General features: G+C 50.1%; 2 protein-coding genes and 1 long non-coding RNA gene across 13 annotated transcripts; 1 reads left to right on the forward strand and 2 right to left on the reverse strand.

The window, feature by feature from the left end:
- Positions 1-12,595: 12,595 nt before the first annotated feature.
- On the reverse strand, positions 12,596-79,598 carry GNAS (GNAS complex locus). Of its 11 annotated transcripts, none has more exons than XM_061210127.1 (13): positions 79,515-79,598; positions 27,156-27,228; positions 24,164-24,208; positions 19,864-19,921; positions 19,658-19,777; positions 17,829-17,926; positions 14,620-14,674; positions 14,409-14,482; positions 14,217-14,275; positions 13,988-14,108; positions 13,690-13,820; positions 13,405-13,472; positions 12,596-13,123 (listed from the first exon to the last, which is right to left on the reverse strand). In XM_061210127.1, the coding sequence occupies exons 1-13, from the start codon at positions 79,555-79,557 to the stop codon at positions 12,977-12,979; spliced, it is 1,092 nt and encodes a 363-aa protein (XP_061066110.1). In that variant the 5' UTR covers positions 79,558-79,598; the 3' UTR covers positions 12,596-12,976. The 11 variants fall into 11 exon arrangements, with proteins under 11 accessions (XP_061066110.1, XP_061066103.1, XP_061066102.1 ...); XM_061210120.1 differs by lacking the exon at positions 79,515-79,598 and adding an exon at positions 65,385-67,311 and having other exon boundaries at positions 19,864-19,918; XM_061210119.1 differs by lacking the exon at positions 79,515-79,598 and adding an exon at positions 65,385-67,311.
- Positions 69,617-79,543, forward strand: LOC133104398 (uncharacterized). The gene is made up of 4 exons (XR_009703558.1): positions 69,617-70,010; positions 71,544-71,709; positions 78,116-78,252; positions 78,533-79,543. It is a non-coding gene; the product is annotated as an uncharacterized LOC133104398 (long non-coding RNA).
- On the reverse strand, positions 79,557-80,718 carry LOC133104397 (neuroendocrine secretory protein 55-like). Its single transcript, XM_061210130.1, has one exon. The coding sequence runs from the start codon at positions 80,289-80,291 to the stop codon at positions 79,557-79,559; it is 735 nt and encodes a 244-aa protein (XP_061066113.1). The 5' UTR covers positions 80,292-80,718.
- Between the last annotated feature and the right edge of the window lie 61,200 nt (positions 80,719-141,918).

A 141,918-nucleotide genomic window follows, 5' to 3' on the forward strand; every position in this document is an offset into this window, starting at 1 on the left:
GATTTATGCAGAGAAACTACCAGAACACCATGGCGATAAAAAACGAACCCAGAAATTTATATTAACAATCCCCCTGCCCTGGTCCCATTGAGCCCCATGTCAACGAAATCCCCATTTTGGAAATGCGCTTTGCCTCTCGGTAGAGAAGTACTCCATGGGAACAGGGGCCAAGCTGCCTGGTCGCCATCAGCAGGTCCAGCACTGGTCTACTGGAAGCTTTGGGTGAATCAGTGATGGGGAAAGGGTTTCCTAGATGGCGGATTGGCTATCATTCAGCAACATCACTGAGTTTATTTCCAATCCAACAATTTTGGGTGTGTTTTTGAATCAAGAGTCTTGGGTCAGAGTTTAAAATCGCAGGCTCTAGAGTCCCATTATCTGGATTTGAATCCCAGCTCTGCCACTTATGGCTGTGTGATCATAGACCAAGGAAGTTGTTCAGCTTTCTACTCCTTGAGTTCCTGTAAAGCACAGATAATAGTAGCCCGTCGAGTTATTCCTTGTAAAGCACTAAACCGGGTCAAGCAGGTAGTAGGCACTCAACATTGTAGCTCTTCCTTTTGTCATTAATTTACTTTGGCATGTCTCTCGTGGACCACTGATGTGATTACATCTAATTCTTTTTTTTTTAAAAAATTATTTATTTATATATTTGGCTGTATCGGGTTTTAGTTGTGGCATACGATCTTTCATTGTGGTGTGGGCTTAGTTGTCCCACGGGCGTGTGGGATCTTAGTTCCCGGACCAGGGATTGAACCTGCATCCCCTTCATTGGAAGGCAGATCCTTAACCACTGGACCACCAGGAAAGTCCCTACATGTAATTCTTATTCATCATTATTTGCAATGGCCACTCATAACGCTAGAAGTTTTTAAAAATTTAATCTTGAGATTTAGGATTTTTTTTTCCTTGTTTTAACATTTTTATTACAAAATTAGCATATTCAAAATTAGATGGGTGTCATGTACAGCATGGTGACTATAGTTAATAAGATAGTATTGTCTATTTGAAAGTTGCTAAGAGAGCAGATCTTAAAAGTTCTCATCGCAAGAAAAAAAAATTTTGTAACTGTGTGGCAATGGATGTTAACTTACTGTGGTAATCATTTGGTAATATATACATGAATCAAATCATTATGTTGTACACCTAAAGCGAATACAATGTTATATGTCAATTACATCTTAATTTAAAAAATTAGGATAGTATAATGAACCCTCATGGACTCATCCTCCAGGTTCAACCAGTATCAACTCACAGCCAATCTTGTTTCGCCTCTGCCCCCTATCAATGATGTCCTGGATCTGGCTTGCTGTGCCTGCCAAGACCTGATTTTCTTCCCAATTCCATGTTCAGTGACACACTGCTGGGAGTTTGCAACCAACTGTGATGGGAGTATTTACATCATGGAAATTGGCAAATACTACAAATCAAGCCCTCCTTCTCTCTCCCACCTCCGGGCTGGAGAGCCTGTTGTTAAGGAATTACCAGACTACCCACTGCTCCCACTCCCACCCCGCTGGATTCTTTTGGAACATCATATTATTTTGTTTCAGTGGGTACACCTAAAATATTAGAATTCCTTAAGAATTATCACTGTAATTTCCCTGTCACATACTAAAAAATTAACACCAATTTTTAAAATATTTTCAAATACCCATTTATTGTTCAGATTTTCCTGATAATTTCATTTTTTCATTTTTTATTTTTTTCATAATTTTAAAAAGTAGTTGGTTTGTTCAAATAAGAATTCCAAATAGGTCTATACTATGGGATGCAATCAGCAAAATCTAAACTATGGAAAACTGTAGAGGACGATAACCCTTTTCCTTCAACAACTAAGTTGTAATGTCTTGTAAAAGAAGAAAACATGGAAGAGAGGGAGAAACCTACAAATTAAACAAGATTTAAGAGTCATATAGGGGCTTCCCTGGTGGCGCAGTGGTTAAGAATCCGCCTGCCAATGCAGGGGACACGGGTTCGAGCCCTGGTCCAGGAAGATCCCACATGCCGTGGAGCAACTGGGCCCGTGAGCCACAATTACTGAGCCTGCGCGTCTGGAGCCTGTGCTCCGCAATAAGAGAGGCCGCAACAGTGAGAGGCCCGCGCACCACGATGAAGAGTGGCCCCCGCTCGCCACAACTAGAGAAAGCCCTCGCCCAGAAACGAAGACCCAACACAGCCAAAATAAATAAATAAATAAATAAATAGCGTTCCCTTAAAAAAAAAAAAAAGTCACATCGTGTACATCAGATCCCCAGAACTTATTCATTTGCGTAACTGAAACTTTACCTCCTGAACAATATCCCCGCCCCCTCACCCCCCCCGCCCCCCCCATCACCCCAGCCCCTGGTAACCACCGTCCTAACTCTCTGCTTCTATGAGTTTGACTCTGTTAGATTCCACATATAAGGGACATCACACAATACTTGTCTTTCTGTGTCTGGCTTATTTCGCTTAGCATAATGTCATCCAGGTTCATTCATATTATTGTAAACGACAGGATTTACTTCTTTTTTAAGGCTGAATAATATTCCATTGTATATACAGTATTTTCTTTATGCATCTGTCCGTAGGCAGATTTAGGCAGTTTGCATATCGTGGCAATTGTGACTAATGCTGCAATGAACAGGAGAGGAGGGATACTCGAGATACTGATTGCATTTCCTTTGGCAGATACCCAGAAGTAGGATTGCTGGATCATATGGTATCTCTATATTTAATTTTTTGAAGAACCTCCATACTGTTTTCCACAATGGCTGCACTAACTTACATCCCACCAATAATGTATAAGGGTTCCCTATTCTCCACATCCTCACCAACACTTATATTTTGCCTTTTTGATAATAGCCATTATAACAGGTGTGAGGCAATATCTCATTGTAATTTTGATTTGCATTTCCCTGATGATTAATGATAGAGTGCCTTTTTATATACCTGTTGGCCATTTGTATGTCTTCTTTTGAGAAATATCTATTCATGTCCTTTGCCTATTTTATAATCAGGTTTTTTACATTTTTTGCTCTTGAGTTGTGTGAGTTCCTTACATATTTTGGATATTAACCCCTTATCAGATATATGGTTTGCACATATATTCTCCTATTCCATACATTGCCTTTTCACTCTGTTGATTGTTTCCATTGCTGTGCTGAAGCTTTTTGGTTTAATGCAATCCTACTTGTCTATTTTTACTTTTGTTGCCTGTGCTTTCAGTGTCATATCCAAAAAATCATCACCCAGACCAATGTCAAAAAGCTTTTTTCCTATGTTTTCTTATTTTAGTTTTATGACTTCAGGTCTTTATTTAATCCATTTTGAGTTGATTTTTTTCTTTTTTTTAGCCATTCTTTAAAAATTGAAGTATAGGGGGCTTCCCTGGTGACTCAGTGGTTAAGAATCTGCCTGCCATTGCAGGGGACATGGGTTCAAGCCCTGGTCCGGGAAGATCCCACATGCTGCGGAGCAACTAAGCCCGTGCACCACAACTACTGAGCCTGTGCTCTAGAGCCCACGAGCCACAACTACTGGAGCCTGTGTGCGTAGAGCCGGTGCTCCACAGCAAGAGAAGCCACCACAATGAGAAGCCCACACACCGCAACGAAGAGTAGCCTCCACTCGCCGCAACTAGAGAAAGCCTGTGCACAGCAATGAAGACCCAACGTAGCCAAAAATAAATAAATAAAATAAATTTATTTTTAAAAAATTGAAGTATAGTTAATTTGCAATGTGTTAGTTTCAGGTGTACAGCAAAGTGATTCATTCTTCTGCTTGTGGATATCCAGTTTTCCGTATACCATTTAATCAAGAGACTAGCCTTTCCTCATTGGTAATCTTGTCAAAAGTCAGTTGACCATAGATGTGTGGATTTATCTCTGGACTTTCTATTCTGTTTCGTTTTTCCTTATGTCCATTTTTATGCCAGTACCATACTGTTTTGATTACTGTAGCTTTGTAGTGTATTTTTAAATAAGGAAGTGTGTTGCCCCCAGCTTTGTTGTTCTTGTTCAAGATTGTTTCGGCTATTTGGGATCTTTTGTTGTTCCATGCTAATTTTAGGATTTTTTTTCTATTTCTGTAAACAGTGCCTTTGGGATTTTGATAGAGATTGCATGGAATCTATCGATCATTTTGGGTAGAATAGACATTTTAACAATATTCTTCCAATCCATGAACATAGGATGTCTTTCCGTTCACCTATGTTTTCTTTAATTTCCTTCATCAGTGTTTTATCATTTTTAGTGCACCAGTCTTTCACCTCTTTGGTTAAGTTTATTTCTAAGTATTTTATTCTTTTTCTTGCTTTTGTGATGGAACTGTTTTCTCAACTTCCTTTTAGGGTAATTTGTTTTTTGTATAGAATTGTGACTCATTTTTATATGTTGATTTTTTTAATCCTGCAACTTTACTGAATTCATTTACTAGTTCTAACAGTTTTTTTGGTTGTTGTTGAGTCTTGAGAGTTTTCTACATATATGATCATGTCGTCTGCAAAGAGAGCTAATTTTACTTCTTCCTTTCCAATTTAGATGCCTTTTATTTCTTTTTCTTGTCTAATTGCTCTAGCTACAACTTCTAGTACTATGCTGAACAAAACAGATGAGAGTGGGCATGTTTGCTTTGTACTGAATCTTAGAGGAAAAGCTTTCAGTTTTTCCCCATTGATTATTGTGTTAGAAGTAGGCTTTTCATATGTGGCCTTATTGTGTTAAGTTTCTTCTACACTGATTTTGTTGAGAGTTTTTATCATGAATGGATGTTAAACTTTTGTCAAATGTTTTTCTTCACTGATTGAGATGATCATGTGGTTTTAACCCTTCATTCTGTTAATATGGTGTATCACACTGATTGATTTGCACATGTAGAACTATCTTTGCATCCCAGGGATAAATCCCACTGGTTCATGGTATATGAACTTTTTAATGTGTTATTAAATTTAGTTTGTTAGTATTTTATTGAGGATTTTTGCATCTATGTTCATCAGGGATATCGGCCTGTAGCTTTCTTTTCTTCTCTTTGTCTGGCTTTGGTATTAGGGTGATGCCTACCTCATAAAATGAGTTTGGAAGCGCTCCCTCTTCTATTATTTTGGAAGAGTTTAAGAAGAATTGGTATAAATTCTTCTATGAATGTTTGGTAGAATTCACCCAAGAAGCCATCTGGTCCTGGGCTTTTCTTTGTTGGGAAGGATTTGCTTACTAATTCAATCTCCTTATTTGTTATTAGTCTGTTCAGGATTTCTGTTTCTTCTTAAGTTTTGGCAGGTTGTATGTTTCTAGGAATTTATCTATTTTATCTAGGTTATCCAGTTTGTTGGCATATAATTGTTCATAATAATCCCTTATGATCTTTTTTATTTCTGAGGCATCTGTCATAATGGCTCCTCTTTCGTTTCTGATTTGTAAAATTTGAGTCTTCTCTCTTTTTTTCTGCCAGTCTAGCTAAGGGTTTGTTGGTTTTGTTTATATTTTCATAAAACCAACTCCTGGTTTTTTTCCTATTGTTTTTCTATTCTCTATTTGATTTACTTCTGCTCTAATCTTTATTATCTCCTTCCTTTCACTAGCTTTCGGCTTTGTTCTTCTTTTTCTAGTTTTTTGAGATGTAAAGTTATGTTGTTTATTTGAGGTCTTCCTCTTTTTTAATGTAGGAGTTTATCACTGTAAACATCCCTCTTAGTGCTGCTTTTGCTGCATCCCATAAGTTTTGGCATGTTATAGTTTCAATTTTGTTTATCTCAAAATACTTTTTTAAAATAAATTTATTTATTTATTTATTTATGTTTGGCTGAGTTGGGTCTTTGTTGCTGCGTGCGGGCTTTCTCTGGTTTCAGCAAGTGGGGGCTACTCTTCGTTGTGGTGTGCGGGTTTCTCATTGCAGTGGCTTCTCTTGTTGCGGAGCATGGACTCTAGGTGTGCGGGCTTCAGTAGTTGTGGCTCGTGGGCTCTAGAGCGCAGGCTCAGCAGCTGTGGCGCACAGGCTTAGTTGCTCTGCAGCATGTGGGATCTTCCTGGACCAGGGCTCGAACCCGTGTCCCCTGCATTGGCAGGTGGATTCTTAACCACTGTGCCACCAGGGAAGCCCTCAAAATAGTTTTACAATTTCCTTTTTAAAAAATTTCCTCTTTGACCTAATAATCATTCAAGAATGTGTTATTTACTTTCCACGTTTGTGAATTTTCTCATTTTCTTAGTGTTTTGATTTCTAGTTTCATTCCATGTTAGATGGGAAAGATACTTGGAATGATTTTGATCTTCTTAAATTTGTCAAGATTTGTTTTGTGACCTAATACATGATTTATCCTAGAGAATATTTCATGTGCATTTGAGAATAAGGTTTATTCAGTAGTATATATCTGTTAGGGCTTTGTGTCTATGTGGTCTATTGTGTTGTTCAAGTCAGCTGTTGGATAGAACATCCAGAAAGAAAATCAGTTATTAAAAGGCTATGGATTTTTGTATGTTGATCTTATAAACCTATTCCTTACTAAATTCTCATTTTTTAGTAATTGTTTTTCTGTGAATTTTTTTTGGGGGGGACTTATGGTATTTAATTATATCATTTGCAATAAAGAATAGTTTTACTTCTTTCTTTCCAACTCTCAGACCTCTGATTGCTTTCTTTTGTCTAATTGAATTGGCTTATATTTTCGATAAAATGATAAATATAGTATGGCAATGTGAGGCATCCTTTTCTTTTTTGATTCTTGTTCCTGACATTGGTGGAAAAGCTTTTAGATATTCCTCATTAAGTAAAATGTTGTGTTTTGTAGAAAAATATATTTTATATATGTATCATACATATATAATTTATATATATATAACATTTATATAATATATGCTACATAGACTCATATTAAGGGAGCATCCATTAATCACTATTTTATTGGATTTTAAAAAATATAAATGGGTGTTAAAATTTGGCAAATATTACTATTTTGCCAATATTGAACCAGGCTTGAATTCATAGAATAACTCTTACCTAGGCATGATGTTTTATTTTTTTAAACTAATATTGGATTCTGCTTGCTTATATTTTAAGATTTTATGATTGATATTCATAAATGAGATTGGTTTGTAATTTTATTTTTGGATGCAATGTTTGGCATGTTTCAGAGTCAGTGTTATACTTCATAAAAATACTTTTGAAAGTTTCCTTTCATTATATGCTGGAATAATTTTAAGTAGTATTGGAATTATTTGACCTTTAAAGGTTTAGTAGAATTCCCCTATAGAATTACCTGGGTCTGGTGCCTTTTTCCTTTTCCTCATTATAAAAAAAAAAAATTTTCCTTCCTCCCCTCCATCCTAAAATTTTTTTTCAGTATATATACTGAAAAAAAATATCAAATCATAGGTGTACAGTTCAGCGAATTTTCTCAAATAGAGTATATTTGTTTAATCAGCATTTAGATCAAGAAGCAGACCCTGGTGCCCCATAAGCCTCCTTCATGTTTCCTTCCACTCACTAGCTTCCCACAACAAGAGCCTGAAGCCCTTTTGTCATGGTGCTCTCTAGGCTCTGTATTTTTTTTTCCCTCCTATGTTAAGCGGTCTGCTTAGATTTTTTTGTCTCCAGTCAGTTTTGATAAACAGTATTTTTCTGGACAATTATCTATTTCATCCAGGCTTTCAAACTGATTTATATATAATTATGCAAATTAGTCCTTTATGATTTGAATGTTTTTACCTGTTATATTTCCTAATCCTTAAAAACTACAGGTTCTGGGTGTATCTTTCTAAAGTTCCATCATGGTCCATGCGACAAAAAATTATCAATCTCTGTGAATGTGTGTGTGTGTGTGTAATAGTGTTATTGAATGCATACTTTTCTGTCTTATCTAGCTAGCTAGCTATTTATCTCACCATCTAACTATTTATCTTGCTATCCTGGTATCTATGTATATTTCACATGGTAGAGAGAACAAAGGGCATCTACAAAGCATTTGCATTTCTGATGAGAGAATTGATTGGGCTGTCCTTTGCTTCTCCTTTCTGCCTTAGGCTAAGACATGATACCATTTTGCAACCACAAGAGAGAAGCCAAGAGAATTGTGGAGGCATAGGCTCTGCCATTGATGAGCTGCTGAGATAACACCAGGAAACACCTACCTCCAGAATTCTTGGTAAGTAAGAGGTATAAGCCTCTGTGCCGCTCCAAGTCAGGGTTCCTCATTTGCAGCTGAATACATTCCTAACTGATATAGAAAGTAAGATAGGCGAAACCAGACAGTTTTTAGGTGAAACCAGACAGTTTTAGTTGTTCATAGTATGTAAATGTTTATATACAGAAAAATTATTGTAGAGACACCAAATTCCCCAACTCTAAGTTAGGAATGTGAGTAGCAATTACACAAATTAAGTGCATATTGCATGGCCTTTTTAGTGTAACCATTGTTAAAAGCATAATTTGCATAAATTATTCACAGTGTTTTAGATGTATTTTACCTTTTTCATTTTTGTACAATGGGATACAGATTGGTTACATCTTGTACAGATGATAGGGTATATCCTCCTAGGGTTTCAAAATGATTAAATGAGATAATCCATATAAAGGGCCTAGGACAGTGTCTGGCACATGGTAAAGTGCTCCATAAATGTTAATTATAATGTTTTAATAAGTAATATTGATTAAAGAATAGTGATGTTTGCTACTCATACTTAGATGACTAGCTCCTTGTCATCCTTTGCATTCCCATAAGAAAAGTCACCTCCTCCGAGAGGCCCTCCCTGGCTATTCTATCTCAAGTGGAATCCCTCCCCAAATAGCTCCCATTCCCCATCACCCCCATCCTGTTTATTAGCCCAGAGACCTTGTCATCATTTGTAATTCTTTTAGTTATTTATTTCGTAAATGCATGTCTCCCCTGATAGAACTTACCCATGAGGGCAGAAATCCCAGTGGCTGGCATAGGTTCTGTACTCTCTATATATTTGTTGAGTAAAAAGGTCACCAAAAATGTCCAAGAAACCATTATCATAAGAGAATACCATTTGACATAGAAAGGCTGTTCTGAGGTGGCCATTTCTTTGGGGATAATTTTGCCTACATTTAAATAAAAGTGAAGGTGGGTAAAATTTCTGCCCAATTCTAGACCCTCCTCAAACTAAACCCTCAGGGGGCTTAGTGGTTTATTATTATTATTTTTTTTAATCTCAAAAAGATCAGAGAATAGTTATTTTTAATATTTGGCCTCTACAGCTTTGTAAAGTGGAGCACAAATTGTTACTTTTAGAAAAATATGTTGTTTTGCATTTGAGTAGGGATGTAAAATTCAGCTAACAATTAAAAAACTAATGGTTTATTGTAATCAAATATTTAGATGAAATTCTTCATGATTTTTTGGAATTCTGAAGATCCTAGAATTTAGATTTTAAAATAGCCCTATAAGAGTTACGTTTGGTACCAAGTCAAAGGGAAAACGAAAATGAAATTGTTTTAGTAGAAGGGATAAATCCCAAGGAGGAGAAGGGACCCTGAAACACATCTGAGTGACTGGAGGTGGCCCCATGGCAAACCTCTGAACTGGGGGTAAGGCAGGAGTGTGTCCAGTGCCATTCTCTGAGGGACGAGGACGTCCCTCTCCCCTCCCCGACCTGCTCACGACCCCTCCCACCCCACCATCACCACCGGATATGGAATCAATGGAGACATGCAGGATTTCCCCTTGGGGTCATGGGTCCTGGGCTCCTGGCAACTGGCATCCAGGAAAGAACAGCAGGAGACCTTCTCTTTTTTTCTGTATCTTTTAGAACTACAGGATACTGTAGTAGCCAAGCAGTGGGCTTTGGCTACCTGAGTTTGAAGCCCATTTTCCCTGCTTAACTCTTGGCGCAAGTTACTTTGGCCTCTCTAGGCCTCGTAAAATGGCAGTAATAGCTGAACCTGTCTCATTGGGCAGTGATTTAATTGGCACATAGTAGGTGGTGGATAACCGTGACTTTTATTACCCTCTTTCTGGACGTCCTCACAAAGTCTCTGCCAGTTTTGACCAGCAACGGCTGGGGATTCTGGGATATCATTTTCTATGTATAAATGTTCTATAGCCTGAGAATTTGTTTCCTAATTGTGATGGCTATGTGGCTAGCGCTATGGCAATCTTATGTGGATTATTCAGAGAAGAAGGCTCTAGAATTTCTGTGTGGGCGGGGCATACAGGCGGCCATCTTGGAAGAGGGGCTTTGGGACTTTATTCTCCACCAGCACTTGACTTGGACGGTTGTTTGTGTGGTGGGCTGGTCCTGTACTTGTTGCCTAGGTTTTAGTTAATTGTGTTTATTTGGAGTACTTTGGACGATTATGGGAATTTGGGGACTGGTCTTCTGGCTATATTTGCATAGCAAGCACTCGTGTAGATTATATGTTAATTTCGGGGGGGTTTGAGGGTCGTTTTGTAACGAAATCTACCTAGTAAGCCAACAATTTTTATGTGGAATGAATGTTACATAGGAAGCTTTGGGAAGGTTTATGGACATGGGGTATTTGCTACTTTTTCTGCCCTCCGTGGGGCATGCTTTGCTCACCTCTGGTATACTCTGCTTGAGGATTAATTGGCTGGGATTAATCTGACCTAGAAAATGGAACAGGAAGTAGGTTTTTGGCCTGAATTACAGAATCAACTTGATTACTGTTCCATTTGGCCAGTTTCAGAGGGTGCAATGATTGATGCTGGGGGCAAACTGGTCTCTCCCTCCCACCCCTCCAGGAAGCCACACCATGGGTGACCGCGAACTTAAGGGATGAGCCTGGGGGGTGAAGGACTAGGGAGCCCAAATGGACCTCAGGTCTAAGCCATTACCCACCAAGGATTCAGAGTTTGATGTGGGGCCCATGAGTGCTGGTGGCCACCCCCTCCCCCAACAGTGGTGGAAGATTGTTTTATTTGTATTTCACTTCATTATGAGTGAGGTTGCATGGTTTCCCCAATGTTAATTAGTTATTTGTACCTTTTTAAAAAAGTAAAATTGCTTGTTCATGTACCCTGCCCATTTTTGCGAGGTGCTTGCTTATTAATTAATTCTTCAGACCTCCTTGCTTATTAGGGAAACTAACCCTTTGTTACAGATTTTTACCTAGTCTCCACCCCCACCCCATTCATAGTTGATGTTAATTTTTGTACAGTCATCCCCCACCCCTCTTTATGTTTTTTTTTAAATCTTAGGTCATGCTTAGAGAGACCTTCCATAGACCAAGATTTTAATTATAAAAATTGCCATTTTTAAGTAACTTTTTGTACTTAAAGATATGTTTGACCCACGTTGAGTTCATTCGTGTATGGAACAAGGTAGGGATAATTAGTTATTTGTACCTTTTTAAAAAGTAAAATTGCTGGTTTATGTACCTTGCCCATTTTTGTGATGGGCTTGCTTATTAATTCTTAAGAGCTCTTTGCTTATTAGGGAAATTAACCCTTTGTTACAGGTTTTTACCCAGCCTCCACTCCCACCCCCATTCATATTTGATTTTAATTTTCATACAGTCCTCCCCCACCCAAGCCCCCTTATGTTTTTTAAATCTTAGGTCATGCTTAGAGAGGCCTTCTATGAACCAAGATTTTCATTGTAAAAATGACCTTTTTTAAAGTAACTTTTTGTATTTAAACATATGTGTTTGACCCACACTAAGTTCATTTGTGTATGGAATGAGGTAGGGATCCAGTTTAATTTTTTCCCCAAATCGCTACACCATTTCTTTCTGATTATTTGATAGCTTTGTACCAGCTTTATTCCTCCTCACCCCCCACCTCCCACCTTTACTGAGATGTAATTGACAAAATTTTAAGATATTTAAAGTGTAAAATGTGATGATTTAATATACATTGTACACCATTTCTTGAATAACTCCACTTTTCCTGATTGTAAACTGCATTCCTAAATTCCTCCCACCCAACTGAGTCCCTGTCTTAATGCAGGACAGACAGCCGAAATTCAAACACCTATTTGGGGAGACTAGGTAAGCAGGCACACTGTGAGACAATATATAAGGGTATAAGTTGGTAGACTCTTTGGATAGGGCAGCAGTGATCAAAGTATAGAACTTTTTTTTTTTTTAAATTAATTAATTAATTAATTTATGGCTGCGTTGGGTCTTTGTTTCTGTGTGAGGGCTTTCTCTAGTTGTGGCAAGCGGGGGCCACTCTTCATCGCGGTGCACGGGCCTCTCGCTATCGCGGCCTCTCTTGTTGCGGAACACAGGCTCCAGACGCGCAGGCTCAGTAGTTGTGGCTCACGGGCCCAGTTGCTCCGCGGCATGTGGGATCTTCCCAGACCAGGGCTCGAACCCGTGTCCCCTGCATTGGCAGGCAGATTCTCAACCATTGCGCCACCAGGGAAGCCCTAGAACTTTTTTGATGGGGCTTAGTGGCTTTCTAGGGGGCATGGGTTTGAGAGGGGGACAGGATGGACATTTTGTATTGTCTGCAAATTGTTTTCAGAAACCCAAGATTAGGTCAACAAAAACATAGAGTGACAATATTTTATACCCACTTATAACCTTGGGGCCTTGTCACCTCAACACGGGGGCCTCCCAACTTTTGATGCAGTCGAAACCCTGAACAATGGGTGTCTGCTTGAAACCACCAATAATTCACGGGAGTCACATCCTTTGCTCACATTTAATTTTTATTTTGATTTTTTTTTAATGCTGCACAACACAATATTTATTTCATTTGTTTCATTTATGTCATTTATTCTTTTATTTCTTTATTTCTGTTTGCTGCTGTTATTTTACTTACTTAAAGAGAGAGGGAACGTTTGTGGCCTTTTTTTCCTTTATCTTTTTCTGTAGGCCGCCTTAAGCTTTCTAAATTTGGAATATTTAAGCAAGCTGAAGGGTAAAGGGGGTTTCGCAAAAATCACTTGAGGGAAAGGAAAGGTTGCTTTGTTAATCATGCCCTATGGTGGGTGATCAACTGCGTGTACAATTACGTTTCACTTTTAATTAATTGTGCTTAAGGCCTTAATTAAATTTGGAAGTTCCCTTCTTAGAGCAGCTCATACTGACGGAGGTGCATGCGCTGGATGATGTCACGGCAGTCGTTGAACACACGGCGAATGTTCTCTGTGTCCACAGCGCAGGTGAAGTGAGGGTAGCAATAGTGGCGCCCGTCTCCACTAGCAGTGCTGATTCTCTGTGGGCACAGAAGGAAACTCGGTCAGTGCCGCCTCTCCAGTAACTCCCCCTGTCAGCAGTGGGGTCATCTACCGAGGACTGCCCACCAGTCATTGATGTTATGTGAAAAGAAACCCAAGTTGAGGGGCACAAAGGCTAAGATTCATACCGGCAATATTGGTGAAATAACACTGAGGAAATGGATGGTTTGATCCCCAAATTTAGAATTAAGGAAACTTACACCCCTAAGAATAAGAGAACAAGCAGAGAGAGGGAACAAAAGACACAGTCTCTACTCACCAGAAATTCATCTCGAATGAAGTACTTGGCCCGGGTCACGCGTGGGTCCTCTCCGGGCTCGGGAGTCGCTGCAAAGAATATAAATATTTTGTTACTTAAGTGATTAAAATAAGGTTCTTTGGCTCCCCCTACAGATCCCTTATAGTGTGGTGGTGGTTGGGGGAGGGGGGGGGTTCCATTCTTAGAGGACGATCAGTTTTAAAATCCAGAACAGAAATTTTTAACATATGCAAGACACCCCATAGGACCAAGGGGCACTAATCAACTGCAGAAGGCCACACATACCATCCTCAGGAGTAGTGTAGCGAGCAAATTCTGGAAAGTAGTCCTCAATCTTCGATTTTCCAGCAAGGACTTTCTCAGCGAGCAGATCTTGCTTGTTGAGGAACAGAATCACAGAGATGGTGCGCAGCCATCTAAGAAAGAGAGACACGGGTTTAATGCCCAGGAAAAGAAAGCATTCTTTCTGCAAGGGGTTTGAGATGCTTGCCCAAGAACTTGCACAGGATTCTTTTCTACTAGCCATGCAAATACAGGGCCTTGAGATCAGTGGGGAGGAGACCAGGGGGGTCACCGCACAAACCTGTTGTTCCAGATGCTCTTGAAGAGGTTCAGGGCCTCCTGCAGGCGGTTGGTCTGGTTGTCCTCACGGATGACCATGTTGTAGCTGCTGCTGGCAACCACGAAGATGATGGCAGTCACATCTTCGGCACAAGAAAGCAAAAGCAGTGCATGTTAGAAGAGAAAATGATCCTTAACGATGAAAAAACCAAAATGTCCTTAAAGAGCAGAGAAGCCCATGGCTCCCGTACCATTGAAGCACTGGATCCATTTGCGGCGTTCATCACGCTGGCCGCCCACGTCAAACATGCTGCAGGAGAGAAATGACACCTGGTCACTCCAAGGGCCAACACTGGTCCACCGTTCTCCCTGCCAGAAGGAACGTCAAGAAATCTCTCTCTCTCTCTCTTTTTTTTTTTTATTAAAGGGAACCATTTACTTACTGGAAGTTGACTTTATCCACCTGGAACTTGGTCTCAAAGATTCCAGAAGTCAGGACGCGGCAGCGCAGCAGGTCCTAAAACAAAATCTTAGGTCAAGGGATCTCACCCAAACCAACCAAAACGTTATTAATAATTGACAATCTGGAGCAAAAGTCTTGACTAGGTTGGAAAGAGGGCTCCACGTCCTCTGCTTGTGAGACCATGTGCATACCTGGTCGCTGGGCACATAGTCAGCCTGCTTGATGACGTCAATCTTGTCCAGGAAGCTGGGAGGAAAAGAAAGATGCACAGGGGTGACCACACACTCATGCCACTTTGCCCACTATTCCTGCCTCTCTGCCAAGTCCGGCTAAATGGAAATGATCACCCCACAGTTACCTGGCATTAAGTCAATGGGGAGTTTGCTTGTGTTCATTATGAGTCCAAGCTTATGCCTTAGAAAAGGTTAGAGCAAACAGAATTTAAGATAAATGTACCTGGCTGACCAGTAGGTCTAGGAACAAGGAACTAGGGGTGGGCTCTCAGGACCCCTGGCCTACAGGTACAGCACAGGCCAGTGCAGAGCTCTGGTCTTGCTTTAATTTTAAAAGGCTGGTTCTGTGCATGTCAATCAGCTGAGGGCCCAAAATCAGGTCTATCTGATTTTGTGCCATTTGATAAAGACTGAGTAAAAAATTCAGATTTTCAAATTGTTTGGCTTTGACTAAAATGGCAAGTAGTTTGAAAATCGTACCCTTCCGTGTCACGCAGTTTTTTTAAAAAAATGAAAAAGATGGCACACTTAAAAGAAACAAGGATTTTTTTTTTTCCCCAAGGGACTAATGAAAATAAGATTGAGTTACTCAGAAAGGGTATCCCTTCCTTCTACTTTTAAGAAGGGGCCCTTTTGGCCCTTACCACAGTGAACAGGAAACAGACACAAAGTTCCCTTCCGTTCTACTTGGTCCATGAAATAGAACAGTCCAGATATTAAACTTTGAGTTTTCAAAAAACCTCAGGGCCATCCAGGTTAGGGGCCCTTATCTGGGCAGGGAGCATGTGCAGTGGAGGGGCGGGGGCGGTCTCAGGGGCCATCATTAGTGATGCGAAAGCTTTAGAGGGAAAAGCAGTGTTTTCTATCTCCCGCTCCACAGCCGTAACTGTTCCCAAAGTAAAAAGTATCTTACTTGTGTTGCCTGACTAGATACACTGTTAGGAAAAATAACTTCTAAAAGACTAGACTAATTTAATTACTGTGGAAAGTTAATATTAAAACCAGCTTTTTTGGGGGCAGGGGTCTGGATTGTTGTAAAGTGGGCTAATCAGAAAAAAATCACAAAGAGAGAAAAGTCCATTTAAAGAAATTCTATAAGGTCCCCCCCCCCCCCTCCCCGCCTTCCTTTTTACCAGTTTAAAGTTAGTCTGGCTTAGAGGATATACCGACTTGCCCAATCAGTCTTACATTACAGCACCGGGCCAGAAATAGCTCCCCAGCCGCCCTGGCCTGCAGCACGTTGCCATGGCAACAGAACCACAGTTCTATAAATAGATCGTCAGCACCAAATCTTGTGAGAGAGACATCTGGAGTAAGGCCAGCCAAACCCCAGCTCAACAAATAAAAATAGGCACCTTAAGGAACGGGCAAGGTACCAGGAGCTCAACTTTAACATAAAGGCCGTTAAACCAGAAACACGTTGGTCACTGCAAAGGCAGGGCTACTTTAATCATCGGGCTGGGGAAGACATTTTATAAGATTCAAGCTATGTTCTCTTTTTCCCGGAGTTCCCTTGAAACTTTCCATAAATTGTGCAAATGTTGCCATTTTCAGATAAAGTTGCAGGAGTAACCGAATTTTGCCTTAAAAAAACAACTTTTAAATGGTGTGAGATTCAAAAAAAAAAAAAAAACTGGCTAAACTGTTCATCAATGAAGTTGTTACACCCTTCCCCCTTCCAGAGCGCTCAAAACTGGGATGGTTAAACCCTCCTAATCTTGTACCTGTACTTCTGACTTGGATCCAAAATACAAAAGGCAAACAATTCCAGGATTTCCATTTGTTTTGCGTTACTATAATTAGCACTTCCAGCTTTAAGCTCAAACTTTTGAGAAAATCAGGGGCTTTGTTGAAGAAGGGGTGGGGGTGGGAGGGTCACAGGGACCGGCCCAGATGGACTGTTTTTCTGCTCCTTGAAAAAATATACAGATTTGCTTGTATATTAAATCACAAAATAGCTACATGTGTGACAACTGAAAATAATCAAATGCATTTCCGATGGGAAAGCAGGGCCAGGGAAAGATAAATTGATAGGTTTCACAGCCCCTAACATCAGCCTGTGTGATGTGTCTATAACAGGATTCTGGGGAGCTTGCTTTGTGTTTGCTGTTTGAGTGCTGTCACCTCTTCCTCCCTCCTGTTTATTCGAGTGGTTTTCACAATAAGTTCCTCCGGCGTGGGGCTCCTACGTAACGCGATTTTAGCTTTTTGTGAGCCAGCCGGGGTACCTTGGTCCTGGTTACTTAATATTTTCAATAGCAAAATTGTTTGTGAGTTTCAGTTACTTACATGAGAGAGGCTAAAACACCACAAATCTCTCTTGCCCTTCCCCCGGTCATAAAAGACAATCCAACTTGAGAAAATGATAACTGAGACCACTTAGTACATTTGTGCAACATCAGCAAACAAACGATATCTTTAAAATATTGTTTATGGCTCCGAACATCACATATTTGCTATATTATGTACAGGATAAGGAAGGTCATAAACTATTTAAAAGGCAACTTTCCAGCTGTGTTATCACATCCACTGGAAGACAGCCCATGAAAGGACAGAGCAAGGACCCCATGGGGGGAGCATCCTTGAATTAAGGCCCAGTGTGAATGAATAAATAAGGATAGGAAATGGAATTCAACACAATACCCGACTCTAGATGAACTAGGAATACTGGACTCTGGCAGCTACTGTAGTCACCTACCTGATAGCAGAAACAGCAAAGCAACTTATCAGTCGCCAAGGAGGAGGAGGCATATTTTTGTCCTCACTGTTCCTCTTTGTCAGGTTTTTACATTACAGCAATAAAATAGAATATTTCTACCTGATCCAAAGTGTGAGAGCTGCCCTATCTCCCTAAATGCTTGGCGGTCAATTCAGTTAATTACTTCAAGCTAGTTAATTATGAATGTCACTTTACTGCAGGTAATTATCATTTTGCTCTAACAGGCATTAATTGTTTGTATAAAAATAATGTCACCGCACTAAAAAGTGCAATTAAGGGCTTTATAAAACAAATGAATCAGACTAGAACTTTCTAACCGCAGGTGGGAATAACTAGCTGGCTCCTATGAAAAGAACTCATTTACAAGTAACTTGAAAAGTGGGAGTCGAGGTTTGTAAGGTTCTCTCCGTGTGCCCGTGTGTGCGGACGTGGAGACGGGGTTACTCACTACTGGGCGCAGTCAATGAGCTGGTACTCGTTGGAGCGCTCGTAGCAGGCACGCACCCCCTCGTCCTCCCACAGAGCCTTGGCGTGCTCGTAGAATTCCTGAAAGTGAACACGAGAGGGAAGGTTTAGACGCGGGAGCTGCTCCAAGTCAATGAGACGGGAGTTCACTCTGCCACCAACCCTGGGTGTGATTATTCCCAATTTCGGGGCAAACTAAGGAATGGGCGTTCATAAAGACCTTCGGCGTGCTAAATGCATTCAAAAATTGAATCCGGCTGTCCTCTGATTGTGAATTTCTGCTCTTGGGTAGTTGTCATCCTATATTTTTGGGAGTGGGGGGAGGGGCCAGAGTAAACTATTGAATAACTTTGTTTCTTCACCCAACGGCTCATCTAGGAGTATAATCTAATTAGGAGGCGCTGCCAATATATGATTCCATGTCGTGGAAACAAGACGTTTTCATTTGTGAAGATGTGGTGGGATCGAAATTTTCCTTCCAGGAAAATTTGAATTTTAGAAAAAAATATTATGGTTGGGAGTCGCTGGCAAATCTGACCTTGTCCGTCAATGCCTGTCAATCAAAAGAGCAAATGACCTCTGCGTGGTTTTAAATTGCAGTAGGTCATGATTCACATTTCATTTGAACAGAAAAACATTTTTAATTGTATCGGGGCAATTCGTCCCTTACAAGGAAAGAGAAGGTTTTTCTGCAATGTGAATGCAGCAAGAAAAGGGTCAAAAGTAGGCAGGAACGTGAAGTTCAGCTAACAGAAGACCCTTAAGAGGTCACCGTCCTGGTGTATTTTTAACGGGCTGCCTTTTTTCTCCTATTAGAAATACAGAATCACGTCTCATGAAAAAGTCTGTGTTTGGCATTATGTGTGCTGTGTTTACTGCTTGACTTTTTTTCCATTTAAAAGAATTTACCTTGCCATACTTACTAATACTGCTTCCTTGCTAGGAGAAGTTTGCAGCCAAACCCATTTAAAATACACAAACACAAATTCCCACGAAAGCCTGACAAAAGGCAACAATAAGTCATTGTTTTTGCTGTAGACAAGTCTTTTCCTTCTGGGCCTTATAAACTTGCCCATCTTTCCATCTTGTTTCCTGTTCCCCTCTTATAAACTATTCTTCCCCCACAAAGGGGTCAAAACATATATGCTTGGGCCACAGGCAATTTTGTGTTCCCTAAAAATAGTTCTTTATGGAGCAGACAAATCTTTGTAAGCAGTGTCCTGCACGCCAGCCAGGGTGCACAGAGGACAGTCCCTGGGTTATGATTTATTTAGGTGAAGGTCTTTTCTTTCTATTTTTTGAATAATAAGAAAAGACTTCATTTGCCCCAAGACAAGGACTGACTTTAGAAAAACCTTAATAAAGGTTAAATGGCAAATTGTTTAAAATGAGAACATCTTCCGTTTATAAAACTCAGAGCTGGCACTTCATTTCTGCATTCCTTGGTATCTTAGGATATTTTCGATTAGCTGGACAATTAGCATTTGTGTGCCATACTTAACAGTTTTGTTTGTCACAAGATGTGTATAAGGGAATAATTAAGGCTGCCACAACTCATGACTTTTTCTCTCATAAAGATTTACAGTCTAATACAGTGAGAACTGTAGTATTGAACTGTGATGTTTACTTGCGGGGACGGGCGAGCCAAGATTGACCAGGGGTGATAGAAATTCGCTCATCCATCTTGACCAAAGCTCTAATGATTATTTTTCCTATCAATATCACAGAAATGGGTTTTGCTGGCAGTATGCCTGTGTGGGGGGCATCCCAGGGGGGGTGTGTGGGGTGGGAAGGGGCGTGGGCGTAGCTTACGGGAGGGAAATCAAAGTCTGGCACGTTCATCACGCTCAGAATGTAGTCCACTCTGAACTGGTTCTCGGGGTTGGCCAGCTCCACGGGGGGCACCAGGTTGCTCATGGCGGCCACGATGGTCTGAAAATGATGGAGCAAAGCGGTCAGGGGGACAGCGCTGTCTGAAAGGGAGGCTAAAAGAATGACAAAAAGGACCAGGCACGTACTTCAATGGCCTCTTTCAGGTTGTTTTTGATGTCCTGCACTTTGGTGGCCTTCTCACTACAGTGGGATTGAAAAGGAAAAAAAAATCATATTGCATCACGCTGACTCACAGTGTCGCTTCAATCACGATTTTCCAACTAAAATAGTATTCTGTTCTTGAAGGAGTGGTGGGTTCAGATCTGTGCAGAGGTTGGAGGTTCCTGAATAAAGGTGGTTTCAAATGATAACCTCCCAGACTGTGTCCCGAGGACACGCCCAATTGGGGCAGATTACCAAATCGGCATCTAGATAAGGATCAAGGCTACTGTACCAGAAGTGGGGGCTGGCTCATCACTATTCAGAGGTGCTTCCATTTTCTTGAGGCCCACACCGCACACCAGCACTTCCGAAAAGGTTCCTACTGGCCCTTGCTAGCATCCCTGCTTTGGGGGTGGGGTTGGGGAGGGGGAAAAATTCAAGGTGTGCCTTGGGGCTTCCTCAGTCACTGGATTAGCACATGGACAACCAGTGGATGAAATGCAGGTGGTAGTGTTAATTACAGATTTGAGGGCTTTGGGGCCCTGCTTATTTTTGTTTATTTCAATAGTCGCTGTGTGTCTGTCACTGCAGCCAGCAGCAGTGGATGACATTTCTAGTTGATGATGTTAATACAGATTGATCCCTCGATGTGAATAAGGTAAAAATAAGATTCTGCCCCCGGAAGGCTTTATGATCTGGGACTTATTGGGGGGAGGGGGAGGGAGGCGGTGTGGCCCATGTCCCTCGGTTAAGTAGAGGTTAGCGTTTGTTGCTTATTGATTTTAACTTGGGCACCTGGGACGGCCTGTGTGTAGATGTGGAACCATCTACATTCAGGGTCCCTGGGACCACAGGTAAAGACCACGCCCTTTGGCTCTGGGGTGCCCTGATGTTGTTTGTCCCCCTGTGTCTTTCATACACTGTCCTTCATCACAGGCACAGCCAGGGAACATTCTCGGGTTTGTGTTCTTAGGGGTTAAGGACCTCTTGCTCGGGGTGTAAATCTTGCCACTCTACTGCCCAGGCGTCACCTCTTGGTTTGGGGGGTGGGATGGGGTATTGAACCCACAGCCATGACACATCTACTGCGTATTAGGCCCTGGGATGTGACAGCACCGTCACGAGGAACTAAGGTGCTGTCCTCACAGAGGAGGGAACTGAGGCTGAGGGAGGGAGGGTCTGAGTGACAGAGGCAGGAGGACAGAGGGGGAGACAGAGCTTACGTTTTTCTTGCCGGGATTTTTAAAGAAATCTCTTTAAAGAGAGTCCCAATTTTTGACGAATTCACGGGGTTAATTGCCCAAGAGTCGTGGGATGGAGGTAGAAATTAAACACGTAGCCCCTCAGGGGCAGAACACGACAGGACATTAATGCAGAGGACACGCGGGGGGGGGGGGGCGGGTAACAGCAAAGTGCAGCCCAGCGGGGAGGTCAGCATGTGACGTGGGGAGGCGGCTCTCGGGTCGGGGGACCACGGCGGCGGGGGATGGGGGGTGTCACGTGCTCGCCTGCAAGAGCCCCGCCCCCTCAAGAACCTGGCCTTTCCTTCCGTTTTATCCTTTCAAAATAAGTCTCTGCATATTCGTTTGAGGGGTGGGCCCTCGTTTTCTGAATGATCTCATCGCATTTCATCCCTACCCCAGGGTCAAACTAGCCTTTGAGACCCCGCCCCTCTCACACCGGAATCCGGAGCTGGTTTAGAGATGCTGTGCTCATCAGGGGCTGAGGGTGTGGGGCGACAGATGGTACCAGGAACCCCCTCATGGTCGGGAGAACTCCAGGCACGGATATGAGAGCTGTGCTGCCAACCAGGAGAGTGGGATCCGTGCCCCAAGCCCCCAGACTCTTAACGCAACGACCCTAGGCTTAAAGGGAGACTGTCCCGACCCCTCTGTGGGACTATTCTGCTTCGTACGTTTCTGAAAATTACTAATCGTGTCCAGACTTGGTGCCACAGTCTGAATCAGGTATTTAAGACGTTGGAGTTTTAAAAGGACACGTGTTTGTCCTTAACGTTCACCCAGGAATTCAAATTCAAAACCCCATAGGACAAATCCATTCCCATTCATTAGAAACAAGCTCCATTTCCATGGTACTGAGAGCCTTTAACCTTTGGTTTTATGGTCCCACCAGAGTTAAAATTAGATATGTCCGGGTATTTAATACCCAAATGAACACAGAGCAAGAGAAAAGTTATTTCCAGAAACCTGATTCTTTCATTCAGTTTGATATTTTGGTCTAAGTAGTAGTATGATAATTGGAAAACTTCCACTCTTAAATACGGATATTTTGAGAACGTGTTCAGTATTCATCCACGTATGTGAATAGGTGTGGGAGTATATCAAGTCTAAAACAGCTAAAATAGAAATCTAAAATCTAATTCGGGCGTGTAATACTAAAACATAAAAATTCCTCCATTGAAGCAGTTACTCTGTAGATGGAGATATGATTCTGGGGGCTGGCAGGTTTATCATAATTTTTACTATCGCTTAATGAACTTAACGTTGATTGTGACATTCGGAGAACATTCCTCAGATGTCTCTAAACTGCTTAACAAAGCCAAATTGTATATCAATTGCTAGAATTCTGATGGACTGAAAAATGGGGGCTGGAAGTTCTTTTAGGATATTATAGCTTCTCCTCCCCCCCGCCTCCACATAGAAAGCAGATCAGGGCTGCTTTCTATGCTAGGTTTGAATTCTAAGAGCTGCCCACCCCGCTCCCCCCTTCAGCTAAGTATTAGGGGAAGGCTATGTCGTACTAAGTTCTATACCTTTTTTATATTTATGCCTTTCTTTTTTTCCTTTGGTGGGAAAAGACAGAAGACAGAAGACAGACGCAAGATACAGGGATTGCTGAGACATGCAGATAATTTTTATTTATCACATACGTTAATACTTATTTCTACTTGTAGAACAGAGTCACAGATAGAAGAGCAGGCTGTTAGTAGGTATTAGAAGGGTTCAGGGGTCTAGCATAGCATCTAGTACACAGTAGGTGGCTCAGTAAGGATGTCATAGCTCTCAAATACCAACTTTTGGTACAGTAAACTGTCAATCACTTTTTATGTAGATGCCTTGGATGGTGGATACACTACATTTTTGTCAATTAGGGATTCCTTTTTTTGTTTTTTTATTTTGGTTTTTTTTGGTGTTTTTTTTTTGTTATCTTTAGAGGTTAGGTGGTAGGGCCCCCTCCCCCCTCCCCAACAGAATAGTATTCTTATTAGAAGTTCCTAAGGCGGGCAATTCCAGCATGCAAAGTGTGATAGGACATAGCCGGGAAGATGAGAAATTGAAGCCATCATCTAGGGGTAATATTGTCTAAAAAAAACAGATGAACAAACATGTGTCAGTTAACTTGGTCCCAACCCCCCAGTATCCTTTGCCCCTCCCCTCCCAGGCCACAGAAGCTATTTCTTTGAGATGCCCTAGGCTAGGTCAGTCGGCTCTGCATGTTCTCAGGAGAAATAGCTGCTCCCCCACTGCAAGCTGAATAAGCAAAGCAGTGCTCAGAGAGGGTTACCTGGCATGCATGTGTGTGCGTGTATGTGGGGGTGTCTGTGCGTGCGCGCGCGCGATGGGCAGTGCGGATGCAGGAAGTGAAGGAAAAAAATAATTTGATAATGAATGGAAAAAGATGGAGGCCATCATTAATTTCCTGTCCACTAGCTAACGTAAAGTGCCTTGGGTTAAAATAAATTTGACAATTTTAAAAAGACCAGAGGCTTTTCGAGATCATTCTCAACAATGACCTCCCCTCCTCAACGTGCCGAGCATTTTTTTCCCCAAAATTAAGGACAGTGCGGCACCACGTATTTTAATAGAGGTAAAAAAAAATTTTTTTTCCCCCAGAGGTCTGAAATTTTAAAATCAGACCAACCACTGGGTAGATGGAATTTAGTAGTTTTAAAAACAAGTAGCCAGTTTTAAAAGCAAGTAGCCAATTCAAATGATGAGCTGAGGGGTTGGAAACCATATGGAAAAACAGCAATTCTCGAGAAACCCTAAACTGATCATCTAAAGCTGAAATCTATAGCCTTCCCCCAGCTGGATCTAATTATACTTTAAGGTTGGCCAAAAGAAAAAAAAAATGGTTTTGCACTTCACTTGCTCTGAAATGTTAAGAAATTGTGCTGTTTGCAGACGTATACCAAGATGGCTGATGGCCCTTAAATGATTTTGGTTTTCTTCCCGGGTCTCTGTGTCCTCAGTTTCCCAGTATGATCTTCGTGTGTGTCAAGTGTGTGTGTTAAAAAGTTTTTCTGTTTTTGAATGTGCCTACCCATCGCTGTTGCTCCTTGCAGCCTGCGGGTCCTCTTCGCCGCCCCTTTTAAAGAGAGATTGAAAGCTCACCTAATCTGCAAGGCACCGCAATTTCACAAAAAACCCCACACAGCCTCTCTACATTCCTAAACAAATGGCCACCATCCTCCCGTTAATTCTTAGGTCGCCTTCCTGGCTAAATTGGAATGTCTACTGAGACTGCAGGCCGTAGAGGGAAGAATTCCACACCTTCGCTGCAGTATTAGCCGAGTCCTCTGGGGACTCCCGTCGGGTACGTAAGAGACGGATAATTATTTTCTTGTGCTTTCACTAAATGCACATGCATCAGGGAGCTAAAGCAGTGATTTATCTCACAATTCTTTGGAGAATACAGCAGCGCATAAGGCCCCTGATTGTCCCAGACCTCAATCTTCACCATGTTGCATCTGAACACAGACATGGGTGCTTTTGGCCCATGATTTCCTGCTGCCAACATTAATTTCCTCCCTTTTTGTAGTCGGGAAACTACCTATGTTTTTATTTCTATATAACTGCTCCCCATAAACTGTCATCAATTAAAAGTGTGCCTGGACCGTAAGGCAACAAAAAATAAAAAGAATAAAACCCACTACCACCAACCCTCCCCACCCCCCAAAACCCAATCTTCATGAATGGTAGGAATTCCTCCTTGAAGGTGGGACAGGCAAGATGGCTTAAGCTGTCTACCTGGGTTTGTACTTGATTAGCTTATTAGCTCAACCAGTGTTAATGGCACTTTTTTTAAAAAAATGTAAGATAGAGAGTTAGCGTTGAGTTAGGAAAATCCGCATTTGACCTCTGTATTTCTGAAGGTCAGATTAATGACATGTTACTCTGCAGATGTACTCGGCACAGCAGTCTGCGGACAGTTAAGGCAAATGTAATAGCTCAGCCCAGCCCTGACAAAGCGCACATTTACGGAGGAAGGAGGGAGAGACCCTGCACCACACAAAACACCCTTTCGTGGACGGATGTCCCCACTTCACAGGGAATTCCTAGTGGAGAAGGAAACCGCTTTTGTTGCAATACCACAGCGAGGAAAAAGAAAAAAGGAGGCTCAGTTGGACGAGATAAAAATAAGGTTTCTAGACTCACATAAAGAATTCCCCTGTATGTCACTTTCATGGGCTAAATTTAACATCCTCGGAGATTACCTATGGCTTCCTCTACAAAGCAGGCAAACTGGGAATGTCGCTTCCTCTTTTGAAAAAATAGAAAAGAGAAGTTCTGGTTTAAATGCCTCGTCTGCATTACAGACGGGCTCACTTAGGGAGGAGAATCCTTTCCCTAAAAATTAAAAAATTTTAGGGCAATCTGCAGAGTAATAAAACTTTTAAGTGAATTATGTCAAGGATGTCCTATCTTCTATTGGACTCGAGCTAAGGTAAACAGTGGCTGCTGCATCCTTTTAAAAAATTCGAGCCATGTCCAGTTTTAATCAAAATATTTATCTAGAGGGTACATGGTCAAATTATTTCTGCTTAACTAGCCTCATGAAGCAGCTCTCCTCAGCAAGTTGCAGGGGGGAAAATTATGCAAGATTTTTCTTTAAATTACAAAATCATAGCAAGAAGCCTATTTCAGGTTTTTTGTTTTAATTGACGGATGGCAACTCTGGTGGCAAGGCTTTAGAAATTAAGAATTGCAGAACTGGTTTGTGACAAGTGAACTGACTTATTTAATTAACAGCATGTATGTGCATATCAGTAACTCATCAGGAGCCATTCATAAAATTAATAGTCCATCCCTCTGAATTTTAAAGCTTAAAAAGCATCCTAAACTAAAATGTCCATTTGTATGGGTGATAGCATCCTTTTCTCCACCCCCCCCCCATTATTTGGTCTAAGAAATTCTAGAATTTTCCATAAAGAGCCTGTTTTCCATAAACTGCCTTCAGCGCAGTTCTTTTACCTCTGAAAGGTGATAAAATTCATCTTTGTCGTGTCCCCCCACCCCCAGTAGGCCACAGTAACTTTTTTTTTAACTGGTTTGTTTGGGGTGCACAACTGAATTAAACCATGCCCCTTTGACTCAATCTTCCCTTTTGAAACCAAGGGGGAATGCAACTTTCAATTGAATCCATGTTTAAGAAAAGGAATAGGATTGCTAACTAGTAACTGCAAACTAGTGCCTTCAGGTGTTTGTAATCTAGTGAGGTTAACTGCTCTCTCCCCCGTGAAAAACAGAGGCTGGGTCTGGGGAGACTTGTGCCCCTTATTTGCATCCTTCCTGGCAAGTAGAAGGCCATTCCCATCTTTTACATCCCTGATATAGGCACTCTCTCGTTTCATCTTTATTCTCACTGCGGTATTGTCACATTGTCCTATAGCAAAATGCCCCGAAGGACTTTTCAAAGGCAAAAGTACCTCTTGGTCTGGCCGGAAGTGCCCAACTCCCAGCCTTTCCATCATTTAAACTTCTCCTTTTTCTTTTCTTTAGGCAAGACCATCGATTTTTAAAAAGGGAAACAATGATTTACCCATGATAATTCCAAAGGGGAGGGGGAATGAGGAATTATGAACAAGGGCTGACTCTTCCAACTTTGTTTTATGTAAGAATATCATTGAAACCATGTTTCTCCTTAGTAGTTTACAACATCCTGCACTGGTGCCTTGCGCTGAAATGTGCTTGGGGGCGGGGGCGTCTCTGCAGTGGTCAGCATCACCAGGCAAAAGGGTGGCCACGGCCAGCGTCAGCTATGTCGGAGACCCACTGCACCAAAATCTGCCACAGACCCGTCACGGGGCCAACACTGGGGCTTTATTATTATTACTGTTTCGTTGCTGCACCAAAGAGTAGAAGGAGGGAGAGGAGAACAACCCCTAAAGAGCTCTTCCCTGGATTTTCTAACATGTAGGCTGAAAAAAAATCAAGCAGACGTTGCCCAGCCCCCAAAAGCTACCTAAACTTCCTAAAGGTTAGTATCCAATGTGCTACTCTGCCTGTGCCCTTGCCACAGATTTGACACTTACTCTCCATTAAACCCATTAACATGCAGGATCCTCATTTGCTTCACGATGGTGCTTTTACCAGATTCTCCAGCACCTAGAAAATGAAAGTAAGTCTCAGGTTAAGAGGGAGGCATTTTACACACTTTGGGCAGGGAGGAGAGAGAGAGGGGACTGCCGTTTTCTCCATAGAAGCAACACACAAAAAACAAACAAGAGACTTGCAATTTTCCTTGACATTTCGACGCGGAGAAAATGAAATCAACATCCAACTTTGTGTGTACCTGCAGTATTTCACCATCAGAACAACAAACAAGAATTAAAGGTTTTGCTTTGTTCAGGTGTTTTGTTTTCCTTTGTTTTTATTTTTCCTTTTGGTTGTTGCCTTAAAATTTGTGGGGTGGGCAAAGGGGCAAAGATAGAATGACGCAATTCTGTCATGGGAGGGGGGGGTCAAGAAAATTGCAGTTAAAGTCATGAAACTGGATGTTTGAACTATGAGCGTTCACGGGTAAAAATGTACACATTAATGTATACGGCCACATAATTCACTGCTTGTCAGATGTTTCATGGTTAAAATACCCCAGTATTCACAAACAATGCCCCGGCCCTGCAGGCACCCCCAGATCACGTACTGACGCAGCAACTGCCTCTTCAACATTTTCTCAAGGCTGCTGCCTTCTCTGCAGGGTTCTCGCCCCCTGGGCTACTTAAAAATCAACCCCTAAGCCCCATAATATTACATTTTATCCACTTCTCCACACCCCTCCCCCTTTCCCTGCTAACTTTATTTTTCTAAAGATAAACTCTCTCTGGATATGACAACCATGGGGGGGGGGACACCATTGATTTGCTGTCACCTTCTCGAAAAACACATTTAAATATTAAATACAAGGCTTGAGAACTACCCTATTAGCATGTTAAAAGGACAGGACTTTAATCAGAAGGGGAAATATTCCTGGGAACCACTGAATTTTCAAAGATTCCAAGCCCTTCCCAACGAACAGAGCTAGAAGGGGCACATGCCCCCATTTTAAATCACCTTTCATTTATAAAAACATATATTTTATGGAAAAAACACAGTTCCACCAAGCTAGAAGGAGGATTGCTAGTTTCTCATTTTCTGTTTTTGCAAATGGATACTCTCTCCAACAACTAACCCTGAGGGGACAATTTTTTGTCCTCCTCAAGCACAAACCTGTTTGGTTTTTTAGTCCTCTTTTTCACTTTTAATTTTATTAATTGTTTTGTTTTACTGCCCAGAGAGCAAAGCATTCCTCCTTCTCTTGCCTTTTCACAAGGCTGTAATCGATATCTGTAAAAAGTTAAAATCAGTTTCCACAGAAACATTGATTTCAAAGCAAACATTCTATCTTAATGAGCCTAACTCTCATAAATTAAAATATTAAAGGTACGATTAAGAGATTCCATGAAGAGAACACACAGTCTTAATCAGAATCTCCAACACTCTCGTGTTAAAATGTGTTGTGTATCACCTCTCTTTACGGGCACAAACAGGTCCGTGCCTCAGTTTCCCCATTTAGGAAATTAGAGAATTGGACTGAAAAATTACTGCAAGATCTTTTGTGGTACTGTAATTCACTCAGATTTCATATCATTAAATTAAAAAAGAGGATTCTGGGCATCACTACTTTTCCTCTTTTGTGGGGGGGCATCATTTGGTGAGAATCACCATTTAAAGATGCAAAATGTGTGGCACTGCCTTGGGCTGCAGACCCCCATATGCCAGAGCCTTCAATAAATTATGGTAATAGGGCTAGGACACCTGGGAAAGGTTAGCCCAGTGATGCCAGGTATGTTCAGAGCAACAGTCTCAAGTGAAGACTTTGTGATCTCCGTGCAAGGGTGTTAGAAATTTAAGGTACCATTAGCATCACACTTATTTTAAATTAGTATTCAGATAGCAGAAGTGTTCCTAGGAAAGATTCTAGACTTTTCTAGGCTTATACTTTGAAATCAAATTACATGCACATTAATATTCACATAGCATAGTTCCACCTTTAAAAGTTTTTGACAACACCTCAACATACGTTATCATTTAATTACTGTAATTGCAAATGCATAAACACACACCAAAGGGACTTATTTTCACTTAATAATTTTCTGCTTTACATAAATCTGGACCCAGGAGAACAAAGACATGACCCATCCAAAAAAAAAGCAAAGCAGACGCCACCACAAAGAAAAAACAGCCCTTTACATTTTATTCTTCATCATCAAGCTGTTCTGTTGATATGTGACCATGAACTAGGTCTTAACCTAGCAAATTCACAAATTAACTCAGATAGCCAAATTACTAAGGAAGTGGAAAACTTCCATACTAATTAATGCTTGTGTAATTCTTCTGGTTATTTCAACAATGTCTTTTATGCTTCTTTTGATTTATTTTTCCAAAGCAGCACCTTTAAGACAAAAGGGGAAAAGGCCATCTCCTTAGAGTTAACACCCCCCCCCCGCGTTTTTTCTTTTTTTTTTTTTGGCCAAAGAGGAAAAACCGCAATCAAAAGAGAAAACCCCAAACCAAACAACCAAATGTCACTTGACAAACAACTAATTAATGTAGTCTCATCTCCTTCCACCTGGAAAAAGTCTTTTCCTTAAAGCGTTCTCAATCCCCCCTCCCACCTTGAAAAGGACAAAAAAACCACGCCATTTCCAGACCAAGAAGCCATTTACAGACAAATGTCATTTTCCAGTTCTGATTTGTGCTTTTTTTTTTTCTTTCCATTTTTTTCACAAAGCACTCTCAATGTGGCCGACTAACAGGAAAATGTGTGTGTGTGTGTTAATGGTTTGGGGGGGGCGGCAGCTGCTACAGTTAATTCTCTTCTTTGCTTTTCAAAGAGCCTGCATATCTGGAAGGGGAAAAAAGGTCATACTGTAAAATGACGTGTCATTTGGCTTCACTGGGCACTTAAGAGTACTAACTCCATTTTTTTTTTTTTCCGGCCTTATTTTATTCGATTCTCCTTCTCTTCCTTCCACGGCCCGGCCCGGCCCGGGACACGTCTGCTCCGCGCACACAGTGTGTCCTGCCCGCAACGCACCAAGTCGCGCCCAGCGGCCGCCGCGCTCCCTCCTCCGCCCGCCCCCCCCTCCGGCGCCACGACTCGCCCGCGCCCCCTCCCCCTCGCTGCACCACCTTTACCACTCCGAGCCCTTCCGAGGGGCTGATGTCACCCGCCCCCCCACGTCTCCTCGGCCACTTCTCCCGCCGAACCTCCCCTCGACGAGGCCCCCTCCGCCACCGCGGCGCCCCCCCCCTCGCGTCACCCCCTTCTCCACCAGCCCCTCTCGCTTTCTCCCCTTCCCTCTCCCAACAAATCACACACCCAACGGAGGCGGGTCCGCCTCCCTCGGCCCGCCACCCCATTTCCTGTCCCCGAAACCCTCTTTTTGTCGCAGTCTCCCGAGCCCTGTGGGACTCCCCCTCCCCCTCCCCAACACGCACCCGAACCCCTGGCGTCGTGTAGGCCTCGCGGAAAAAGAGAGAGAAAAGAGCGAGGGGGAGGGCGAGAGAGAGACAGAGAGCGAGCGGCCAGAGGAGGAGGACCCGCGCCCGCGTCGCCACGGCCCCCCGACCCATTTTGGGCCCCCGCCCGGCCGAATGGCGCCCCGGGGTCCCCCTTCCGGCCTCGCCCCCGGGACACTGAGCCCGCGGACGGGCGGCGGGCTCGGGAGCGCGCGCCCGGGGCGGGGGGCGGGCTCGGCGCGCGCGGCCTGCCGGGCGCCCCGAGGGGCCCCCGGGCCGGGCCGGGCCGGGGCCGGCGCCCCCCGCCCCGCCCTTACCCAGCAGCAGCAGGCGGTGCGTGGCCCGGTAGACCTGCTTGTCCTTCTGCAGCTGCTTCTCGATCTTTTTGTTGGCCTCGCGCTGCGCCTTCTCCTCGTTGCGCTGGTCCTCGGTCTTACTGTTTCCGAGGCAGCCCATGGCGGCGGCGGCGGCGGGGCGCGGGGCGCGGCCGGGCTGCGGCGGCGGCGGCGGCGGCGGGGCCGGGCGCGGGCGGCCTCACGCGGGCGGAGAGGGCCGGGGCAGCGCCGGGCGGGCGGGCCGGGCGCGGGCTCGGCTACTCGGGGAGGAGCGCGCGGGGCGGACTGCGGGCCGCGCGGGGAGGGTGGTGTCGGTCTGACCGAGCCGAGCGCGCGGCTCCCAGCCCCTCGAGCCGAAGCCGAGGGGTCTGATGGCCGCCGCGGACCGAGGCGGACCAGAGCAGGAGCTGCGGGAGCTGCTGCCGCCGCTGCCGCCGCCGCCGCTCTTATTGCCTCGGCCGGGGCCCCGCCGCCGCCCCGACCCAAAGCTCCGCGGCGGGCGGGGGGAGGCGGGGGGAGAAGGAGGCGGCGGCGGCGAGGGGGGTGGAAGGAGGAGGAGGAGGAGGAGGAGGGATGAGGAGCAGCCGCGGCAGCGGCCGCGGCGGCGGGGAGGGCGGGAGCTGGCGGAGGGAGGCGCTCCCCCCCCCGGGTACCCGGGGAGGGGGTCCCTCTGCCCGCGCCCGGCCCGGGACGGGACGGGCCTGGGAGACGCCCCCTCGCCCCCCTGGCTCGGGCCCCAAGCGGGGCCGGCCGCGGGGGGAGAGGGGGCGTCTCCGAGCCGGTGACGACCCCTCGCACGACGCCAACGCTCCACCCCCTGGGCCGCGTCGCCCTGCGGCCCCCGAGGCCGAGCCCCCTCCCCCCTCCCGCGGGCGCCGCCGAGGGGCCGGGGTGGGCGGAAGGGGAGGGAGCGCGAGCCAGAGCCCGGACTTAGGAAATTTTTCGAAAAGAAGAGAGAGACAGAGAGAGCTAGAGAGCAGGGAGCGTGGAAGAAGCGAGGCGAGCACAGAGCAACCGAAAAGGAAAATGTGTCCAAACACACACACACAAATACTCAATAAAACTCCACACTACACAGCGATGGTGGTGTCTGGTGGCGGGGGAGGGGGCGGGGGTCTGACTAGATGAGCCGCTCGTCGCGCCCCTGGCGCTGGGCGCCATGGCCCGAGCCGAAGGCACCCGAGGTCCCGGAGCGCCCACGGCCTCTGCGCTTGGCCCGGCCGCCCACGAAGGAGAAGAAGGCGCAGCCCAGGAACATTCGGAAGCAGCAGGTCGCCCCGAAAAAGAAGCCGCAGCCGCGGCCCTGCTCCGGGCGCTTCTGCAGCAGGAAGTCGAGCACCCACGCGGGGCTGCGCACGGGGAGGACCAGGAAGGTCAGGAGCGGCAGGTGGGCGCTCAGCGCGCTGATCTGCAGCAGCCCGGACCCCCACACGGCGCCCCTGAAGCCTCGCAAGGCGTCGAACAGGTCGTCCTCGTCCTCGTCGCTCGAGTCCGTGTCCCACTCGATCCAGATCCTACTCGTGGCCCCGGCGCCGGCGCCCACGCCGCCCCCGCCGGCGCCCTCCGCGGCGCCCTCGTCTGCGCCGGCGGCGGCGGCAGCGGCGGCGACCTCCGGGCCTCGGGCCGCCTCCTGGGCTTCTGGCACCTTCTTCTTCTTCTTCTTCTTCTTCTTCTCCTTCTTCTTCTTCTGCATCTTCTCCAACTTCTTCCTCCTCTTCTCCTTCTTCTTCTCTTCGTTTCTTCTCTGCTCCAGTAGCTTCTTCTCGATCTTCCGCCGCTCCTTTTCGGTCAGCAACTTCTCGGAGGGCGCCTCTTGCTCCGGCTTCTTGGGGGGCTTCTCGGTGTCCCCTTTCTTCCGCGGCGCGTGCGGCTCGGCCAGCGCTGCAGCCACCGCCGCAGCTTCGGCAGCCACCCCGGCCGCAGCCAGCGCTGTCTTCCTCTCGCTCTCCACCGCCCAAGCTTTGATCTTCATGGCCATCTTCAGCATGGTGGCTCGGCCACCTCGGGGTGCCTGGCTCTCGCCTGGCGCGGGCGCCCTGCTTGCCCCCGGCCTCGGGCTGGCCGGACCCCGTGCGCCCCGTGTCGGGGGAGTCGGCTGCGATCCCCGCTGCGCTGCCCCGGGACCGCGGAGCGCGGCTGCCGGGCTTCGTTCGGGCTGCTGGGCTGGCTGCCTAAGAGTTAGCGCCAAAAAGGGTGAGCAAACGAAAAAGGGGCGAGAACAAACCAAAAAGCACCCAACAACACAATAAATCAAAAAGCAACAAGAAATGTCAAACAACTCAAAAGCGCAGAGGCGCGATGGCACGAGGTTGCTGTTACCCTCAGGCGCTCCTTGGTTAGGCTCTTGGGCACGCCAATGGAGAAGAGAAAAGAGAAGAGAGAGAGAATTGGGGGGTGCCCGGGAGGCGCGGGCAGGGCGGCAGTGCTGGGGCGCCCCTGCCCCGTCCCGGCCCCGGTGGCTATTTCCCCGCGCCGGGCGACTCGCACTTCCGCGGGAGGCCACGGTGCCCCCGGACTTACATGTGAGTGAGGTGCACTCACACGCAAGGCAGTGCCTGCCTGCCTGCCTGCCTGCCGGCCGCCCGCCGCCGCCCCGCGCTGGGACAGGGGTTCGCTCCAGCCGCGGCGCCGCAGCTCGGAGCCAGAGAGCCTGCGAGCCAGCGAGCGAGCCGCGCCGGGCCGGCCACCTGACGCAGCCCGCTCCGCGGTGCCGACGCGACTGAGTGTCCCCGCCGGAGAACAGCGCTCCTAAGCAGCCCGATGACGCCCCAGCCTCTTCAGAGGACGGACCCACCGTGGCGGCCCCTATAAACCGAAGGGGAAGCCGAAAAATCGGCCCGCCGGGGACGCGCCCAAACGGGCCGCCGCGCACCCCGGAGGTGCAGGCCGGTGCGGGGGCCACGCGGGAGTGGGCGCGGGGCGCGGGGGACGCGGCGGCGGGGGCCGAGGGGGCGCCCAAGGCGGTGGGCGCCGGACCCCGCCTCCCAGACCTGCCTCCCAATTTTCGGTGAGTGGTGTAGCCCTGGGCGGCGTGCAAAGTGTGCGACGGCGGCGCTTACCCCTGCTGCGCGCCTCCTTACCTCCAGCTTCCCGGTTAGCGCGCGCGGGGACCGCCACCCACCCCTCCCTCCCGGCGGCGCGTGCCCGGCAGCCGGTCGTCCGATGAGAGGTGTTATGTGAGCGCGAAAAACGAGCATCGCAAGAGCAAGCAGGCGCCGGTGACTCGAGAGCCGAGCGGTGGTGGCCGGGGCCGCGCGGTCTGCGCCCCCGGAGTCCTCCTGGGCGGGACAGGTGGCGGGCCAGGGCGTCCCGGTTATACGAGGCCGAGCCAGGGTGCCGCGGGGGGATGCTCTGGAACAGACGGAAAAGTAGTTTATTGAACACGAATTTGTTTGAGAATTGTTTAAAGACTTTCAAGTGTCCCACCCCAGCCCTGTCCCATATGAGGATGCGGTGAAGAGCAGTGACACCAAGTTCTCAACGACTCGGCCGCGGCTCACTTTTCCTGGGACCTTGGTTGAGCCTCCTGGTTGAGCCCTGCGCGTGTCTGCTTGGGTACAATTCATTCATTCAGTCAATAAAAGTTTGGTCCGTGCGGCCCACCTTGGGCCCAGGTGAGTCAAGAGTAGCCCGGCCGTCAATCTAAGACTTGGCAACTGCCTTTGGTGGGTCACGGCTGCCTGCCGGTCAACCCAAATCCACAAAGTAGTCGTGAACTCTCTCCCGCCTTTAACTTTCTTTCACTTCGAAACAGTAAAACTTTGGATGTTTGGGGGGGTAGAAAGAAAGGAAGAGGCTGCCTACTTGTAAATGGAAACACAGCTAACATACCTAGGGGGTGGGGTGATTGTTCGGTTTGGTCAGAGGCCTTGAGTAAATTGTCCAAATAGTGTTGTTTTCTTTGAAAATAGACACTGTTAACCATTCAACGGGACTGCTGCAATCCCCCGCTTCTCCTCAGTTTGCTCAACCCAAAGAAAAGTTGTGACAGATGAAGATGTCAGCTATTATTGTTCTTGGCCCCATCCAGTACACCTCTACCCCCCTTCTACAAGGCCTCACTTTATGGACCTGAAAGACAGCGGAGGGCAATTCAAAGCCAGCAGAGAACACTTGGAATTAAGAACAGGAAGCGAAATCTTCACGCCAGACCCTCATGATCTACATCTGCTACCTCGCCTGACTGCGGGTCTCAGACTCTCTCGAACTCTGCAGAAAAGTTGCTGTGCTTGCCCCTTCCTCCTCACATCCAAATAAGCCAGGTCTTGATCACACTCTGGATATGGCCTCTCCTTCTTACACAAAAATACACCTTCTTTCGACAAAAACTCAAAGGAACTACCGTTCGTCTAAACAAAAGCCGATAAAAATATTGACCCTATAGACGGGAATGTTCTCCTAAGCAAATTCGACAGTAAGGCTGTTTGAAAAGATCATGACACAATCATTCACCAACTAGATTAGAAACTACCTAAAGACGGGGCCCAAGTTTTATACCTTTATGTATTAAATAAAAACCTGTTGGTTGAATTTGATTAATCAACTGATTGTCATTTTTAAAAATTGGTGAAGACTTACAAGGAGGCGGAATAGCCCAGAAATTTTTGTTATGCTCCATTTGTTGCAAAGCATCTTCCTTCCTGCTTCTAATGTGGCAAAGCGCAAATACATTGTATTTAAGAGGAAGAAGGTAAATAGTAACCAATACAACCTCGATACTTATGCCAGTAGCTACACATTACTACAATGAATATAATGAAGGCTCCTTATTTGGAAATCCCTGAGTTGGGTTACCATCTCCCCCCTTTTAGATAAATATCACACCTGAATTTTGAAAGGAGTGAAGCTGTCCCATGTCATATACTGACATATATTCCAGGCAAGGCACAATCGGGACTATTGTCCTAGAATGTATAAAGCAAGGTCAGGCTTCAGTCATTTCAACTTCTAACCCGGCAGGCCATCCTTGAAAAAAAATTTTTTTAAGTGTAGGTTTCACCTATATTTTATTATGACCAACCACTGATGGACAAATAAAGCATTTACTTTGTAAATAAATGACAGCAGGTGGAATCAAGGGTTTACAGGTAAGCAAAGGCCACTAAGAGCTCTGAAACACAAGCTCGTTTGTGGTCTGTTCAGCTTTCTGTTTTCACCAGACACAAAGTGAAAGATGAGATTTTTACTTAATTGGCGTGGTGAGCTGATACCCGTCTACAGTTCTCAGTCTAGCATTTGACCCACCTGGGCCTTAAACATTTTAATAAAAAAAAAAAAAAAAGGCTTTCAGGTTTGGAGGCCACCATGCATGACCTTTTCATATGAATTAGTAATTTATTTTAATAGGTTGTTACCATTTTAAGTGCCCGGTTTATGCTTTGCGAGTGAGCAACCCATTAGCATAATTCTTGGAACAGTCCAGACTCTAGAGTTTTCCAGTGGAAGGGGCCTCTTTTTTGGCTCAGGGAGAGATGGAAGTTGTGGAAATTTCAAGCTCCAGAGAGGGGCAAAGGGCCAGAATGTCCTGGGTGTAAAATGTCTGGTTCAGGTGACTTGCTTCATGCCAAAGCCAGCAAGTTGGGATAATAACACAAACCGTAACCTAAAGCACTAGGGTCACCTCACGATACAACTTGGTAAGACAGATGGGGGTCCCACCGCTATACACAGGGCCAGCCTAGCAAAAGCTCTTTCCAGCAATGCATATTTTACAACAATGGATGGATTCGCATGTCATGTCGGGGTTTGAATATTGTGGTCCTGTAAGTTTCGTATTTATGGGTGGATGTGTTCCTTGGCCCTTTTGCATCTTCCTGTCTGAGAAAGAATGCCTCGTCTGCTCTTAAAAGAAACAGACTCGCTATAGCTTAGTATCTTGAAAACATTTTTACACTTAATGATGTAATTCAGTTTTTGGACAAGGGTGTTCTTCTTGGCCTTTCATTAGATGGGGTCACTGTAAGATCCCAGAGAAAATAGAATTATAATATTATTTTAATAGCCCAGGAAACAATAAATAGGTTTCCACTGAAACAGAAACCTTAGCTGTAAGGTTTTAATAATAGTGCTTAGCACTTCAATGGTGCTTTCTGTCTTTAAAGCACATTTCGCACTTTATTTAACTAGAATTACTGAAATTGTTGCAAATGAATGTGACTTGAAGCCTGCACCATACCGATGATGAAGCAGGTATTGTAAAAAGCCTTTTCCTAGTCCCAGTTAATCCCCGGTGAGAAGGTTCTATTACTTAGGACCATAAAGTTCTTAAAAATCTAATGTAGTGATTACCTAGGGCATTTTTTTTTCCCTTGTCATATTCACTAGTTAATAATGGCAACCACAACGTAATCCAAAACTGGCATTCAGAACTAAACATGGTGCTCAAGTTAGTGAAACCTCATTTCAAAAGCCCTGACATTAAGGGACTAACTACAGGGCTTCCCTGGTGGCGCAGTGGTTAAGAATCCGCCTGCCAATGCAAGGGACACGGGTTCGAGCCCTGGCCCGGGAAGATCCCACATGCCGCGGAGCAACTAAGCCCGTGCGCCACAACTACTGAGCCCACGTGCCACAACTACTGAGCCCGCGCACCTAGAGCCTGTGCTCCGCAACAAGAGAAGCCACCACAATGAGAAGCCTGCACACCGCAACAAAGAGCCCCCGCTCGCAGCAACCAGAGTAAGCCCACACACAGCAACAAAGACCCAACGCAGCCAAAAATAAAAATAAATAAATTTATTAAAAAAAAAAAAGGGACTAACTACAAGGCCATATGAAATCTCCCTATTTAATTTCTATCAACTAATTTTAAAAATAATTTGTTTTTAATTTAGAACATACTCGAATCCAAACAAAATATAGGGGCACATTGGCCAATGTGTTTGGACCCAATTTCTTGAGCCAGTGGCTTTGAGATTCCAATCAAACATCTACTTAAAACCACAGTTCACAAAATGAGGGCAGTTGGGACTTCTGTGCCTTTATGGATCTTCCTTGACTTTGATGGGTGGACACCATCGAAGAGAGGGACTTCCTGGTCTCAATGGATGCCCAGTTCCCAGGACGATTAGTGCCTTTCTCACAACATCCCCAGGAGCCCCAGAGTAAGTGGGAGTGGACTTTTACCAAAGCCACCATCTATTTTAAAAGGGGGAAACAATAAAGTAGAGACTACATGCATTACAGTGTTCCTTTTAAAAACTTAAACCTAAATAATATGATACATATGGTAGCCTTGAAAAGATTCTAGATGGATAATTTGGATTAGGGGCTTACTGACATCAACCATAGACCAATGGACCCACTTACTGGAGATCTTGGGGGGGCAAAAAGATGTAAATTTGTTACCACTCCATAGCAGGAAAGTTATAATTTTCCTAAACTAAAATATCTTTAGCTTCCCTTGGGGGTGGGATTTCATGAGGACTAAGGTAATGGGAAAGCCTGTTGCTTAGAACTTTTAATTTGGCCTTGAGGATGGAAACTCATCCAGGATGGGGAATAATGCAGGGAGGACTAGTTAAAAACAGGTGCAGGTCAGCTAACTTTTGTTTTTATTTACAAGATGCCTTATTTAAGTGACATTTTGATCCAACATCTTACTTAACAAGTACCAACAGGAAAAAACAAAACAAAAAGCAAGTTGGCGCAAGCAAGAGAGTCTCAAAGTCCTAATAAGATCTCTGTAGATAAAAGAGCTCTGATTTTAAAGATTTTAGTGTTTTTTTTCCTTTTCTTTTCATTGCATTCAATTCTTCAAATTTAGCCCCATATAATTAAGAGTTCAGAGCGTTAAACACTCTGGATGAATCAGGTAATAAATTTCCTTTCATTAAATGCTGCTTTGTGTATACATATATACATAGGAAACAACCGCTAAATACAACTTTTACATCTTGGGGTTTTACTTTATTTACCTACCAACCAAGCATCGGTGACCGTTTTCAAACAGGCTTGCACTTAGTTACTAGCCTCAGTTTGGGACAAGTGAGATTCTGATGGGGCTGTAGGTGTCACCTGCCTTCGTAGCTGAACCCTCCTCTCTAAACCCACTTCCGCCTGCTGTTGGTAAACCCGGAATTAAGCAATTAATGGGACCTAATTAGTCACACGTTTAATTTATCTAAAAATGTAGGTACCTTTTCATCTGCCTGTGTTTGCCCACACACGTTGAAATTGAAAAACGTGTAATTATAGTTTAGCTCCACCTCTTTCCCCGGGTTTTTATTTTGAGGGGGCACAAATGCTTGGCTCCCAGAGGACGAAGGCAGCCTCCTTCCTCCTTTGCACGTGGCTACACATAAGTCCCAGCCAGAGGCTGTGCCCTGCACTCCCTCCCTCCCTCAGCACTTTATGGAGGGCTTGGCAGCCTGCACAGCCCTCTCCCTGACAAGTCAGGAGCCCACTCGACTCGACTCTTCGGAGCCCAGATGGCACTGTGGCTTCCTAAGGTCTTTGCCGACCTCTGGAAGTTAGCAGGAGAAAACTATCCAGCCAAAGCATCAGGCATTTGCAATCAGTCTGGGGATCAGATGAAAAGGAGATGTTGTTATGAGCTACAGACCTCAGCTTTACCCACACCCACGTCCCGGGGTCTCTGCCCGCCGCCCAGAAAGGGGAAAGAGGCCTCTGCCCGCTTTCTCCAACATTCCTGTCTCTCAGTCGCTTAAGTCTCTACTACCTTCTCAGATTACGGCTCCTTTTGTGCTAATTACACTGAAAAAATTGAAAGAATGTCGCTGACTTTACAAAGAACACAAAGCAGGCTTGCTTTAAAAACTAAATATAGCCAATTTCTTTCAGAAGGCAGACAACTCAGCTTTCAAATGATTTGTACTATGTGGATTAACTGCAGATGGACAGTTATGAAGACCCAGGTGACAGAAGGGAGGATACATCTAACATGTGTGTTGCTCTGGGGGGCCATTTACATAAAATCCCAAATCTGGTTAATGATGAACTTTCCCCACCCCACCCTCCAGCACTTAATTGTAAATTAAGACTTGCCACAGGGACTTTCCCTGGTGGACCAGTGGTTAGGGCTCCGCGCTTCCACTGCAGGGGGTGCGGGTTCGATCCCTGGTTGGGGAACTAAGATCCCGCATACCATTCGGTGTGGCCAAAACTTAAAAAAAGACAAAAAAAGACTTGTCAGTGATGGCAGACTAATATAAGCTACCATGAAAAAGGAAAGGGATGGAATGCCAATGTGTAGAAAGCTATGTACTACGCAGGTAAAAATATAAATGAAAGGAAAAGAAAGTCTGACTTCTCACTCTGGGAGGCTGTGGCTGCCAGAGAATGAGAGGATGCTGGTTTTGCAGCTCCTGTTCGCCATTATATAAGAAATGGTCTTTTAAAAGGAGAACTGGGAAGTGTCTGTTACTGGCCAAGAAAACTATGGATGACACCCCCGCCCGCCCTCCATGAAATCCTCTAAGGGTTAATAGGCGAACAGTAGCAGCTTGGAATGATTTATTTTTCTAAGGAACATTAAATACTGAATTGCTCATGCTGAAATAATGCCACAGCTGTGACCCTTAGGGCTGAATTTTGGACACCGGCACAAGTGACAGGTGTGCTCGATGTATGCCCAGCTTGGCTGAAGTGATGCCTAACTCATGTCCCCCCCCCCACCCCCCGATTAATTGGTGGGGACTCTGGAGCCAGCCAGGAAAGGGCCTTTTGCCACGGAAGACCATGTGTGCTCAGCCGTCAACAAAAATGCCAGCCTTTGAGGGGGATGGAGGCCCTGCTCCCTGAATAGAAAACAAGAAAATCAAGACAGACCTCAGAAGACAGGGGAAAGAGGAAGTGGGAGCTGAGAGGTCTGGTCAGGATCAGACCCTTCTAGGTTTTAAAGCAAACAGATCTGTCCTATAATTGGCTCTTGGAGGATTTTAGCAAACGAAGCAAGCCCAGGATTCTAGGAAATGTGTCACCAAAATTGGTATTATTAGAGGAAGTGGCACAAAGCTAGAAATACAGAGTCTAATCTGTAACATACTAATTACACCTATTTTTATCCCAGGGTTGCAGTGACCTAACACCAAGAAATAAAAACTCTAGAAAACTAGCCCTTCACGTATACAAGACATGAACACCTTGAGGGTAGGGGCCACAGGGCAAAGGTTTCACTGAGTCCTTTAATCTGACCTGGGGTTAGAAATCAGCAGTCACGAAGGTAGTCGACTTTCGAGGGAACTTGGCAACAGTGGAGGAGGACCAGTGAGGCTCCAGACCAAACCTTGGGAGCTCTGGTATGAAGTCAGCATGCTGGTAAGAGGGCAACTCTGGAATTTCAAAGTCCGGCCTGAGCAAAATACCTACAGGGTGTCCTGGTCTGCAGAGGGCAGAAAGAAGGCTCTGCTAAGCCAAAAAGGAGCCTAGATGAAAAAGCTTTCCTTGGTCCATCCCACCAGCCACAAAGGCCCTGGGTCCCTATCCTCCCAGCAAGATGATGCCAGATGGCTGACGGACAGAGAACCACCTCCAAAAGTTGACAAATCTCCCACTCTGGGGACTGGTTCCAATAAGGATGCTTCTCACTATAATGGCTGAAGGCATCAACCAGCTTAAAGCAGCATTAGGTTTTTTGCTTCCTTATCCTGAAAAGACAAATCTCTACCTTCTGAGTACCAGGATATTTTCATAATTGTACTCTCTGGGAGCTGCTTCAAAAAGCCTAGCTGTGAAAGAATCTTTCAAAGAAAGTTGATATAAAACTTAGTTGGGACCCAAAGACATCTAATCTGCAAGTTAAATGGATATTCCATGTATTCATTACCATTCAAAGCATCCTAATGTCTAGAAAAACCTTACTGACCCCATCCTATCATGATGTTATTATTAACCCAGGCCTCAGGGGGGCGCCCTAGAGCAGGGGAACTTAAAGTCATTCTCAGCCTTAAAAGTGAATTTCTTAAACGGTTTTCTATTAGTTAAATCAGTAATTAGTCTAAATACATCATTTCAGTAATCTGCCATAAGTTAGTTGAATGCAAAATGGGGGGGAAAACTGTGGGCTAACTAGGGTGATCCCCAAGGACACTTAATGTTTTAATCTTAGATATAAGATAACTTTATATTTCATTTGCCTTGCACATTCTTAAATGTGTTAAATAGATGTGTATTCCTCAACCTGGCATAACCACATATCCTCTAGATTTACTGAGGGTACAGAAGGCAGACAGGGCAACTCTGTAAAAAAAAAAAAAAAAAAAAAGAAGAAGAAAACTAAAGAATAGAACTCTACAACAAAAATTTAGTTTCTAAAATGGATGCCAAAGTAGAAAAGATATTGAGAGAAAAATATATGTGTATTTCAGCAAAACTACAAACACACCAAAAAAGGTACCAGCAGCATGAAAACCCCAGGGGAACAAACAAAAAAATCACTCTAATTTATAGTAATTGAACCCTTGTTTTACCTTCCTCCCAACACCTGATAATTCTGTGAAATCACCCAGCTGTCACTCTTTAAGAAACATGACACTGATTTGTCTTTATCAGAATTCAGAGGTCTGCTTAATGGGACCCCTAATAAATGTAAGTCATCATCACTTCTTGACCTTTTTTCCCCTGAAATTCTCGGTATGTGGTTAAACTGCTGAAAACATATTTTCAAGGTTCTGTGACTGTAACATAAAAATAAAGGATCAAGGCTGGGTGGCTTTGGAGGTCTGAGCACATCTGGGCTCTGCCCTGCCTGCACCCCAGGGGGAAAATAAGGCCGATCGATTAGAAACAGCATCTGGGGGTAATAGCAACGCTCTGCTTTGGGCTGAGCTGCTTGCAAATAGGAATGCTCTGCACAAGACTGAAGTACAGCAGGGGGTGCGCCAAGGAGCCCTTGCCCCTTCCTCTGCCCCTCCTAGCATCCCCTTCCTCCCCCACCTGCCTGGCTATTGAGTGCCTTGAAAGAGCAGGAAAAAAACCTGTAGCCCAGAGAGCCTCAACTGAAAGAAAGAAAAAGATTGATGATGGAGTCCTAGTTACGGTGACTTTGAGATAAAAGGATGGGGGGCGGCTTTTTCAAGAAACTGAATCATGACCCTTTTTTTGGTTTTGTTTTTTCTATAAAAGCAACACTTCTCGTCCTTATTTTTTCACTGGCTGCACTGGGCTGGTGGTACCCTAAAACAAAATGAGGGCAGGTGGCTTCAGCCTTCACCACATCCTAAGATGGCCGCAGGCACCAGACAAATCTTGACCCTGACCGTGATGTTGCCAAGAGCCTAGTCATAGAGATTCCCCTCTGCATGCCTGTCTGTAAAGACCGGTGTCCCCACCTCCCCTCTACCGCAGACTTCAGATGGCCACTGCAGAGAAAGCAAGAGGGTCTAACATCTTATTCGTGTCCTCTCTACTTCCTCATTCCTCAGAGAGCAGAGGAATGGCTTCTAGGTCTGGCTTCTAGGTCTGTTCCCTCCAATTCCTAAAAATAAGTTTCCCTACGGCATTGGGTTGGGGGGATGTCAGGGTAGGTGGTCAGATGAGCTTTTTCTCAAATATTTGACAAACTGGCTGTCTGTGGACAAAACAACCAGATGCTTTTTCGTGATCGAACTTTCGACCAAATTGATTGGATGCTTTGGTGTCAAGAAGACAAAAACTCAAGTCAAAAAGATCACCGGAATAGGAAATTTGTGGGCGACCAAAAAAAAAAAAAAAAAAAAAAAAAACCATACTATAGTAGGAAGCATTACTTTTTCTAGCAACAAAAATCTGAGTTTTCAGGTTGTGCTAAATGACTCAAAATTTGCCAGAGTGAAGAGACGGCAGAGAGAATGGATTTTTTAAAAGGTTATATTGTTCCTATTTATTTGGCTTCGCTGCTGCCAGAAAGTGGCTTGGAGCCCTCTTTTTTAGCACTCTATAAAATGTAAATGGTCTACATTAAGAAGCCATCTAATCTCAACCAATATTAATTCTGACATGAAAAATGAGACCAATTCTTCAAACAGGATTATGATCACCACCACCCGACATTAACCGATCACCTCACCCTGTTTCTCAAAGAACGGGATATTTTCCTTTTCCAAAGTGCCTATTTATTTCTAAGAGCGGACCAAAATCCTCACACACTTTCCTTATTCTGACGTTGAAAAGGTACAGCCTCCTAATGTGGGCTGCTTTGACACGCCCCCACCCCCCAACTCAGCAAGCTTTTGTATCTTGTCTTTTTTTGTTTTTTTCCTCCAAACTAAAATCCCTCTAAAATATCTAAACACCCCAACGGTCGTAAGTTGGGATGCTGCCCTTGCATCTTTCTCCTTGCAGATCGAACTGCCGGCTCCTAATATTGTTTTCCAAGCAGAAAAGGGAAAACTGAGAAAAATAAAGATTTATTTTCCTCGTGTTTTCTCCTCAACCGGTCCATTGAAATCAGCAGGATCACGGTTCCTCCGTCTATGCAGCAGGCAGAATCACCGTGCATCCAGATAAAGAATTTGCCTTTTGGCTGGGCTCAGATGGGGACACTGCAGTTGTTCTAGAAAAAGGAGGCATCTCTGCATCCCTGCAGTACCGCCTCAGCATCCCAAGACCACTACCCCCTCCCATAAGATCTTGCAGATGTTGCATTTGGCTTGTGAATCCTCTTGGTAAGTGCAAGAAATAAAGTGGCTTTACTCGGAAATGTCCATCATTCACCTACCACACAAAGCCCTAAGTCCCTGCTGTTTCATTATCCTCTGCCCGGTAATAATCATCAAAATCAGAAGGGTCTCCAGCAGCATGACGATTCAGTGAGGGGCATAAGGGATCCCGGGAAAATCACGGATTGTTTGGGAGAACTTGCCGCAGAGAGAGAGCCTCCCTGGGGAGAGGGGAATAAGGCCCCTCGGTGTTTATCGCAAGGCTGCGGGGTGCTCTCCGTGGGCGACATCACTTTTAACAGAGACATCGGGTAATTCAGTTACACAAAAGCAGCGGAGATGAGCAGGGTCAGATCATCTCTCCTGTTCTGTGTAGTTCTGTCCTAAAGGCTCTCCAGCAGCCTGCACTTGGTGTTTGCAAGGCATGAAAGGGTCCTAAAACGGAGGAGGGGGCTGAAATAATGCACCTTCTATGCCTTTTTGTTTTTCCCCCTCTGCTCCCTCCATCCCTGGGGACCCGCGGGCAATGTGGATGCATGTGGGTGCTTTCTTCCTCACACTCCCAAGCCCAGGAGCTAAGGCTCTTTTCAGCTGAGAGACACTGCCAGCACGAATCCCAGGGCCACCTTCAGGGGCTGTTAGCAACCCAGTTGGGGGCGGGGGTGGGTGGGAGTTCCTGAGGGCTCAATGTCTAAGGTCAAGGCAGGGTGGGTGGAAGGGGAAATGGGCCCTTTCCCTGATTCTCGCTTGAGCTGAATGAAACTGATTAACATCTGCTTTCCACCTCTTTTCCCATCGCTAAAACGCCGCCTCTGTCCTCAGAACAGCAGCCCCGGGCCTGCAGGGCTCTCTCTGGCCTCCTCTGCAGCTCCAAGGCCCTGGAATGGCCATTTGAACCAAGCACCTGACTTAAAAAAAAAAAACCCCAAAAAAAAACCACCCACCATTTTCAAGAATGAAACATACGGCCACTGAAAACCCCTCGGCTGCTTTCAAAGCCGATGGAGCAGAACACAAGCTAGACCCCCCCCCTCCCCCAAGGCTCGGGGTTAAAGTCACAGCTCACCCCACAGAGGGGAAGGGGGAAGCCGGCACCCGGCAGCTGGCTAAGTTCTGCCCTACCGGCCCTTCCTATGCCCGGCTCACCCCTGGCTGCAAACAGCGGGCCTGATCGGCGCAACGGGGACCGGGACCCAGGACCGTGGCGGGGGGGTGCGCTTCCCTCCCTCCTTCAGTGTATACATCAGCCTGCGGTGACAGCCCGCTTTGCACTCCACTCGCATCTCTTTCAGAGCCCCCTCCCCTTCCCCCCACCACAAGCCTCCTCGGTAAAAAACCAAAAACCATCTTGTTCTTTCATCATAATTAAAGTGCTGTCAGGGAAAATGGCATGGCTGATTTTTGCCGCAGTTGAAATGACCCTCTGCTTTCCTCTCCTCTCATTTGCTAAAGTGGTCCTTTCTCTGCCTGAAATCAGGCCCTTTGGTGATGGAAATTTTAGCAGGAAGCAGCGAGTTCTAAGCAGAACCTAACCTTGGGAGGGTGGGGAGAGAAATCGGTGTTTTTGGAGCTGGCCCCTCTGCGGCAGCAGCCTAGGTGCTGCAGGGCTATCTTCCCTGCTGCCGCATCCCTCTGGCTCCATCCACGCCCGGCTCCCTAATTACCAGACATTGTCAGGGGTCGCAATTTAGCCACATTTGGAGGTCGATTCTCCCCGTTGACTTATCTAAAGGGCAGGAGGAAGCTGCTTGGAAGGAAGTAAACAGGTTCTGGATCTGGGAAGATAAAATCCAAGCGCCTTCCTCGCTCGGAGGGAAAGCGTGACTGCATATTTAATATCCTCGCCAGCCTGCGTGTTTGTGTTTGAAATAAAGCTATAACTTAGACGCATAATGAAATGCCCTCCTCCTCCCCGCCGAGTGCTACCGAGCCCCTGGGTGACACTCCTGTCACAGCCACTGCAGTGCCCAGGGCTCTCTCTGGAAATGGCATCTCATCTCATTTTGTGAAAACGTCACTCTGTCCTGTTAGCTATCAGAGAACTTTCTAAAAAGGACATTTCAGGTGAGCAATGCAGTAATGTTTAAGGGTGAAAAAAAAAGAAAAAAAGATTAAAAAGAAAAGAACGAAAAGGAACCCAGGGCCCTGAGTACTTTTGAGCTGTGCCTTTGGAATCCATGACATATTATTCAAACTCGTATCATGTGAGGAATTCATAATAGTCATCCCAGCCTTCGACTACTTCGATTTTAAGGAAACATTTCAAAATTAGCTTAATTTCCTTTTCCTAAATATCATGCATCTTGGAAAGGCCCCTTCTGAGTTTCACTGGGGAGCTTAACTGGCAGGGTTCCGGGTTTCTAGAAGGGTATGCTAATATCTGGCAAGTCAAAATGGCAATCCGGGCCTCCCTCAATTGAATCATTAGTTGTTAATGCACCTCTGAGTAACTCCAAGCTCAGGTGTGAAACCAACCCAAGTGTCACTAAAGCACCACTTTTTCCTCGGGCTGCAACGCGGGATGGTGGGGCTGTTTATGTAACACGCCAGCAGCAAGCTTGTTTTTGCTGCTTCATTATTTGCCGGCCTGGCCTCCTGCCTCCTTGCTCCTTTCTCCCCTCAACCCCCGACCTTTTTTTTTTTTTTTTTCCCCCCCTCCTTTTTAGAGAAAGCAAAGCAGCTGTATAGTACTCAAATCTTTTATTTCCTGACTATTCTGTGTGTCAGAGCAGTGGACGCTGGAGAAAAACATGGGGCTTGTTATTACCGGCCTGAGCCGGAATGAGTCAGGCACCCGAAGCTTCGATCTGGACCTGACTCTGCCATTCGGATGGGGCCCCCCTCCTACCACCCACTAAGCTGTACCTGGAGAGCTGGGGTGGGGGAGAAAGTCCTGGGGTCACGGGGCAGGGGAGAGGGAGCCAGTTCGCTGAAGTCACTGCATTGGGGGTGCACAGAGCTGGGCTGGGGAGAATGGGGTTCAAGTGTCAACTGCCCTAACGCCCCCTCCCCTGTCTTCCTCCACCGCCTCCTGTTAGAATTCTATTCCACTATTAAAAATGTGACTCTCAGCTTTCTGGCCTCGGAGAGCTCTTTATTAAAAAGCAAACGTCCCTTAAGGGTAGCCCCATAAGCCTCTGCCAGCTAATGGGATTAAGTGAACAGAACACAGCCACCTGCAGGGAGGTAAGGAGGCCTGGGGGCCAACCCCACCTTCTCAAATTTGCCAAAGGCTCATCCCTGAACAGGCAGAAAGCAAAATTCAGCCTTCCCCGTCTCAGATGTCTTTGAAAGGGGACTCTGCAGCCAGGGCCTGAGTCCCAGCAGTGGGATCGTTTGCTCACTGTAATTCTTGGCGCCTTGGTGGCCCCATCTCTTTCCAATCATTTCTCTTAGGATGGACATCGTTTTCAAGGTATCCTAGCAGAGTGGTCCGGATTCAAGAGAGGAGCATCAGGCCAGCAGTGGGGAAGTAATTGCACATAACTAATTCATTTACAGAGGCAGCCACTTGTAATAAAGGACGTTTTCAAAGTGACTTGGCAAACTGATTTTTTCCTGAGCTGGTAAACAAGCTTCGCTTTATGCCCTGAAAATGGGTTTTCACTCACATTGATTTCTTAGTGTGCCTCTCAGGTGAAGAGCATGAAAATGTCACAAACAAGGAGAAGCCCAAACTTCATAATTCTGTAAACCTGAATTTTACTCATGGAATAAAACCAGTCCCTGTCGTCTGGGAGTTCCTTCAGTTCAGTAACCTTCACAGAAGCACTTCCCTCATCGTACAGCTGAAATAAAAATTCTCCATCTACCTATCTACACACACACACACACATTTTATAAAAATCACATACCATGTGCTAAGCATTACAGGAGGCCTTTAGATAAAACGACTCTTCCAAGGCTACTGAAGAGATGACTGCAAAGTTTGTGAAAGAAAAACTGGAAATTAAATTCTGGAATTAAGAGTGCATTTTTCTTTCCACAATGACCGGGAATTAATTATACTATTGAATATCGCGGATCTCTATTTGCATTAGGAGACAGGAAAAAGAGGCCCGGAGCTCAGGATCTAAGATGGAGGACAGAAGCTAAGATGGAGGGCAGGCCAGGACCTAAGATGGAGGACGGAAGCTAAGATGGAGGGCAGGTCAGGATCTAAGATGGAGGACGGAAGCTAAGATGGAGGGCAGGTCAGGATCTAAGATGGAGGACGGAAGCTAAGATGGCGGGCAGCTCAGGATCTAAGATGGAGGACGGAAGCTAAGATGGAGGGCAGGTCAGGATCTAAGATGGAGGGCCCAAGGGAAGGTGAAAACACTCTACGGTACCTCAGGACTTCTGGCTGCACACCAGGAACACTCCCTCACCCCACCCCTCAGAATACAAACCCTAGACACAGAAGATTCTAAGGTTCGGTGGAAGAATTTGGGGCTACCCCAAAGAGAATTCTCAGTCCTTGAAGATACTGGAAGGCATAGGCTCCAGACAGATCAGAAAAGGAAGAGAGATGGGGCTAAGGGCAGTTCTCTCACCACCCCAGGGCCAGGCCTCTGGAGTCCCTCCTGAAAGCAAGCCCACGCCTCAGCTCTCCCAGTGAGCCCCAGGGCAACACCTCCCGGAGAAAGGCATCGTTGAGTAGCATCTCTGAGGCCCACACGGCGCCTGCAGAAGGCCCGTCCCCGCTGTTGGCATATACCTGTTCAGCCCCAGACTGGCATGGAAATCTGAACTGTATGCCTGCCCAATATCTACACACGGGTGTTAGTTTTGACCCAAGCAGATCCTTCGGGGTTTTCTGCAATCTCATTATCAGGGCTCAACAATAATTTCATGTAACCACTGATTTGCTTTGCTCACCTAGGTTGGAGTAGCGTCGGAAGGCCGCTAAAGTCTGTGTTTTGACAACCTTTCCATCTTTTCTTAGCTGCCATGTCTATTCCCTATTTAGTCACCGGGCAGCGACGGTCCACACTTAACTTCCTGGGGCTGTTTTGATTGTGAGGCCCTCAAAGGGAGCAGCAGTGTCTTATACCTTTATCTTCCCCACGGGGAAGGGCACATATTGGTATATTGAGTGAATGAATGAATAAATGAAAATGCCCCAGCGAAGGCCAACTCACCGACCCGGCAAGGATTTCATCCTTCTGGGAGGCTTGGCAGACACATGAGCGGCTACTGCAAGTTAAGAGATGCTACTAGAAAGGCAAAAAGGAAACAGCCATTTCGACATCCCATTTAACCCCCAAATTAGGAAAGAACTTATCGGTGAGGGAAAATGGGAGCATTTGCATCGAGAACTGGGCAGTATTCCATGCTCTTTGCCAAGCTGGACACAGTCTACTTATGAGGTAAACCTCAGATCTGCCAATAGTCAGAAACTTGAAAAATTAATTCGTGACAACTGTCTTCATTTGGAACCATGATTTCCCTCGATTAGGCGTGTCACTTTATGCTAAGTTCCCATTAATCACTTCCCAACAACTTTTTCTTTCTTTTTTCTGAAGAACAGCCATGACCCCCTTTCCCCCAACGATTCCTCAAGGTCACAGAAGGTCCATTTGATAAGCATATTGGCGGCAAATCCCCTTTCCTGGCTATTAGGACAGCAATTGTTTTTCCCCCTACTGGCCCCTAGTCGGCAATTTTGCTGGGTTTCAAAGCAATGCAAATTTAGCGCCAATCAATTAGTAACACATTTCTAACTTTTGGGGACTTGGGAAAAGTGTGAACTTTTCCTGGTGGAGGGAAGTTAAACCTTGAGAACAAACCAAATCCTGGTCAACCTAGCAAACCTCTTCTGCCTCAGTGGGCTGTGCCTTTTTTTTTTTTTTAAGTCCCAAACTTGGGAGAATGGAGCCCTACTACAACAAATTAGGACAAGACTTTGTTTTTTTTTTTTTTTTTTAACTTGAGCTAATGAATAAAGCACAGGACACAGAGGCAGCTGACGGAATATTTTCCCCACTAATGCCAGGAAGCTGAAATCTGCTCTCGTGTTGTACTTTTTTTTTTTTTTATAGCCTGAGAGATTTGCATCTGGGTGTGATGTGCACTTGGGGGCCCCCCAGCACAAAGCAATCAATCTTGTCTCCTGCTGCAGAATCCCCCTCCCCCTTCCTCACTGAATAGAACTGTCTCCCCTCTCTAATGAACATACCCAGGAGAATAAAACTTGTTTTTCAAAAGTGTGGGGAAGGAAGAAAGGAAGGAAGGGAGGAAGGAAGGAAAAAAAAAGCACACAATGCCTATACTGGGTCTGGCCGGAGCCAAGTTCTCGAGGACACTAACCTATAAACTTCCAAGGATTTCCTCAACGTCTGAGATGTATACGTAATATACAGGGTGTTTGCTTTCAGCCTTAAGATTTGCTTTGCTTTGTTTTGAGTAATTATCAAAGAACTCATAAAGATTGGCCTTTTTTTTTTTTTTTTTTTAGGTCAAAAAGGTCCAACGGGTGCCAGATTTCTTAAAATCAAACCACGCAGTGGGGTAAGGCTGGTGAAAACACTCGGAAAGTTAGGTCATGCTAGAAGGGGGCTTATTACTAATTAAAAAAAAAAAAATTGAGCTATCATTTTAGGGTCAGGAGAGGAACATTCGGGAAAGTGAAAAAGGGCCGACTGTGGGAGAGAGGGCAGTGGTCAGAGCTCGGGGACAGTGGGCAAGGGAGGCGGGGGCCTTGGTCCTGGCACTCTCCACCAGCCCTCCGGTCCCTGTGGGCTCAGTGGGCTCCTGGGACCCACATGGGGCCCATGGGGCAGAGGGACGGGGAGGGGGCGATGCACCCCCCGCCAGACTCCTGGGCCTGCCTCCCCAGTCCTCCGGTCAAGGGCAGCCTGGCCCCTCAGCTGTGCAGGCCCTGGCAGCTCTCCATCCTCTGCCTGGGGCAATGTCCATTCCTTGCACCCCACGCCTCCTCCTCCTCCCTTCCAGACTCTAAGTTCCTAGAGGGCAGGGACCACGTCTAGTGTCTAGAGCTAAGTTTAGCAAAGGCACTTTTTCTTTCCTTCTCTTTCTCTCTCTCCCCCTTCTTCCCTCCTCTTTCTCTCCCTTTCAAACTTTGCATTTCATCTCTGTGTTTCTGTAGCTCTTTCCTTCCTTTTGTACCTTCTTTCTCTCTCTTTCAACGATAAAGAACTGGCTTGGGGGGGGTGCTGGTTTTTAACTTTGGAGTAGTTCACAAAAGTTCGGGGGAGGAAACACAAAAAAAGGAATTCAGATTCCTTCCCCCCCTCCCCATCCCACCCCAGGGAAAGCGCTGAGCAAGTAAAAGAACCGTGAAAAGACACAATGGAGAATGTGGGAAAAGCTCTCAGGAAGTCAGTGTGTGTTGGCTGGGGGGTGAGCTAAAGGTGAAGTTGTTTGCACACCACGATTAGTACCCTCTTTAGAAACATCCATACGTCTGGGTAAAGAACAGGAGGAGATAAGGAGATATAAAATCCTGACAGGATAAGGGCGGGACGGGGGGGATTTCCTGTAATATTATAATGTCATTTTAACAATAAGTACGACTTCTGGAAGAAAAAGGGAAAGGGGTCAGGGAAAGTATGGGGTGTGGATTCTCAGTCCTGTGGGCAGCGAAAGTGGGCGGTTTGGCCCCGTGTGGGAGACCCTGAGTTCTAAGAGGGCATGGCCCCCTAGAAGGTAAAGATGTGCGTGCTGTCCTGGGGGGGGGGCGCGGGGCGGGGAGAAACTGGCAAAGAAACCCATCAAATGAACAGACCAAAGCCCCCTGTTCCCCCAAAGAACAGAATGGCAGGATTGGTGTTAAAACTAAACTCCCAGGGACCCAGCACAGGATGAGACCACAACCTGAGATATCCCCTGAAACCTGGGGCTTTTTTCCGTAGGGCTTTCCTACATTTCATCTAGAAAATTCTAACTGATCCCACTTCCTGCGAGCATCCCAGCCATTCTGAGCTCTCTGCTGACCTCTGGTGGGGGAGGAGCTCTACTGGCCCAGAAAAGGTGTTAGAAACTGGGCAGCGCACCTGCCCTGCTTTCCCAGGGACCCCAGCATCCAGAGGAACCCCCTTCCCCGGGGGGGGGGCTTTGTTAACCTGCCTCATCCAAGGTTCAGGGCTATAGGTTGGAAGGTGTGAGGAGGAAAAAGGTCAGAAAAGCTTTAAAGGAGCCCCAGGTGATTAGGAGCTTAAGAGAAGCATGTCGCAATGAAGTTTGTTGACTTAAAGAAGAGGATTTTACTAGCAGGGCGGGGGATGCTTTTGCCCGAAGTTAATATATTTTATTCAGTCCCTTTGATTTTGTTTAACTATAAAAGAGGGAGGGGAGAGAAAGTATCTAAGAACAGTATATGGAGGGTAAGTTTCGTTGGAAAGGAATAAACTCCCATGACGGGACTTGGTAGGTCCTGGCATGGTAAGTTCACGTGGCCCTTCTCAAATAGATGACCTCATGATTCTACAGCTGCTGCAGGGAGGGGAGGGGAGAAGAGGTGGGGGGAAGAAATGGCAAGGATGCCTGTTCTCTTTGGAACCAAAGAACTTGGTCCCAGACACCATCAGATCTCACCTCCCCTCCACTGGAAACTTGGCCTAAACAAGACAGAAGTGACCTTCCCCCAAGTCCAGGCTTGGGCCTGAGATGGAGGGTGCGGGTCCCATCCTTAGATGGAGAACACTCTTCTTAGTAAGAATGCCCCTGAGTGCTCAGCGGGTTTGCAGCCCTGAGAGGTAGAGAAGGGCTGTAAAGGGGAGAAAATTAAAACTAGCTCTGAAATCTCAGAGACCCTCAAAAACCCAATGATGCTCCCATGAATGAAAAAACCATAAGGATTTACTCTCAGCCAGTATCTTCTCTATAAGACAGCACCGAGCATTCACCCCAAAGTCTACTCCCGCATTTCCCTGCATCTTCCCATATTGTCTCAAATGCTAACTCCTCCAGGAAGGCTCCCTGGGTTTCCCTGATGGAAAAAAGGACCTCTACCCACCTCTGAATTTCTTTTCTAGCCCTTGACTGGGGTGAGAAAGAATGTCCCACTCTCCTCTGCATCCTGCAGAGATTCTCCCAGGGATGGGTTCCCAGAAATTATTAATTATGTACCAAAGGGCAAAAGATAGGCCTAAAATTTCCTGTACAAGCTGCCATTTTGAAAAGGATACTTTAAGAAAGAGAGAGAGAGTGTGTGGTGGGGCAGGGGAGTGGTTTGGCATACCAGTTCTACTGAAACTTTTAATAAGAGAATTAAAGAAGTTTTAAAGTGAGAAGGACATCCCTCTCATTTTTCAGATGAGAAAAACTGGGACCCAGAAGATAAAGCAATTTGCCCAAGGTCTCAGAAACTGGTTTCCAGAAGACCCAGGGCACACACACGGCCTAGGAACTTAGAGGTCATTGTGATAGTGTGTGTTCCTGCACTGGCTAGGGTCTAACAGAGCCACTAGTTAAAAGGGACAGGATTGGGACTTCCCTGGTGGCGCAATGGATAAGACTCTGCACTTCCAATGCAGGGGGCCTGGGTTCGATCCTTGGTCAGGGAACTAGATCCCACATGCATGCGGCAACTAAGAGTTCTTGTGCCACAACTAAGGAGCTGGCGAGCCGCAACTAAGGAGCCCACCTGCTGCAACTAAGACCTGGTGCAACCAAATAAAAATAAAAAATAAATAAATAAATAAATAAATAAATAAATATTAAAAAAATAAATAAAAGGGACAGGGTTTGACCTCAGATATCAATTGTTCAACTGGAACACCTTTAAAACTATCCCTGGGCCTTGGGGGCGGGAGCTGTGTCCCTGGGAGAGAGGATTAGGGGAGGGGCCGTGGAATTCTGCCTTAGGCACCAGCACACGGTGAATTTTGAAAAGCCAGGCTCTCAATAGTAAAAGCCGAGCGCCATCTGCCAGCCAGTTCTGAGCAGCCTTGCTTTATTTTATTGTCTCTACTTCTCAGCCCTAAATAGTTGGTGTTCTAGTCTCTTTCCCTTAAAAAAAAAAAAAGGTATTTCTTGCTCAGAAACCCCCTTAAAATAAGAATCTTATTTTTTTAAAAAAATCTCAAAAGAGAGAGAGAGAAAAAAGGGAAAGCAAGGAAAAAATGAGGGAATCTCTTAAGATGCTGATTTCTGCTCCCCCATTTCTGAGCTGTGTGGACCTCTGGGAGAATGGGACAGGGCACCCCGCTTTCTCCATCGAAGGCAGCCCTGGTGGTCTGTCTCCTGACCCTTTCTTCCTGGCAGAATGAAAGATCAGTGCCCAGCTTGGAGCCTGCCTTAATATCGGAAGTCAGACCCTATCTCTGGGGAATCAAGGTTCTAGGGCCAGAAAGAAAGAGAGAGGTGAGGCCTCTGCCGTCTGGCAACTTAAGTCTCAGGATAAGATGTCTGCAAGGGTTTTGGATTTGTCCCTTGGGTCATTACCTCTTTCTACATAAAGGTGAACACAGAGAGATCCCCCCTGGCTTTCTCTTGGACGGCCCACCAAATTTAAGTCCCTATCCTGACCATGGCAGAATCATCACGACATGAAGCCTTGTCGGTACTTTTAAGAGTCAAACTTTGGCCTTTTCTGGATGTCACCTGGCAAATACATGGAATTCTTGAATAGAGCAGTGGAATCAACCAAGGTTCCGGAAATGAGAGCCCGCTAACATTTACCCAGTGTGCTCTTTCCACGATCCTGGGCCCCTCTGCCCGCCCCCTCTACAATCAAGGCAACGTGGGGAGACAGCGAAGGATGATCATCACAAGCTCACCCCATCCCAAACCGCCCAAGGATAAAGATTTCCTGATAGCGCTCCGGAATGACCGGATCCCATCGGGAAAAGGCCCAAAGACTTCCATTTGGAAAGGGGAACCCTCCATCAAGTGTCCATCTTAAAATCAGCCCTGGCCATTTGTTTGCAAAACAAAATGATCTAATACGCTGCCCTTTTAGCAGCTAAAAAGGAAGAAATGAAATCACCTAAGTGTTGAATTATAAATAGCTATTATTTTCTGGCAATCCAACTTTAAAAAATTTTCCCCTAACGTCTGGCATTTGTTTTTGGGTTCTGCCTGGAGCCTTCTAAGCATTTCCTTGGAAAGATGCTGCACTTGGTCCCAGGCAAAAAGTCAAAATCAACATTCAAAAAACATGCCTTGGGTAGTTTCGAGGATTCTGCAATAAGACGATCTTAGTTAGGGGGCACTTCACTTAACTAAACTTGGAACCTAGAAAAAAAATGATATTTTAAATTTAACATGTCCAATATATAATTTATCAAACTACCAATCAGTTTCCACCCTTTACCCTAAAGTAATCTTAACAGTAAAAGCAAAAGTCCAAGTTCATATAGGTGTCTGGAGTGGAGAGTGGGTTTTTTGTTTTCTGTTTTTCCTTCTAGACTTTGCAATTAACTTAGAGGCCACAAATTCCAAATTCTCTAAGGAAAAAGAAAAAAAAAATTAAAAAAAAAGTTAAATCTCTGATGAATCTGTAATAACTGTATTGGAAGATAAGAAGGGGGCAAAAATATAAGTGTTTTAGGCTCAAAATATAATAAAGAAGTGATAAAGTCTCCTTCCATAAGGGATACTTGGAGGAGAGACTCATTAGGTGCAAGCTGGGGGCCTAGACCACTATTTGAAAGTAAAATGATTTATTCAACTATACTTCAGTAAAAAAAAAATTTTGTAAAAAATAAAATTAAAAAATGATTTATTCCTGTTGTGATTATTCCAAGATATTGGTTATAGAATCTGCCCTAGGATGGGGGGGGGGCAGGGTGCATCTACCATCTTATCAAAAACCAAGTGCAACTCTCTTGATCAGGAAATGTCCCTGGGTTCTTATTCCTGTTGGCACAAGTATGTTTTATTCCTAAAAGATCTTATTTTACCTTCCTCAGTACAGTCATTCAGAGGCATTCCTTCCACTGCCCCCTATCCCACCCCTACAGCTTCCTACCTTGAAATATCAGTTGCTAAAGGTTAGGGGGCACCTCCATTCAGTGGGCTGGTTCCCTGTGGTCGTGGGACTCAGGTGACCCAGTTAACAGGGCCCACGCCCATGGCAGGTGTGTACGCACTGCCAATCACAGGCTCCATTTGCGTTTTGTGGGACACATGCGAGGTGGGTCCCCAGCCATCCCAGAGCTGATATATGACCAGCAGCCATCTGAGTACCAGTCCTTATTATCTTGGCCACCCTTCTCCACGATGCACAGTGAATTAATTTACGCACATCAGACGGGGAGAATTCCCTGCCTGCTGCAGACAAAAGCCCCTAAAGAACCCCTAAGTGGTAGATGTAATCATTTAAGGGTTAAAGTCTATGTAAGCCCCGATTTATCCTGGCCCATTGATTAGCTATGGGACTGACTTGGTTAATCAGAGTCTTAGACCGATTCATTATTTCCACCCTTTTCTATTCTATTTAGGGTCAGCTGGTGACTTTTTAGGTCACCTTCTTTTCAGTGATTTTTGGAAATTAGTTCTACCCCGGAATGTAGGATCACCAACACTGGTATAAACATTTCTGACTGGTTATTAGTAACTGAAGTCAACAGCCTTTTCTCTGAAGATAATTTTTTATTTTTAAGGTGTTCAAGTTCTGACCTGTATGATCTCTACCTTCCCCAGGATTTGATGTTGATAATGTTAGGGCAGTGGTTCTCAACTGGGGATGATTTCTGCCCCCCCACCCCCACCCCAGGGGATACTTGGCAATGACTACAGGAAGTTTTGGTTGTCACACTGTGTATATGGTGCTGCTTGGTGGGGTAGGCTGTGTGTGCGTGTCTGTGTGTGCGTGTGTGTGTGTGTGTGTGTTACTGGCGTCTAGTGGGTAGAGGTCAGAGAGGCTGCTACACACCCTACATTGCACAGGATGGTCCCCATGGCAACGGAACACCTATGGAAGACCCCTTTGTTAGACAGAGCCCCCTGAAAATGCCAAAATCCCAGCACAGAGCCAGCAGGGAGAAGTCAGAGCTTAAACATAAAAGGCTAGGTCTGAGTAAAGCTCTGGGGCCTGTTAAATCCAGGTTTTGTCCTGGGGTGGGGTGGGAGGGTGCAGTTGGAGTGGGACCCTCCTCTGCCTCTGCTGGCTCTCTCCTTCCCCTCTCATTTTCACTATAGATGTGACACCTTTCTTCTGCCTGTGCCGTCTCACCATCTAGTGGCCACCTGAAATATCAACTCACCTTCACCATCTCTGCGCCATTCTAGATTCAGTCATTAAAAAAATTCATATTGGGGGGGGGGCAGTGGGTGGAAGGACCCCGAACGACGTATATGATTTTATTAATAAGTTAATTAAGCATCTTGTAGGCCTAACAGACCTATATAGAGAACAGCTATAAGGAATTAAGATGAACACTTTCTATGATTTCAGCAGCCCACAAAGGCCAAAAACCTTAGGAGTTACCTTATATAACCACAGAGAAGCAAGTAGCATCTACTTAAAAGGGGGTGTCCAAGTGGCCCCAGCAATTTAAGTAGCTATATACTTCCTAAGTAACACGGCCTATTCTCCACAGATTGGTTTTTCTTTTTCAAAGGTAACAATCAGCTACTTTTACAGCTAAAGAAACAGGCCGAGGCATGTGGTCCCCAAGGTCAGCAGGGTGTTGGGATGGACACCAGCTGAGGTGTAGGACCTTGTTCCTATTTCCTTGGGCTGAGCCCTGGCAAGCAGCCCTTCTTGGCCCTGGACTCTATCACAATGCCTGATTTTAGTTTGTGTGCCTCATCATACGAATTATTCTTTCTTTGCAAAAATCCCACAGCTGCAAACTTACCTGAATGGAGGTTCCTTATAAAAAAAATCTCCAAGGTCACTTGCAAATTAGCAATCAGTTTGAGGCAAGGCAAAACTGTTCAAATAGGAAAGAGGAGAGAGGTACTCTGGTCTTTGGATTGAGGGGGAGAGTCAAGAGCTGGATAAATCGAGTTCTTTCTCCCTTAGAAGAATCGACGCTCCGTGTTGACACGGAGCTCATGAAAGCTTGACTGTGGCACTCCTTCAGAAGTGGGTACGAGAGATTTTCCTTCCCATTATCAACTCATTAAAGGAAGTTTAAGGTACGTACTCTGTCCCACACACCAAGTATGTGTGACAACTTCAGAAACATTGACTGACTCATAATAAATTGGGGATCCGATAACAATTTCTACCTTTATACCTCTCTCCTCGCCCCAAATTGAATCATTAAGGAACATTTAGTAAGATCTAATGTTCAAGTTCTGTGGGCAGAACTCCAGGAGTCGAAATGCTCGGGAATTCTCCTGAGGTTTAACAAATTACTCTGCAATGCAACGTGGGATTTTCCTTCTAAGTAAGGATGGCAGAGGCGCACGCCCTTGATTTTCGTTGCTCTGTCACAGATCAGTTACCTAACATCCTTCTCTATTACAGCCCCCAGTTGCTGTCTGGGTAAAACTACTCCAGTAATTCTGACTGGAGGGGGCTACACCTCTCAAGTGTTTGCTGTCTGTCAGAGACCAGAGCATCCCATATCTCAACTGAGCGTGTGATGATCAACAATCAGGAAAATTCAAACATGGTTTTTTTTGTGTGTATGTTGTTCCCTACCTCGTTCTTGGAGGTCTCCTCATCTTCCATTCCCAGTGGCTGGCCTTCGTCACCATCTGGCTGTCGGGAAGGAAAACTAGAGACAATCTTTTTTTTTTTTTTTTTTTTGCACGTGTAATAAGCACAGAGCAATCTGTGCTCAGGACCCCGGGCTCAACCATAGTATCCGGTTGGTTTATAGATAGGGGCTAATAAAAAGAGGGGGAGGTGGCAGAGGGGGCTGTGGGCTCCGAGAGGGGGGTAGGCGGCACTTTCTCAGGACAGGTTAAAAATAAGTTCCCGCCTCATCCTGTTGCGCACCTACCAGTGACTCCACACGATCATAAATTTGGCAAAGTGTCGTCAGTCTACGGCTTGGGTTGACCCTTATTTATAAAACGTGTACAAAGAGTGTACTCTGAAACGTCGAGACAGAAAGACAGGATGGGTGCCTGGGACTTTTAGAACTTTAGGTCTCATGGGGAATACAGAAAACAAAAAAACCAACAACCAGGGACTTCCCTGGTGGTCCAGTGGTTAAGACGCCACGCTTCCAATGCAAGGGGCATGGGTTCGATCCCTGGTCGGGGAACTAAGATCCCATATACCACACGGTATGGCCAAGAAAATATTAAAAACAAACAGAAAACACCAAAAAAAAAAAAACCTCACTTGGACCAGGGAGAGAAAAGTCCAGGAAGAAAAGTAAATTTCTAAAAATAATGGCTACCATTTATCAGACACTTACATGTGCCAGGCCCTGGGTTAAAGGCTTCTCTCAATTTCTAGTATCTGGCCCCCATTTTAGAGGAATTAAGGAAAAGGACACATCTTCCTCTGATTCTTCTGCAAACACCCCTCCCCTCCCTTGGCCTACTCCAATGGCCAGTTTGTATCTGGGGCTTCCCACTAGCCTTCCTCAGTTTTATAAAGGCCACTTTGACTTGCTGACTCTTTAGCAGAATCCCAAAGAGAGAGACTCAGGCCCATCTTTCTCTCACTCCCTGAAGAGATGAGGCTCTTATGCCCAGGGTGACCACAGGCCAGAACAGGAATCTGATGGGACAAAGACCCTTTCAGCCTAATTCAATGAAATCTGTTGAGGTTGGTGTTAACAGGGCCAGAGTCTGAGTTCCTCTTACTGGGGGGCCACCAGAGCTGGAGAGGGTTAATTAGACTGACTTGACTAACTGTTTTAACTGCTGGTGGGAACCCTGTCACAGCAACTGGCCCTGCCCTTTCTGTTTTGAAAATTGCTACACTTGCAGAGGAATCCGATTTTGAAATGGACAACTGGCATGGTAATTTCACATTCCATTAGAAACCCCAGGAGGCACAAGGTGGGTTGGGAAGAACCCCGCCTTTGCCACAGGTTAAAGAAACCAAGAAGTGTAGAGACCAGTTTTCATTTGCTATTTACATGCCTCCTAAAAGTCACTTAATGGAGAGGGATTTGGAGGGCCACGGTTTTGCTGGGGGTGAGGGGTATATTTTATTTGGTGGGGAAATTGACTCTAAAAAGAAGACACACGGTTGGGATGGAGAATTTCAAATCTAGTCAATTAGGTTACCTTCTCTAAAAAAGTTTTTTTTTTTGCTTAATACCAACCTTCCCCCATAAAAGTCAAAGGTGATTTCCAAGATTATGTACTGACACTCACTAAGAAGGAATTAGCCCCGACTGAAAGGAAGGAATACTTTTAAAAAATAATCACTATGAAGAATATGGAGCAATAGTTATTTTAATAGGGTCATTAGATCCAGGCCAGGAGATTCTAAACAGTCTATTACACTCAAACACTAATAATGGAGGGGCTATGCATAAAAGCAACTGTATTTTTAAATGATGATGATAATGATTTTTTAGTGGAAACCTGAGTAAAGAAAAAAGCTTTAGACCTTGCTAAAGAACACTTCTGGGGGATTTTAAAAAGACTTTAAAGAAAACCTGCATTTAAAAAAAGAAGTCCAACAAACAAACAAAGACTGCAGTGTTGGCAGATGAATTACAGCAAATGTGGAAACAAAATATCACCACAGCAGTGACAGGTATCCCAGCAATGAGGAGGCTCACATTTCACGTACACTCAATGGACATTTATAACCAAGGATCTGTCTGGTTCTGGCTATAATTCAGGAAGCAGAAGACTGCAGGACACCTGTCATCTGACAAGGGATTTTAAGAGCACGTAGCGCACTTAACAATAATCATGCCTCACACTGAAATGACGCTTTATAGCTTATTACCGCATTTTGGGGGTAAGCACTGAATTAGAAACTTCTGATTCCTTCACTTACTTTGCAGTCTTTGAGTAAAAGTCCCTGACATTTAATCTCTGAGCTTTTGGTTTACTTGCCTATGAAATGGGGTCCCATCACATTTTTACTGCCCAAGGCTGTTGCAAAGGACAAATGTGACTGGATGAAAGGCTTTTAAAACTACAGTAAAAAAAAAAAAAGTGCTATCATTATGTGTAATCATTACTCTTACAGGTTACTAACAATTCTGAAGGCAGTGAGGCTATCCCTCTCAAGCTGGGGGTGGGGAGAGTAAGGGCGTGGGAGGAATGTACAAAAAGGTGACAAACCCCACTTTTTTTGCTTAATACCAGTTTTCCATGATATATGTAACGTAGGCGAATGATAAAAATTAACATAGCTGTATAGAAAGGCATTTTTTTTTTTGAGAAAAATCTATGGAAATTGGATTTTAAAAGGCAAGGAAGAGATTTTTGGCCTGGTAAGCCATGCCCTTCCCACTGCACCAAACAGCTCAGTGGAGGCATTTTGAATACGGAAAAATCTCTGAATTAAAAATAAATAAATAAATAAATAAATAAATAAGCAAAGCAAAGAAAAAGGGCACTCCAGCAGGATGAGATGGATGCCTCACTGTTGCACCTGGTGGCATAAATAAATTATCATACAATTAATTGAGATTCACTGTATAAATAAAGTGTCATGGCAGAATAGCCATTATTATATATAGCATTTGCCTGCACAATTTTAATAAATTCAGCAGCTACTAAGAAATTCTAGTCTAGCAGTCCCTTCAATTCTTAACAAAAACGAGGGAATCACCCAAATTAGGTTTCCAAAACATGTTTAAGCCACCAAAATTATTCAGAAAGGCAACAGAAACATGGAAATAAGTCTATTATTGGCTAGTGTTGAGTAAGAAAAAGGCTTCAATGTTTTAGCTATTCTAGAATTTCAGTCATGTTACTGATTGTCTATCTATTTATCTATTTCTAACTATTTATCTACCTTTTTCCTTTTTAAGATTCCCTATAATGTGGTTAAGCTGTTTGGGCAATAAAAATGGAGAGGGTATATACACAGAAACACACACAGTTTTAAAGCAACAGATGAATCTGTATGTCACCAATTATCAAAGGATGGTCATCTGATCTGCATTTTCAGTGGTCAGCGTATACGGATGTCTTGTTTTATATGTTAGGATTTAAATGTTAGTGAAAAGGCTTGTCTAAATGGAAGTGGGTCTTCATCCTGCCTCCTCTCCCCCTCCGCAATCAGTAATTCAGACCCAGCGGGGTGCCTCTCTTGTCACTTTGGCAAAATGAAACCTTGTCAGATTGCAGCCTGGCTCAACAAGCCGCACTGCCACAGCAGGCAATCTGGCTTTCTGAATTCAGGTTCATGCTAGACAGGGCCCACGTTTCACTGGACTACACTGCATGCGAACGTGCTTGACCTGGGTGCAGGGCCAGGATGATGGCAGGGTGACCCCAGCTAATTTTCTTTACTTAAGGTGAATTTTTCCCCCTGCATATAAAACATGGGTAAGCAAGGGAAACGTCTAATATTCTTAAGGCTCAGCCCCAGACACGGACTGTTTGCTACAGAGTCGATGCGTGCATAATCTATGGTTTAAGGCTCCAGTCCTGGTTTAAGTGTATGGTGCTCCCCACCCCCATCCCAAACCCCCAGAATAGGGGATTCAGGCCCTGGAGCAAAGGAGAATTTAGTGAAGATCTGCTTGAAAGCTTCATTTCACAAATGAGGCAACTGAGGCCCCGGCATATGAGGGGCACTGGCCAATTAGGGGTCAAGTGCGCACCGTCACTTGGCTCTCCTGTCTCCCCTCAATTATGGCCGCCTCCCCCATCACAGGTTTGCTACCCAGAGCTATGCTTGGGATATTTGCTATCCAAGCTATGCTTGGGATATTGGGGCTCTTGTGGCAAAATCAGTTGTCTGCAGGAAAACAGCACGTTGTCGTTTGAGGCACTGTGCCTTCCACGCAGTTGAGGCATCTGAAATGTAAAACTGTCTCCCTCCTGTATGTTTTTGGGGAAATGATGTTGTCCATATTTCCCTGGGTGGGCATAAATAGAATGACCATCACATCTAAAACTGTGATGCGTAAGAGGCACATATCACAACAGCAACCAGTGATGCCCATAAGGTCATTAATAGACACCATCACACATTATAAAATATTTAGCAAACAAACGTAGCACCGCCTGAAAAGTTGTGATCTTGAAATCCCTTGAGAGGTCTTAGAGAATAAATAAAGAAATTAAGATTGTGGAGTTTCACATCTGAAATTTTCACTTAAGCCCCACATTCAGACCTTTGCTAATTGCTGCTTTGATTAGCTGTGGCACAAGAGTCAAGCCCCAGGTTTGAGCTGAGTCTAGGGGAGGGGGAAGAGGGGAGGGGAGAGGGAGGGGGGAATTGGGCGGGGCCAGGGAGGGACTTGGAGATACGGGAGAGGGTCTCGCTGTGCGGGGAGGAGGGAGGTCCTGGAGAGGGGAGAGGACCCTGAAAGCTGGCATAGGTGAAGGGAGGAGGAGGGGGAAGGCCAGGGCCACCAAAGGTACCCTTCCAATGGGATTATTAACATCTTTTTAATGTTTCTGTATCCCAAGCCCATATGCAGAGGATCTTACCTTTGAGCCTCTTTGCCCCCAGCTAAAGCTGCTTGAAAAAATTCACAAGCAAACATTTACATGTCTCACAGTTTTATCACATTTTGTCCACACACTTAAAATACACTGGAAGCATTTTTTTAAAAGTTTTATTTTAATTGCATTTCAAACACAAGATGGGCATTCCACTCCCAACGCATAACCCCTCTCTCTTTAAACCAAGCCCCTCCTACTGTATTCTGTAAAAGGGTAAATGATTGGCTTACCTCAGGCTCTTCCCTAGGAAGAAAAATGATTTCATATTTTTTAAACATGGCCACGCCCCCCTCCCACCCCCCCATCCCCTTCCCCCTCAGAACCAGCCCCGTGTGGTTTGGGATCTGGGACTCGCCTACAGCGGGTTAAGTGGGGGGGTTTTCTCCCCCTCCTCCCTCCATCCCCCGCCAGGTGGGCAGAGTGTGTGCAGAACACCGAATTTCTGCGCGCAGCCCCGGACGCCCCAGATACCTGAGTGTCTGGTTTTTCAACCGTAAAGGCGGGAGGGTTGGGCGAACGAATGAGAAGTGAGGAAACGCTTAGCGCAAAGGGAGAAAAGAGAGAAAGACAGACAGAAAACAGGTTACGGAGGCCGGCCGGAGGCGGCCCCCTCCCCCCGCCCCGCCAGCGGCCCGACATCCTGCCCGGCTTCTCCCGCTACCTTCTCGGGCGTTTTCGCGCCGCCCGCTGCACAGCGCCAGCGCACAGGTTACCACCCGAGTGTGCGAACACGGAAAGTTTTTGCCCGCGCAATGGCGCAAAACACAAGACAGCCCGTTCCCCGGTACAAGTACACAGTCGGCGGGTAATTTGGGGGTGCCAGGGGCGGGAATGGGAGAACGCTTGAGCATATCATGCACAGGCGGACACAATATGGACACCAACACACACCAACAACAAGCCGTCTTAGTCCAAGCAGCCGTGCCAGGCGAGGCGGGGACGCACCTTCCCCAATGACCCCAACCCACCAACGGCCCCAGCCAGCCTAGCCTGAGCGACCCCGGAGCCCTCCCCTGCAGTTCCTGGCTCACCTGAAGCCCCCGCCTTTCTTGCCGTCCCCCACCCCACGACTCGGCGACGTCTTACGGTCGCTGGCGCTGGTTTGTCCAGCTGGAAACGACCCTCAGTGTTGTACGGCACCACTTTTCTCCCTAAAGGGCATACACTTCGCCACCCAAGCCCACCCGAGACCCCTCCCGCTCCCGGGGCCAAGTTAGGGCCCCTAGCTGGAACTTTCTGGCAGGCTCTTTCCGCCTTTGCCCAGACCCCCTCCTCCCGCCGCCGGGCCCCAGGCCCCACCGGGCAGCCCTGCCGCCCGCTCCCGGGGCCCCCGGGCGGCCCTGCTCCCCGCGGGCAGCGTCCGCCGCATTACCTAGCAGCAGCAGGCGGTGCGTACACATGTAGCCCATCTTCTCGTCCTGGAGCTGCCTGTCGATGAGCTTGCCGCGTTTCTTCTCGGCGCGCTTCTGGGCGCGCTTCTCCATGCTTTCCTTGCGGGTCTGTCTGCGCTTCTCCGCCAGGGCAACCTTCTTGACCTTGGGGCTGAGGGAGCCTCTGGCCTGGGGGCTCTCGGATCGGCAGCAGCAGCCTCCGAAGGCCTGAACAAGGAAGTTGCGGAGCAAGTTGCGCCGGCTCTTTCGGCGGCGGCGGTTTCGCCTGGACCGAAACCAGCGGCGCCATCCGAAGGTCCCGTCGTCGGATTCGTCTCCGCTGTCGCTGCTGGCCGACATGTCGTCGTCGTCGTCGCCGCCGCGGTAGCAGCTGCGCTCAGACCTGCCCCGCCAGGCATACGCGCGAGGAGGCTGCGGAGGAGGCGGATCGGCAGCCTGGATCTCGGGGCTGGGGGGTCTGAGGAAACTGATCTTGGGTCGCGCTCCAGAGGCTGGGGTTGCCCAGGCGGCGGGAGCGGCCCGGGCGACAGGGGTGGCGCGGGCGACAGGGGCGGCCCGGGCGACAGGAGCGGCCCGGGCGACAGGAGCTGCCCGGGCGGCAGGAGCATCAGGGGCGGCAGGGGCTGCCCCGGCGGCTGGAGTGTCAGGGGCGGCAGGGGCTGCCCCGGCGGCTGGCGTGTCAGGGGCGGCAGGGGCTGCCCCGGCGGCTGGCGTGTCAGGGGCTGCTCCGGCGTTAGGGGCTCTGTCTCCGGGATCGGGGACTTTGCCTCTCTCCGCGGCAGCGGTGGCTGAGCCTCCTTCCATCTCGGCTGCTTCTCCCTCAACTGGGGGTCTCTCTCCCTCTGCTTGCTCTCTCTTAACTGGGGCTCGGGAGACCTCGATGGGCGGGCCGTCAAGCGCGATTGGGGGGCTGTCCACGTTGACGGGAGCGTCGTCGACCCCAACGGGGGCGCTGCCAATCTCGCGCGGGGGTCCGGAGATCTCCATCGGGGGGCTGTCGCCCGCGAAGTGTGGAGGAGGTCTGACAGCCTCTCGAGATGGGCTGCCGATGATGCCTGGGACCCAGAGGGGGGGCTCGTTCGCGGCGGGAGCGAGGAGGACCGCACTCGGGGCCGCGACTGCCGCGATCTGGTTGCCGCCAAGGCCGTCGATTTGTGGGATAGCTCGGGGGAGCCCAGGGGGTGGGCTGTCGTCCCCAAAGGCTGCTCCATCAAACTCAAATGGCATGTCCTCCTCAGGGGGAGGGCTGCATCCTCCTCTGAAGCCTGCGTTTCCAGGTCTGAGGGCTCGGGGCTCCTCGGGAGGAGCCCTGAAGACCCCCGCACCTGGGCCTCCTGGAGCGAGGTCTGAGACCTGCAAGAGAGGTTGGTTGCAGCCTCCCTGGGCAGGCTGCTCAAACTCAAAGGGCATAGCTTCTTCGGGAGGAGGGCTGTAGCTTCCCAGGCTTGGCCTAGCCTCACCGAAGGCTCCGGGCTCCACGATCGGTGGGCTGAAGGCTTCAAGGCCTGCATGGGCCCCAGTGGTGTCTCCAGGGTGCTCCAGGGTAGGCCAGAAGCCTCCCAAGCTGGACTGCTCGACCTCGAAGGGCATGGCTTCTTCAGGAGGTGGGCTGTAGCCTCCATGGGCTCCGGCTTCCTTGATGGCCTGGCTGAGGCCCTGGAACTTGGGCCTGGAGACTTCTGGGGGTCCACAGGCCTCACCTTCAATCTCGACGGGGATGGGCTCGCTGTGAGGCGGTGGGGTCTCCATCTCTTCGGCTGCGCCAGGCCCAGCACCGGGGGCAGCTGCCCCTGGGGCCTCCAAAGGTGGTTGCTCGGGCTGTTCCCCGAGTTCAAGGGGGCTATTGCATTGTCCTGACATATTATTGCCGTCGAGGCAGTTGCGCACGCCCATAACACGGTGGCGGCTTCTTAAAATAAACTTGGGGCCCCGTAAGACGGAGCACCCGACCGAACTAGGGTGAAAAAAATATTAAAAAAAAAAAAAATCAAAGTACCAGCCGGAAAGTTCTCCAACCTTACTTTCTAACCCTAGTGAGGTCTAGGGGTTCAGGACCTCAAACCCCAGACCATGGCAGAATCAAGTCTATTGTTGCTGGTTGAGTCTTGGCTCCTTTCTGGCCACTTTTTATCCCCTCAGGCTGCCCCTGGCCCCCCCTTTGGCCTGCCTCGTCCCCTCCTCTCTCTTTCTCTCAGCTCCAGGCCAGCCCCGCCTGCTTGGATCAGAGGAGCGCGCCGATTCGGTCCGAAAATCGCTCGTAGTGCTCTTTCTCTGCCACCAGGGGACGCCAGCCCCGGCCGAGGTGGCTCCGGGAGCCGGCTCCGGGAGCCGGGAGCCCCGGACTTTGGGTAAGGGGGCTGATGAGCGCAGGCCACGCAGGGACGTTTTGGCTCCTTCCAGTCCTCTCCCTGACTGATTTGGAGTCTTTCTCCTCTCTTCTCCCCTGGCCAGAGAGCTCTCCTGCGTTGCGGGACACGTGATGCAAGACGTGGGCCCCGGGCTGCTTGAGCGCAGGAGCTGAAACCCTCCCTCCCAGACCCAACAGACTCTCCTCGAGGGGAGGGGGGACTGCAGGAGTGTTTCATAACCCCAAATTACCCCTGAACCCCTGAGCCCCAGCCCCCAGCAGCCTCGGATCCTAAGCTCCGAGTCTGGAGCGCAAGGCTTTGGGCGCGTGGGAAGGGGGTGCAGGCGCGCGCGGGGATGCGACAGGTGGTCGTGAGCCCACCGGCGGAGCAGGCAGGAGGCGAGGGGCAAGGGGTGCCGAGTGTGAGCACGCAATTTGTTTTTAAAATGTGTTGGGATACTTCCCATCGCTTCTGCAGTTTTTGTTTGCCGGTTGCCGAGGCTAGCTCCTATAAAGCACCTCTATGTCCCCCATCCCCACCACACTCTGGGGTCTCAGCAGTGGCCTGCGGTGGCGCAGGCAGGGTTCCTCCCCGTTTATGGGGACTATGATAAATACAGGGGAATACGAGGGTCTCGGGCATCTACCACCGAGACTCTCTAAGCGGTAGCTGCCGCGGCACGGAACGGGGGGGGGGAGCATGGGACGCACACAGGGACCCCACAGACTGTAGGCCCCAGAGTTCCGGGGGTCCTACTGTGCGGGGGGAAGGGCTAAATGGAATTTCAGTTGAAATTTATGGCCGGTTTAGGGTGGTCTCAGAGACTGAAAAACCCCATGCGCACCAAATCCAAAAATACACACCGTGCCGCGCGGGCAGCTGCGGCCGCGGTGCGCTGCTCCCCGCCTCGGGCACCGGCTGCGGGGTTGGTCAGTCTGTTCCTCTAGCCCCTCTTCCAGCCCCCTTCCAGTCCTGCTCTCGCTGTGGGTCTCCCAGAGCAGCTGCTTTACTTTTCCAGTGCTTGAGCCCGCTGAGGAGGCACACAAGTCCGGCCACAAACCCGGCAGTCGCCCGGCTGCATTCCCGTCGCCGTAGCGCGTGGTGGGCTCCGAGCCGGCGGGGATCAATGCCCACACCACCTGGGTGGGCTCGCGCGTGCATGCACACTGATCTGGGTGTGGGGTCGGCGAAATCTGGCTTTAAGCCCCGGGAAAAATTTGCTGTTTGCGGTTCGCGTAAGACCCGGGACTCGGGCATCGTATCTGTCTCACCAGTGGGTGACAGGGACCTGTGAGCCACTTTTCGGTGGAAGGCAGCTGGGCAAGAGTCAGGTGGTCGCCTGGCCTTAAGGCGGGGGGAGGGGCGGCGGGAATGCGGCAAGCGGGGCGCATCGCTGGGATCGCATCGCCTGGATCGCTGTATCTGCCAGCCGCAGTCGAGCGAACCACGTACGCACGCACGCTCCAACCTCGTGAAACCTAACGCAACCCTCTTCAAACGAGGGGGTCACAGCCAGAGCGCCTCACTGCCCCCGCACGCGGCCGCGCTGCGAGGAGGAAAGCTGACCAAGTTGGACCCCGGGTAACATGTGGAGCCTCCCCAAGGGAGTCTCCTCTCAGCTCTTCGGGTCTACACACTTCCAAGTGCCAACACTGAACTTTGGTTCAAACTTTGGACAACTGTCCTCACGCGTAACAGCTCAACCTTTTGGGCATCCACTGAATGGGCCAACTGGGTCGCAACAGTCAACTCGCTCCCCTCCGACCCCAGCGCTGGGTCGACCATTGGGCTGGGGTCACGCCAATCAAGGCTGCCTGGCGAATGAGCGGGGGGCGTCGGACCGGAAACCGGATATGAGTGGGAGGTCCAATAGGGGGCGCCGCGTTGGAACGCCCTAAGAGGTTATGCGGCTGGGGTGGTTAGAAGCGGATTGGTGGGCGGGCGTATGGCGGCCAGGCCTGGACCGCCACGAGGCCGGGTGGCGCCTTGGGGTCGCTCTTCCTGGCGCCCCAAGTCACCAAGGCTGAAAGGGGAGGTGAGGGCTCTCAGGGACCAACCCTTGTTCTCGCTGATGGCGGTGGGCGAGCCCACCTAACAGGGATCCGCCGCCGGGGTGAGGCGAGGAGCAGGGTTTCCAGGGCCTGGAGGTAGAGGGCCCAGACCCTGAGGAGAGGGGCTCACTGCCCCGCTGCAGAGGAGCGGCCCCAGATGGATAAGGAGTTGAGGTCGCGGGGGTGCTGAGCCCTGCCGAAGTGGAAGGTTAGTAGACGTCGCGGTTTGGAGCCTCAGGGAGGCCACGATGGGGGCCCCCAGAGGGACGGTTTGCGCTCGCCAGGCCTCGCGCGCCGCCCACGTCAGCAAGGAATGGGCACAGGGTCTCTGTTCTACATCCTCATGAGCCGGTAGCATCCTGGTTGTTCGCCAGGAGAGCACAGGCATTGGCGGGATACAGACTGGGCAGACAGCGGGCCTCCCTCGCAGAGGCTGAGCAACGTAAAAACGAAAGAAAAGACCTGCAACTGGGGGGACCTTGCTGGGGAAAATGGAGTTTCAGGTGGGCCTCTATGGAGGAATAGATGTCTAGGCTGTGAACAGAAGGGGGGGGATGGGAGACGCTGGCCTACCACGAACAAAGATCCAGTAGTGGGAAACGCGGCACATGGCTGGGTAAAGAGAACAGGCCACCTCGCCGGGTCTGGGAGGAGCAGCGGGAGAGATAGGCAGGAAAAATTGGGTAGGATTTCTCAGGGCAAGCAGTTTTGAGGCTCTTTTGGTAGGAAATGGAAGAGATACTGAATTTTTTTTTTTTTGTCCTGCAAGTGAGGATTTGAGCCTAGTTTTAGGACAGGTTTGAGGCAGTGCGGAGGATGGTCCTGTTGAAGAGAACAAAGGAGGCTGTGTCTGGTCATGACCTTTAAGGGAGAGAGAACCACGCACAGGGAAGGAAGCAGGAGGGCTGGAGGGAGGGACTCAAGAGGGATCCCAGAGGACCCTCTGGCGACTTCTGTGCGACGCACAAAGGGTGGCGGAGTCAAGTCTGGCGCCTGGATGATGGGACACCTGTGGGATCGGGACGTTGTGGAGGATCTGGAGAGAAGCTGGCATGGTGGTGGAGCCAGTCTGGTTTTAGACATGGCAGAGGGGAAGGAAGGATGTACAGTCTGGGTGGAGATTTTCTTCAGCTTATTATTTAGGAGGAGGGGACGGAAGTTTAGAAGGAAGGTAAAGACCCCGAATTCAAAGGGACAGTTATCCTTCTTAGGATATGAAATCACTAGATCAGATAAAACCTTCAAGGGGAGAAATATGTTTGGTGATAGAAGCTCAAACACCTGGAGCACTGGAGAGGGAAAGGGGGGGACATTACAGGAGAGAGCAGTGGGCCTAGGACGGGATGGGTGGGAGTACGCCGGAGGGAAGAGTTTAAGAATTGGTCAACAGATCTCATCTCGATGGTGGTTTCTTAACCTCTGCACTGGTGACATCTGGGGCCAGGTAATTCTTTGCTGTGGTGACTGTCCTGGGCACTGAAGGATGCCTAGCAGCATCCCTAGCCTCTACCCACTAGATGTAGCATCCCCTTAGTTGTAGCAACCAGAAATTCTCTAAATTTTGTCAAACGTCCCCTGAGAGGCAAAATCGCCCCCAGTTGAAACTGCCCCGCTGCTGTGGGCTGAGAAAGGACCCTTAGACTTGAGTAGGAACTTTAACAGTTAAAGTTGGACCAAGGAGAAAAAATGCCAGCATTTAACTCCAGTGTTCCCCTTTTTGTCCACTCTTATTTTTCTCTAGTGACTGGCTACCAGAATCTGAAAACCCCAAATCACTTGGATGAGTGGGGATCAGAGCTGAAACTCCACCACAGATCAGCAGCGGGACCTGAGAGACTGCAGCAACGTGGCCGATGTTTGAAAGGCAGCTGGGTAGCCTGGCCACAGGGACCCAAGGAACGGGTATGGTAAGAGCTGGGGGTGATCAGCTGGTGGGCTGACTGGGGGCCACCCTGATTGGTGGGACTGTCTGGCGAGCCCATTCAGGGCTGGCGATCTTGTTGGCTAAGACAGAAATGTGGCCTTGACCTGGATGGAGATGGCCAGAGGGCACAGTTTTTAGGATCTGCCATTGTAATTTTATAATCGCAAAGTACTTGGGGCATAGATTACCAATTCTGGATGGATTTCTATCGGGGAAGAGGTAAATCTTTTCTAGGAATGAGCAGGAAGGGGGAAGAGAGTTAGTTAATGGGTTCACGCAGCCCAGGAAGAGGAAGGCTCTTTAGGCTAGTCAGGGTGCCTGAAGGAAGGCTGAGCTGGGGTGAAGCTGCGGGCCAGGGTCTGGACCCTACCCGACAGGGAGTGTGCGAGGGGCTGCAGTGAGATGAGGTGCCCGTGAGAGGAGAGGATTGGCTCTCAGTATCCAGGTGAAGGGTTCTTGAAAATTATATATTCTCAGCTACTTGAAAAGGATAGCTTTTCTCCACTTGATGCATTAAGAAAGGATGGGAAAATTACTCATGTTTCAGTTAAATGCTGCACTTCTAAGGAAAGTCAGTCTGTTCAGACCAGACGGCCCAGGAGCCACAGGTAGCCATCGGCTGGCTTTTTGTAAAGAGGTAACCCCAAATGGAAAGACGGTATTTCTTCACTGTTGACTCTGAAAGGCACCAGTGCCACCTGCAGGGATGTGGCCCCCTTCCTTGGTGGCTCCACACGACTCCCTGGGCCTCCCCAACTCCATCTTGCGCTATATCGACGCCTCCATGGCAGCACACGTCATCATCAGTGAACGATCGTCAGTGTACTTGCGTTCGGGGACTCTTACTCATTGCCCAAGGCACAAGGCCCATCCAGATTTTAAGTAGCTGCCTGTCAGCTTTCTTTTTTAGTTCATCCCTGTATTCAAGAAAGAGAAATCAAAGTGGAAGAGGGTCCCTTGAGAGGAAGGCGGGGTAGGCAAGAGAGAAGAGAGCAGAAACCAGGAAAAAATGATCTTTGGCGGTGGCACTTCCTCCTAGCAGGGGGCTGGGTGGGGGGCAGTTTGCAGAAGAGCCTTCTCTGCAGCCCCCTCGAGTCATTAGTTGTCAGTGGGTGACTGTCAAATGAGGAGAAGGAGAATCCCTCCACCAGTTGTGAGGAAAAGGCAAAAGCAGAAAGGGGAGGACAAAGGGAAGCGAATTCAGGCAGCGATTATGTTTCTCAGCCTCCCGGTGACAAATGTTTTCTGAGTGCTGACTGAGTAGCAGTAAGACTTTGAAGCTGTTCAATTAATTACTGTTCAATTAGGACTCGCTGCGCCCATCCTTCTACCTTTCAGCATCTCCTCTGCCAGCCATGGCCGGTGGAGGCGGCAGCAGCCTACTGCTGTCTGCAGAAGGGTCTGCGTGACCGGGCTGTTTCAGGCAAATGCTAAGTGCAAGGAAAATGCCTCAAATGGATGAGGGTTAGGAGCAGATGCAGGGATGATGGTACAAGACAGTGGCAGCCAGATGTATGAGAAGACTTGATCTGCTCAGATTAAAAAGCTCCAGGCTGGAGCCCCAGGGGCCAAGGGTTCCCACTATGAATTCAGACCCCTTAGTTCAGCTCACTAGCTGTACTCAGCAGCCCTCATCTTGGACCGGCCACCCAGGTCTGCAGCCAGACCGGCAGGCATCTGACCCCCTGCACTTGTAGGGTGGGTCCAGACATTCTCCAGTCACCGGGACGAAGCTGTGGATTCCAGGCTGGCTGGTGATGCAGCAGAGAATTTCAGGGGGAGAAGTGGTGGTTCCAGTGCCACCCCGGGAAGGGGACTGAGAGAGAGCGGGCAAAAGTGGGGGACTGGGATGGCGGGAGGGAATCCCGGAAGAGAAATTTGGCTTTAGTGGAAGCTCTGTTTGAAATTTCGGTAATTCATGGTGGAAATTCCAGGCACCCGGGTGATTCTTGGCAATGTGGTTTGAATTTAAGGGGAATGGTATATTTCACCTTCGCGTACAACCTCAATTACCCAGAGCAAAGTTTCCTAATGAAATCTAACTGCGACAGCAACACGAGCCAGGGCACTCAGAAGCCGGCTCTCGCGTCGGGGAGAAGAAACTTGTCTTCTTCAGCGGGGGCGGGGTGGGGGAGACTCTGGCCCTGCACGCCTCACACCCCTCAAGTTTGAGATTCGGGGACTCTCCCTGAACCACAATCCAAGACTTAGGATTTGAGCCATATAAAGCAAGATTTCCTAGGCTGTGAATCTTTCCATTTAGTTGAAGCAGCTGAGGTATATGTATGACAACTCTACTGCACCTATGAAATTGAAATTTCTGGGCCAGGCCTGTAAGAGACTCTCAGAGGGACAGGGACGTTAAGGGTGACTAATCTGAGACCCCCATTAGCGGCCGTCCCCTGTCATCCTTGGCTGTGAAAAATGCTCTTCCTAATGCTAAGCTGACGTTGCATTTGAAGACTGCCACGGAGTCGCCCCTAAACCTCTTTCTCCCCCAATCTTTTGCTTCAGCCTGTTCTTCCTAGCCCTCACATTTACAGGCTTTGTGACCCCCATCTCCAAACCTCATCTTTTCCTTGTCAGGTGTCTTGTCTCCCTCTTTCCTTTTTCCTGTGATCCCCCCAAACCTTCTTTTCCTTTTGTCGTCCTCACATCGACCCCCCATTACAGCCACCACCTGCCCTCTGTCCATGAAGCCTCCTCTAGCTATGGCCTTTCTGATAGCTGTGCCCCCCAGCTAATTGGCCACGCGCTCAGCCTAAACTAAGCCCATAGAATAAAAACAGGCCGTGTCCACACGTGAAGCTGGAGAGGCTGCCTTCCCGGTTCTGCCCTGGAATAGGGAGTTGGGGGGCAGGCTCCATGGCGCCAGCTCCTCTCAGGTGTCCTGCCTCAACTGGCTGAGTGCTATCAGCAGGTGATGGTGGCCCTGCACTGCAGACTCCTGGTCTTGGGAGAACGAAGTCACTAGGCTGTTTACTCTGGCTTCTCTGCCATGTGAACTAACTAGGCACTAGTACCAGTATGGGTACCAGGGGGCTTGGGGAAAAAACACGAGATGGAAAAAAGAGAAAACAAACATCAGTAAAATTCACCTTACATAGAGCCTTTTAATATGTAGCCCCCCAAAAGTTTAAAATACAAAACAAAAACGGGATGTTAAATCACTTAATTTGACATAAACCAGTTTTTTTAAACATTTGCTTTCTTTATCTCATGCATTTGCAACAGAGGCAAGATTGGTTTGGGGGGAGTGCAAAAAAAACCTTAGCTATTACCAGATCCCGCAGTACAGAAACATAGACAGTATATCTCTGTATCTGTGGTGCTCACATTTTATGGGCGAGGACTGTTTAAGAAAAAGATGTCTGAAGAAGCTCCTGGGAGGGAGTGATAGAGAAAAAAAATACAAAGGTTGAGAAAACTGGTTTATCCTAACTAGCTGCAGCCTCTGGGCCATTTTTTCAGGTCTCACCTAATCAGGGCACTTGAAAGTGTTACCAAAGAATATATTCAACACTTGTGGTCAGTTAAGCAGCGGGGCTGTTAAGTTTGCTCTCTCCCAAAGCGGCCAGCATCTCCAGGCTGCAGTGCTCCCTGCCCCGACCCTGAAAAGCTTGTCTTCCGACCCTGAGATCAGGGAGAGCAGGTGGGAAAACGAGCACACCTAAGGCAAACACTAAGTATCTGCTCTTGAGGAGGCCATTCTTCCCCCCTGGTTAGTAACAGGACACAGTGGAATTCTGAGTTCTCTAACTTGCCTGCTTGCTTATTTACTTACTTATTTATCATTTATTTATTTCTAACTGGCCTCCATTTTTGCCCCCAATTCAAAACCAGATTTGGGGAAATCAAATTAGATCAACACAAAACGGATTTCTTCATAACTGGTGCTTTTATTCTATCAACGTTTAACATTGGGGGGGCTCCTTTAGCATTAAAATCATTGGTATGAGTCAAATTGGGCAACTCCGGGCTTCTTAATCAACCTCCAAGTGTTGGGAGCAGAAAGGGATGCTAGGACCATCTCTTCAGCTACTTCATTTTGCACGTGAAGAAACTGAGGCAGAGGCCACTGGGTCTGACCCGAGGCTGCTGGGCAGGGCCAGGGTGAGGAGAGCCTGAGGTCTTAGATCCTGCTGCCCAGTTCTGGGGCATCAGGATTTAGAAAATAGCGTCATTAATGTCAAACCCGCAGAGCAGGACGAGGAATTCCATCCCTCTTTCTGGAACATGGGGATTAAAGATGTAATATGAGAATCTCATTCCCCCTTTGCTGGACAATTTTTAAGAGAAGGGCAGCACTTGAGCTGGCATATGACATCACTCTGGAAGCTTAATTTGATTCTAGTGATTTGCTGTTATAGGTCACCTTTCTGTTAAAGAGACATACTTTCCCAAACACCAAGGTTTCTGCTCAGTTTCCTCTCGATAGCCTCCCTTTACATGAAGAGCAGTAATAATAGACAAATTAAGTAAAATCCATGCAGGTTATTTAAAACAAACAAACAAAAAAACAAACCTCCTTCTTACCAACACTGAAGTTTCAGCTTGCTTTCTCAGTAAACCCTCTATCACAGCTGCTAAAAATGAGGGCTGAAGGGTAAAGGGCTGATAGCAATTCCAGGGGGAAAAAGTTTCTAGTGCGTTAAAGAAACATCATCTTAAAACACTTCCAAACTTTAAAATTCCCAATTCCTGAATTCTGATAAACAGATTAAAAGTCTTGTTTGCCAAACCTTAGAAGTAAACCTACACCAGACTGTGGACACCACACAGTATTTGAACACTGCTGCATGACTTTCCAACTCAAAAAGTTCAGTTCAAAGAGCACCTTTGTCCAAGAAAAAGCACATTTCTATTAAGCAAATGATTAATGTCACAAAATTAAAAATCCTGAATATCAGAGCATACAATTTAAATAGCTTTATTTAACTAGCTTTAACCCTCCTTCCCCTCCTCTTCCTCTTTCTCTCCAATCGAAACCTTGTAACTGGCTGGTAATTCACCCCTGTGGTCAACTCTAAGGTCTGCTTTTTCTGAGACAATTTCCTAAGTTGCAACGGCAAGTAAGCCCATTCAAATGCTAACACCCCAGTTGAGCAGGGCGAGACAAAGGGCTAGTTGGGAGACTAGTGAGCTGGGAATGCTTGGAAAACTTGCCAGAAATGCCTCTAGAAAAGAGAGGCAGCTAAACACCAGTGCCTTAGGTAGAAAGAGGGTTTTTTTTGAAGCGTCTCTGTAGCAAAACCCCCTCTCCATGGCGTGAGTCCTGGTCATAGGGGCTTGGTACGCTCCTCAGTTGTTTTGGATGTGCCTAATGACTCTTCCACCCTGGAATCAGGATGGAAGGAGAGGGAGTGGGGGAGGGGAACTGAGTGGGGGAGGGTTGGGTGGGTAACAGGTTTTCACAATCAGGTAGTTTATGGAGGAGCGTCTGAAAGATGGCAAACTGTGTGTTCCTAGATGGGCCCCCCCGCCCCGCCCCGCAACAACTAACCTGGTATATTGGTTACAGTTAAGAAAGCCAGCCTCTCCATATGCAGGCTTCAGGTTAAAAAAGAGCCCAAGACTGGGGTGACAGGTGTGGGCTAGGCACTGACGACTTTTAAAAAAAAACTTGTATATTCATCCTGCAACAAGGCGATATGCTAATTTCTCTAATGAAAACCCCAGCTCTGCAGGAAAACTGGTCCCCCCAAACTCCCCAGCCTGTGAGGGCAGCCCTCGCACTGAAAAGCACACCAAAAAAGCCAACCGCACCCTGGCTGATTTTGCCTATTCACCAGAGACATTTTACTGGGTGAACTCAGGCTGCTAAGACGTTAACAGAGAAAAAACAGAACACTTAATGCCACGGAAAGGAACACAGAACTGCTGTTTTTACACTAAGTAGAAATGTCAGCTTTGGGGAGCCCCATTTCACTTAGGCAGTTTCACGCTTTCAAGCCAAAGCCAGGGCACACCGGACCCTTCTACAAGTCTTCGGCAGCCTCCAGACTTCTGGACATTTCCCCGCTGCCCAGGGAAGCCCCCTACCCGGTATTTACTAGTGAAGACCAGAACAGCATCCAACAGCCATTAGTCAGCGCCGCAGCCCAGCATAACTAAGTTCTGGGGCTCCGCGATGCCTTTCCCAGGGAAGAGACCTGGAAGGAAGACCCTTTAACGTGTGTTCCTTCTGGCCGCAACCTTATCTTAGGAGTCTAAGAACCTGACCCGTCTTTTCAAGTCTCAAAACGTTTCACTCCCCCCCCCCCCAAATCACTCTCATCAGAATAGCTCAAACCAACGCCAAACGAGACGCGCGCGCACCAAGATACGGCCAATTTCCAAATCGGGTGAGGTTTTGTAAATACATTTCACTAACCAGTCTTTTCCCCCAGGATTGGTGAGAAAGGCACACTTTCCACACCGAAGATGCGTTACCGGATTGCGGCCGTTTTTGTGCTCCGACACCAGGGCAGCTTCGCCTCCAGGTTACAGATTCCAAACTTAGCTCCACCCGAGCTGAAAATGGCCGGTGCGCGCAGCCTCCCCTCCCCTCCCCTCCTCTCCCCTCCCCTCCCCTCCTCGAGGCTGCCGTAGCCGCCGGCCCCTGCCCCCTCTCGACCGATCGCCCAAGGACTTGCGTCGGATCCAACACCTTTCCCCAGCTCGGCGGGTGCCGCGCTCTTTGGGGACGCGTTGTAGGGTTCCCTGGTGATAGGCGCGAGTCCCTCTCCAGCTTGTTCCTTGTTGCGCTTTACCTTTCCGCTCGTGACCACCTCGCTGACCTCTTAGCCCCTCTCTTACATCCCCAGGCCCTTGCGCAAACAGCCCGGGACCTCTCCAGCCAAGCTGCACCCAGCCCCGCCACCAGACTAGCTGCGCCAAAAGGCTGGCGATGCCCCGACGTGACCAAGCCCACGCCACAACCCTGGTAGCCTGTTGGGCACCTCCCAAGACTCCCGTACCTCCTCTGCCTGCCCTCCAAGCACCGGTGACTCGTGGGGAACCGCCGGCCGGCTCTTAGAGGTCGACTCTGGGGCGTGCGGGCAGGTGCGCACGCTCTTTGCTGCGGTCTCCGGCCCCGCGAGCGCCCGGAGACGGGCGGTGGCGGCCAGGACCGGCGCGCAGCCGCGGGGGGCACTGGCGCCGAGGTCCGGCGGCTCCAAATTGACAGCGACGGGACCTGGGCTCTAGGCTCCGAGCGTCTTAAGCGGCGCGCGCGCACGCGCGCGCGCGACTTTCCCCGGGAGCCGGCAGTCTCCGGAGTTGTCGCCCAATCCCAGCCTGGTTAGTATTTGCACATTGCAACAGTGTCGCTACAGCCGGGCGGCTCTGCTTTCTGAAAGTTGGCGCGAGCACCTCCGAACCACGTTTCTGGCACCCGCCAAGGCCAACTGGTTTGAGACTACTTACTCTAGGAGGGAAAAAAGCACGTAAAACAAGTGACTTACCCGTGCCTTCTGGGTGTGCAGCTCGAAACCTGGGGCGCGCCCGGAATTCAGTCGTGCATCCTGGACACCAGCTCGGAGACCTCAGGCTGTCTCCAGAGGGGCGCGAGGAGCGCCCCGCCGCCCCTCCGTCCAACAAGCCTTTGGCCACCCGGGCGCCCGCCAGCGCCCTGGGGGAGATTCGCGGAGCTCTTCCCAGCTCGCCCTGCGCCCCCGCCTCCAGGGCTAGCTAGCTGAGCCCGCTCTCTTCCCGCCTTCCTTCTAACCTGCCTTTGCTTCTCCCTCCCTTCCTCCCGCCGCTCCTGCACCGACCCCAGACTCCCCAGTTTAGCGGTGGGCCACCAACCTGGGTCAAAGAAAACAAGGAGAATCTGGGGCGCGTCCTCCATTAGTGACGCCGGATGGGGATGGGTCCCCTTTTGGAAGGAGACTCCGGAGATGGGTCGCGGCGGGTGGGCTTCTTCGGCTTGCAGCGGCGCCGCCGCTGCTTCTCCTCCTCCTCTGGCTGCTCGGACTCCTCGGGGTCCCTCGGATCCTTGTCCTCGGGCTCGGGCTCCTCCCCTTGTCTGGGGCTCTCAGACTCCCGAGTGCTGGGCTGCGCGCGACTCGGGGAGGCGTCGGGGCTCTGCAACCTCAGGGCGTTGAGACGCTCAGTGAGAGACTGGTCGAAGGTGCGGCGCTTGGGCACCACGGGGCCGCGCTCGTCCTCGGGCTCAGTCTCGGGCTCAGTGGCGGGGGCGGTCTCAGGCTCGGTCTCGAAGTCGGTCTCCGACTCGATTTCAGACTCGGTCTCGGTCTCGGATTCGTAGTCGAACTCTTCCTCGTACTCCAGGCACTCGGGGAGGGAGAGCTCGAGGTCTGCCTCCTCGTGCTCGTGGTCGGATTCGGGGGGCTCGGGGAATACCTGCGCGGCGGAGCGGTGGTGGGCGTTAAGGAAGCTCCGGCGCTGGGCAGCCGCGCGCTGCTGGGCGCGGGCGCTGGAGGTGGCAAGGGCGCGAAGGAGCGCGATGGAGCAGGAGAGCCAGAGGAGTGCGGTGGCTGCCCGGCGGCCTAGGGGTGGGCACAGATCGTTGTAACTGTGGCGAGCTCGGCGCCCTTGCTGAGCTCGGGATCTGCGATCCATCCTCACGCACACTCGGCGAATCCGACCCACCCTCTGGCTCTGCAGAGAGCAGCTCCGAAGAGCATCGGCTGCTAGAGCCGAAAAAGGTGCTCCTCGCGAGGTTAAGAAGCTGGGTGCGGAGGTCCCAGCCCCACCTCGGCGCGAGGAGAAAAAGGGAAGCACCTACCTTCTTGACCACTCAACTTTCTAAAGCTCCGCGCCTCTATTTGCCTCTCTGGGCAAAATGAAGGGATGGGAAAAGGGGAGAAAAAGTCTATCGCCTCCCAGGCTCCTCTCTCTAAGTCTTAGACTCTGCAGCCTAAGACTCGGGAGAGGTGCCTCCGCTGGTCCTCTCGCCTGGGAGAGGAAAGAGGAGACTGAGGCGAAGAGAAACGGCGGCGGAGAGGTTCTGCAAAGTTGCGCGCCCGGACTTCTGCCGGGCATGTGCAGTAGGGAGGCGGGGGCGGCTCCGCGCGAGTTGCGCAGTGGCGCCGAGCCCGAGGCGTAGACCCTAATGGGCCGGCAGGTGGCAGGAGGGAACCTTGTTTGAAAGGATTTGGGCGATGGGAGCGGCTGGGGGCCTGGCGGGTGCCAAGGAGCGAGGGAGCAAGCTAGCTACAGGTTAGAGAGCTTGCGCAGCTGGGCATGGGTTCTCCACGGGGTCCGTACCGCTCCCCAGCTTCTCCAGGGTTATCGATAAGTTGAACAAAGCCCGAAGCAGCTAAAAACCAGACCGCAAAATTGCGGATATTCCGGAGGAATGAGCATCTGTACGTCAGTATTAACGGTGCGGTTCCGGGCATTTTCCAGGGGCTCAACGGTCTGAGCATGGCAACCTCAGGCAATCATTAATCATGAGATCACCTTTGGCAGACCTGGTACAGTGACCGTAATCTGAGCAGTTTCCAATCCCCCCAACCACCAATGCGGACTCAAGAGACTAATTAGTTACCTGATGGATAGATGAGCATCTTCCCTAAGAAGGACCCCCACAGACAGACGGAGAGATGGTTTACACGTCCCCAAGCCTGTTGGTGGACCACCCTGAGCTCTAGCTGAGAACATGTGCCGAAAGTCTAATAAGCTGGAACCACTAGTTAATATCTGTGCTGATATTCAGTAGGTGCAGCCAATTCTCTGCCCCTGGGGGGCGCTGCAGGGCGATCAGCTATCAAGGAAACCGCTGGGTACCACTCAAAGCTCTTTTCATAAATAGGTTTTCAACCAAGTGGGTTCATTCAACAAATATTGAGTGCCTAGCACATGCCAAGCTCTGTTCTAGGTGCTGAAGATAGAGTAGGAAGAAGAAAAGGAAAGAAAAGAAAATCTTACATTAAGGAAAGGATACTTAGGATTAATCTGCTGTTACTAACAGCATTAAATCACTCAGGACTCCCTCCTTACCCACCAACATTGTTTAACCCGGCGTGCATTCTAGTGAGAAAATTATTGGATCAACCAGAGCATTAGGGCTAAGGGACAGCTAGACACCCTAGGTCATGTCGTTGAACCCCAAAGGAAATGAGTCCATCTCTTTCTCAGCCCTGGAGAATCAAATGAGCTCCATGTCCTCCTGGAGGGGGATCCCTGGAGTGGTCGTTGCTTAGGCAGGATGGTACTTTGGAAGCTCTGGGGTTCCAGCTGTAACCTGACTGCTGCTTCTGGGTTGTGCATGCCCTCCCCGTTAGAATACGGAGCATCGCTTTTGCCCTTGTGACAGGTCCACCGGTGGTATAACTCAGAGCAAAACCATCTTCCTAGAATCTGTGGAAGCAACAACAAGGCTTTACAGGTGGGACAGGTGGTTTTTCTTGTCTTTGAATCAACATGGGGGAAACTTGAAGAGTCCATGAGGTAATTCTGCCTTCCCTTCTGAGGTGGTCCACCGGGTGTCCCCTCCTGGCACTGCTTGCTGGTGCCCGAAGTGTCCTGCACCCGCAGCTGTTCCTCAGTGTGGCGTGACTCCCCCTTGTCCCTCGCGCACCATGCCTGCCTTAGAGCTGCTGAGCCCAGAGTGAAGACCTTAGTGAGATCCTAGCGACTGTTTTGACCTGTGGAGGTTTCGTTTCTGCATCTTCGCTGGGGATGGTCTTGAATGCTCCTGCCCTATCTTCTTGGCTGTGTCTATCTTGCATCTTGTTTTCTTCGAGTTAGTTTGTAGCATTAAAATACTGATTGGTCTAATAAAGTGGGATTGATTGCAAACCTCGTAAAAGGACAGATGTCTGCATTCTCGTTGTGCTCTCCTCCTTACCGCTTTGCAGAGCGACTGAAAGGGTTTTATTATCACAGGTGTCTGGATGGCTCCAGTCATCCTATGGATGGTATTAGGGGACACGGGACAGGGCCCTTTGGAGCTGCAGATCTCAAATCCTGGTCTCTCAGCCCCAACCTGAGACATTTCCAAAGGCTCTGCTCACACTGACCCACCCGCTTTCTTTCTTCAATCAGCGCAGCCCCCCTGACAGTGAGTGGAACATAAAGACATCATTCAAGTGGTTCTCAGGGCACATTGGGAAAAAATCAGGAATATGTGGGTGCTGCTGAATGCCCTTTCAATGGAGACAAATGCCAGCTGTCAGCAACGAGGTGGATTATGATTCTTTAGTGTACATAAGAAAGTACTTCGTTTTGCAAAAGGAGTGCTTTCTGCCTATAATGGAGCTGGCAGCCCGGAGCCGATCCACTAATATAGATACACCGAGATTGCCTGCATTATTAAAAAATGTGCATTACATAATACGTATTTTTGGACTAGAGTCTGCATTACTAATGCACTTTCTTCGCAAGATGCATTTTAATCAGCAAATGAACATTTAACAAAGCACTGCATTTAGAGCCCCAGTCATGTATAGTTACAGATACATTTCTGGTGTACATTCGACACGGACTCTGGGAGCAGGAGGGCCTCGCTGAAATACTCTTCCATCTCGCGCTTAGTGCCGAGGCTGAGCAAATGGCTCTGTGCAGAGAGCGCCCTTTAAAACGCATTACGTGCATGACTTTAAAAGTGCTTGCTGCAGAGTGAATTTCTAAAAGGAGCAAGTGGGTGATGAACGGCCTCGGGTTGTTACCAGGCGAAGGAACGAGGGGCTCTGTCTGTCTGCGGCGAATAAAGTGCGCACATATATCACCGGCGGGTCTCTGCCAGAGGGAGGCTCCTGAACCCATTGGATGGGAAAGCGCAGCTCCCAGTTCATTACGATCAGGTTCTTATTTGGATGAATTGTGAAGAATATTGTCTTCAGCCCCTTAAAGGATTGTCCTGTGGAAAAGGCATTAAGATGTATTTTATGTGGCTCGGGAGGGCAAAATTAGAACCTATGGGAGGCAGTTTCAACAGGCAGATTTCAGCTCAGCCCAAGGAAGGATATTCCAACAATTAGGGCTCTGAAATGGAACGGCTGTCAGGAGATGGTTGGCTCTTTGTCAGAAGCGGCGTTAAATCAAAGGACAGATGACCACATAGTAGAGATGTTTTCCCTGGGACTCCTGAGCCAGGTGGAATTAGAACTCCACGCTCACCGAGTTCTTGTCAAGTCAGATTCTGGTTCCATGAAAGGGATCTGGAGGCCCTGGGAGAGGGGCTTGGGGGCTCTATTGATGGACATGCTCTTCCGACTCGGCTTCTATTTTAGAAGCATTTGAAAGTGCAAGTGGCTCAGCAGCAGGAAGGAATGTCTGGGTGGCAGTTTCAGGACACGAGCAAACAGGTGTCAGTGATGGAGCCTCGGCCAGTGGTGGACCTTTTGTGACCAGGGTAGGGCTCTGTGACTCTCCTCTCCGCAGCTCATTTGCTGAAGCAAAGAAATCCGTCTCTGTCTATTAATTGTATCGGGCCTCTTTGCCTCCCCTCTCTGAGCTGTCTCGGAAATTAAAAATGAAATTGGCTATTTAGCAATCACACGTTGAGTCACTTCTGTGACCAAGACACTCTTCCAGGCATCGTGGGGAGACGGAGGTGATTGAGAAGTGACCAACCCCTGTCATCTGACAACATGCATATCAATGTGAAATGCCCCCAACTAGTAAAGAGTGGATTGCCAACAGGTGCCACATGCTAAATCCTCGCCAGATAGATAAACCAGGGAGGGAAGCTGCCTGCCAGTGGTTACAATCAGGGAGAGTTCATCTGGTGGTTTTCTGAAAGAGGTGGGCTTTTACCTCGTCTGACTTTGAGGTTTTCTTTTCTTTTTTTCGAAGCCCATTAGAGGAGTGCTTTCAAGCCACCTGTTCCCGCACGCCTACTGTGTGCGAAGCCCTGTTCTAGTCACTCTGGGGGAGACAGATGACTCACGTGAATTCTCAAAAGGCTCGCCAGGCCATTGTCATGGGTCCCCTCGGCACCGACACGTTTTCCAAGATGAGACACGGAGGTTTGGTTCTGCTTCGCCAGGCGAGTGGGTACAATCACTCTTGAACACATCTTTTTGGACAGTCATTGATAAGGACTATTTTTAGAGATGGCGAGCTTTTCAAACTTTCCTTTGGGTAGAAATGAACTCAGGGAGTATGACGTGCTCCCCACCACTGACTGTGGCAATCAGCCAGAAAGGCTCAAGCCCACTGGGAATTTGGCATTGCCTTGCTGCCCGCCCCCCCAAAGAGGTCTGGGTACAGTACAAGAGCATTTGGCTCGCGTTTCTGGGGCGCCACATCGCTGTCACTCTGACGGCGCTGGTATCTGTCGGCTCTCACCAGTAGAAAGGGCGACAAGCCCGGGCTCCTGATTTTGTGATTTTGGGGGTGTGCCATCTAGAGCCAGAAGCAAACAATAGGGGGAAATCATCATCTATTTGACATGGCTGGCTTCTGTCCAGGCCTTTGTTGGGATTACAAGGTTCTGTTTGTGCCCTTCGCTTTTAAAGGGAGATAGGATCAGAAGTGAGCTGTGTCCCCGTGCAGAGCTGCTGGGTCGTCCTCTCAGGAGTGGCCCTTCTTTTCTCTTGGCTTTGTGTGCTGTCGAGGTAATCCTACCAACGCTACATCCACCTGCCTGCCTACCTGCCTGCCTACCTACCTACTCCTGTCATGGGAGGAGCAATTTCTAGGCTCCTAATCCAACAGGAAGTGTCTGGAAGGCCCCTCCCCCAGGCAGAATGTAAGCTTGGGTGGGCAGGTCCTCCTGGGGCGTGGTGCCTCCCTTCCTCTGCTTTGGCTCTGGCTCTCAGCTTTCATGTGATGTGGTCCCTGGTTCACACTGGACTCTGGCCCTCTGCCTGGCTCTGTCCTGGAGAAATGGCGACTGGATTCTGTCACCTGCCCTGCCCCAGCCTGCCGGGTGCTCTCCCGTGGCCAGCGCTGCCCGTGGCCCAGGTGGCGCTGGTGTCAGCTGTGTCCTCTGCCCTGCCCAGCTGCCCCTCCTGAGGCTAGTGGGCGGTGGCTGAAAACACTGCTGATCGCAGAGGACCACTCACTCAGCTGTCAGGACCGTCCTGCGGCGCGTGGTTTAGCTTTTGTCCAGTGTCCCACCTGGTCCCCCGGCCACTGGCACTGACAGAGAGCCTCAAGGTTGTTTTTCTGTCCTCTGCTGAGGGTCTGACTCACCCCTTCAGGCTTGGTGGGGGAGCGAGGCAGCAACGGGGCCGAGGGAGGGAGTCTCGCTGGTGTCCTGGTTCAGGATGGCGCTCAGAGCTGTCCTTTCAGCCCAAGCTCTTCAAGACATGATTAGACCAATTTTACATATCTAGTTACTGAGGCTTCGGTAGATTGGGACTATTTCTATATGTGCAAAGTGAAGTGGAGAATTGAGGCAATTATCTTCAGGCAAATGATGCTGGGCTGTGTAATCAGCCCGTCCTCATAACTGGGGGAATCAGCCTCATTCACCGTGGCGGTGCTTTGAGTTGAAGAGGATTCTAAGGTATTTGTTTGTTACTTGCTCTCGGCTTTGTTTTTCCCAGTGGCAGTCGGGGAAGGGCCATCCTGCCCGCACAGGTGTGAGGGTCTGTGGCACCCCGAGGCTGTGGGACCTGTCAGCCAGGCAGGGGCTAGGGGATGCTCTGGATCAGCTCCCTGTCAGCAGGTCCACGGCCAGGTGTGGTCCAGGTGACCGACCTCTGCTTCCTGCTTCTGGTGGAGACCTACCCCCCGCTTCTTCCCTTGTGTATGAGGGTCCTGAGATGTTGGGGCAGGTGATGGACAAGGTCACCTCCAGTGCCAGGATAATACAGGTCCCAGCAGGGCCCACAGTTAGACATGAACCACCCATGGTAAAGAAAATGTCACAAAACTAGAAGAAAAAAGAACAGGTCTTCTCAGATCAGAAATGAAAACTCATTATTGTCTGGTGATGATGACTTCTGGACCCTCCCACCTTCATCCCTTTTTTTTGGCTAAAAATCATTGTAAATTGGGAGTTTTTCCCTTTGCTGGTCTAGAAATTCCTTCCTAAAAGAGCCATTACTTCCCTCCCACCTCTTCACTCCTGAGGGAAGAAGGAAGAGCAAGACTTTTGTTTTTCCAGATCGCTGAGGTCTGATTGATTTGCGGCAAGTGAGGACTTCAGGCCTAATTGCCCCTGAGAACCATCCGTGTAGTTAGGAAGCCGAGAACAGCAAGAGGGCCCTGTGGGGCCTGCTGGGTGCTGGGCCGGTGGGCCGCGGCCCCTGACTAAGGAGCCCAGAAGGTTCCCTGGCGCCCGCTGCCAGCACCTCCGCCACCCCACCCTCACACTCATAACTAGAGAACAAGATGAATCTAAGGAATTTCAAATCGTGTTTTGGACAGCCTCGGAGGTGGGAGCTTGGGATGGCCCTAAGAATTCAAAACACAGGAATTCAAAACACACAGGAATACGAAACACACAGGAATACGAAAGGTTTTTCTAGATTGTCAGGAAATCTTCATCTTTGTCACTTTGAAGTTTTCTGATGCTGCTTAATTAGTTTAAAAAAAAAAGCAAACTCTGAAACTTCCTATTCCAAATTGAGATGGGAAAGTTTTGAAAAACATCAGTCTGTCCTCAAGACTACAGTGGCATAGTGCGGCTTATGTATCTTTTATTGGTAGCGAGTTTACTTCTGCCATGTTTGTTAAGCTGTGGCATCATTCCCCAGTGGTTTGGTTGGTTTACAGCCTTAATGATCATCGTTTCATGCTATATTTTAAGATCTGCTGGGGCAAGAATCTTCTTACTGCGTATTAATCTCAGACTCCTCTGATGGTTTTGTCCATTTATTTTTCTATAGAATTTAAGATTCGGGACTTCCCTCGTGGTCCAGTGGTTAAGAATCCGCCTTCCAATGCAGGGGACGCAGGTTCGATCCCCGCGTCCATGTGGGAACTAAGATCCCACACGCCGCAGGGCAACTAAGCCCGCGCGCCACAACTAGAGAGAAGCCCTCACGCCACAACGAAGACCCAGCACAGCCAAAAAAAAAAAAAAGAAAAAAGAATTTAAGAATCATTCTTGTCAAGTTCCGTAATGACCCTGGTGATGCCTTGACTGGAATTTCATTTAATCTATAAGTTAGGAAATAGCGTCATTTTTTTCTGTGTTTAGCCTTCAGCCGGAAGTATGGTCTCTCTCTTCGTTTGAGTTTCTATTTCTCCCATTAAGGATTTGTGTTTTCTTTATATAATTCTGATGTATATATGTGGAGTTTGACATGTGAATATATATCATATATTTCCCAAGTATTTGATATGTTTATTGCTACTGTGAACGGACTCTCTTTTATCATTATATTCAGGCTGTTTATTTTGTGTTTATAGGAATGGTGTTGATTTTTGTGCATTTTTCTCCTATTCTGCTACCTTTAGAATTGGTTGGTTTATGAGGCAGCCAGGAGGCTGCTCAAGCAAACGCTCGGAGGATTTTGTAGAAGGGAATCCCGCACAAGGGAGAGAGCTGAGCTAAGTCGGTGGTTGCCAAATGCCAATGCGCAGTGAAGTGAGAAAAATAAAGATGATGTAGTGGGGGTTTCATCAGGTTAAATTTATTCAGGGAAGGGACTGTCCTTGAGATGGAGGCTGCATAAGCATCCTACCTTTTGGTATTTCAGTGTCATTTCTTTTTGAATGACAATAGATAGTAATATGGGTTTTTTTGTTTTAAGATTTTGTTTTTAAATTTGGTTTTTATTTAGTTTTTTAAATGACTTTACTTACCATATTGAAAAAAAAAAGAAAAACCAGGTGGCAACCCAGGTTGGCATTGCATATTTATCTGGAAATTTTAGCATCATCTGAAATCTCAAAATCAGGAACTTCCAACTCATGTCCTTTCCGACTCCACAGTTCTGTGATATTTGGTAATTCTGGGCTTTTTTAAAATTTAAAATAATTTCTCGTTTATTCTTTTGTCTTCTAGTTAGCCATATCATTTAGTTAAATTGGTGTTTTTATTTCTTCTTTCATCTTTTTCTGGTTTCTTCACCCTTCCTTTGTGTGTCGCCATGTTCTCTGAAAGTATGTGAGAGACAAGAATCTTTGCTCCTTTTCTAAATGAGATGGGTGCAATGGGGCATCTCCTTGTGTTTCTTTCTTTAAAGGGATTTTCTCTTAATGTCTTTTCTCTGATAGTATTTAGGTGGGTTTTAAAAGGAAACAAGATGGTATCCAATGAGAGGAACTCAACAGAGGGAGTCGGGATGAGGAGCAAGAAGCCAGATTTGGGACCAGCTGGGCTGAATATACACCTTGCCTCCTTCTGCTTCATAGCTAACCAGTGGCATTACCTGTCTGGTCTTCTGCCTCCACAGTTGCAAAATAAGATCCTTCTAGGGTCCAAAGAAACCTGCCTTCCAGGGTTGTGGAGGTGATCAAATGAGGAAAGAAATAGGAAGTGCTTAGTAGTGGTTGATAGCAAGCAAACTGGTACTGAGCTGCTGAAATGAGAGTTCAGGCAGTGGTAGGGTAGCTGTCACTGACGGTGGTGGTAAAGGTCAAGAAGCAGGAAAGTGATGGTAAGGATTGGGAGGAGCCCAGCGAGGCAGAAAGGACCTAACGGAAAGTGGGAGAGGCCAGTCATGTTGGGTCTTGTCTCTTAGTGGCCTCTTATATATCACATCTTCTTTATCCATTCATCTGTCATTGGACACTTAGGTTGCTTCCATGACCTGACTATTGTAAATAGCGCTGCAGTGAACATAGGGGTGCAGGTATCTTTTCAAATTATAGTTTTGTCTGGATGTATGCCCAGGAGTGGGATGGCTGGGTCATATGGTAGCTCTATTTTTAGTTTTTTAAGGAACCTCCATACTGTTCTCCATAGTGGCTGCACCAACTTACATTCCCACCAACAGTGTAGGACGGTTCCCTTTTCTCCACACCCTCTCCAGCATTTGTTATTTGTAGACTTTTTAATGATGGCCATTCTGACTGGTGTGAGGTGACACCTCATTGTAGTTTTGATTTGCATTTCTCTAATAATTAGTGATACTGGGTATCTTTTCATGTGCCTGTTGGCCATCTGTATGTCTTCTTTGGAGAAATGTCTATTTAGGTCTTCTGCCCATTTTTTGATTGGGTTGTTTGTTTTTTTGATAGTAAGCTGTGTGAGCTCTTTGTGGCCTCTCGATGGAAGGTCTTAGAAGCCATAGTTTGATCTACAGAAATGCACTGAGTACCCACTATGGGCCATACTCTGTATTAGGCACCAGGATATGAAGGTGAGCTCTCTCCGACCCTGTCTCTCCACCCAGAGCTGGGGATCTGGAAACAATGAATCACCACGTGAAGGAGGTTCTCATTACAACCCGACTCAAGCGAAGGGCACTGGAAAAGAAACGTGCTTTTTTTTTTTTCAGAGTATATGGCGGAGGAAGCTGCCCTCGATCTGGGCACGTCATGGAATACTTTCCTGAGAAAATGATGTGTGCACACTTGAGCTGTGAACTGAAGGATGAACGTGGGGTGGGGGTCGGGCGTGCAGTTCCAAGGTCAGGAATAGCGCGTTCACGAGCCCTCTAGTGGAAAGGATGACGTGTTAGGGGAACCAGCCGAAGGTCAGCAGAACTGGGGCACAGAGTGAGCTGGGTCTGGAGGGTGGGCAGGGGCTGCCACGCAGGGCCTCGTTGGCCTGGCAGGACGAAATGCGGTCTTTATTGTGTCTTGAACAGGGAAGCCTCTGTCCTGATGGGCAGGAGGTGCCATCATCAAGTTGTCGGTTTCAAAAGTCTCTCTGGCCACGGGGGAGCGGGATGGAATTTGAGGGGCAGAGAGATGGTGGTGGCTGGGAGCACGGCTTTGAGAGTTATTTAGGAGGTTGACCAACAAGGCCTGGCAGCAGCATGGATGTGGGGCATTGGCTGGGTGAAGGATGGCACCTGGCGGAACTGGCCGAAGTCAGTGCCTTTCCCTGGGCTCGAGGGGACGGGGGACCTCGAGTTCTGATGGGGTGAGTGGGGTGAGAGGCGGCCATTCTAACTAACCTGTGGGGTTAGGGTCTTTTTTTTTTTTTGGGGCCATGCCGCGAAGCATGCGGGCTCTTAGTCCCTGACCAGGGATCAGACCAGTGCTGCCCGCAGTGGAAGCGCTGAATCCTAACCACTGGACCGCCAGGGAAGTCCCTAACCTGTGGAGTTAGAAGTGCCTTTGGAGCACGTGTGAGGAGGAGTCGACTAGGCAGAAAGAGGTCATGGGGCTGGAGCTCGACGGAAGGGCAGCCGTGGGAGCAGGGGGAACCTGGCGCTAAGGGGGGCACCAGGGAGGGGCACCCCGATGGAGGACAGAAGCCGCCCCCGAGCTGGAAGGGACCTGGGAGACCAAATCTTAGCTCCTTGGCTGTGCAGGTGAGGAAACAGGCTCAGAGGCGGGTGGGACCTGCCAGCTAGTGGCAAAGCCGTCCCTCAGACGGGATCTTTTGTGGTCCAGGTTCAGTGCCTGGTTTGCTGTGCCAACCGGGGGCCTTCACGGAGACACGGAATGCGAGCCAAGGGCTCGGATGTCAGCCCCCTGATTCCAGATCTATTTTTTGTCAGCATCCAAACGGACAGTTCACAGCTTCACATTCTTTTCTTGATCACTTTAGAACTGACATTCTGCCGGCTCCTTATTAAAGAAAGAGCAAAGCAAGAGCTGGCTACAAGTGTTTGGAAGCTAGAAATAGAACTATACCATGCCCTTAGTAATCAAGCCTGGCGAAGTCCACACGGCAGCCAGGAGAAGGACTTGGGCGCGGTTAAAGCGAAGATTGTTTGGCGACGCTCTCTTTTTCTGCCGGTTATTCAAATATGCAGCCAACTCCGAAAGCACCAGTTATTACCTAAAGCTCGTCCCTCAAATATGGGAATTAGGTACAAGAAAGGCAAGTTAATCTTCCTCAAGACCCTTTCTCAGGATGTCTACTCCATGAAACCCGTGGTATATTAGCAGCTTCTCCCAGCCATTACTTTAAAAAATTTAATGTTTAATTACATGTGGAACATATGAATTAGATACATTACATAAGAAGTTAAAAATACTAACTAGAGCTAAGGCTAAAGGCTGCCTTAGTGACCCTCCACCAGCCACGGGCTCCGTAACCCACCTCTCGAATCCCCCTGAGGTTACCAGCCAGTTTCCACAGAAAAATGGCTTTTTAAAAAAAACACAAGCAGCGTCTATGCCACTTTGTGACTTTTCACTTGGCCCCGTATCTTAGAGACCCTTCTGCACTGGTTTCCGTAAGCTGCCTGGCTCCTGGATTGTCACCCGTTGCGTCTGGTCTGAATAGAAGATACTGACAGTCACCTCCCTGTTGACGTGCACTTGGTCCCTGTTGGAAGAGCGTTGCCCCCGTCCCGGCACCCGCTCCGTGTGCGCGTTCACAGGGGTTTCTCTCGGGTTGATCTCAAGCGGTGGGACTGCTGGGTCCCAGGTAGACGGGGCTCTGGCTCAGCCGCCCTTCAGTACGAGGCCACCAGTTCGTCCCCACCAGCGGTGCATGTGTCCCCACTCTCAACACCACCCCGTTCCTCTGACCCAGAGAACCCGGACCTCCCTGGGTTGGGAGTGAGGGCTCGGGGCTGGGCCTCTGGGGCTGTGACCTTGGCTTCATCATTCTTGTCTCGAACCAGTCAAGAAAAAACCTTGAACTTCAGTGAAGTTCGTTTCAGAGATCTGCCACGAAGACAAGGGGCGGGAAACCCCACTGAAAGATCTGAGAAGAGAGAGGCCGGGTGTGCTGGGGTCGGGGCCACTTTTAGTTCTTCCTGAAGGTAACTGAGCTCCTTTAGAAACAGCACCGTTCACAGCACTACCTCGGGATGGAGAGCTCCGCCGCGCTCTGTTGGTTGCAGCCCTCATCGCTGGCTTGTTTTGAACCTGAGCGGGAGACCTCCTCTCCTAATCCCGGATCTAGACAGTTTAAGTTGGGAATGGCCACGATTTAAAGAATGCCCTCCAGCCTTTGAAATCCAGGTCTCTGTCCTTCCCCTGCTTCCCACCCTACTCACTGCAGACGTAGACAAGTTAGTCATGGTGCATGACTAGGGTGACCTAATCATTTGTCAGCCAACCGGGACATGTTTGAGTGTGCAAGGCAGTGCTAACTGCGGGGGGATACTGGGATGACAGGTAAGGCAGGACTTCCCTGGCAAACTGGGCTGTATGGGCACCTGGCTTTTCCTTAATAATAATAATACTGTTATTAATAATGTGACACTGCCAGTAAATAAATAAATGAGGTAATACAGTGAACAATAATATAATTATTTTTAACATGTTTAAAAGAGTCAGTTCCCATTTCAAGTATTTTTAAAATAGACTTGTGTGTGATGAGAGCAAGGTCTGCCATTGAGAGCACCTGTTAAGTTGGGTGAACTGCCTACACGAAGAGTGACATTTGTTCATCTGTGTTTCTTTCTGAAGTCATTGTGGAAACTTGGGGAAAAGAACAAAGTCAGGAGAGGAGAAACAGGAGCTTCTCCAGGGGTTCCTTGGGGTTCCTGACCGAGAGCTGAGCCCAGCGACCCCCCCCTTGTTGGGGCTTCCTTTGGCAGCAGCTGCAGTGGGTAGGGGGGTGGGCTCTGGGCCGGCAGAGCCGTGGAAACGCCCCGAAGCACAGGACCTCGAGCAGAGAAGGCTCAGTCCAGGCTGGGGTGGCTGGCCTGCTGTGTGGAATGGCCATTTTTAGGCAGAGAACATAGTCAAAACTTTCTGAGCTCAACAGTACCTTAGAAGTTAGAAAACATTTTACAACAGCTTCTTAGAAACATCGAGATCATCTGTGCTCAGAGTTCACGTATTTCTGTCCTGCCTTCACGAGTTCTGCCGCATCCCCAGCCTCTAAGCACGTAATAGTTTTCTTTAAACCGACTCGCTTTCTTCACGTAAATGAGTTTGGTTTTAAAGGAAAATTATACCAGCGTCAGTTAGCTTCTGGCTGAGTATTTTTTTTTTTTTTAATTTTTGGCTGTGTTGGGTCTTTGTTTCTGTGCGAGGGCTTTCTCTAGTTGCGGCGAGCGGGGGCCACTCTTCATCGCGGTGCGCGGGCCTCTCACTGTCGCGGCCTCTCCCGTTGCGGAGCACAGGCTCCACACGCGCAGGCTCAGTAGTTGTGGCTCACGGGCCTAGTTGCTCCGCGGCATGTGGGATCTTCCCAGACCAGGGCTCGAACCCGTGTCCCCTGCATTGGCAGGCAGATTCTCAACCACCGCGCCACCAGGGAAGCCCCTGGCTGAGTATTTTTTAAATACACGCCAAGATCAGCGAGTAGCTCTTAAAACAGACAGCCCCTCTGTTGCCTCGTGCTCCTCAGAATCGCCTCGGCCGCCGCCTGGATCTAGTCCAGCGCCCTCTTCTCCGAGACACATACTCACGTGGACCCCAGGGAGGCTGTGAAGACAGGTGGTCTTCCTGTCTCCCTCGCCAGTGACTTTTTGCCATCAAAGGGGACAAATTAGAGTTGACCCCAGGATGGAGCAAGGCCGCTCCTAGCGGAGGCGTGGTGGGAAGGATTCTGGTTCCAGCCAGCTGCACCCTGTGGAGTTTCAACAGGACCGAATGGCTCGGGGTGGATTTTCTTTCCATGACATTTGCCTTCTAATAATAAATCGACAGATGTAGTTGTCTTGCTCTGCCTTTACCGTGACATTTGCCGTCACTTTGCATGTTTTTGTTTGCAGACGCAGCCAAGAAACATGCTTCTCCGGGAGACTTCACCCTGTGCCCTTGGCCTCGGCCGAGCTGCGTCGCAAGCAGCGGCCACTCAGGCTCGGGCCCCTCTTCCTTCCCGCCGGGCGTCTCGCAGGGCCGCCCTCTCCCCTCAGAGCCGCAGCCTCTCCTCTCCTTCGGGGCTTTTCCGGGAATTCCGTGGGGCAGTGGGGTCTTTCCTTCCATCGTGCTCTCTGTTCTTGACTGGCTGCCAGAAAATGCCAGAAAAGAGCCCGTGCCTCAGACTCCATATTCAGACATGGTAGGATCCGCGTTTCATAAAGTTCAAAAGCAATTAGTATATGCATTAGGAAGCCGAAATGATGTTCACGATAAGCACACGATAAACCCCAGCTGACATCTTTGTTGCCTCTGCGGAGAAGGTGGGCAGGGCAGGGGAGCAGGGGGTTCTAGTCGATAAGGTGACCGACTGTGCTTCCTTGGGTCGGCTGGAGGGTTACAGGGCTCATTGTAAGATTTTTAAACACTAAATTTAAAAGGTCTGCATCGGTGGAAGGGACATCTGACACCAGTCCAGGGCGAGCGGGGAGTGGACCCGTCGTGCCGTGGACTGCCAGGGCCTGCTCGCGTCTCTGCTGTGTGTACAGACTGACCGGCGCCCGGAGAGTTCCGGTGCACACTAGGCCCTCAGCAGACTTTTGCTGAATATTGTTTTCACGTGTATATTTGTAAAGTTGCAATGGGAATTTACAAGCGCCCCGAGGCAGCAATGAGGCAGGCGGAGCTGAGGCCCAGGGCCCCAGCACAGCTGCGTGGCCATAAGCCCCGGCGCCCTGCTTCCCTCGTCACCCCCAACCTTTTCTCCAGCGGCCTTTAAAGCATCTAAATCCCAGAAATCATCTCATTGCACCCACTCTTCCTGAGTTCTTTTGGGGTCTGTTGAAGCCGCCCTCCTCCTCCGCCCCTGGGGAGAGCGTGTCAGGGTCACAGGCCCTGCTTTCCCTGCCTCTTCCCCACGAGGCGTTTAATCACCGCACAGACCGAGGGGACCCTCGCCAGGGGAGGGGACCCTTAACTCCTGTGAGCCCCAGGAGGCTCCTAAAGCCACCACCCATCGTTTGGGTTCCCTTTTAAAGGCCCCCCGATTGCTCAGTGGAGATGTCCCCAGTTCCCAAAGCAAAGTTGGACACATTTCCAGTGACCAGGCAGGTTGCAGCCACGGTCTTTCTAAAAGAATGCCCGTTTGGAACATACGGGCCCCAAATCAGTGTGATGTCAGTTGTCACCGTCCGTGTGGAAAGATTTTGCCACGGCCAGCTGCCGGTCCCCTTTGTGCTATATTAATACCAGGGCCACGGGGCCCATCGGGGTCAGAAGCCAGGGAGAGAGGGACAGCTGTGGCAGACATCACACCATGCTCCCGGCATGTGCTCCGTGTCACGGGCACACAGATGGCTCAGAGGCCCCCAGCCCGCGCCTGTCTTCTCCTTGTAGGGTCGGGAATGGGCTCGAGCTGGCAATACACTTGATGCAGGAGCCAAGCGAAGAGTGGCGGGATGGGGACGGAGGGCTCGGCCGACCCTGTGTTCTGGGTCAGCTGACGCGTTTACTGGAAGCGGAGGCATGTGCTGGCCGAGTGAGGCCCCGGTATTCAAACAGCTGGGGGTATTGGGTTCTATATGCCAAGGCTGGACAGATATTTTTAAATGTCCCAGGACAAATGGAAGCCCAGTCGGCAGCAGGGTAGAGGGGCAGGGGGATTTGGAGGACACCACTTCGCCATAGCTAGATTTGGTCGGGAGAGCTGGGCAGGATTAGCGTCTGGGAAGAAGCCCAGCATGTGAAGAGGGAGCAGGAGGGTCATGGGAGTGAGTGGTAGGCCCTGGCGGGCGGAGGAGGGGCAGGTGAGGGCTCGGAGCAGGGGCAGGGGGCAGGGGACGTGCCCAGGACAGGTCAGGAGGTGGGAGGTTGGCAGGACTGAGCCCCCCACTCAGAGGGACGGGATGAGGTCCCTGTGGTCCAGGCCCCTGGTTTTGGGTGTCAAACAGACCGGAGCGCCAGGCTCAGTGCCCTGCCCGTCCACCCCACGCCCCTGGGCGACAGCTCATCTGCCCGGGTGCTTCCTCCCTCCCCCGGAAGGCCCGGGGCTCTGGGAGACCAAGCCGCCAAGTGTCGCTGCTGCTGTCAGCAGCAGAACCTCGTCGGTGCACAGCCGCCACCCCCGAGTGGAGGTGGAAGCTGCCCCCAGGCCTGAGCCCACCCAGGGACGGGTTGTGTCTCCACTGCACAGATGTGTTTAGGTCCGACTTCTGATAGCCGCCAGCGCTTTGATAGTAGGCGATCTGACCGAAAGCTTTGGAGATTTGACTTCTCGTGGCCTAAGGGAGCCTCTGGGTGTCTGGGGCCCGCCATCCACAGGCCCCCGAAGCTGAGGGCTGGCCGCCCCCTGTCGGCGAGCCGCACACCCGCCACCGCGCCGTCACCTGGCCCCGTCACTCAAGGCCGAGCAGGGCCTGGCCTCTGTAGGCATTTGCACTTGTCCTCCGGCAGTAAAGTGGAGCTATTATTATCTCAGAAGGAACGAGGGCCATCAGAATTAGCCTCTGAGCTGCTGGCCGGGGCCTCCTTGACTTTGCCGTGACATTGGGCTGGGAGACCTGGGCTCATGGATGAGCCCTGAGTGGCCCAGCCTGGGGAGGAGCGGCTGAAGGAAGGGGGCAGCGAGCCCCTCGCCAGGCCTCGGCCAGGCCCATGGGGCCAACGAGGCGGCCCAGTTTTCTCCCCATGGCCGCTTCGTAGCCTGAACAGACACTCAACAGGGTCAGGGCAGTTACCGCGGCTACGCCGGCATCTGTGTGTCTCTGGGCCTCTCGGCTGTGGCCAGGCAGGGGCTCAGGAAGGTGTGAGGAGGCCAGGACAGGGCTGAAACCTGGGTGTGGCTCCTGGACACAGGGGAAGGAGAAGCGGAGGGGGCCGGGCTGGGGGTGGGGTTCTCTTGGGGCCCCTGGGGCCCTTGGCTGGCGGCGGGCAGCCCTTGAGTTAATTCCTATTCCTATGCAGAATTTCCTCCTTGTCCTCTGCACTTCAGACTTCTCTGTTGCTTGTCCAGGCCCCTGGGAAGGAGCCATGGCAGCCGTCACTGCGGCTGGGCCTTCAGGGCCACCTACGTGGAGGCTTAGTAGGAGGTCCCTCCTCTCTCGTTTCTCCTGTGGGAGAAGCGCTGGGTTGGCTGTCAGCACACGGCCTGCCCCACGCTCGGTCTTGGCGTGGAGAAGCCCTACTCCTGATTTGTTTGTTCCTCTTCGTTTGATGTGTCTCGTGGTGCCTGCCCTCTCCCAGACACGAGGAGAATACATTCATTCACTTAGTCTTCACAGTAACCTTACGGGGAAGCGGAGGCACAGAGAGGTCAAGTAACTTGCCCGAGGCTGTACATCTGGAAAATGGGGGAGCCTAGATTGGAAGTCAGGTGGGGGGTCGGGCTCCAGAGCTCACTCTCCAAACCGCTGCCTTCGAATGCTGCTCAGGGCATGCGGGGGCTCCAGGGAGGGGTCTGAGGTGGAGCTTGGCCTGAGTCAGCAGTCTGCTGGGCTGCCAGCTGGGGACAGGCCCTGGCGTGGGCAGAGCTGGCCGTGGGCCGTAGGGACAGCAGAGTCCAGCTTGGCTGCAGGAGGCGGGGGGGGGGGGGGCGGCAGGGTGGGAGAGGAGGGCAGCGGGCTGAGGGGTCTAAGCCGCGGTCTGAACCCGCGCCTCCTAAAGTCCCCCTGCTGTGACTTCCCTGGCGGCGCAGCGGTTAAGAATCTGCCTTCCAACGCAGGGGACGTGGGTTCGATCCCTGGTCCGGGAGGATCCCACATGCCGCAGGGCAACTAAGCCTGCGCGCCGCAACTGCTGAGCCCGCACGCCACAAATAGAGAAGCCCGCGCACTGCAACTAGAGAGCCCTGCGTGCCTCAACGAAGACCCAGGGCAGCCAAAAGGAAAAAACAAAGCCTCCCTGCTACCGCGGAGGAGATCATCGGAGGCAGGAGGGAGCAGCGGGGGACCAGTCCGTCCAGATGAGGCCTGGCCGGAGCCACCAGTGGGCGGGGAGAGTGTCTGAGATGATCTGGGGGGCTCACAGCACGGCTGGTGGGCGCGTGAGAGGGGTCAGAGGTGACTTGGGGTGGCTGGGGTCTGCTTCCCAAGGCCAGTCTCAGGGAGGCTTTCCCTCCGAGTCCTTGTTATTGACAGTGTAGAAGAGGGTCCCTGGTACTTCTGGACCCTTCCTCAGCCCTTTGGGGCTCAGCCTGTCCTCGGAGCTGGTTCCTTCTGGCCTGGAGCCCGCGTGGTGGGGAGGTTGTCCCCGCTGGGGAGATGACCGAGACTGGCGACACCAGTGTGCACGGTGACCCAGCCTCCGGCAACGCCTCCCTCCCACCGGCCCCCTTCTGAAGGGGTCACCCGTCTTCATCCTCTTGCCAGGGTGTTACAGGTTTTCTGGGGTTTTTGGACCAGTGAGGAAAGTGATCCTGGGGAGAGGATCAGTGCTGGGGGCCGCTTCTCCAGTCCCCTGACGGGAACAGCAGGCCGGGGGGGCTGAGTGGGTGCCTCGTGCTGTGGGTCCACTGTGAAGGGGTCTCTGGGACACCCCCAGGCTCCCACTGGAGCCCCACCCGGCGTCCTACTCTCTTTGGGTGATTGACCTTCCTGGGGGCCCGAGCCTTGGCACGAAGTGCCCCAGGCCCCCGCCACCAGGTGGCGCAGCTGCAGTAACCAAGCTGGCTGCGCCCCTTTCTCAGGAGACTCCGGGGGTAGGGGCTCCTGCGGCTCCCCGCACCCTGGACACCTCCTGGACCTGCTCTTGGACCTGGCTGTGTAGTCACAGGTAAGTGACACGACCCGTGTGGCTTTCCCTGTCCGTACCATGGTTGGGTGCAGGGCCCACGGGTTCCACCAGCTCTGTCATTCCATCCCGAGCGCCACATGGTAGGGCCCCCACCCCTGTTCCTGCTCCACGGAAACAGCGGGAGCTCGCGGCTCCGACTCCTTCCTCCGGCCAACAGGACGGGCTTCAGAGAAGCTCCTCTCAGCCTGGCTAGGCCCCGGAGGAGTCAACTCCAGGCAGGGGATTTGTCTAAGATCACAAAAGAGGCCTGGGGGATCTCGACTCAACCCATTTCATTAACAACCTGCTCCCCTTCATCTGAAAAGGGACCCCATTTTCAAAACCATGACCACTTCTCCCTTAAATCGGTAGCAGATGACAGCCTAAAGACTGCCCGTAAATATACGTTGCCCTGAGGGCTGTTTTGGCCATTAGAAGAAGGACGCCAAGTCGAAGGTCCATCCGAGTGTGTCCTTGGGGTGTTGTGGGGTGTGCGTGGGGGTTGCCTACATCCTGTTAACCCTCTGCCCCCTTTCCTCTGTCTCTCTACCCCAAGCCTTTCTGCTCTCGAGCGTCCTTGGAGCCGTCAGCAGCGGTGTCCCCCCTCTGAAGCCCCGACACGACTCTGTGTGGTACCACTGAACCTCCATGATGCCACCTCCTTGATTTGAAACCTTCATGCTTCAGCCCCTCCTTGATGGGAGTCTAACCTCGCCCTCGGAAGGAAAGGTTTGCTAAGAAAACAGAATTTTATGCACAGTCTACGGAGGTAAGGCGAGGCCTTCACCCTCCACCAGAACCTGCCTGTTCTTAAGGGTTTCCATGTTGCATGATCTGCAGATTAGAGTTGGGTCACGTCTAGCTTTGAATAAAGGCCCAGCAAGTTGCCTCTTAGAAATATCTCGTCGCAGCTGACCTTAGGTTCACCACGGGGCTTCTTTAAGATGGTCTGATTAATTCATGGTGGCCACCCCACGGCCCGTAGCCGCCTGAGACAAGAGGATTTACTGTACCAGTTTACTGCCAGGCCGTATCAGCTGATAAGCAGGAAACTCTAGACCATCTGTTTAAACATAAAAATAAAATAAAAAATTAACAGCGGCGCAGCCCTAGAGCAAACACTTTGTACTGCTGCATAGTAAACAAGCCTGTTGGATGTAGTGACCTTGGCTGAGGTAGCCACGGGCTCGTCCCTCCGTCCCTGCTCGTCTGGGCCGCCGGGCCGCTCAGATCTGTGGCCTTCTGGCCCCCAAGCAGCACCCTGGAGGGCAGAGCTCCCTGCCCCACGGAGCCCCGGGCATCACTCCTGTCCTGGCCGCACCCAGGCTCCCCCCTCCAGCTCTGGCCACATTTGCGCGTCTCTAACTCTCTTGAGGCCACAGCGACTGTCCCCAGGCAGGATGTCCAGCCCCATCAGCCGAGAGCCCCCACGGTCAGTCGCGTGGACCTGTCGTGGAGGCCGGCCTGTGGGGCGGGACACGGGAGCGTGGGCCGAGGAGGGCTTCCTGGGACCATGAAGGACGGGCCTTTTGCTTGGCTTCGCGGTGAGCTGCCAGCCCCGTTTTGATTTGCAGCTTTTGTTCGGTACTGGGCGGGGTCTCCGTCGCCGTGGCACTGGCTGGGTGGGGGAGGCGTCATCACGGCTCTCCCCGGGTCCCCACGCAGGACGACATCATCGGCGCGGCCCGCCACTCAAATCAAGACGGCGACAGAGCCTTCCGAGAGAAGCCTTCAGAAGTGAAATGTCGAGGCTGCCGTCATGCGTGAGACGGTGGTAGAGCCGCGATCCACTTCTCTTCCTTTCCAGGGGGCCCTGAGCCTGCTGCCGAGCCCACGTTCAGAGGCTGTTTCTTCAAAGTAAACGGTGCTGCCTTCGAACTGGGAGGGGAAGTGGGCAGTTGGGAGGCAGCTTTCCACGTGCGTGTTTGAACGGGTGGGGCGTGGTCTTTGGTTCATGATCGTGTGAGAACTTGGGGTGCGGACAGGGAGGTCCAAGTCCGTCTGGGCCCCGTGTTGGCAGGGCTGGGAGAGGGCATCAGGCACAGCCCTGTGGGAAGTGACCGTGAAGGACCCTTCCGGAGGGCCCCCCCCAATCCTGTTGTGCTTGGTTCAGAGGGTTGGGCGGAGGCTTTCCTGAAGGCTCTGAGGAGTGCTGCACCCACAGGCTGTGTGCTCAGGCGGCCCTGAGTGGGGAGTCGGACGAGGGGAAGGCCGGCCCGGCCACGTTGTCTGCCTGCTCCCCCATGGAGGCCCCAGCGCGGTCAGCCGCCCCGTGGTGGCCAGTGGGCATCGAGATGAGAGCCCGCCTGCTGTTCTCTGCTCCGGGCCTCTGGTGTCCCCCCACAGCCTGGAATGCAAGCCGCGCCAACCTTGGCCTTGAGCACCTGCAGCTCCCCAGAGGCCCCCGGCGCGCTTTAGCCCGCAGCTGCCTGCAGGCCTGCACCCGGCCTGTTCCTCCCCTCCTGGGGGTCTTCCTCGCTCTCACCCTGGCTGCCCACCTGGCCTGGCCAGTCCTCCCCACCCTTGGGAAGCCCCCGGACCGTCCAGCCCTCACTGGGCGTCACAGCCCCTCTCGTCTCGGTCCCTTTGCTGGACGCTTGTTTGCTGCCCACGCCTTCCACTTCTTCTAGACTGAACCCCAAGGTGACGGCCAGATCCGCCACGCGGACTGTCACGCTCTCCAGCGTCTGTCTCCACGCGTGGCACAAAGTAGGTGCCTAATAAATTTGTGTAGAACGAGTAGGTGGGTCTCTTTGTCTTTGTTCTTTCGCCACCGAGCTCAGCTCTGCACGTGTAGCCTGTGTACGTGCACTCGTCCCTATCGGCCCTTCCCAGTGTGCCCCTAACTCATGGTCGATGCTTTGGGGGTCCCGCGGGAAGCCTAAACCCCACCTACACCACCCCAGACCACGTCGGGTCAGTTTCGCTGCCATTTTTCTCGGTACAGTTTGCTCCTTTCCTTCACGGCATTCAGCACAGCAGGGAATCGTATACTTATCTCCTTAATGCCCATCTTGCCCACCACACTAAACCCCAGAGAGCACACGTAGAGCCAGATAGGCTTTCAGGGGATTGCTGGATGGGTGGGTGGGTGGGTGGGTGGGTGGATGGATGGGCAGAACAAAAGGATTCAGACACTTGAGGGTGTGGAAAAGGCAACCGAACTTGAAGAATGTGTCACAAGTGCAGAGTGGCTTCCCGGCAATTCCTGGGACACGCTGGGCACAGGCGGGTGGTGTGGAGGCAGGACGTGTCCCCAGGGAGTACTGAGAAGAGGCGGTAGGAAGACACCTTGTCCCCAGTAGAGCCATGAATTCTTGAAGACAGATTCCTCTGAGAAACTGACCCCCCCCATCCCAATGGCAACACGTAGTTGATGTACAGCTCCTGGGGCCCGAGGACCCCTGGGCCCCGTTCACGGACCTCGCAGGCTGTGGCCTGGCTCCACAGGCTGAGGAAGGGGAGCTGAGGGGGCCCTGCAGGAAAGGTGCCAGGTCCACAGTGGCTTTGCGCTGGGGAGCCGGGCCCTCAGAGACGGCCGCCCCTCTGCCTGCCCCAGGAGTTATGCCAGCCGGGCTTGGGTGCCTTCCACTACAAGGTACCGGGCAGAAGAGGCCTTGGGTGAACAGGACGGCGAGGCCGAGGGCTCTGGGGAAGGCCAAGAGACGAGGTTTAAGGTGAGGCCCTTGCTCCCAGGCCACCCTTAGAACAGGAAGAGGCAGTGTCGTGTGGCTTCGGCAACTGTGTAGGAGGTTGGTCACGAGCTCTACAGCGAAGTCCCCCCCGCCCCAGCCATCTCCTCTTTGAGTGCCCCTCCACACCCAGAACAGGGCGCAGAGCTGCCCACCTCGATCGCCTGCTCCCCTCCCACCCGCCCCATCACTGCTCCAAACCTTTTCTGTTCTCAAGGCCCACGTCTCTCGCCGTCCCTGGTGCTGCTGTGGGCTTGGCCTCCCTCCTGTAACACCAACTGCCAACCGTTTCTCACTGTAGTCCTTACTTCTGTCTCAGGGAGAACAATGCAACCATCCTCTCCAAGGCCAACCTTCCTTCTTGTGGCTTCCACCCCACTCCCACCTCCCCCTTCCCGCCACTCCAATAAGCCAATGGGCACATGGCCCGTCATGGGGCTGGGGTCCCTTAGCACGCAGGAGAGGCCAGCATCCCTTCCACATGGAGTTTCCTCTGGTGGGAAGAGGAAGGCCTAAATGAGAAATAGGAATTATGTAGTGTATTAGAAACTGATAAATTCTGCAGAAAAGTGTAGTGGGGTAGGAGAAACAAGAAAGCAGACTATGCAGAAACAAAACGAAAAGACAAACCTACAGAATGGGAGAAAATATTTGCAAACGATGCAACAGACAAGGGCTTAATTTCCAAATATACAGACAGCTCATACAACTCAGTATCAAAAAAAACAAACAAACAACCCAATCAAAAAATGGGCAGAAGACCTAAATAGACATTTCCAAATGTGGTCTCTATGGCGGATAGGCAACAGACACATACATGAAAAGATGCTTCACGTCGCTAGTTAATAGAGAAATGCAAATCAAAACTACAATGAGGTATCACCTCACACCAATCAGAGTGGCCGTCATCAAAAAGTCTACAAATAACGAATGCTGGAGAGGGTGTGGAGACAAGGGAACCCTCCTACACTGTTGGTGGGGATGTAAATTGGTGCAGCCACTGTGGAGAACAGTAAGGAGGTTCCTTAAAAAACTAAAAATAGAGCTACCATATGACCCAGCCATCCCACTCCTGGGCAAATAGCCAGAGAAAACTCTAATTCGAAAAGATGCACGCACCCCAGTGTTCACTGCAGCACTATTTACAATAGCCGAGACATGGGAGCAACCTAAGTGTCCATCAACAGATGAGTGGATAAGGAAGATGTGGTACATATATATATAATGGAATATTACTCAGCCATAAAAAGGAATGAAATTGGGTCATTTGTAGAGACACGGATGGACCTAGAGATGATCATACAAAGTGAAGTAAGGCAGACAGAGAAAGACAAATATGATATCACTTCCATGTGGAATCTAAAGAAATGATACAAATGAACTTATTTACAAAACAGAAACAGACTCACAGACTTAGAAAACAAATTTATGGTTACCAAAGGGGATAGGTTGGGGGAGGGATAAATACGGAGGTTGGGATTAACATATACACACTACTATATGTAAAACAGGTAGACAGCAAGGATCTACTGTAGAGCACAGGGAACTATACTTAATATCTTGTAATAACCTATAGTGGAAAAGAATATATATATGTATAATTAATTTACAACGTTGCATTAGTTTCAATTGTACAGCAGAGTGATTCATATATATATGAATAACAATTTTTTTAATGTTTAAAAAAATCATAAAAATAAACAACCCGATCAAAAAATGGGTAGAAGACCTAAACAGACATTCCTCCAAAGAAGACATACAGATGGCCAACAGGCACGTGAAAAGATGCTCCACGTCGCTAATTATTAGAGAAAAGCAAATCAAAACTACAGTGAGGTATGACCTCACACCAGTCAGAATGGCCATCATCAAAAAGTCTGCAGATAATAAATGCTGGAGAGGGTGTGGAGAAAAGGGAACCCTCCTACACTGTTGGTGGGCATGTTAATTGGTGAAGCCACTGTGGAGAACTGAATGGAGGTTCCTTAAGAAACTAAGAATAGAGTTACCATATGATCCAGCAATCCCACTCCTGGACGTATTTCCAGAAAAAATGAAAACTAACTGGAAAAGGTACATGCATACCAATGTTCACAGCAGTGCTATTTACAATAGCCAAGACATGGAAGCAACCTAAGTGTCCATCAACAGATGAATGGATAAAGAAGGTGTGAGATAGATATATATATATATAGAGAGAGAGAGAGAGAGAGAGAGAGAGAGAGAATGGAATATTACTCAGCCATAGAAGAGAATGAATTACGGCCATTTGTAGCAACATGGATGGACCTAGTGAAGTAAGTTAGACGGAGAAAGATAAATATTATATATCACTTATATGTGGAATCTAAAAAAAATAACACAATCAACTTATTTACAAATCAGAAACAGACTCACAGACATAGAAAACGAATTTATAGGGGAAAGGGGGTGAGACGGATAAATTAGGAGTTTGGGATCAACAAATACACACGACTGTATATAAAATAGATAACAAGGACCTACTGTAGAGCACAGGGAACTATATTCAATATCTTGTAATAACCTATAGTGGAAAAGAAGCTGAAGCTGTACACTTGAAGCTAGCACAATACTGTAAATTAACTATAGTTAAATTTAAAAAATTAAAAAATCAAAGGGTTAGAATATCATAGATGAGAAAGTATAATGCATCACTTCTATTAAATTTATGTATTATTTCATGAGAAGAAAAGAAAGCAGGTTATGACTTTAATGGGGGCCCCTCAAGTGTTCCTTCCCACTTGTATCTTTCTGCCTGGAGGCTTCTCCACCTTCAGCACCACGGACATTTGGGGCTGCATCACCCTCTGCTGTGGAGGCTGTCCTGGGCACTGTGGGATGTGGGGCAGCACCCCTGGCCTCCACCCACGAGATGCCGCCCTCACCAGTTGTAACAATCAAAAACGTCTGCAGACACTGCCCAGTGTCCTCCTGGGGGAAATTCATGCCTAGTTGAGAACTACTGGTACAAAAGTCGCTTAAACAAATTTTACCTTGACCTCCTTGGCAGGGAAAACAGAAAAAAAAAACAAAAAAGGAGATTTAGCACATCACCTCTTGCCCTCTTTAAACTTGACCTAGACTCTTAATGCACCAGGGCAGCTGAGTTGTAAAGAAGATGCCCTTCAAGGGTCCTGATGATTGAGGATGTTTAGCTCAATGTAGAGACCGATGGATGGATGAAGAAATGGTCCTCGAGCAGTGTGTCTACAGCGACTAGTGTGTCTACACGGGTCAGTGTGTCTACACAGGCGAGTGTACATACATAAGTTTCCCAGCCCTATCCAGGGCTCTGAGAAGCAATGACACCCAGTAGCAACAACCACACCCCACACTCAGATTTTGGTTTCTAATACCACTTTCCAGTACAAGGAACCAGTCTCCTTGCAAAAAGAGCTTAGTCCTGGGCTGGGACGAGGACTGCAGGACGAGCCTGGAGCCCCAGACTAGGAGCATCTGACTAACCAAGTCATAGTACTGGGTCATAACCCAGTGTGTAAAATCTATGTCCACGAGACCACATGGATATCATAACTCCAAAGAATTCATATAGATGCCCCTTCAAGGAGGGGCAAATAACTCCTCAACCCTGAAGTCTGGGCGGCACGTGAGGACTCACTTCCAGAGTCCAGTGTAGAAAGGAGGGAGAGGGAATGTCACAGCCTAGGGCCACATTCCCCGTCAGTGGTGGAGCCTTTCTGAGAGCGTGGACCTGAAGGGACATGATGAGAAGGCCTTCGCATCCGTGGGCTTCCCCCAAACCCATGACCCAGACGTCAGGGGCATCCTACAAAATACCTGCCAGCACTCCTCAAAATGGTCATCGAAAACTAGGAAAATGTGAGAAACTCTCAGCCAAGAGGAGCCTAAGGAGCCATAACAGCAGAGTGTCATGTGGGGTGCCCCAGGGGATTCCGGAACAGAAAAGGGGCATCAGAGAAAAACTAGTGAGACCAGAATAATGGGTGGAGTTCAGGTAATAATAATGTATCAATATTGGCTCATTAGTTGTGATGAATTACCACGGCATGTGACAGTGGCCGAACCAGGTGCTGGGCACACAGAAACTGCTGCCTGGCAACTTCTCTGTAAATCTAAAGCTTCTAAAATGCAAAGTTTACTTAAAATATAAGTGTACAGGGCGTTCCCTGGTGGCCTAGTGGTTAGGATTCCGGGCTTTCACTGCTGTGGCCCAGGTTCAGTCTCTGGTCGGGGAACTAAGATCCTGCAAACCGTGCGGTGCGGGAAAGTAAAATAAAATAAGATAAAACCATAATGGAAAAGAATATGAAAAAGGACATATATATATATATATATATATATATATATATATATATATATATATATATAAAACTGAATTGCCTTGCCATACAGAAGAAATTAACATGATGTTGTAAATCAACTATACTTCAATAAAAAAAAAAGAAATACAGAGAGGAATAGATAAAGAAGATGTGGTATATATATATATACACAATGGAACACTACTCAGAAAAAGAACGAAATAATGCTGTTTGCAGCAACATGGATGGACCTAGAGATGATCATACTAAGTGAAGTAAGCCAGACAGGGAAAGACAAATACCATATGCTATCACTCATATGTGGAATCTAATTTTTAAAAAATGATACAACTGAACTTATTTACAAAACAGAAACGGACTTATAGATATGGAAAACAAACTTATGGTTACCAAAGGGGAAATGTGATTGGGGGGAGGGATAAATCAGGAGCTTGGCATTAACATACATACACTACTATACATAAGATAGATAACCAACAAGGACCTACTGTATAGCACAGGAAACTCAATATTCTGTGATAATCTATATGAGAAAAGAATCTGCAAAAGAATGAATATATGTATATATCTAACTGAATCACTTTGCTGTACACCCGAAACTAACACAATATTGTAAATCAACTATACTCCAATAAAATTTAAAAAAGAAAAAGAAAAAGGCACTCCAAAATGGTAAAAAAAAAAAAAAAAAAGCAATACAGAAATAAAATTAGGAGATGACACCATAAAAAATATACAGGTGTATACATATGGAAACAGTTTGGGCCCAGCCTCATGAGAAACAGTAACAAAGGACCGGGCCTTCCTGGACGGAGCTGGGCGCTGCAGAGAGAACCACTGCGGGGCCCTCGAGTTGCGCTTCGTCCCAGCCCCACCCAATGAGGCTCCTGATGCCCCTTCCCCACGTCGCACTATTGTGTGCGTATTCACAGGGCTTGGGGCCCTCTTCTGCCAGATGGCGGGGCTCTGCTCTGCTCTGCCCACTGGGTCTCCCAAGTCCCAGGTGTGCTGGCACCCAGCAGGTGCACAGCCGACGTCCAGGTGGAAGAGGTGAGGGAGACAGCCCCTTATGAGGGGATGTCTGGGGGCAGGAAAGAGGAGGTCGGTGAACAGGAGGTGCCTGGGGCTTCGGCACCAAAGACAGGCAGTGGGCAAGTGCGGGGGTGGGCGCTGGGTCTGAGTTTAAGGCACAGGACAGGTGTGGCGGGGTTTTGCTCCCCGGAAGCTACCACATGCCCCTGCCGTGCGCACCAGGACATCCTGGGGAAAGGCCGCAGCCTCCTCGGGCCGGAACCACTAGTTCCAGAGCCTCCCTGGCTGGTTGCCTGGCAGAGCCTGCCCTGCGGCCCTGAGGCTGTGTCGCGCCAGCCTTCCTAGCAGCTGGCAGTGGTTTCCACAAGGTGAAGAAAACTCAGAGCACACTCTTGGAGATGGAGATCCAGGGAGGCCCCGTCTGCCCCAAATATCGCCCCCCCACCGACATTCTTCCCTTTCTCAAAAAGGCAGGATGTTCCTGTCATCCGAGGTGGCTTGGGACTGATGCCATCCTCTCAAGAAGAGGACGTGCCCATGTCCTGGGCACTCACACCCGCCTGCGAACGGGAGCCATCTGGGGCCTGTTCCTTCACATCTCACTGTGATGTCTGGGCCTGCGGTCCAGGCTCGGAGCTGGGAGGAAGGATGCAGCCTCCTGCTGAATGGAGGGGCTGGGATGGGGCAGCCAGGGATCTGTGGAGGGCAGGTGGGTGGGAGCAAGGGCGCCCCTCAACTTTCCTGAGGACCAGCTCCCTCTGGGAAGAAGCCTGAAAGGCCAGGGGAAGCAGAAGAACAGGGGGTGCCCAGTGCCATCACCAGCTCTCTGGGGCCAGTCACTAACCACCTCTCCCTGCAGACAGTGTGAAAAGACATAAGTGCACCTACTGCAAGCCAGGCCCTGCTGTGGGCCCCAGGGACACAGGGGAGGACAAACTAGACACAGGCCTGTCCTCATGGAGCATAGAGCCCATGCCTGACACAGACCCTGGCCATGGGAATAGCAGGGTCTTGGCCAGGAAAAGCAGGGAGGGCTTCTCGGAGAAGGTGGCATGTACATGGGATGAGAAGCCAGATGACTAGGTAGAAGGGAAGTGTGCCCATGGGGGGAGGGGGCAGCGAATGGGAAGGCCTTGACCTTGCAGAGCTCCCCCAAGCCCCACTCCCAGCTTGGATTTGACTGAGGGGTCAGGGAAGAAAGAGCCATTGAAGTGTTTCAGGCAAGTGACAATCCATTTGCATTTTGGAAAGTTCCTTCGAGAATGCCATCTGAGGCCAGAGGGGAAGTGGGGACACAAGTGCAGGGGGAGGACGTTGGAGCCGCCCCTTGAGAGGTGGACGCACTGGGCCGGGGAGGAGGGGGAGGAGGGCAGAGCGCCGGGTGCAGGTGGCCCTGGTCACCGGGGGCTGCGCAGAGGGGCCACCGAGGAGGCGAGGCCGGGGAAGGGGTGCTTTGGGGCCAGACACCCCGTGAGTTCGGTGTCTCTCTCTGCTCTTCGAGTCCCCATCTGTAAAATAAGGGAGCTGGCTGGGCTACTGGCCAAATCCCCTCCGAGCCCAGGAGCCCCGAGATGCTGCAGATGTGGGACTATGGTCACCGGGAGGGGCTCGGACCCCTACCCCTACCCCACCCTCCAAACTTCGGGAACCGTGACGGCAGCGCCTTCCCTCCTTTGATTAAACCTCCAGCCATCCTCACCCGCAGCCCACGTCCACAGCCGCCGGGTGCCCTTTCTGCATGGGTGACTCACCAGAATTAATGTTCATTTGATTTTTACTATAAATGATGCCTCACGTAACTTCTCCATTACTGGCGGGCACGGCTCCCCGGGAAGGCTGGCAGCCCCGTGCTCTCCCGTGCCGGGGAAGCGCTGAGTCATGGCTTCACCCACGTGCTGCCTGGAGGTGGCCGGGCCCTCACAGGTGGCTTCATGGATGCGGCACCCGATCACTAACGGGAGATGCTCATCTTGGCCCCGGGAGAGGAGGGGGCATCCGAGAGAGCTTATGTTCATGTCCCACCTGAATATGGAAGAGTGAGATGTTGAAGGTAAAAAAGAAAATCTCTCTCTCAAAGATGGGAGGGTCCCCTTCCCTCCTTCCCTCCTTCCTTCCTTCCAACTTTATTTATTGACAGTGCCTGGCATTGTGTGAAATGCTGGTAGTGGGAGAGTGAACAAAACTAGACAGGGCCCCAGCCCCCTGGGTGCTTGTGACCGAACGGGAGACAGACATTAATTGGCTAATCACAGCAGCACCTGCCAAACCGCTGCAAATGAGGGTTTGCACCAGGCTGGTCCCCCCACCCCCCTGCCCCGAGAAGGGGATGCGGGGCTGAGAGCCGAGGACGGGGAGGCTCGGCCAGGTGGAGAGGTGTGCCAGCAGGTGCAAAGGCCCCGTGGGAGAGAACCGGGGGGCAGGCGGGGGGCGCCCAAGGGAGGCCAGGCTAGCTGGCGGAGCAGCGGGCAGGGCTCAGAGCTCAGGGCTCGCGGACCCTGAAAAGGACGGCGCTTAGTGTCCTGAGAGGGAGGGGATGCGCTGATGCTATAAGGAGGGGGAGGGACATAATCAGATCTGTCTCCGGGATCATTTCATGGACGAGGAACCGTAAGCCAGAGCGCACAGAGGCCCAGCCAAGACCACTGGGGGCCGAGAAGGGAGGGTCCCGAATGGGCCAGTGGACCTAGGGGCCTGACTTCCCGTCCAACAGGAGGCTGCAGGCCTCTTCTTCTTCATCAGCATGGAAACTATACGCTTCTTGGTAAAAATCTGACAAACCCGGGATGGTGACTCATCCACCCCAATTCCCCCGGCAGTGGAATAAACCAATTTGCTTAAACCTCCACTGATCTAGTACATTTGTCTTTTTTTTTTTTTTTTAATATCTGAAGCTCAAAAGAAACCAAAGTTTACACGAAAAGAAAAAAACCTAGCACACTAGATTGAAGCAGACGTGTGCTTATCTGTTTTCCGAAAGAATTGAATTAAAAAACAAAGCCCACAAACAGAACCTCACGACGCCATCTGCGCCAGGCCCCTCGCGGCTCCCCTCGCCTCGGTGCCTGGACTAAATCACGCCGCAGCCCGCCTCTCCTGCCTGGGCAGGGGCCAGCCTCCTTCCGGTCCTGGGGTCCCTGCGGCAGGAAGCACAGGGCGAGGCATACGCGGGCCAAACCTGGCAACATAGTCTTTGGATGGGCCCCGTGGGATCATTCCTGACACAGACGTCCCATCGCTGTTCCAGTCTGCAGACCGGAAACTGAGGCGCAGAGAAGTCAAGTAATTTCCTAGAGCTCTTACCTTGTAAATACCAGAGCTGGGCTTTGATGCCTAGTTCTGACGCTAAAGCCAAAGGACACAGAAGTCATAAGCCTCACCCTTCTCTCTTTCCAGACACTGGGTGTATACAGAACAGTCGGTACAGGATTCGGTGGTTCTCAACTCAGGGCAGTTTTGCTCCCCTCCCCCCGCTGCCCCCCCGGGACATTTGGCAATGTCGAGGGACATTTTTGGTTGTCACAGCTCAGGGTTGGGGAGATCCCTTTAGCATCTGGTGGCCAGGGATGCTGCTAAACATCCTACAAATGCCTAGGACGCCCTACAGCAGAGAATTATCCAGCCCAGAATGTCAACAGCACCCAGGTCGGGAAACCCTGATGTGGGTAGAACGGTGTGGGTAAAATATATGCATATGCTCAGGCGCAGAGAAAGGGCTGGAAAGATAAGAACCAAAACGTCTACAATTTGTTTATCTCTTGGTGAACAGGTTTGGGTAATTTTTTATTTTTCTTCCTGATGTTTTTGGTACTGTTTGAATTTTGAAAGGAACAAGGTGCGTGTATCATTTTAATAATCTGAAAAGAACAGCTGTTTTCATTTTGTAAAAAGCAAAAGAAGGATCCAGGACTTATCGATTCTGATCTGGTTCCCTCACTAACTAGCTGTCAGGAACAGCTCTCTGGAAAATATGTCTATCTGGAAGGTGAGAAGAACAATCCTTCTTGCATGATATTGTAGGAATATAAAGTAACATTGTCCTGGAAAGAGGCTCTCCGAGCTCAGAGGAGAAAAACCGTTGAGAACACTGAGATATTGCTTTCCCCATATATTTCCCCTCTGAGGTGATGTGTACATTTTTGCAGCATAGAAATTTAGGAGGCTGGCGTTCAGTGAGGGTCTTCTACGTGCCAGGGACTGGGGAACAGAGCGGGGTGCACGTGCTCTTATTCTCAGGGGGGGCGGGATGGGTCCTCCCACCTTTCCAAGATAGCATTTAGCTCCCAGATCACTTTGATTTCATCTCAAGGCCGGGCTAGGGCTGGGTTTCTCCACCAGGGCACTGTTGATATTTGGGGGCGGGGGGGAGCAGGGACACTATAGGGTGTCTTGCAGTCTCCCCAGCCTCCACCCACAAGATGCTAATAGCACCCCTCCTCCCCCAAGTCGTGATAACCCGAAGTGTCTCCAGTCAAGGCCAAATGGTCTGGCGGGGGAGTGCCAAGATCACGTTGGTGCAGAGCCACTGGCTGGGCATGCCTGGTGTTTTAAAGAGAGGACCTCAAAGCAATGGTACAGGCTCCTGAGTCAGGACGCTCGTCTGCTGCATTTCTGAGTCACTGTCCCTGTTTTCCATCTTCAAAAGTCTTCCCTTTGTGGCTCTCCAACCTGAGACACAGCCCCTCACCCAGGCAGGGACCCGTGGTGGTCCGGGAGCCCCCGAGTCCTTTGGACAAGTCCCACCAGGAGGTGGTGAGGTCTGGGGCCCCAGTTTCCCTACAAATAATGACAGTCAGGCAGGCTGTGCTCCAGATGAGTGACCACAGAGCAAACCCGCTGGCCGTGCACAAAGCCCCCTGCTAATTGGGAGAGGGCCAGGACATGTGCCACTGCGGCCACTTGGTATGCCAGCACCTACATTAGAATCAAGAGATGAAGTTTAAACTAAGATAAAACCAGTTTGGAAATTCAATATCTCACCTCCCTTCCTGTCTTTTTAAAAATCCATAATTCATAGAGAACCCAGTCAGGGGGTGTGCAGCTCAAATTGAATTATCTTTTTTTTTTTTTCTTTCCCTAAGACTGAGGCTAGGAGAAGGATTTTCTTGAAATGGAGAAAATAAAAAGCAACTCTTGGAAGCTCATGTCCTCTGGTCTTGACCTCCTCAGCCCAGGTCTCCGTCCCATGGGGATGGGAACATTACAAACACCTGCGAAGCAGCATTCTGAAACTCATGCTAATTGCATTGCCAGGAATTTGTTCTGCCGCTGTCCTCGCTCGGTCTGGCAATGATGAATATACAGGTTTATTCATTGCGGAGCGGTTGGTAATAGCAACAGACTGGAAACCACATAGATACCCGCCATAGAGGACCAGTCGAATAACCCCATTCCTTCCCTGCAATGGAATTACCACGTCGTGCTAAAAACAGACCAGGAGATTCATTGTATAGTGAGAGGAGATGCGTCATCGTCATCGCATTGTTGAAGCACGGTGGGGAACGGTGTTTATAGCATGCTACCATCTGTGTTTATAAAAAAAGGAAAAAATACACACGTATGCCTTGGCTTGTATATACCTAGTGTGTATATACTAGGGAATCGTGCTGGCTAGGTCCCAGGAGGGGAAGGGGGAGACCGGGGGGAGACCCTGCACACCCTTTTCTATGTTTTGATTTTTGGAACCAGAAATAAGTGCTCAGAAATTAATCTATAAAATTAAGTTTCCTTTAAAAAGACAAAACAACCACACACCGTGCTAATTAGTTCTGAAAAACACGTCATGCAGAAGGGATGATGAATTTCTATGAAACCAACTCCAGCGTATCCCCTTGGGCAAACCCGGGCCCCTCTCTGGATCTTGGAATGTTTCATTTTGCTGTTGTTTTCCGAGACTCTTTGCTTTGCTAATATGCTGTGATCTTTCGGTGTCTCCAAATTACAGCGTGTTGACAGCAGCCTCCAGTCGTGGGCCACAACTTACTCTAGAACCCTTGCCTCTGAACCTCCTTCCTCTAAGCAAGGTGGCGGCTGATACGTGGTGCGTTATTATGCTGATAAGCATGGACTTGTTTTTATGGATATTTCCTATGGGTGGCAAGTGATATGGATTTTTCCATTCACTATGGGACTGTAAAAGTTCCCTTTCAAATAATTTATTTAAGTAATGCAAGAGCAAAGCAATATTAAGTAAATAATAGCCCAGCTAAGCCTGCAGCTATGCACAAACCACAGAGCTGGGCCACTGGGGGCTGAAACTGGGGACACACAGCTCTGCACAACATCACCCCTTCTTCCCCTGCAAATCTACTTGACTTTTGATGACCTGGCCTCTTGGACTCTCTCACTCAACATGATCAAGAAAAGAGGAAAAAAGAGGCATTTGCAGTGAGCTTTCAGTGACCGTGCCGAGAAGCAAATCCAGGTGCCCTGTAATCAGGCAGGTGGGTGGGGAGTCTCTCCAAAGTGCCCCGTGCTCTTTTGCTGGGTCTGCCCACCTCTGTTCAGAGACGATGACCGTCGCTTTCTATTCCATTTTAGAATGTATTTCCCGTTCTGTTCTAGAACATATTGTCCATTCTCTGATGTCACTCTTGCCTTAAGTGCCGCAAATCCTCAGCTGATAAGGGAAGCCTAATGAACTCCAGCATTTGGCTGGATCGACACTTGCCTGCAACGCATTCTCAGAGAGACTGCAGACATGGGTCCTGGGATAAAGAGACTGCCAGAGTTGGGTCCTGGGATAAAGCTCCCCTCAGAAGATCTAACAACTGGTTAACACGTGAGATGGCAATATTGTTTTACAAGATACTTAAATACAAGTGAGGCTAAATCACACCGCGGAATCTCAGGGAGGGTTCCGGTGGAGAAGGGCTTGTCCTGATTAGGGCAAAGGGCATTCCAGCAGGGCGGGCCAAGGGCACCAAGAGGAGTCACTGCTACACAAAGGCAGCACCTCTCAGGCCCCCAGCCCTCCCATCTGCCTTCGGAATACCCAAAGCACTCGCTCATTGGCATCTGGTTACAGCCTGGTCTCCCGTGCATGAACTCGTGGTCATCTCCCCATTGGTCGGTTATTTTCTTCTAGAAATCCTAGTTACTCTTTCTGCCCAACTTTGATTTAGGCTTGAGCTTGGGAAAGGCAGGTTCTTGGGGAGCTAGGGTTTCTGGCTGGTTTGTGGAGAAGTTTCTGGAAGGATTTTTGAGGTTTTAAAATGGTGCTGGAGGCCAGTAGGCACAGACAGACATGAGTAGACTTTGTGTCGGGGGCCTCCCACTCTCCCGTGGACAGCTGCGAATAAACCCAGCTGGGTGCCGTGGCTGAGCGCAGACTGCAGATGTGCGCGCGCCCTCCCACTGGATCTAACGAGGAAGGCGCTAGTGTGATCCTCATTCACAGACGGGCAAACAGAGGCTCGGAGAAGGTAGGCAGCTTGCCCTTGGCCACACAGACCCAGAACATGGGGACGGGACTCAAATCCAGGTCTGAGTCCAGAGGCGGGAGCCACCTTGAGAGGCAGGATGAGGGAGCGGGGCCAGGCCAGCCAGGGTTCTCCTGAGTCGGGACCCAAGGACGGCCAAGGCCAGGGGGCCAGGGAGGTCAGGGCTGGCCTTCGTGAGTCAAAGACCACCAAATACTGGCAACTGCACATGTCGTCACCAAATAGATGGGTTTCCTCGGTTCCCTGCTGAAGTCCAGTCACTAGAACAGTGCCTGCCACAAAGTAGGCGCTCCATAAATGCTGGTGAGCGAGTGTATACAGTTGGCCGTTTCAGAGCCCCAGAGGGAGAACCCTCCAGACTCTGAAGGTGCTCTGGCTGCCCCTCGGGGTTGGGGAGCAACTGCTTCCCCCGTTCCTATGGGATCTTTCCCACACACGTTCCTAGGCCCAGGAATACGGTGACTCTCAGCCCAGCGCGATGCTCAGTTCACGGGGGCCTTTCGGGCATCAGGGGAGGGGTCTGGGGGAGGGTGTGCAGGCCGCACGGGGCCAGCTTCGTCCCAACGCGATGTGCAGGGCAGACTGGGGCCGGATGCCAGCACTGCACGGTCGGGGGAGTGGGCGTGGGGTGGAGGGCGGGCAGGCAGGGCCGCGGACCCAGGTGGCCGTGTGTGCCAAGAGATGACCATTATATGCCCCAGGGTCTAATGAAGGTTGCAGGTGAGTGTGAATGGAACTAATGAAAATATAATTACCCAAGCCAGGAAGCCGCCCAGGCCCTGGAGGCTGCGACTTCGGTGCTAATGGAAACAGGGCCACTCTTGGACTTTCCCGAGCTTGAAGCTTCTGGTTCCCGAAAGTTCTCAGGTAGGGGAGAGGAGAGAGAGGCCGGTGGGGGGATCCATCTCAGCCTGTCTCAAAACCAGGCCCCTCCTTCACTCAGAAGTCGGGCAAAGTGGGGGGCAGAGGGGAGAAGGCAGAAGGATCGATTCTTTCCACTGACCAAGCACTTTGGATCACGGTGATCTCCAGCCCTTCCCAAACTCCCCTCCTCTGGTTTAAGACAGGGGCTCGCTCAGGGAAGGCGCCCAGAAGAGGACAGGCAGGAGGCCCTGCAGAGACAAGGGCGTCGGCCGGGCGGCCCGCAGGCCCTGGCCTCAGATGTGACGTCCCGGCTCCTCTTCCGAGTCCTGCTTACCTGTTCTCAGGTAAGATGGCTCGATGGCTACTGAAGGAGGAAGGGACATCCCACCAGCCGACATCTGCCACCCCGAGCTTTCAATAGCTCCAGCCGCCTCGGCTGTCCTCAACCCCTTGTTTCTTGCAACCTGGCCATCCATTTCGGTAAATCTGCCGGGGGAGATAAGGCTGACCTTGACACACGAAGGGGCCTAGCCTGGGCATTCCACCGCCATGTGCCGCCAGCCCCCCTCCGCATTTCCTGGAAGCCAGGACAATGACGGCAGACCCAACCCAGGGTGGTCAGGGACCCCCGGAGCCGCGCAGGCCGCAAACTCAGCCCCTACTCCCCATTTCTTGGGGATCCAAACTGCAACTGAGTTTGTGCTGTGAGAGGGGAAAATCCATCTTCCCAGCCTTCAGCCTGGGGTCTACAGCTTGCCCTTGGCAGGCAGCAGATAAGCGAACTTGCCTAAGTGAGCATTTTCTTCTCACTGTGTGTGTGGGGGGGGGAGGGGACCTTTAGAAATACAGCTTCCCAGGCCCCATCCCAGACCTGCCGGTTCTGAGTCTCCAGGGGTGGAGTCCAGGGCCCGGGTTCTGATTAGCCTCTCCCCACCTCCCGCAAAACCAGCCTTGGAGACGCTGGCCTAAGGATAATTCCAAAATAGATTCTTCATTCAAGAGGATTCGGGAGAGAGTTGGGGTTGAGTGGTGAGCAACCGACTTGCTTTGCATGAGGGGGGAGGCCCAGAGATGTTTTCCACCACCTTGAGACTTGTTCCCTGAAGAACTTGAGGCTGTAATTATACATGCAAAGTGAAGCTAAAATTTCAGAGAAGTACCTGGAGAATTCAAGTCAGAAGAAGCACGTTCGTCTGAAATACCTAGATAATTAAAGAAAAAAATATATTCATTGCATAAATCGCTCATTAATTCACTCCTCCGTGGGGACACACAGCTTAAAAGCCGGCGCTTTGATTAATCCAAGCTACATTAAATCCTCAAGATGCTTTTCTTTTTTTTTTTTTCCCTCCCTGTGCCTAGATCTTCATATTCCCTTCCTCTAAAAAAAAATATTCCTTTCCTCCCTGTGCCCAGATCTTCCCTTCCCTTCCTCTTTATTCATAAATAAAGTTGTCCCTCTGCAAAAATGCATTTCAGACTTGGCTTGACAGAATAAGGCCTGTAGTTGGGAGCATCAATTTGGGTGCTCTTTTTCTTTTTTAAGTACACATTTTGAAATCAGATGCATTCTTTCCAGTTCACTGGAAATGCTAATTTTTTTTCCATCACATTTCAAAGTTACATTGTGTGTGGCTGAGCGAATCACGCCCGGCACAATAGCACTTCTGAAAGACTGAGGTGGGGGGGAATGTGGTCCCAATCAGTGGGAGAGCCAGAGAAATGGTTAATTTCAAAGGCAGGCAACTGATTGGGGAGAAGAATCTATAGAAGTATTTATTTCCTTAAAAAAAAAAAAGAAAGAAAGAAAGAAAAAAACCCGTGAATTCAAAAACCACTTGGAAAGAACAAGCATCTAATCCTGACAGGTTGATTTTCAAGATCCTCTTAATGAAATTTCAGCACATCTGTTCCCCGCTCACTCCCCTGTTTGTCTTCATTTCCACTGTGGGGCTCCTAGGGCACCTTAGACCCAGCTCACTTTTCCTTCTCCTTCAGCGGTTTTTTCCAGGTACAATGACTTCTCAGTGGTCTACCTGGCGTTTCTGCTTCTGAGCTCACTGCCCTGCTCACCTTCGGCCAGTTCCATGAGAGGTAGGCCACCTTCACCCCCCAAGGCATGCAGGTGGGTGGGTGGGGGGGAGTGGTGAACAAAATCACACGCCAAACTTGTGGATTCCACCGTCCAGCCTTTAGAAAAATAGCCTTTTTGTGTGTTTTGGCTCCAGGCAGAGAGTTTCCTCAGTATCCTCCTAGGGATCGATGTCAAACACTTTTCGATGCCTTGTTTTACAAAGCTGGCGGAGGAGCACAGAAGCATTCCATGTCAGAAAGTCCTTCGGAGGCAATAGGAGAGATGGATAAATATGGCATATTCTCAGAGGGTCTAGGGATACTCCTTTCCAGTAAATTAACACACTGGAAGATTGTTTCTACTCTTCACTTAAGGCACTGATCCCCAGATTTGGGATTTTATAGACTAGTAAAAAAAAAAAAATTAGAGGGGAGATTGCCACTTTTTATTTCATCAAGAAAGGCCATTAAGAAGCAGCCACCTTCTAAGGCCACTTCTCATAAAAGGAAGAGCGTTTGGACTCCCTAAGGGCGACACGAGCAAGAAGGGCTGAATCTCAGGCCTGATTAAATAATGTGTTCCCTCGACCAGTACTTGCCGGGAGCCTCCCAGGGCAAACCAGGTCCCGCTGTCTGCAAAGACCACCCTTTGAACTGAGGACATCCAGCCTGGTGAAAAGCTCACTCTCTGTCCCCGTTGGGCTCACGTCCCCGAAGAGCGGGACCAGCCTCGTGAGAGGCCTTGATGTGCTCACCAGCACTTTGCCAGCAAGTTTGCGACCCCGCCCTGCCACGGGGAGGTCACGCATGTGTCTCTAGATGGTGATGTGCACAGCCACACATCCAATATGGTCCCACCCTGGGGTCCGACGTGGCCCGGCTGGACACAGACCGGCTGTGAGTCCTGCCAGCAAACAGAGCAAAGGAGCAAATAGCTCAAGGAGAGGGGGTGATAGGAATCAGAAGAGACGGCTCACTTCATTTCTCCTCCTAAACATCCCAATGGAGCCACCACCCGCTTGGGGACGCATCTCCAGTGACCCAGCTAGAGGTGAGGGCAGGGCCTGGCCTCAGAAAGAGAGCTGCCTGGGCCTTCCCAGGCCACATGGCCCCCTGACCATCTATTTCCCACGCCCCCCTCTTCCAGGAAGCACCGAGCACTTCCTGTGAGCCGTGTGGGGCACCGGGATCCTCTTCCTCCTGCTGCAGGGGGCCCTGCAGGTCGCCTTTCTCTCTGGACCACCCGACGGTAAAGACCACCTTCATGTTCACCCTCCGGCAGCTGGGATACAGGGAGCCCCGAGGCTGCGGGCCCATGTGTGATTTAACCATTAGAGAAAGACCGCGCTGAAACCAGCCTGTATTCTTTCCATGACAACCGTCTCCCTAAAAACACCTCCCCGGCACCTTCCGAAGACTTCACGCTTCATGGGGGCACCATGCACCGCCCTCTCCATTCAGGAAGCACCGGGGCTGCAGCAGGACCTGGAGAGCGCGGGGCATGAAGGAGGGAACCAGCTGGGGGCTCTAGACCTGGGGTTGGCAAACCACGGCCCCAGGGCCAAGTCCCGCCTGCCAGCCAAGAACGGTTTTTATATTTTTAAATGGTTGGGCAGGGGTGGGGAGACATCAAAAGAAGGAGAACATTTTTCTTGACTGACGGAAATTATTTATGGGAACTGAAATTTGAATTTCCCGTAAAGTTTTATTGGTGTGCGGCCACGCCCACTGGTATACACGTACGGTCTATGGCTGCTTTTGTTGAAGATATTTACTATCTGGTGCTTTGTAGAAAAAGTTTCCTGAGCCCTGGTCTAAACCCATGGATGGATTTGCAGAGGGTTCCGTGAATTCCCTGGAATTGTTTGCAAAGTAGGGCCTGGACATTTTTTCAGAGGAAGGCCTAGGGTTTTCATCACGTTCTCATAGGGCCCAGGTCCCCAAAACGCAGGGCTGCCAGAGTTAGTAAATGTAAACACAGGAGACCCAGTTACATCAGAATTTCAGATAAACAAGAAATACTTTTTTACATGAGGATGTCCCAAATATTTCCTGGGACAGACTCGTACTAAGAAATTATCCATTGTTCATCTGAAATTCCAGTGTGATTGGGGGGGCTGTGTGTGTCGGCACCCCAACAGGAAGAGTAAGGGGACCCGCCCCTAAGCATCCCCTCCTCACGGCCCCCCACCCCCAAGCTGACGCCTCCTTCTCGCCTCTTTCCTCCCACCCGCCCACCCCCAGCCCCCGTGTTTCTTGAGTCATGTGTTTCTCTAGTCCAAGCATGAAGCTACATTTATTTCCTCTGAATTGATTTTTATATATTTTTATGGCATAAGCTCTGTTCTGATTACAACAGAAATCCGTGCTTATCGTAAAAAAATTAAACCCTGGATGAAATGGATAAAAAAGGAAGGGAAAGCATCCATGATCTGGCCGCGGGGTACCGCCCGCCTCCCTCGAGCTGTGCAGGGTGGACCCTCCGTGTTTCCGCCACGCGAGGTCACTAAGTCTATCTGCTCTGTCATCAGTACATCGGATTTACCTCATTCTTTTTAACTGCCGCGTACGCGCAATTGATGGTCTCACCATCCTGTAAGTAATGACCCGCGGGTGAACCTGGTGTAACCCATTCCCGGATCGCTGCATCTCGGAACCACTCACTCTGATTATATGAATTAAGGAATCTAGTACTGCTTTAACTTTTCCTTTCGATCAAAGTAATGCAGGTACATAATTTAAAAGCCAAAGAGTTCCATACACTCCTGAGGAAATAGACAGTCCCTTGTCCCACCCCTGAATCCCTAACCTGCTCTTTTAGCCACTTCTTCCCACATTTCTAAAGAACACGCTTCAGGGGCTATTCCTGACTTGCCTATCTGAGACATCATCCACGGGGATGACGCTGGGCTCCTGGGAACCCACCCCTTTTCCCCGGGGGGGGTCCCCGCCCTCCTTGTCCTCAGGACTCAGACTTGAGGCACCCCTGCCTGCCCCCCACTTCAGGCCCCTCCCGCCTCACCCTATTGGGGCCCTTTCTGGACCTTGGTGATGCCTGACTCTGTGCTTGGGCAGGGATGAGGGCACGATGCTCCCCTACCTGCCGGGGGCACCAGGAGGAAAAGCGGACAAGGCCGTCCCCACCCTCCTGCCGAGAGCCGGGGTCTCCAAGTGTCCTGGGTCTGCCAGGGGAAGACCAGCCCTGCCCTTGGCCATCCAGCATGCCCACAGCCCCGAGAGCGCCTCGGTGGCCAGAGCCTGAGCTACTGCATCTTCTGCAGGTGCCGTTTGGGAGGAAGCCCTCCAGCATCTTGGGGTCGTCAGGCGAGGGGGGACCTGGGAATGCGGGTGAGCGGCAAAGCGAGGCCTGGTCCTTCCCCAGAGAACCTGACCCTGGGGAGGAAGCGGGCCCCACACCCAGGAAAAATAACCAGGGCCCGAAGAGATCAGGAAGGGGCCTGGGGGTCAGCGGGTGACCACCACAGTACCCGCTCGACCCCATCCACACGCCACGTACCTGAAATAATCCACATAAATGCACCGTCTAATCTCACAACAGCCCTGGAAGTGAGGAGAAGGGGGCGGGGGGGCAGGTAACTCGCCAGCCACACAGTTTATACACAGTGGAGCTGGGGGTTCAACACGCAGTGGACCCCAGCATCCCCACTCTTCACCACGCGCCCAGTCGTTCACTCTGGTTGGTACCAAGCAGTATCACAGCAATGTTGCCAATTACGGTGTTGATAACGCGAATATGTCTGTGTAATTCTCACCACACCCACAGGATGTAGATTCTGTTACATCCCCGTTTTGCAGATGAGGAAATTGAGGCCCAGGGAGGTTAGGAGGTGAGGGGAAGCCTCCTAGGGTGGGGGGGATGGCAGTTGCCCTTCTTGGGAAGGGTGGGGCTGGGGGATGGGAGGGGGCAGGACACCAGGCTGGACACTCTCCCCCGCCACTCAGGTTCAGCCAGGTGGATGCGACGGACATCGTGTGCCTCATGGCTCCATACATCTGGATGGCCCCTGTGGGCCTCGTCACCTCCAGGCTGGGCCACGAGCTGGTAGAGTCTCCTGGGACCACAGCACCTTCCCCTTTCGATACCATGGGCCACGCAGAGGACGAGACCAGGGGAGAGGGGGACAGCGTGAAGGTAGGTAGGAGAGGGGATGCCAGGAGGTGGGTGGGACCACGTGCCCCACCAGATGCTGAGTGGCCCTCACGAAAAATAAATGCCGAGTTCCTCAAAGTTAAAAAGGGTCAACGCCACAGGCCTTCTCAGCACTTCTTACGAAAAAAGGAGAAATACGGAGTTCCTCAAAGTTAAAAAGGCTCAACCCTGCAGGCCTTGTCAGCACTTCTCAGGGCTGATAGGCACCCTGACCCTCGCAGGAGGATGTGACTCCCAGGCAGCAGCTTTGTTGGCTGACCTCTGTGTCCCCAGCACCTGGACGAAGCCAGGTCTGCACTAGCTGCTCAGTAAATAGCGCTGGAAGTGAGGCTGGAGCACGAGGCAGGGCACCCACCCTGGGGGCTCTTCGCAGCCGGCAATGCCCACTCTGCCCCGGCATGCCTAAGGGGCATGGCCCTTAGGGCGGCGGCTGGGGAGGGACGCTTTCTGGGCTGCCGAGGCTCCCTCAACTCCCCACACACCACTACCTGAAGTTCCCACCATTAGGGATTCATTCTTTCAGCTGAAACACCAGTGCACACACACAGGCGATTTAAGTGCAGGCGTCCCTGGAAGGACCGGGGAGACTTTTTGGCTCATCTTCCTCAGTTTGGGGTGGAAGCAGAGGCCCAGGTGGACGGTGGATCTATAAGGTCATGGTACCTCTTTTTTTTTTTTTTTTTTTTTTAATATTTACTTATTTATTTGGCTGCGCTGGGTCTTAGTCGCGGCACGCGGGATCTTCGTTGTGGCATGCGGGGTCTAGTTCCCTGACCAGGGATCGAACCCGGGCCCCCTGCATTGGGAACATGGAGTCTTAACCACTGCGTCACCAGGGAATTTCCATGGCACCTCTTGAGAGTCCCCAAGGCCACCCTCAGGTTCAGGAATTTACTAGAAGTCCTCCCAGAACTCAGCAAGGCTTTATCCTCACAGTCAGGGTTATCACCATGAAAGGGCGCGGAGGAAGATGCGAAGGAAGAGTGCAGGTCAAGTGCTGAGATTGGCGTCCCAGTAGCGTGGGCTCTTGCCTGGATCTGGACCTCGCTGTGTGACCGTCAGCGAGTCACTCCCCCTTCTGGGCCCCTCGCACTGCGGATGCTCGTTCCAGACCCTTTCGGGTAGGAGAGCCACTCACCTGTCAGGCAGGGAAGGACATCAGGATTCTTCCTGGCTTTTCCTTTGACTTCTCCAGGATCATGAGAGTGATTTTGAGGATGACATCCCCAGCTCAAGCTCTGAAGTCAGTGACGAGAAGACCAAGGAGGCCGAGGGGACAAGCAAGGACTTGGTCCTGAAGGTCACTGCCTTCACTTCGGGCTTGAAAGCTGTCCTGGAGCCCTTCCCACCCGCCGCATGGAAGGTCCTGGTGACCCTTCTCCTGGGCACAGCAAGTACCGAGAGGTCCCCTTGGCAGGGCCAGTGCTGGGCTGCCCGATGGGGTGGATGGACCCCAGGGAGGCTGGGACGGGCTGGGGGCCCTCAGGGAACGAGGCCACGGCTGTGGAGAGAAAGGGGACGCAGAGGCCCAGCTGAGAACTGGACGGTGGGTTCCCCGGAGCAGAAGAGAGATGGAGAGACAGCGGCCCCTGTCTCAGTGGAACAGGGATGGAGTGACATGGCCCATCAGCTCTTGCTGCTGTTCAGGTGGAAGGGCTCAGGCCACCCCATGGAAGCCCAAGCTTGGGTGTCTACAGGGCCCCCCCTTCTCTCTGGGACATGTGGCTGTCATGGCCAGTCCTGCAGGCTGTTTCCAGAGCTGGCTTCTCCAGGGCCGGGTCTCGGAGCACTGGCTGGGACTCCGGGCCGGGGGGTGCTGCCCGTCACGTGGGTGGGGGCTGTCTCCCCAGGGATGGTCTCCCCTTCCGTGACCTCGGCCGTGTACTCCGGGGCCTTCCTGGGCCTGGGCTCCTGGTGGGCCTGCCGCCGGGCTCTGAGCACCGTGGCCTTCAGCACCCTCTGTCTTCACGGCCATCTTTACTGTCGGCCACCTGGGGGGCCTGTACCTCTGCCAGCTCCCCTTCTTCCAGGACCTCGTGCCGCCCAACGACATTTACACCAGGTACTGGCCCTATCGTCCCCCTACCATGGATGGTGGAGGGCCTAACCTCCCTGGGGGGGGGGGGGTTGCTACTCTTTAGACGGCCAGGGTTGCATTTTCGTGTCCCCCAAAAGGACTGGCTTCGGGCTAGCGAAGCCTTCTTCTACTGGTACCTTCTTGATCGCATGAGGGAGAATGAGGCCGAGAAGTGTCTACCAGCTTCCGCATCCTGAAAGCCGAGGATAGGGCCATGGCCAGCTCGGGAGGAGGCCACACAGGGGCGGGAAATCTAAGGTCTGTGCCCACAATTGCATCCTTCCAGAAGGAGAGAAGCCCCGCCTACCTCCACATTGGGCTACCTGCTGTCGTGTCATTCATTCATTCAACCAGCCTTATTAAGGTCCTATAATATTCCAGGTACTGGCCCGGGTAATATAGGAGCAAACAGGAGAGATGCGGCCTTGCTTAGTTTTCCCACCTATAGACGGGCTTCCAGTGCCCTTCAGAAGGGACGGTGGCTGACAGCTGGGGGCCAAGCGCTGAGGGCAACAAGCGAGGCAGACAGCTCTCCCCATCCGACGGGGGAGGCAGATGAGCAGCTGCACGATGTGATGAGTCCCATCCCACGGCAGGGCAGGGACAGGGGGCTGTGGGAACCCACAAGGGAAACTCCTGGAGTTGGCCCTGGGGGCACACTGGGGAGGAAAGGCCGTCTAAGCAGGGTTTGCTCCAAGGCAGCCAGGGCCCCATGGCATGCCCTTACTCTATCTCCACCCTCACCCCGAGTCTGGTCATCCACCCCCCAGGCAAAAGGCTCCTTGGGGTGGAGAAGGCTAAGATGCAGGTGCTGCCCGGAAGGGGTGCCAGACCTGGGGGCGGGGGGGTGGTCCACAGCAGCACCTGGCGACTTCCCAGTTGGCTCTCTGCATGCAGGCTGCTGGCGATGACTGCACTCATCAAGACCAACCGTACAGAGTTCTGGAAGTTCCACCTCCATCCCAGCCTTGACTGGCCAGAGATTGTAAACCCTCTGATTCTGTTGCTGTCCTACTACACACTGGTCCTCCTGCTGCCACAGCGGGCCCCACAGCCTGGGGTAAGTTGTCCCCAGAGAACTGGGACCATTTATTCGCCTGCCCACTCCTACAGAGGAAAGCAAGCAGGTGAGCAAATTCTCACTAGAGTGTGAATGACTGATAGTTGCTTACCAGATTTCTCCTCCCATGGAACTAAACAGACGGGGTGTGACAGTTTAAAGCAGGAGAAGAGAAGATTAAGGACATGTGATAGATGCCTTAGAATGTTTGAAGGGCTATCATGTGGCCGAGACAACTTGTCTCCACTCAGCTCCAGGGGACAGAAGGAAGGTGGGAGGGTGTAAGTTATAAAGACGCATGTTTCAGTTTAATGTGCAAAAGGACTGCAAAAAATTGTAGCTGCCCATCGATGGAGGCACAGGTCCCTGAGCGAGCCCTGTTACCTTATGACTTGCTCACAGAAATTCTTGGAGGTTTTGCCAGCCCTGATTTACAGAGGGTCAGGAGCCCCAGGGAAGTGTGGCGGGTAGGCTGCTTTAGTAGGAGGCAGGGCCAGAACGGGATGCATGCTTGTCTCCAGAGCATCGCCACTCCGAGCCCGGTCCATGAGCCTGCAGCACAGCCCTGGCCGGGAGCTCGTCAGGACCCCCGCCATCTGGCATCTCCACTGGGCCCCGCAGGGCGTTGTTCTAGAGCAGTGCTGCCCAGTAGGCAGAACTTTCTATGACGATGGGGGAAATGTTCTCTATCGGCACCATCCAACCCACCAGCCGCCACCAGCCACGTGTGGCTTTTGAGCACTTGAAACGCGCTTCCTGCGACCGGGGAACAGATGTTTCATTTTACTTAATTAAAATGAAAATGTAAAAACTAACACTTGACTCGGTTATTGGAAAACTTGAAAGTTTGTTTGGAACAACTTGGGTGCGTGGATCTATGTTTTCCACTTTACATTTTATGAAATCTAAATACAGATCAAGTACTTCCGATGAAGATTTAGAATCCAAATTGCAATATGCTGGGAGAGCAAAACACACACCAGACTGTGAAAACTTGCTACAGCAAAAAGAATGAAAGCTCTCACTCCATATCGCTTACCTGCTGAAGTAACAGTGTTTGCGTGTTTCAAATAAGCACGTGGCTCACCGCCCCACCCCCTGCCCAAGGGCTGAGCGGAGCGGGGATCTGGGGGAAGGGATTCCTACCCAATGGTCTGGAGTCCTCAGAGGCAGGGTTTCCGGGGGCCCAGCCTCAGTTTTGAACATCCGCACCCCACCCCCCGTGGCTTCTTCTTCCCCTGGAGGGAGGGCATCTTAGGTACCCAGCAGTCTCAGAGGTGGGATTCGGCAGATAACTGGGGATTTAAAAGCCCTGTTTTCCTCCAGAAGCGGGAAGAGAGGGAGGTGCTCCCCACGAGGTCGCCAAGCAAAGGTGAAGCCCAGGAGCTGCGCTCTGTGCTGTGCACCTCGGGCAGCGAAGAGGAACAGGTAAGACACTCCGAGGGGCACCCGCTACAGCAGCCCCGCGCAGCATCATGATAACAGTAACAGCTACAATAAGAAGGGAAGTTACGGAGGGTTTCCTCCTGCCCGGTGCCGTTTCATGTGCTTTACATTATCCTTGTCCTCGTTCTATAGACAAGGAAACTGAGGCGGAAGGAGTGTCACCCACTCAGGTTACACCCGTATTAGGTGGTAAAACTGGAATTCGAACCCAGGCAGTGCAACGCTGGAGCTTCTGTCTTTTATTTATTTATTTATTTTTGGCTGTGTTGGGTCTTTGTTGCTGCACACGGGCTTTCTCTAGTGGCGGCGAGCGGGGACTACTCTTCGTTGCGGTGCGTGGGCTTCTCATCGCAGTGGCTTCTCTTGTTTCGGAGCACGGGCTCTAGGCACGTGAGCTTCAGTTGTTATGGCACACGGGCTTCAGTAGTTGTGGCTCGTGGGCTCTAGAGCGCAGGCTCAGTAGTTGTGGCACACGGGCTTCGTTGCTCTGCGGCATGTGGGATCTTCCCGGACCAGGGCTCAAATCCGTGCCCCCTGCATTGGCAGCTGGATTCTTAACCACTGCGCCACCAGGGAAGCCCCGGAGCTTCTGTCTTAACGGTAAAAAGGTGCCAAAGTTGAGTTAAACCACCAGGAAAATCACAAGCTCAGGCAACCAAGATGGTGACAGTGGGCAACACAGCCAGAGGTCCAGCCTTGGCCTGCGAACACCGAGTAGGGAGTGCTGCTGGCTGAGGGGAACCAAGCAAGGCGCAGCCCCTTTTCACGGGGCAAAGCCTGACACCCATGCATCATTCGTTGCTTCGCGTGATAGACGTGGGTAGGAATACTGAGGCGGCAAGCGTGGCGACGGCTTCCTGAGACAAGGGGGACTGGTCGGCAGGTGCCTCTCATCTGCGGGTGGGGCTCCCAGGAGCAAATAACCTGCCCAAGGTCACCAACCCAGCCTCCCCAGTCCGGATGAGAAGCTGTCCATCTTCGAAGACGTAGTCTGTGTCAGTAACTGCCCACGCCACTCGCTCCAGGGTGACTATACTCCTGTTCACCTTGGCAGGACGAGCCCATCCTTTACCTTGGATCTGTTTCTATGCACAGCCCCATGACAACTCCGAGTGCCCAGTCCCAAAGGAACCCCCGGAACAGATTTGTATGTGCAAACAGCCGGCTGTGTTCCCTGAAGTGAAAGCAAACCTCCCCACTCTGCCCTGTCACTCCTGGACCAATCGCCTTCCTGAGTTTCTCTTCTCAGGGTCGGGCCTGCCCCTTTGGACTTGGGGACGTGCAGCTCTGTGACAGCATCTGTTTACAGACCCCGAGAGCCCTCTTCCTTCTCTCCCCACCGTGCCTAACCCAGTGCTCCGGGCACAGGGTGTAGTTAATAAAAGATGCTCATAGCTCGCCCTGGATTGAATCTTGCAGATAGCTCCAGGAGGAGGGCAAGCAGAAGGGTGTCGTTAATGTACTACAGATGAACTCTAATTTCTTCCTCCACTAAGCCAGGCCAGGTTAAAACTGCCTTAGACCTATCTCATAGCGCTGCCCAGGATGGAGAAGTTCAAACATAGAATCTTCTGGATTAATTGAAAAACAAAAAGCAATCACACCTCTTTGTCCATGCCTTGAGGCAGCCTCTCAGAAGTTCCTCTCTGCATAGGAGCCGTGAACCTGAGACCCTGCCCCCCATGCGGGGCCAGGGGACCCCCCCCCAACTTTGGAAGTGAAATGCTTTCACATTTCATCCAAAATAAGAACCTGATTGTGTGATGCTCGGATGAACTGGGAGCTGCGCTTTCCCGTCCAATGGGTTCAGGAGCCTCCCTCTGGCAGAGCCCCGCCGCCGGTGATATATGTGCGCACTTTATTTGCCTCAGACAGAGCCCCTGGTTCCTTCTCCTGGTAACAAGCCGAGGCCGTTCATCACCCTCTTGCTCCTTTTTGAAACTCGCCGAGCAGCGGGCCTCTGTCTCTTGAAACTCCTGCACACGGTGCATTTTAAAGAGTGCTTTCTGCACAGAGCCATTTGCCCGGCCTGGGCTCTGCGCGAGGAGAAGGGGGAACGGTGCTTCAGCAAGCACCCGCTGCTCTCGCCCGCCAGCGCTCCGAGGGGAGGCAGGGTGACGGCTCCAGGCCAGACCCCCGGCGGGCGCGGGATTGTGGAGGCTACGGAGACTACAAGGCTGGGTTTCTGTCCTCCAGAGCCCACCCCCCCAGGCAGGGTGCTAAGGTGTGCGTGTGAATTGCTGGAGAGCAGGCCGAGGAGAAGCAGGGCTGGAACCCTCTCTGGGGAGGGAGGCGCTTCTTGCTGGCTGTGGTTCTGGGAAGACGGGCATCTCTGGGGCTCCCTGTACTGCCTCAACCAGGGACACCGGGTGGAGGGGAGGAAGAGCTCAGCTTGAAGGGTGGGTTGGGTCTCTATAGGTGGAGGTGATGGGAAGTTCATTCCTGGCTGGGGGAACATCCCGGGTGAAGTCTATATGTTTTGGTGTGAAATAAGTAGTTCTCTGCTTGAGAAGAGCGTGGGCTAAGTAGGGGATGAATGTCCTCAAAGCCCTCAGACCTCACCTGCCCCAAACAGGGCTCTGGGTGTCTCCCTGATCTGGTCTGCTTCCGGAATGTCCTGCCTAGGGGACTGGTATCTCCGTCCATCCAAACTTTGCAAGCAAGTTCTCGCCTTCCCTCAACCCCGTATCGAATGCACCAAAAAGTTGCTTTTGCATTGTCCTAAGTTACTCCAGACTCGCTCATTCCCCCCTTCAGGCCACCAGCGCAGCATCCCCACTCTCCCAGGGCTCCGGCAATGCCCCCGATGGTCTGCCACGCTCTCCTGTCCCCTCTAGTCTATTCTCTGCATAGCAGCTGGGGGTACTCTTTCCAGTAAATCTAACCTTGCTGCCCTGCACCCACCACAAGCCTTCAATGGCTCCCCATTGCTCTTGGGATAAAGACCAGGGCGCTCGACTAGGCCTTCAGGACCCTGGGTGACCTCTTGTGTCTTCTAGCTCCCCGGCATCGTTCCTCAGCAACGCCCCCTCTACAGAGGGTTGTTCAGGCTCGTTTTGGCTGCCGTCCCCACCCCAGCTCAGTGAGCCTCCATCGTTCCTTCCTTCCCCAGAAGCCGCCCTGGCCTCTCTGACCACCGTGTACCTCTGTCTTGGCCCTGAGCATAGCTGTCGTTTTACATGTGTGTGTGTGTGAGATTCTCTACCGTCTCTGCCACCAGACTGGACGCAGCGTGGACGCAGGAGCAGAAGTTGTTTCGCTCATTGTACGCGCGGCGCATCACAGGTTCTGGAAGGGATGGATGCGTGAGGCCTTGCAGCGGCCCGGGAGTTTAAACAGCACCGCGCAGACACGGGGGGCCTGTGGTGGGCTGGGGGCTGTCGGCGCTGAGGGTGGGAGTGCCGGGGAAGGGTGATGTAATGCAGACGCTCTGGGATTACTCGCCGGAAAGCTCAGGGAAGATCAAGTTCAGGTGCCAGGGGCAAGGCGAGGAAAGGCACGTTGAGGAGACTCAGGGTCCGAAACAGGCTCTTAGGAACCACGACTCTGACCACAGCAGGACACCACGTCCCTCGGAGTCTCACGTGGCTTTTATACAAGTTGTCGCTGGAAACTTAAAGGGAAACTGCCCTCTGTGCTGGCTTCCGCCTCGCGGTGTCCGGGCTCATCTGGGGCGTCCTGGGAGTGCCATGGAGCCCGTGACCTCTGGCCTCCCGTCCAGGAATCCCCAAGAGGCCCTCCCTCCTTTGCCAGGTGACGCCCCTCACAGGTGGGAGCTGGCAGGATCTCCCCCTTCTGTGTGGAGCCCCAGGGCAATGCCCGGGCCTGAGCCCACCAGCCTTCTTTGTGCCGGAAAAGAGTCAGACGTTCTCAAAGACCCGACGAGGGCCTGCAAACCCCACAGCGTCCCAGCTCCTAGTCTCAATGCATCAAAGCCCTTCACCTCCAAGACCACATAGAAGCAGGAGGCAATGGCCAGGGCTCTTCAGGGGGACGGTCAGATGGGAGCCCTCGCCCTGGGGTTGGGCCGGTCACCCAGGCCACAGCTGTCGAGTTCAGACGGGACGTGGGAGACCCGAACCACACCTCACACTTGCTTGGGGGACGTTCTTGGGGCAAGAAAAACCCAGGCTGGGGGGCGTGGAGCGCATGAGTCTCTGTCCCAGTCTGGCAATTTTTAGGTTCATCATAATGGCTTGAACGGCAACTTTTTGGACGTGTGAGCTGAGCCCCAGGGCCCTGGAACGCGCAGTCCCTCATTCTGTCCTCTCAGGATGAAAGGGGCCTCGTAAATCGGTGTAATCGTCGTGCTCATTTTACTGAGGAGGAAATAGGGGATCACAGCGCTTAAGTCGCTGGCCCACATGAAACCATGTCTGGCTGACTTAAAACCCACGCTCTTAACTTAATCCTAACTTAATCCAGGCTAGAGGGGGGCTCTCCACCTCAGCACCAGCAACATTTCGGGCGGGATTCTTCTTTGCTGGAGGCTGTCCAGTGCGATGCAGGACGTTGAGCAGCATTCCTGACCTTCACCCGCTAGATACCAGTGTTATCTCCCCCCCCCCCCCAATGCCAGAATGTCTCTAGACATTGCCAAAGGTCCCCTGGCGGGGGAGGGGCAAAACCACCCTGGGTTGAGAATTCTAGACTGTCCTTTGCAGGGCCGTGATGACCCGAAGACGTGAGGGCAGTCGTGTTCCCGGCTCCCATCCTCACCTCCTTCTGGGAAAGAGGCGAGAATTCCGAGTAGCACAGACACACATGCTACCAAGTGCCATCTTATCTGGTCCTCCGGCGAGTTCCTGGGGTCGTCTCTATCCCACTTGGTTTTAACTCCTTGGAGGACAGAGCTGATGCCACTTAGTGGTCCCTGCGATGCTCAGCACAGGCTGGGCATACAGAAGGCACCTAATAATAGCTTCCTGCATGATGGCATACTGTAGACTGCTTAGAGGGAGTTCCTAAGCCTGCGCTGGGCTGCCGCAGTGGGGACATCTCGTTCATTTATTCTGGAAATATCTGCCAAGAACCAACCAATGGCCAGGCCCTCCAGGAGGCTCCAGGAATAGGTGCTCACGGCCACCACGTTGGCTTGAGGGTGTTGGCAAAGGTGCCATTGGGCCCACGGATAGGCTCAGGCAAGACTCAGAGGATGTGCTGTCTGTTTGGAGGGAAGGTGTGGGTGGGTGGCAGGCCAGAGGCCAGCCAGCCTTCTCTCGTGTGGCCACGGGGGTGGGCTTGAGCTGCAGGGTGATCCGAGCCCTCCATGCGCTGGGACAGAGCCCTCCGAGCTCCGGGTGTGTCTGTCCTGCTGCAGCGGCCCCCCTTGGCTTGCGGGACATGCTGCCGCCGCCTCCCCCAGGGAGTGAGGGCTGAGCAGCGCCTCGGTCTTGGGCCACCTCGCCGTGAGGCACAGCTACTTCCCTGCGCTGAACACCATGATGGGGAGTCCTGGGAGGGCTGCCGCCTTGGGGAGGGTGGCCCAGTGGGGGACACTCCCTCGGGAGAGGCCCAGGTGCCAGGAAATAGGAGCCTCTCTTTGAGGTCTTTAGCTACATGCGTGGGTGCAGAAAGCATACGGGGTCCTAAAGGAGACTCGGATGTTTGGAGCACCTTGTAACCCTGAGGCCACCTGGGATGCTTGCCGCCCCTGAGGCAGCAACAGAGCCCTGGGTGGACCGCACAGCATGGGGCCGACTGCAGGGGAAGGTGTGGGCTCTTTCTGTTGTGTGCCCAGTGCTGGCACATGAACTTGGGCTTTGCCTTTTACAGAGAGGAGAGAGGGTTCGGCGGTGAAGCCTTGCTTAGACTCTGCTTACTGAGGCTGAGGAAAAAAACCACCCAGTGAATCTATATTAATTTGCATCCCACCCGACTCCCAGCTTCTCCTCGTGGAGGTGGGTCTAAGGTACTTTGATAGGTGGGCAAGGTACTCTGGGTGGCCAGAGTCTACCTGGTTTTGCCTGATCACATGGCCCCTGGGGATGGCCAGGCTTCAGGTTTAGATAAAACGCATTTTTAGTCCTGACACTTGGAAATTTTTTTTTAAATGAAGTATAGCTGATTTATAATATTGTGTTAGTTTCAGGTGTACAGCAAAGTGATTCAGTTATATATATATATATATATATATATATATATATATATATATATATATATATATTTCAGATTCTTTTCCATTATAGGTTATTACAAGATATTTAATATTGTTCCCTGTGTTACACAGTGAATCCTTGTTGCTTATCTATTTTATGTATAGTAGTTTGAATCTGTTAATCCCAAACTCCTCATTTATTCCTCCCCTACTTTCCTTTCCCCTTAGGTAACCATTAATTTGTTTTCTATGTCTGTGAGTCTGTTTCTGTTTTGTATATAGATTCATTTGTATCATTTTTTTTGATTCCACATATAAGTGATATCATATGATATTTGTCTTTGTCTGACTTACTTCACTTAGTATGATAATCTCCAAGTCTATCCATTTTGCTGCAAATGGCATTATTTCATTTTTTTTATGCCTGAGTAGTATTCCATTGTGTGTGTGTATATATACGTGTGTGTGTGTGTGTGTGTGTGTGTATACACATATATATACACCACATCTTCTTTATCCATTCATCTGTTGATGGACATTTAGGTTGTTTCCATGTCTTGGTTATCGTAAATATTTCATAGCTGCTATGAACATTGGGGTGCATGTATCTTTTCGAATTAGAATTTTTGACTTTTCCAGATATATGCCCAGGAGTGGGATTGCTGGATCAAATGGTAGCTCTATATTTAGTTTTTTAAGGAAACTCCATACTGTTTTCCATAGTGGCTGCACCAACTTACATTCCCACTAACCATGTAGTGGGAATTTCTCCCACTAATTTCTCCATTTCTCCACACCCTCTCCAGCATTTGTTATTTGCAGACTTTTTGATGATGGCCACTCTGATTGGTGTGAGGTGATACCTCATTGTAGTTTTGATTCGCAGTTCTCTAATAATTAGTGATGCTGAGCATCTTTTCATGTGCCTATCAGCCATCAGCCATCAGTATGTCTTCTTTGGAGAAATGTCTACTTAGGTTTTCTGCCCATTTTGAGTTGTATGAACTGTTTGTATAGTTTGGAAATTAAGCCCTTGTTGGTTGCATCATTTGCAAATATTTTCTCCCATTCCGTAGGTTGTCTTTTCATTTTGCTGATGGTTTCCTTTGCTGTGCAAAAGCTTTTAAGTTTGATTAGGTCCCATTTATTTATTTTTGCTTTTATGTCTTTTGCCTTGGGAGACTGATCTAAGAAAATATTGCTACGATTTATGTCTGAAAATGTTTTTGCCTATGTTTCTTCTAGGAGTTTTATGGTGTCATGCCTTATATCTAGGTCTTTAAACCACTGTGAGTTTTTGTGTATGGTGTGAGGGAGTGTTCTAATTTCACTGATTTACGGGAGGCTGTCCAGCTTTCCCAACACCACTTGCTGAAGAGACTATCTTTTCTCCATTGTATATTCTTGGGTCCTGGCACTTGGAATGCAGCTCAGAGAGGTGGAAGGCCCTTGGCATCCGTGATGAAAGATCCCATGCAAGCTGGGGGTATCCTGAGCGGGGCCTGAGGACAGGAGGGGTTGGGGTGGAGGCCCACGTGTCCTTTTCACAGAGGCCTTTGTGTGGTAAAATGTTTCTCCTGCTTGTCCTTGTTGCCGGGATGGCCAAGCTTTCATCACCCTTACAAACGAAGGAAAGACCTCTTGTAAGGAGCAAGTCTCATTGGTCGTGGAGGGTCTCCGAAGAGGGCTGGGCTGCCCTGCCCATCCTCTCATGCTGGGATGGGACTCCCGATGGTGGCTCTGAGATTGGGAGAGGGACTGGGAACCCTGAGTTTCCAGCTACCCTGCTCAGAAGGGAGCTTTGGCTGTTGCAAAAATGCATTTATCCAAGTTTTTACAGTGGATTTGAGAGAAGGACCAAATCAGTGTATGCCGAGTAGGGGGAGCCCTGCTTGGCTGCTCTAACAATGGGGGCTCTTGGTGGGGGCCGCTGGATTTGGAAATGAAGTTTTAAGAAGGCTCGGAACCGCTGGTCCCCGAGCTGTGCTCTGAGACGAGCTGGCCCCGGCGCTGCTTCCCCGCAGGCGTGGAGCGTCTCCTACACCAGCTGGCTGCGCTTCGTGCTGTTGCTCTGGGCCTGTGTCCCCTGGAGGTCCCGGAGCCACCGCCGCCTGGCCCTGCGAAGCTCACCCTTCCTGGTCGGCTACGCCAACCTCCTGGCCCTCCTCAGCTTCGTGGTGGGCCTCCGAGCGTCCCAGGAGGGGCTGTTTCCAGGGGTCCCGGGCTGGCTCCTCACCGACCTGGACCTCAAACCCTACCTGCAGCCGTGTCTCCACCTGGGTGCAAAGGTAGGGCTCTGGGGTGGGGATGGGGCCTGGGGATTTTCCATTTCAGAAAAGATCGCAGCACAGGGCTAGGGACAGTGGGACACGGGGGCCTCCGAGGCAGGGCCTGGGGCTTGCCTCGGTTCAGCCCCCAGCTCTGGGGGATCCTGTGTGCCTTTGTCTTCACTCCAGGCTTCAAAGTCCTCCTCTGCAAGATGCGGGGTGTGGGCAGCATGAGCGCCTCCACTCTGACCCCCCTTATCTCCAAAGGACGCGGGTGATGTGAGCCCAGGGGCACCAGGCCGCAGAGGGCCACGTCCCAGCCGTCCCCCGCTGCCCCCTTCCACCCAGCCGCTGTGGCTCACTCACCCCAGACAACAGGGCTCTGAAAGAAACAGAAGCCCGTTTCCAGTCCTAGCCCCTGTGGCCAGGGTGGAAGCTCGTGTTTGTTTCCTGGGGAGGCCGCGGGTGAGCCATAAAGGTAGCGCTTGTTTCCACTGCGGAGTCTCTGTGCATCGGTATTCTGGCTGCTGCTGAGGCTGCAGGTCTTGCAGAGGTGGAGGCCAGCAGAGGCCAAGGAAGAAGCTTGGAGGGAGGACCTTGGGGAAGCGAGCGGTGAGGACCCTGGACGGCCGGCCTCCTGCTCCTTTGCAGAACATTTATGTTCATATTTTGAAGTTAACCATTTCCCCCGGGAATCCCAGAATCTTAGGGCAAAGTGAGGGAGCCCCCAGGCCCTTGCTCCTGGCCTGCCTTCAGCTGGCCCACCATTAACTCTCAAAGGACACACAGCTAGTGGTCCCATGTGACCTGGGTCACGCCCAGAGATGCAGAGCAGGGCGCAAGGACAGCCCATTGTCCAGGGGGCTGCCCGGCATCAGGCGAGGGCTCTTCCATGTTGGGCTTTGTCCTTCAAGGGTTTGGCTCTAGAACTCTCTGGCCCCAGGGTGGGTATGAGCCACAGCCCCCATCCTGAGAAGAGCCATCCCCCTGGGTGGTAGGGGTCTTTGGAGGAAGCTCTCTGACCCCTCGTGGTTCAAGGGTCCAGGGTCCCAGCCCTGGGCCCATACCTCCCCAGCGGCTGGGCAGGGCTGGAAGGTAGCGGGGCGTCTCCAGCTGGCCTCTGATGCCTGTAGCCCCCTTGCTCCTCCCTCCCAGAGGAGTTTGGCCTGCAGGCTGTGCCAGCTCCTGTCGGAAGGGAACAGTGGAGAAGCCCCAAAGAAGCGGACACTATGGCTGCTGCCCCAGAAATCAGCACCGTCATTAGGAGCTGGGGAGGAACTAGGAGAAGGCAAGAGAGCCAGAACTGGGGGGGCCCGGCCCTGGCTGCCCGCCCCCCCACCCCCCGCCTCTCGCCTGCACAGGGCCCTGCAGCGTCCTGGTGGGCATTCTGGGCTCCATCCTCAAGGAGCTCCGAGTCAAGTACCAGATCTGCATCTGCACCAACATGTTCTTCGCCGTCAGCTTCGCTGGCAAAGTGGTGGCATACAAGGTCGTCTACATCCTCCTCTTCCTGTCCTGGGTGGCCTGGTACCAGGTGACCCCGGTGGGACCCCAAGCCCCCAGCCCCTGTCCCACGTCCCCATCCCCAGGCCCCGCCCCAGGCTGGCCCCACCTCCTGCCTTCTGACTTCTGGACCCGCCTGGTGGCCCTGCCGTGCGGGATAGCCTCTGGCCAGCGCTGTTCCCATCATCTGGCTGTGATGCTCACAGGCTTCACACCCACTGTCGCTCAGCTAAGACTCTGACCCGGGTACGCATTGCGTTTATCAATGAGGCCACACAGCCTGATCCACAGCCGGACGCATCAACCTTTGCTCTAGATACGCGAGCGGTTCCGACACACAGGTGGAGAGAGATAATGCGTGGACGGGAGACTCGGACAGAGGGAGAGATCGATTTCCAATACCTCCCAGATCGCTCAAGAAACAGACAAAACTCCCAATGCAACAGCTTCCCACCTCTCCGGGAGGACCCCTTTTCTTTGCTTTTCTGCAGGAAACTTAACGAAAGGCCTGCACCCCCTGACTTGACTTCGGTGTCTCATTAAAACTTGCCTAGACCCTCGTATGTGAACGAGCTTGGGCTCCAGCCAGCAAGGATTTCTGCTGGAAAAAATGACTTTGCACGGGCAGCTGTTCCTTGCAAGCTGCCCCTTGACCCTTCTGGTTTCGGCCGCCCCTGCCCTGTCTGTCTCTCTAATCCCCATAGCGCCATTCATCAGGAACTGTGTCTGGATTGCAGATACACTATAACTCATGGAGAAGGATCCTGAAGTACTTCTGGATGGTTGCGGTCTCTTATTCCACGGTGGTCCTTATCGCCGTCTACACTTTCCAGTTTCAAGTTGTTGCTGGATTTTTCAAGGAAACCCTGAAGAACGGTAAGAATCTGGCTCCTGAGGCTGGTGGGTGGTCACTCCTGCAGTTTGATTTGCTAAAAGGGCCCAGTTCTGCCAGGATTCATGGCTTCTGGGATCAGCAGTGGGGATGTGGTATCAGATGGAAAGCAGCCCCACGGTTTCCTGGGTGGGAACTTGCAGACGAGATAGAACAGTCCGTCACCAAAGGGGCTGCTTAGGAAGGCCCCGTGGGAGCCTGAGCAGGCGCGATGTCTCAGACCTTGGGCTGATGTGCAGGGAGAGAGTTTTTCTAGTTGGTTCTGTGCTCTCTGGGCATCTCTGCAAAGCTCCCAGCTCCTCCAGGTCTGGGGAGATGCCTCTTCCAGCTCCGAGATTCCAGGTCACAGCTCCGAGCCCAGGGAGAGGGGACCCATCAAGACTTTGCTGCCAGGTCACCCCTGCTCTGTCGGGGTCCCAGGCCTGTGGACTTGGAACCCCAGGTGTTCCCACCCCCACCTTGGGGTCTCACGAGACTCAGACAGACCCCGCCCTCAGCTCGCAGTCTGAGTTTCCGCCGTGGGTCTGAGTTTCCGCCAAGAGCACACATGCTAGATGGTCCCCTGAGAGCACTGGGCTTCCGCCGGTCACCTGAGCCCACCTGCCAAAGAACCCCCGTGGCCCAGAGCCGCCCCACCTACACCTGGGAGTGTGCAGGCAGAGCTATCTAGGGCCAGTATCCTGTTTTCTCCATCCTGAATCCCCTCAGGGTGCGCCATCAGGGTGGGAGCGGGGAGGGTGGCTGCAGTGACTGTCAGCTTGATGGCCCCAATATCCTTTGTTTCCTGGTGCGGCAGGCGACATTCTTTGTCCACAGAGCCTCCCCTCGATCACAAATTCGACCAGCGTTTGGGAGGCAGTTCATGACTAATTTTGTCCCAGGGCTCCGGGAAGTCTCCTTCCTAGATCAGGTGAAGATTCTGTGGATAGGCCAGGCCCTGCTGAGAGTCTAAAATTCTCTGGATCGCCTGGGTTACTAGTTTCTCATAATCCAGGAGAAGTTTTGCCTTGTTGCTTCTCCCCCTACCCAGAGTCACACTATCACGATGATTGTATGTAGGGTTGTATGCATAGCCATCATAAACGCTCTCCCGGGAGCCTCACAGTCAAACACCACTTGCTTACCAAGAGAAAGGGCAGTGGGGCTTCTCAAGGAAGGCATCTTTGTCAGGCAGGACCTAGCGCAGGGCTGCCTCTCGACCTTCAGGGCTCTCTCCCCTCTAATCCGTTCCAGGTTACAGGACGTGGGCCTGGAGCGATTCGACGCGGCCGAGCTGTTTGCTGAGATCCTGTTGCCTGCTGCGCTCCTGCTGGCATGCATCCTTCAACGTCATTACTTTAATGAAGACTTTCTGAAGACCACCAGCCTGTATAATAGCCCCATTAAACGGAAGGGCACATCTGACAGGTACTGCTGTCCCTGGGGCGGCATTTGGAGATTCTGCTAATGGCTCAGAGCTGGGCTCTGCGCAGGGGGCCCGAGGAGGTCTACTTTCCCTGCACTGAGTCATCCATCCGTAGGTGTTCTTTTGACGCTGGTGGGGAAAGTTAGAACCCGCGTGTCTCTGGAAGGTCTGCGGACCGGACGGTGGGCCTTTCCTCTCCTGCCAGGGGCCTCCGGGGCAGAACTGTGGCACTTTGTTTCTGCTGAGACTCTCATGAGAGTCAAAGAGCTGCTCCAGTCTGCTCATTGGCTGTACTGCAGGCCCAAAGGTCCGTTCTATCTTCGTTTTTACCATTCTGTCCTCTAACTAAATTAAGACATTGGCTGTGAAACTTGGCTTTTAAAGGTTTCCTAATTTTTAGACCGAGTCACTAATAGGTTAGAATATTTTGCAGAATTCTTATTTGAAAATGTGGTGCATCACCAGAGCAATTCACCTTCTTCCTAAGAAAAATTAGGCAGGAGGCTGTGGCCTTCTCAAGGCCCGAATCTGTTTTTCGGATCAAACTCCGCCATGCTCCTAACACGTTTCGTGAAAAAGTACACAAAATACCACGGCTTGATTCTTTTTTTCCCCAGGGGTTGTAAAATATTCTTTTTTGTCAACATCATGCGGTTTGTTTTTGGTTTTCACTCGGCTTTGTTCGTATCCGGGGTGGGATGTGAAAGCTTTAAAGGAAAAGGTAGGGTGCTGGGAGTCTGTTGGTCCCTGGGGTGGGGGGAGGTTGGGAGGCCCCAGCCGGCAACAGTGCACTCTTTTCCCTCCGCGCCCCACATCCCTGAAATTATGTATAATATTGAATGGACGCCTGCTGTGGAGGGAGGAGGAAACTTGGGGAGAAACGTTCTCTTTTGAGGCCACCTGGGCCCCCCTGGGTCAACTGGGATGGTGTGACGGGGTGAAGGTTTTCGGAGGCAGCTGACGATGTTTGGGGACTGGGTTGCCATGGTAACATAATAGGAGCAACAGCCCCCGCTGTGCTTCCAACATAAGCACCCTGTGATCTGTCTCCCCCAGCAACAGGAAGGAAACCGACATGCATCTTCTGCCAGACTTGTGAGGGCCTCTCTTTAAAATTCCTCCTGAGAGGCGTGCTCTCCCGGGGGAGCGCCCCGCTTCGGGTGCACCACAGCCAACCACCCCTTGTTTAGTCGCCCTGTTCCCGAGTGTTCAGGTGTTGATCTCATTCTTTAAAAAAGACTCCAGCAGAGAATGAATGCCCATCCCTAGGGGACTGACTCAGCAATTGACGGTGTGTCTCCGCCTCTCGGGATGCTCTGACACTCTGCCTCCGATGAGGAGGGTGAGGGGGCAGCCCCACGTATGCTGATCTGAAGTAAGCTTCAAGATAGATGGCCAAGTGGTGAAAGCAAGGGGCAGAACACTATATGTAGAACGTGCTACCATTTGTCCAAGGAAAAGAGACCTGCACACATGCTTATACATACAAAGCGTATCTTTGGAAGAATGCAGAAGAAATCTGTGCTGGGGCTTGCCTGGGGGAGGGAGACAGAGGTGGGAAGGAGAGTTACTTTTCACCGTGTACCCTTTTGTGCCCTTTGAATTATTTTTAACTACGTGCGTGCTTTGTCCAGTGAATACAATAAATGAGTAACCTATTAAAAATTCATTAGAGAGTTTGCTGTTTAAATAAATCCAATGAGAAAGGAATCCTTTTATAAACAGAGAACTCTCTCTCTCTCCCTCCCTCTCTCCCTCTGTCTCTTTCAGGCTTAAGGTTATACTTCGGAAACTTCAGAAGAGGTAAGAACTAAAGAGTGAGAGGAAATGCGTTCTTCTCCAGAAACTGATTTCTGGAGTCAACCGTGCCTCGAGAAAAGCGTAAACGTGACTCCCCACAGTACAGGTCAAACACAACTTTTTCCTAATGGCCAAGTCCTTGATTCTGTCCCCTACCCGTGTCTCCTTGTGGCGTGGACCCATTTCACTTACGGGCTTTGATAAAACAGGCTCACGAGTTGGTACTCATTCTCCTCTGTCTGCGTGCCTTGGAGTACCCTGCCTTTGCTTCTCAGACTACGACCAGGCGGGGAAGAGGAGGCAGCTCAGAACTTTGCCAACAAAGCCAGCAGTTCTGACTGGAAAGCGGAGAAATCTGGAAGGCTGGGGAGGAAGGCGTCAGCAGGTTGGAGGTACCGCTTTCCCCAAGAAGCCCTGCCTGACGCTGCTCAGGGCTGCTCTCCAGGGTTGCCAAGAATCCTGGGCATCCAGGCAAACAGTTGATTCATTAAAACAATAATCCACCCAGACTGTTGACCTGGTTCCCTGATTCAAGACAGCCTCAGCATGCTGTCTTCACTTTTTATTTTGGGGGGCAAGCCAAGCGTACCAGACGTGGG

Source organism: Eubalaena glacialis, chromosome 13, assembly GCF_028564815.1.
Source record: "Eubalaena glacialis isolate mEubGla1 chromosome 13, mEubGla1.1.hap2.+ XY, whole genome shotgun sequence".
NCBI lineage: Eukaryota > Metazoa > Chordata > Mammalia > Artiodactyla > Balaenidae > Eubalaena > Eubalaena glacialis.

Bases quoted from the DNA above. Each gene is read 5' to 3' on its own strand.
- GNAS (XM_061210119.1), bottom strand. From the start codon at position 67,296: ATGGGCGTGCGCAACTGCCTCGACGGCAATAATATGTCAGGACAATGC. The intron at 19,778-19,863 runs GTACGTGCCTGG...CATCATTTTCAG, and splicing joins ACCTGAAAGAGGCCATTGAA to ACCATCGTGGCCGCCATGAG. The intron at 13,821-13,987 runs GTTTGTGCGGTG...TCTCTTTCTTAG, and splicing joins AAGAGCATCTGGAACAACAG to ATGGCTGCGCACCATCTCTG.
- LOC133104397 (XM_061210130.1), bottom strand. From the start codon at position 80,291: ATGGATCGCAGATCCCGAGCTCAGCAAGGGCGCCGAGCTCGCCACAGT.